The 144179-nt window shown below is 44.8% G+C and overlaps 1 protein-coding gene across 3 annotated transcripts; it reads left to right on the top strand.

Moving 5' to 3' along the window:
• The first annotated feature begins 61598 nt into the window (after positions 1 to 61598).
• On the top strand, positions 61599 to 132781 carry SMOX (spermine oxidase). 3 transcript variants are annotated; one of them, XM_061583470.1, is made up of 7 exons: positions 61599 to 61818; positions 107529 to 107763; positions 115654 to 115880; positions 118107 to 118262; positions 121839 to 122538; positions 130274 to 130434; positions 132233 to 132781. In XM_061583470.1, exons 2-7 carry the CDS (start codon positions 107556 to 107558, stop codon positions 132368 to 132370), a joined length of 1590 nt encoding a protein of 529 aa, XP_061439454.1. In that variant the 5' UTR covers positions 61599 to 61818; positions 107529 to 107555; the 3' UTR covers positions 132371 to 132781. The 3 variants fall into 3 exon arrangements, with proteins under 3 accessions (XP_061439454.1, XP_061439452.1, XP_061439453.1); XM_061583468.1 differs by having other exon boundaries at positions 61600 to 61818; positions 118089 to 118262; XM_061583469.1 differs by lacking the exon at positions 61599 to 61818 and adding an exon at positions 62571 to 62719 and having other exon boundaries at positions 118089 to 118262.
• Positions 132782 to 144179: the final 11398 nt, after the last annotated feature.

Below are 144179 nucleotides of genomic sequence, written 5' to 3'. Positions count from 1 at the left end.
AAGGCAAGTCAGAGGCGACATGATAGAAATGTATAAAATTATACATGGCGTTGAGAAAGTGGATAGAGAAAAGTTTTTCTCCCTCTCTCATAATACTAGAACTCGTGGACATTCAAAGAAGCTGAATGTTGGAAGGTTCGGGACAGACAAAAGGAAGTACTTCTTTACTCAGCGCATAGTGAAACGATGGAATTTGCTCCCCAAAGAGGAAGTGATGGCCACCAAGTTGGATGGCTTTAAAAGAAGATTGGACAAATTCATGGAGGAGAGCTACTGGCCATGATGGCTATGCTCTGCCTCCACAGAGAGGTGGTATGCCTCTGAAAACAATTACTGGGAATCACAAGTGGGGAGGGTACTGTTGCATTCAGGTCCTGCTTGCGGGCTTCCCATTGGGGCCTCTGTTTGGCCACTGTGAGAGCAGGATGCTGGACTAGTTGGGCCACTGGCTATGCTTATGCTGTTAGCCTTAGCCACTGCCACCAAGATACACACAGTAGGTGGTGGCAGGTCATGGGATGTGCTGGCCAGTCTGTGATTCAATTGAGCAACCCTTGGACCGAGGAGTTCCCTACAGTCACAGCCCAACCTTAACCAGGCCCTAGCTGAACAAAGAAACAGGCCTTCCTGTCCCAGGCTTCTTTTCCCAGCCTTCAACTCTGTCATCTAAAATAAGTGCTTTGTGTGATTTCCCCCCCCCCCAGAGGAAACTATATATGAGAGAGAGAGAGAGAGAAAGAAAGGAAACATTTGTGTGTTGATGGACGCGCCCCTGGGAAAGTTTATGTGTCGCTTCCTGAGAGCGATGGAAGGTGCAATGATTAATTGGAGGTGTCGAACGTTGGCAGCCATGGCCTTAACAGGTTGCGAGTTGGCTCTTTTTTCAGTTAGCCTGTGCCTACACTTCCATCAAAGGCTGCTAGTCCTGATCAGAGCTTGGAAAAGTTACTTTTTTGAACTAAAACTCCCATCAGCCCAATCCAGTGGCCATGCTGGCTGGGGCAGATGGGAGTTGTAGTTCAAAAAAGTAACTTTTCCAAGCTCTGGTCCTGATGGCTATATACCTCCTCCATAGGGTTGCCAGGTTCAGGGCCTGAGACTGATCTTGTGTCTTTTAAAGATACAGAAGATCTCTTGGTTGCCAGGCCCAGCCTCCAAGCGGTCTTCTGTATCTTTAAAAGTTGTGCAGGGGGAAGGGAGAATTCCACCTTGTGGTTTTTCCCATTACAGCGTTGCAAGAACACCTGCACTTGGCTGACTTTCTCTTCTCCTAAAGATACAGGATCAGTCTCAGGCCAGGAACCTGGCAACCCTACTCCTCCAGGATCAGAGGTAGCAGTCATGCCTCTGAGTACCCGTTGCTCGAAAAGTCAAGGAGGAGAGTACTGTTGTGCCCGGGTCCTCCTTGTGGGCATCCTGCTGGGGTATCTGGCTGGAACAGAATGCTAGACTAGGTGGGCCTTTGGTCTAATCCATCAGGGTTGTCCTTAAGTCCTTCTCTTGTACAAGGAATTCATTAGAAAACCACAGAGGTGAAGTATGAGCTTGATACAGGCTATGGTCTGAAGGCACATAAGGCCAGCTCCCTGCTGAAGCTAAGCAGGGTCAGGTCTAGTCGGTGCCTGGATGGGAGACCACCTGGGAACCATATGTAAGCTGCCTTGGGTTTCTCTCATGGAAAGAAAGGTGGGGTATAAATGTAATAAATAAATAAAACATAGGAAGCTGCTTTATGCTGAATCAGACCATTGATCCAGACATGTAAGAAGGATCTTGGAATTGTCATTGATCACAAGCTGAATATGAGCCATGAGTGCAATGTGGCTGCAAAAAAGGCAAATGCTATTTTAGGCTGCATTGAAAGAAGTATAGTTTCAAAATCGCATGAAGTATTAGTTCCCCTCTATTCAGCACTGTTTAGGACTCATCTTGAGTACTGCATCCAGTTCTGGTCTCCACACTTCAAGAAGGATGCAGACAAACTGGAACAGGTTCAGAGGAGAACAACAAGGATGATCAGGGGACTGGAAACAAAACCCTCTGAGGAGAGACTGGAAGAACTGGGCCTGTTTAGCTTTGAGAAAAGAAGACTGAGGGGAGATATGATAGCACTCTAAGTACCTCAAAGGTTGTCACACAGAGGAGGGCCGGGATCTCTTCTTGATTGTCCCAGAGTGCAGGACACAGAATAATGGGCTCAAGTTGCAGGAAGCCAGATTTTGTCTGAACATCAGGAAAAACTGCCTAACTGTTAGAGCAGTACGACAATGGAACCAATGAGCTAGGGAGGTAGTGGGCTCTCCGACACTGGAGGCATTCAAGAGGCAGCTGGACAGCCATCTGTTGGGAATGGTTTGATTTGGAGCAGGGAGTTGGACTTGATGGCCTTATAGGTCCCTTCCAACTCTTGTATGATTCTATTATCTGTCTTGTTCAGTATTGTCTACACTGATTGGCAGTGGCTCTCCAAGGTTTTGGGTAGGGGACATTCCTGTCCTTACTTGGAGATGGTAGGGATGGAGCCTGGGATCTTCCCCATGCAAAGCAGTTGCTTTACTGCTGAGCTACTCAGGAGCCTGACAGCCGCCATGCAGTCATCTCCTGGAGTGCAAGGTTGCTGGTGGGCTCACAGCTAAGAAAGGTTCACAGAGTGCTTTGATGAAGCGGCACCTGCACCCTGTGGGTTCTAGATGCGGCTGCCACATTTCACACAATGGTGGCAGGCAATTTTTTGTGAACGTTGTTCAGCTGCACACAGATTCCCGCATGGAGGTGATGGCATCAACTCTTCCATGCTATCCTGAACATGTTGAGATGCTGTTGCTATTAGGAACTTCTGCTGTTGTATTTCCTGATGCTGACGAACATACAGGATTGCAGACATGATGGACCTTTTGGTTTGACCTTGTAAGATGGACCTTTCAGGATGGCCTTGGAAGCTTTACTTGTGGCATTGTGTGAATGTGTGTTGGGCACAATTGGCCCTAAAATGCATCAGTTTAGCTTTAGCAGAATACCTAAAAGATCATCTTACCCCCCCTATACACTCAGTCGATCACTGCACTGCAGATGAGGGCCTCCTGCAGATACCATCTTATCAGAAGGTCCATTCAGCACAACATAGAAAGTGGACCTTTAGTGTGGTGGCACCTATCATTTGGAATTCCCTCCCCTTAAATATTAGACAGGCGCCATCTCTGCTGTCTTTTCAGCACCTAATAAAGACCTTTCTCTTCCAACAAGCCTTTTAAATAGAGACCTCATCGCAGTCTGCTTCTGTGTTGGAAGTGCTTTCTAAGATGTTTTTAAATGTTTATCTCTTGTGTGTTTGCTGCTCTGGCTCCTTCAGGAGGAAGGGTGGGATATTAATTAATCAATTAAAATTTCCCCAAACCAAAAGACTGTCAGTTCCTAATGTTTGCAGCATGTGGGCTAAAAAACTGAGATTTGATCCAGACAAGGCAGAGGTGCAGTAGGACTACAAGCCCTGGGATAGAGATATAACCTGTTTTGAATGAGGTTGTTGTACTTTTCCTGAAGGACCTTCCTTGAAGCTTACATCGGGCCTGGACCTGGCTTTGCTCCAGGATGATCACTTGGCAGCTGTGGCCAGGAGCTCTTTTGCCCACTTTAGCAGAAAGGTGGATCTGGCCATGATCAGATATGACTTAGGTAACATCAAAGTTTGATTATTGTAACATGCTGGAACTGGGTCTGCCTTTGGAAAGTGCATGGAAAATTTCAGCTAGTTCAAATTTCTACATTTGGAAGTCTAATTGGAACCATTTCTTTTGGCGCCTGAAACTCCATTGCTGTCCCACATGTGCTGGCTTCCAGTTCATTTCTGAGCCCAGTTCAAAGTTCTGGTTATGACCTGCAGGGTGCAAGCCTCTCTTTCAGTTATGCCAGGCTGAGGAGCAATAGGATATGGTGGCAGCCCTATATCTGGCAATGCCAGATACCCTTGTGGAACAATCCACCGATGCAGCTGTTGGACCAGTGAAGATATGTCATTGTAACGGCTCCGCTGATGTGGTGTGGTGGTTAAAGAATCAGGAGACCAGGGTTCAAATCCGCACTCAGCCGTGAAGCCTGCTGGTTGATCTTGATCCAGTCACAGTCTCTCAGCCTAACCTACCCCACAGGGTTGTTGTGAGGATAAAACGTAGAGGAGGGAGAACTGTGTATGCCATAATGCTACCCTGGGCTCCTGCCGGGAGGAAGGGCAGGATATAAATCAAATAATAAATAAATAAATAAATGAGAACATCTATTTATTTATTAGATTTATATCCTGCCCTTCCTCCTAGTAGGAGCCCAGGGCGGCAATAATAGTCATTGGTTGCACTTGGGAGTATCTTGCATTCAGACCACATCCATCTCAACAGTGCAACTTTAATCAGCCTTGTGCAGTGGCGTAGTGGCAGATTCAGAAGCGCAGGGTCCCCTCATGATCGTTCGCCATCTCTTCTTTAGTTACAGAATTACAGAACCAGAATAGAACTACAGAGTGTATAGGCTTCCCCCTCAGTCTCTCTCTATGGGGGTTAAACACTGCCAGAAACATTTTGATTTTAAGAACTCTGAAATGAAGCTAAGTGCGGGACAAGGATTTGGGAGACAAAGGTACTTTGCCGTGAAACTCACTTCTCACTAACCCTAGGAGCCCATCAGCATGGAAGGGGAGGCATGTGTTAGCTACTGAAAAGAGTCTTCTCAGAGACTGACTCACCTCCTTTCACTCTGGTCAGCTCCAATCAGCACAAAAGGGCAAGGAAACATGTTGTTAGCAAAGTGAGAAGACTCTTCTCAGTGGCTAACATTTTCCCCTTTCATGCTGATTGGCCTGTACTTAGGGACCCTGCTGGGACACTTCTCCCAAAAAAGTAAGGTGCCTATGATCCCCCCTCCTTGCGAACCCAGACGACTACACACTTGGCCTTGTGTCCTGTCATCAGCAGTAGTGTAGTTGGGGTGATGGAGGAGAGAATCTTCTCCATTGTGGTGGCTGGGATGGGAACTCACTTTTCTGGGAGATTAGACTGATCCCTTCCCTTATGGCTGCTAAGCACCAGGCCAAAAGGTTCTTATTTTGGCAGGCTTATAGGAATCTGTTCTTATACTGGCTCAACCCAACGATGCATCTAATTCAGTGTTGTCTACACTGATTGGCAGGGTTTCAGATGGGAGACCTTCCCACCCTACCTGGAGATGTGGGGGATTGAACTTGGGACCTTCTGCATGCAAAGCAGGCCACACAGCCATGGCCCTACTCCACCAAGAAAGTCTCATGGCAGAGTGGAAAGATGGAAGAGAAGTATTTTAATAAACACATTCATAAACAAATAAAACACTAGTAGGGCCCATTAACCTCAGTCCTTGCACGATGGAGTGTTTGTGCTGAAATGCACTTGGTCTGAATTTCTGCAAAAACAACACAATATTGTGAAACTTCCACAGAGCTTCAGGGGTATATTATCTGACTCATTCCTATGCACGTGATCCTTTTCTTCGGTCTTCATTTGCAATTTCTGCTCCCGCTAGTCAGCGTAGGCTCAGAAACCGATTAGTCAGCTGTCTTAAAATACAGAGCATGAGACAGGATTAATGATATGTCGCACTCTCTACAGCTCTGCCACCTACATCGAGGTCTGCTTATTGAGACAGCTACCCTAGACTCCTCTCCTCTCTGCCTCCAGAAACACAGGGAGGGTTCAAATCGATTTTGATTTATTCCATGATAATGCCCTTGTGCGGTAGGGTGGTGCAAGAAAGGCGAGACTTTAGGCTACCCAGGAAGCTTCATTGCTGGATTGGAGATATGAATGGAAATCTCTCACCTCTGAAAATACAAAACTAGTCTTAGGGTGCAAAACTAGTTTTCTTAGGGTGATTATTTAATTTGTATCCCGCCCTTCCTCCCAGCAGGAGCCCAGGGTGGCAAACAAAGCACTTAAAACACTTTAAAACATCATAAAAACAGATCTTAAAATACATTAAAGCAAAACAGCGTTAAAAACATTTTTTAAAAAAACAACTTTAAAAAAGGGATAAAAACAGTATTAAAAACATATTAAGCAATTCTAACACAGACGCAGACTGGGATAGGTCTGCACATAAAAGGCTTGTTGAAAGAGGAAAGTCTTTAAAAGGCGCCGAAAAGATAGCAGAGATGGCGCCTGCCTACTATTCAAAGGGAGGGGATTCCACAGGGCAGGTGCTGCCACACTAAAGGTCCGTTTCCTATATTGTGCAGAATGGACCTCCTGATAAGATGGTATCTGCAGGAGGCCCTCACCTGCAGAGCGCAGTGATCGACTGGGCATATAAAGGGTAAGACTGTCTTTCAGGTATCCTGAATATGTACGCATATTTGCTGTCCTGGGCTCCTGCTGAGAGGAAAGGTGGGATATAAATCAAATAATAAATAAATAAATAAATAATATATATATATATATATATATATGTACTCATGTCTGTCTGTCTGTCTCTGTCTGTCTCTGTCTCTCTCTCTCTCTCTCTCTGTATATATATATATATACACACACACAATTATTTATTTATTTATTTATAATTTAGATTTAGAATAATAAATTATTTATAATTTATATTTAAAATAAATAAATAAACAAAAAGAGATATACATCAGTAGGATCATAGGAAGCTGCCTTCTAACGAGTCAAAACATTGGGCCCATCTGGCTCGCTGCTGCCTACACTTAGCAGAGACCATCCAGGACTTCAGACAGGGGTTGTTCCCTGCCCTACCTGGATATGCCAGGGACTGGACCTGGGACCTTCTACATGCAGAGCATAGTCTCTGCTACTGATCTGTTGTACATAGGATGCTGCCTTGTGCTCAGTCAGGCCATTGGTCCATCTAGCTCAGTATTGTCTACACTGATTGGCAGCAGCTCTCCAGAGTTTCAGGAAGGAATCTCTCCTTGCCTTAACCTGGAGGCGCCAGGGAATTGAACCTGGGACTCTGCCACTGAACTATCACCCTTCTTTGCAAGGAGGTTGTTTGTGGGGAAACATTGCCCTTGCTAAATGTTTGTGTTCCAAAAGCCCAGGGGCAAAGTCATTGGTGGGGTGGGGCTGGGGATAAAGATGGCAACCCTATTGCTTCATGAGCTCTCCCTCTCCCCCCCAGCTGTTGGCTGTTTCCTCCAACCCTCATGGATTGTCAACCTGCCTACCGTGGTGCCACAACTGCACTATACATTTACAGTAGTGTGGTGCCACTTCAAAGAGTCATGGCTTCTCCCAAAGAACCCTGGCAACCGTTGTTTGTTAAGGGTCCTGGGAATTGTTACCAAACCCCCTATTGCCTGCAGAAAGCTACAATTCCCAGAGTGGTTTAACCATCAATCCCTTTTCCCAGGGAACTCTGGGAACTGTAGCTCTGTATGGGGACTGGGGGAGTCCCTTAACAACTCTCAGCACCCTTCACAAACTACACTTTCCAGGATTCTTTTGGGGAAGCTGTGACTGCTTAAAGTGGAATCACACTGCTTGAAAAGTACAGTGCAGATGGGGGCTGGGACTGTGAGCTCTGAATCTCAAGCAGCTTGCTGCTGACTTGCTCCTTGCTCCAAGACGTCTAACACCCAGGGCCTATCCACATGGGAGCTTAACTTCGTACTAATGGAGCTGTTTTTACCATCGCAAAAAGCTTTTCAAGATCCACACTTCTTGCTCAATGGTAGCTTCCAATCCACTGTTTTCCATTCACACAAGCCGGAGTTCCTCTGAAAAAGTTTAGTATTGCTGTTTCCTTGTGGCCCCACCCCCAATTTTACATGTTTACTCCCTCCTGAGTATCTATATTGCTAATGGAGAAGGGGAGGCTTTTTTGGGTCAGTTTCATTGTTTCTTATCAATTGCACGCCTCTCCCAGCTGAAGCCAGAGAGTCTTGGGTTGCAATTGATATGTAACTGTATGAAACTGATTAGAGGGGGGAGTGGGTGAAAGGCAAAGTAGGCAGCGGCTGCTGCAGCTTTTGCGGGTGGCAGAGAGAGAGGGAGTGGGTGATGGGGCATAAGAGAGCCCACCCACTAAAAAAATATCAAAGCAAGGCACCTACACAGAGGAGCGCAGCGAGGCTGAGATGGTTTTTCCTTTCCTTTGGGCATTATATTTAGATTGGGTTGATACGGATTTAAAGGGGGAAACTGCGTTCTAGCTTCTGCTTGCCTGCAACATCATGTGAACCATGCAAATTACAAAGGGATGCAAGTAGCACCAGACACACACACTAAATCGCCCTGTGGATGAACCCCCAGTGTCCCCACAAAGAGTCACAGTGCAAGCTTTGTAACACCCAGACAGGGAGGAGGACGAAGCTCTTATTTTTTTTTCTTTCATTCATTCTTCTTCTTCTTAAGCGTTGGCTGAAATCTCTGAACATCAGGACAAACTTTCCCTTTGTCCCTTCTGGAGAAAGCCTGTTTAGTAAGCTAAGCACACGGCATTGTGCCGTCAGAGAAGCACGTGCGAGGTTAGCTGAGGACACGGCGCCTCCTCCTCCTCCTCTGCATCTGAGCGACCTGCTTTTTGGCCTTATACTTGTAGTTATAGGATCCTTTCCCTTTCTTAGGGAGGGAGGCTTTATTTTATTTTATCTTATTTGCTTTCTGTTGGGAAAAACTCACAGCTCCACAAACTCTCTGCTGCTCTTCCACCCATTCTCAGCACTGCTGGGATTATTGCTCATAGAGCTGTTGAGCACCATTCACTTTCACGTAGTGGTGGCTGGTGGCTCCATGTCAGTGGGGCAGTGGAATCCGCTCCGGGTTTTAGTCCACTTTCAAGCATGGGAGAGTCAAGTCCTGGACCTTTGGGGCTGGGCTAGAACCTGCACCTTTTTGTTTTATTTATTTGTTTGCTTCACTTTACATGGCTGTTGAGAGCCCCAACCAGCCACCATCTTAATTTGCTCAGAGACATTAGCATTACTATGTTCTGATCTGCACAGTAATCTTAACGATTTATTGTAATTGATGAAGGTGTTTTTGTTTTGTTGTCATTTGTGGATATTTTGACATTATGATAATAAGTGAAATAGATCCTTGAATTTTGCCAGTTGTTTATTTTTACTTATATTTTGAATTATTATAGGATGACTATTTTATTTTTGGTATATTTTGTCATTTCTATGGTTGTAAACCACCTTGAGTACAGTAATGTAGAAAGGTGGTATACAAATTAAAAATGAAAAGAAAAATGAAAGTGTATTTGACCATCCACTTTCAAGCATACATTTACAGATATTAGTACCCATGAGGTCTAGAACCTTGCTTTTTAAAAAATGATATTTTTTTTTTAAAAAAGGAAAGCTGCACCCAGGATTTTGCACTCTTGGGGGGATGGGGAATTTTCAGGCTTGAGGAAGAACTTATACTGACCTTTGCCAAGTGGAAACTTCTACAATGTGACAGAGGACTAGAAGAGAAATTACTAGCTGTCTGCAGGATCCCATGTTAATATTGGGAAAGGAGGCAACGAGCTGTTGCATGCATCCCCTGTGAGAATTTGCAAGGTGGTGGAAAATTCACATCCGAAGCAAAACATTTGACCAAAGAGATATCCTCACTTGGCATGCTAGCCAAGCTTTGAAGTTGCCGACATCCGCAGATAAGAGCATTCAGCAGACAACTTTCCTAAGTCACTATGGGCTGATGATTGGTTGCTGACAGATGTGTACTGTTTCACACACTCTGCAAAGCTAAACCTGGTGCATCTGGAGGGCATCACATTGCTTACCCCAGAATGAAGTTAGCCACCTTAGGATGCTGAATTCGATAGACCTGAATTTCGAATGTCTCTTCTTATGTTCAGCTGCCATGGGAGGGAGCAATGAAACTACTTCATGTGTTCATGTACTCTACCCCAGGTAGAGGTAGGGGAGAGAATTAATGGAGTTTGTATTTTAAATGTTTGATTGAGTTTGCAATTATTTGCACTTCCCCAAACAATATCTGAACTGCAATGCAGCCATCCTTGAAATGCCGCACTTCTCCGAATTTTTTGGTGCTGTTCTCCAACCAAATAAGGCTTTAAAAATGCATATATTTTAGGGGAATGTAATGTAAATGGACTGCCTTCAAGTCGATCCCGACTTATGGCGACTGTATGAATAGGGTTTTCATGAGGCTGAGAGGCAGTGACTGGCCCAAGATCACCCAGGGAGCTTCATGGCTGTGTGGAGATTCGAACCCTGGTCTCCCAGGTCGTAGTCCAACACTCTAACCACTATACCACACTGGCCATAAAATTGCATATAGTCATGAACAAAACCATATTATATATTGCTTGCCAAAATGTCCATTGGAGGAAAATGCGTTCAAAAATATTATTAGGAGAAAAGTGCACTAAAATGCCAATGAATTGTCATAAGGGCAATTCCTTTTTAAAAAATGTCCGAACTGATGCAGAAATGTGGAGAACTGAACTTAAGTTTGGGAAAATGAGAAACAGAAAGAAGCCAAGTTTGACAGATTTCATTCATCCCTAGGTAAACCTGCTACTCCAAATTTCTTTCTTTCTGATAGTTTAAATGTTGCACGTGTGACTTGATTTTTCTGTCACAGGGATGGGCTTCCCATGGACATCTGATTGGCCACTGTGAGAACAAGATGCTGGACTAGACGGGCCATTGGCCTTCTTGTGGATGAGGCACCTGCAGCCCTTGGGATGTTCTTGGCCTACACCCAGATTCCTCACCATTAGTCATACTGGCTGGGGCTGAGGGGAGTCCACCAATATCTAGAGGGCCACAGGTTGTCTATTCCTACTCTACATTCACTTGATGTACCCTGAGTGTCTGGTCACTGAACATGTGAACTCAGCTCCACTGAAAAGCATTGTAAGTGAGGCGATACTATGGCGGTATATTTGTAACAGCTCCTTCACACATAGGAAGCTGCATTATACCGAACTAGGCCACCTAGTTCAGTTATTTCCACTCTGATTGGCAGCTGCTCCCCAGCATTTCTGGCAGAACTCCTGGAGGTGTTGGGGCCTGAGCCAGGGATGTTCTGGAGGTACAAAACAGATGTTCTACCACTGAGCCACAGCTCTTTCACCTGAGGAATATGCACATACAAAGCAGGACCTATCCCACGGGCAGCCAATGTGGTGCCTTCCAGATGTGGTTGACTACAGCTCCCATCATCCCTAGCCATGCTGGTTGGGACTGATGTGGGTTGGAGTCCACAAAAGCTAGTGGGCACCACATTGGCTACCCTTGACCTAACCTGATTACTAAGGAACCTGCCTTCCCTTCTATAAGAGGTGGTAACACACCCATTCTTGACTGGCTGTCGGCCAATGCCTGATTAGACTCCCCTTCTTGGATCTGGTGTGTGTGTGTATGTGGTATGTGATCTGAGGTCCCTGGACTCTGCCTAGCTCAAGTCCCGCTGGGTAAGACCCACTTCTCCTCCTGGTGGGACCATGGCCTGGAACAGAAGAAGGAGTGAATAAGCAACAGCAGATCAAGGCTCTGGCTGCAAACAACATTTCTCATATTAAATTCACTGCTGGAAATGCTGGCACAGCAACAGACCGCTCCCAGGGCTGTGAGTCTGTGATGATTCACAACAGGATCGGTATATATTCTGCCTGCTTGCGGAACGTGTGAGGTCAAATCCTTGTTGACATCTGAAGCCTGCTTTTTTAAATAATAAAGCAGAGGATTGTCAGGACTTGTTTAGCAGCCTTTCTGGAGACGTTATTGGGCTACGGCTGCTGCCAGCCCCTGCCAGAATGGCCAGTGGTGAGGAATGATGGGAGTTGTAGTCCAAACATCAGGAGGGCACCAGGTGGGGGACAACTGTGCATAACATGGGCTACAATGGACCATATTCCTTAAATGAGGATACATTTTAAGAGTGCAGAGATGGGGAACTCATGGACCTCACCAGTGTTCCTAGACTGGTGGCTGCCATATTTATTTCTCCAGAATGCCTGCAATGACATCTCATCATGATGTAGCATCATGCCAAGCAGGGCCGAAGTCAAGAGTTGGTATAGTTGGGCATCTGCTGAGAGACCACAGCCTAAGAAAGGGCTTACTGTCAGAAGCCCGTTGGGCCTGCTGAGGCAAGGAGGTAGACTCACAGAGTGAGGGGGGCATTGGAGGACGTCTGGCCCAAAGACCTTCCAGTCAACGCACATGCCAAGAGGCATTCTGGGAAAGAAAGAACCTTTATTGTTATTTATTGCCTTCTGCCCTAAGTGTTGCCACCCTGGGCTCCTGCTGGGAGGAAGGACGGGACATTATTTTTATTTATTTATTTATTTGATTTATATCCCGCCCTTCCTCCCAGCAGGAGCCCAGTGCGGCGAACAAAAGCACTAAAACACTTTAAACTTCATAAAAACAGACTTTAAAATACATTAAAACAAAACATCTTTAAATACATTTTTTTAAAAAGCTTTCACGACTTTTTTTAAAAAAACGTTAAAAACATTGGGGGGTTTTAAGTTTTAAAAACATATTGAAATGCAATTCCAACACAGAAGCAGATATTATTGTTATTGCTATTGTTATTGTTTGATTTATATCCCACCCTCCCTCCCAGCAGGAGACCAGGGCAACATAAATCAAATAATAAATAATAAATCAAATAAAAAGATACGTATTCAGTCTACCTACTAAGGCCTTCTTCTGCTCTTTCCCCATAATGCAATCTGGTGCCTGGTTTGATGGGACATTAATGTTGTAAGGTAAGGGCCATAGCTCAGTGGCAGAGCATCACCTTTGCATGGAGAAGATCCCAGGCTCAGTCCCTGCCATCTCCAAGTAGGGTTGGGAAAGCCGTCTGAAATCCAGCTATCAGTTTAGACAACATGAAGGACCATAACTCAGTGGTAGAGCATCTGCTTTGCATGCAGAAAGATCCCAGGTTCAACCCCCAATGGCACCTCCAGATAGGACTGGGGATGTCCATTGCTGGTCTGGTGTAAACAGTACTGAGCTAGATGGACCCAATGGCTTGACTTGGAATGAGGCAATTTCTGATGTCCATAAGATGCTGACCAGCAGAAGGAAGGGGAAAGTGTTCATTTAATACCCCATAACTACCAAAGTGATGTGGTTGGAACTTCTTGTTTCCAGCAGCTGGCAAGCTGGTTTGGTTCATGAGAAATTTTGGAAGCCTCTAATCTGCCGGAGGTGCCCCTTCCTCCCTCCCCACCCGCCCAAGAAATTAATTCAAGGGTAAAGAAAGCAATTAAGGAGACAAGATGTACATGAGCTGACAAGGGACAGGAACCCTCAGATCCTTCCTGGTACAACACGAGAGAAGCAAAGTGACTCATGTGGCTGTCGAATAAAGCAATTGCTCTCTCGCAGATCCCTCCTATCCCTCCTGCCTGCAGCGAAGGCTGACTCGTATCTGTCATGGGTGGAAAACACCTTTCTCATTAAGCTGGCAGGCAGTGTTAAAAAAAAAAGTCTGAATTGCACTCTCAAGGAAGGGTGTAAAGATGTAAGGAAACTCCTGGGTTTCCCCTTCTAGGCCATCTGGCTAGTTCAAGAACAGTTGAGTCAGCACCTGGAGGGCAGGTTTTCTTCTATGATCAGCAGAGTGAAATGGTACAGGTTTTTTTTGACAGTATCACTGTGGAGGTGATGTGGGAGTAGGCATGGGGGAAAAATTCAATTCAGTTCACATTGGAAGCTGAATCCATCAAATTCACAGTCTCGGGAACAATAAGAGAACTGAAATGCAGCCATCCTTCGACATTTGGACTTACAAGAATTTTGTGGTGCAGTTCTCCAAAGGAGGTCTACATATAAGTGCATATGTTAGTGAAAGCTAGCATACAGACATGCACTATGTTAGGGAATATTGCTCTGCACAGATGGGTACATCAGGCAAAACTGAATATGTGTTTTAACAGGAGAAATTAATACTAAAATGCTGATGAATTTTCATGACGACTTCTTTTTTTAAAAAAAAAATCTGAGGTGGAAATGTGAAGGACCAAACTTGAGAGTGGAAAAATGTGAAAGAAATCAATCAAAATCAATCAATTTGCCGGTCCCTACCTTCCTGTAGTGTTGTTAATTCCTTCCTTTTGTTAATTCCTTTTCTTGCCAAGCTTGAAGTGAATTAAAGTAGAAAATCAGAGTTATCGAGACCTTGCTTTCTTGGCGATAGGATTCAGAATCCTCTCTCTCTCACTTGTTCAATAGAGCATGATGGGTATTGAAGTACAAGAAGACATCCGATAGACCAGAGGTGGGGAAACCTCTAGCCTGAAGACCATTCATGGCCCCCAGGGTGTTCAATTTGGTTTGTGAGGCCATTTTCTCCAAACCACGCCCACCTTGCCCACCAGCTGATGTGTTTGGAAAGTTGTTTTGTTTTAATATGTTTAATATGTTTTAAAGGCTTTTGTTTTTAGGATGTTTTAAAGTGCTTTTGGTGTTTTGGTTTTTGCCGCCCTGGGCTCCTTCTGGGAGGAAGAGTGGGATATAAATTTAATAAATAAATAATAAATAAATAAATGTCAGTTGATGGGCAGGAGGGCAGGGATTAATCCTGCCTTGGCTGCATGATCCTGTTCCCATCAAGGGACAAGATCACACAGCCTGGGGGGAGGATTTAATCCCCTTTCACTAGCAGAAGGACATTAAATTAAACTGGAAGAGAAAGCAGGGCATACAATAGTAACGAAGCGGTGTCAACCACTTGTGTTACATCACACTGCAAGTTCAACATGCGATTCCCATACATGGATTGTGCAGTGCCTCAGGGAGTGGAGCATAACCAAAAGAACAGATGGTCCTAGGGGTCAGAAACATAAATGATTGATTGATAGATAGATATACTGCTTACATGCCATAATGGCTTCTAAGTGTTTTGCAACTACAAAAACATTTATAAAATTCACACATAATTAAAATACACAATAAACCAATTCCATGAAAACAGTAAAAACACCCATATATAAAATATACAATAAAACAAGCCTTTTAAAAAGCATAAATCCGTTTAAAAAGCAATTAAAACAGTTGGATCAAGATGTTTAAGTTTAGGGGAAGGCTTGCCTAAACCAGATGTGTCTTCAGGAGCCAGCGGAATGCCAATAAGGATGGGGGCTTGTTGTATTTCAGCAGGGAGGCCATTCCACAACACTGGTGTCGCCAATGAAGAAAAACTGCCTCTGTGTTACCACAATGCAAAGCATGTGCTCTGTTGCCAAGCTACAATTCCTCATCCCTATCATTAATCCAAGCAGGACACTCTTGAAATGCACCTAATGGTTGGTTCACAATGCTTAAGTAAGATGACGAACTCCCGATGTGAGGACCACACCATGCACAGTTTCCAGATAGTCTGTGTGATTTGTTTGAAAGCACTCCCATCTGAAAAGGCTACATCAGACAGAAGACATTTTGGATTTTGACCTTTTTTTTAATGCAAAAAAAAAAATCCATACAGTTGTACAACAAATAATGGTTATTGTGATGCCAATCTACATGCCATGATTTCAAGCTGGTCCAGATGAGGTTGGGGGAGTTGCTTGCTAACAAAATATAATTTGCTTCTTTCCCACCTTGAAACTAGTAAGATTCAATGTGTGTGTGTGTGTGTGAGAGAGAGAGAGAGAGAGAGTGAGAGAGAGAGAATCTTTGCAATAGAGGCTTGCCTACGTGCAAGGTTAAACTTAAATTACACAAAAGCAGTGCTTTCCTACCCAAGCCAGCCATTATAAAAACATTGCAATAAGAAGAATTTGGGGGCTGTTTTCTTGTTTTCCTCTTCTCTCCTCAATTCTTTTTCCTTTTGTGTTTTGCATCTATGCACACACACACGCTTTTAAGCAATTTGTCCCTTTGGTGCATGCAGACCCACTATGTTGTCCCATTTAATAGTTTATAACAATATTATAAACCTGCTTAAAACATTTCTGGGAAAGGTAGATAGAGAGGGGAACCGCTGTGCTTCCTAGACTGCCTTTCTGACCTAACCTGTGCTGATCTTCCTTCAAGTGCTAGGAGGATACTCTTAGGGGTTTGTGACCTCATTTCCTTCGCTTCCCTTTTTCTTCATCCCACATCGGGAGAGGAGACATCTTTCCTTTATCTCTCTCTCCTGCAGAGATGAAAGACCAAGTATGGTTCCCCTAGTTAGATAGAACTAGGATCTTCCCTATCCAGTATGCATTCCCTACAATAAGTGTAAGCTTTCTTGTTTTCCTAAAACCAGAACCTCAGTATGATTATATCCAGGGTAGGAATGGATGGGAAATTTGATTTAGTTTAAACTTGAAGCTGAGTCTATCAAATTCGCCTTTCCAAAAACAATATAAGAACTGAAACAGGCATTCTTCAAGATTTGCACTTATTTGAATTTTGCAATGCAGTTCGCCAACCAAAACATGTTTTTTAAAAATGTACATGTTAGGGGACAGTTTGCATAAACATGAATATATGAGTGAAAATAACATGTAAAAATGCATTACATGAGAAATTGCTTGCAAATATGTGTACATTAGAAAAGCTGCCTACGAAAATGTGTTTATTAGGAGAAATTCACACTAAAATGCTGGAGAATTTTCATGAGGTCCCGCCCATGGAATGGCAAATTGCTGCAGAAATGCCCCCTCTCCATAAAACTGAGCCCCCATCTCTGGGAGAAAAGTGTAAGAGATTCTTCCTTCCTCCTGGGAATGTAAGAGTACAAAACAAAACAAAATAGGAATCCGAAAGGGATGGATGGAGAAGGTCAAGGCAGACAAATGGCAGATTCCTCCGGTGAGCCAAAAACAGGAAAGGGTGGAGAAGGGCACAGATAACTTGAAGAGGCATTATCAGCCATAGCTGTCCCTGACCTTGTTTTCCTTCTCCCATGAGGAAAGTCCTTTAATGAGGATGGTGAAGTTGTCCAAGATGGATGGGAGGAAACAGGGAAAACAAGGGGTGGAATGGAGTGCAGGGATGCACAGCGAAGGTACCAGATAAAGACAAGTGCCTGTTGTATGTAGGGAGGTCAGGGAATTCTGACAAAACTGGAAACAGGAGTGGAAATTGCTGACTTTCACATGTTCGTCCCATGTCTGGGGCAGAAACCAATCCAGCAAATACAATTGGGATTCACTGTTGTTGTTGCTTTCAGCCTGCAAATGATACGTAATTGAGTTGTGTTTCCTTTGCATTGAAGTGAATGGGGGGTAGATTAACATAATCACAACATCGTTTACAATTCATTTGTATGCTATGTAATTTCGCCACAGCAGATAGCGAGACAAATAATGTAGGCTCTGGAGGATGCTGAACTGCAGAGGAATGGAAACAATGCTGCCTGCAACATATACAGGAAGGAACAGAAAATGATGCCTTCTTTCTTCCCCAGATGTACGGCACTCAGCACATAATAGATGCCACCTGTTAGCCTGATTGCCACTTTCTTCCAGCCCCACCTCCCAAGGGGTAATCAGGAGCACACTTTGAGCTCCCATTTGTTCCTTTCTGGCAGCATCATCACCTGCCCCACACCTGATGTCATATATGCCGTTAGGTGTTGGGCAGGTGGGTGTGGCTTGCGGAAAATGGCCTTGTGGGACAAATTGGGGCCTCTGCTGGGCCAAATTTGGCCTGAGGTCTGGAGGCTCCTCACCCTTGGTCTAGTAGACTGATTGGAAGGAGCTCTCCAGGATTTCTGATCAGGTTCTCTCTCAACCCTACCTGGAGATGCCAGGGATTGAACCTAGGACCTGAGGTACAGCACTGCTCCTAAAATTATAGTTTATTGATTGTATGCACACACATACACAGGTAGGAGATGCAAGTTATCAATTATATAATCAGCATGTATTAACGAGTAAGGCTGCAAGTGCAGTGCTCCTGCGTTCAGATTTTGAAGCTAGTTTGGAACCATTACTGGCCCAGGGAATGAAAACTAAAATATTAAAGATGGCTGTCCCTTCTAACAAATGATCAGTCGGCTTTGTATTTTAAATTGTAACATTATTTCACACATCTCAAAAAGAAGAAGAAGTTATGTAAATGTATTCACTTTTAACGAATTATAATTAATTTGCTGGGCCGAATTAGGCCTGCTGGCTTGAGTTTCCTTCCTGTTGATTTATAAGTTGGTATACCAATCACGCACTCTTTAGAAAAAATAAAAGTAAATATATATTAGCCACTGCTAAACATGTGGCAGTCTTGTGCAGTTGATAGGTTTAATTCCACTCAGCTATTAAGCTCACTGGGTGACCTCGGGCCAGTCACTATCTGTGACCTTCCTCACAAGATTGTTGTGAAAATAAAAGAGATAGAGGGAATGGGCATGCACATTGCCAAGCTTTTAAACCTTTTAAGCCACTGTCGAGCTGTGTTGTAGGTTGAAATCCTATAAGCATTCACCTGGGAGTTAGTAACACTGAACTCAAAGGAACTTTATTCTGAGCATATATAGGATTGTGCTCTTAGATACTGTTATTTTTTGCTGTGTTTATCTGCTTTTTAAAAATTATAATATTTGAGTACATCAGGTGATATCCAACATTAAGCTTAAGCAGACTAGACCCATTGAAATCAATGGACTTAAGTGAGTCATGTCAAACTGATTTCAGTAGGTCTATTCTGAGCATGACTAATGTTGGACACAACTCATTGTTTTTATCTTTTCTTGTGAGTTGTCCTGAGGGCCCAATCTATTCATGCGGTTCTAGTTGTTTCCCTGTGGAATGGATGGTCTCAGAAAATAGTACCCTCTCCTTTGTTGGAGGTTCTTAAGCTGAGGCTGGACATCCACATATCAGGGATGCTGTAGCAGGGGATTTCCTGCATCAAAAGAGGGCTGGCCTAGATGACCTCTGAAGTACCTTCTAGCTCTGTGATCCTAAAACACTTGTGTGCTGAATGTGTAGGATAAGAATCAGCCAGCCAGCCAAACAACCATCTAGGGGCTTTCCATATGAGTTGTCTGATTTAATTAATTTTTTTAGGAATTTAATCTCACTTTACAGAAGATAGTTCCCAAACCCGTGTGTGACCTTTGGCTCACTTAAGCCTAGTGATAGACGGACTCGCTAACGTTGGGGAGGACCTGTAGTTCAGTGGTAAAGCATCCACCATTCATGCAGAAGGTCCCTGGTTCAATTCCCAGGTATCACTGAGAAAGATTCCCTGCCTGAAGCCTTAGAAAGCTGCTGCCAGTCAGTGTAGATAATATTGAGCTAGATGGACCAATGGTCTGACTCAGTAGAAGGCAGCTTCCTTGGTTCCAGCCTGTCCCAGTTCTCAGAAGAGATGGGCTAAGTCCGCCTCACTGCATTTCCGTGTGGATTTTTAATGGCACATCCTTAAAAAAACAGAAATTGGAACCATAGAGTTGCATCTAATGTTGTTCAGAGCAGACACATTAACATTAATGGGCATGATTAACTGAGGTCCATTCATTTTAATGGGACTGCTCTGAGTAGAGCTTAGTTGGATACTACCCACGCACTTTTTAAAAAAAGGATTTACAACCCAAAGGTGGCATCCTGTTTTCCTGAAACCACACCCACCTGCACCTGTCATATGTGAAATCAGGTGAGGGGCAGGTAGAGATGCAGGAGCGGAAAGCAGGTTTGGACTCCCCATTCATCTGCTGATGCGCAGGGAGTTCAATCCTGTTCGGTGTGGGTGATTTTGCTTGGCTGGAATGTGTCCTTGAACTGATCTTGCTTCCCGTATGCCTGGTAAAATTCACATTCCTTGCTCTGTCCACTTTTGCCTTCCACTGGCATGCAAGGAGGCTGTGATTTCCATCCCACCCTGGGATGCTTGCGTTATTTCCGTTTCTGACCTTAGATGAACATGCAAATTGCAGGGATTTTTGCTTCCGTTTCCCAGGGAATTAGCCACATCCTTACATGTGGGCCCCAGAAGTTTGCCTAGAAGGCAACGTGGCCCTTGGTCTGAAAAAGGTTACGCACCCTGCTTTAAACAAACAAATCATCAAATCATGTACCCCTCTGTACTCTTCTCTATGTGAACATTTCTGACTTGGAAGGATATAAACAAACAGACACTTGCTAAGCAGGTGCATGTTTCTGGCTGGGTGTGCAGGATTGACCTTCCTGCCTCTGCATTAGACAGTAAACATAACCCTTCCTGCAAATATTAGAAGCTTGGGAACTATTTGTTTCATAACTGTGAAGTCGTGCACATTGTATGAGACAAAGCAAATCCTGGAAGAGTCACAAAATGAGATGTTTATTTTGCCTGCTCTAGTGCTAATTTGCAGGTCCAATTCACACAGGATGCCATTTGGCCTGGGTAATCTTCATCATGCTGCAGATCGCTTGTCGCCCACCTGTCTGTATTGCAGATTGCTGCACTTAGAGGACAGAGGCTGCACCACTAGGGATGCAAGAAGGTGTCATATGATGGTCTAAAATGTTTTTAGTGCTTTTGTTTGCTGCCCTGGGCTCTACTGGGAGGAAGGGCGGGATATAAATGTAATAAATAAATAAATAAATAATGTTTGGTTCTGCTCTACATTTGTCGCATGCAGAACTGTTTCCATTCTCCTGCAGCTTGTCTTCTGCCAAAACTATGCTATTTGGCTTGCTGTCAGCTGTGGGAAAATAATTTCACCCAATTTATTATGTAAAATCACGTAAATTACATTATTCCACCCCATTTATTTCAATGTAAAGGAAACAGAATGCCAACATGGGAAAAGTAACCAATCATGTATCATTAATTAATTAATTCATTCATTCATTGGATGGGAGACAAATAAACAAACAGGAGCAATTTCTGCTCCTGTTTCTGCTTTCGTCAGCAGCATCCTTAACAGCCAGCCACCTCTACACATGCCCACCATGTGGTGGCATCCACTGGTAGATAAATAACTGGTTGCTGTGAAAAAGACAAATAATTAGGTGTTAGAACAAATTAAACCAGAACTGTCGCTAGAAGCTAAAATGATGAAAGTGAGGTTATCCTACTTTGGACACATAATGAGAAAACATGATTCATTAGAAAAGACCATAATGCTGGGAAAAACAGAAGGGAGTAGAAAAGAGGAAGACCAAACCAGAGATGGATTGATTCCATAAAGGAAGCCAGAGACCTGAACTTACAAGATCTGAACAGGGTGGCTTACAACAGATGCTCTTGGAGGTCGCAGATAGGATGCTGCCTTATACAGAGTCAGACCATTGGTCCATCCAGCTTTGCATCGTCTGCACTGACCGGCAGGACTTCTCCAGGGCTTCAGGCAAGGGTCTCTCCTAGCCTGATCTGGAGATGCCAGAGATTGAACCTGGGACCTTCTGCTTGCAAAACATATGCTCTAACACGGAGCTGTGCCTCTTCCTCAAAAATCTCTTTGCCCATCCACCAAAATAAAGTTAGGGATGGCGTGTTGCAAAGGAGCTCTACTACATTCTAGAATTTAGGTCCTGGATTTTTAAGCAGGCGGTGAAGCGCTGGTTGATTGGTTGGCCTACCCTCTTATGTCACATCCAGGGTGGGAGGTGTGTTGCTGCTGCCTCTTTGTCTGTAACTGTGTATCTAGGAGGCATCTGACAGTATAAAGACAATGATGGCTGATGGTTGTGTCACTAGTTTGGGATGGTTCTTAATGTTCTTACATATAGTCAACTTTTTTCCCAGGGTTTCTGAAGGGATTCACAGCAAAGACAGTGACAGACAAATAACATCTATCATTTTAAACATAAACCATTAAGTTCAGGGTCTACAGAAAGAAGACAACAGGCATCATCCCAGCTGCTCTAATAAACTAACTGCCCATAACGGTGACTACCCCCTGCCTCTCCTCTCCCACTGAGCACATGCAACCTTGTTCAAATGACAGACATGAACTGGGTCACAGTTGCACAAGCATCCTTGGCCAGGCATCACCTCTTCTACTCATATCCTGGTCTCGCTTGCGGGAACTTGGCAGTCGTGGTGCCTTCCCTTCTGCCAAGCAAACCTACATCACACAGCAGTGAGGGCTGGTAATAAGGGGTGTCGCTGGGGCATCACCGTGTTCCCACATGGACTAAGCTATGAGGGAAAGGGCCTGGGCACGGTTCTGGGCTTGCATGGCTGTTTGTGTCGCCGTGTGCGTGCGCTAAATCTAGTTTAAAGCAGCACAGCAGCAGAGTAACAGTGGATGCTGAAATGCGAGTGTGCCAGCATGTGCGTGTGTTTGCCTAAGAAAGCAGGCTTTTACTCTGCATCAGGATCACTGAGACTTGAGGCTTAGTAAAATTAGAAAAGCTACTTTATTTATAGAAATACATAGCAGATAGAAAGGCAAACCTAGTTCTAACTAACTAAGTTGGAGGCGCAATGCCCAGGCTTGGGAGTTGCCCTCATAGCTAGGAGGGAGAGAGCAGAGACAAAGGTGTCTCCTCTCTTGGACAGTTGAAAAAGAGAAGAGAGGAAAGGGCGGAAGGAGGAGGGGCAGATAAGCTTTCTTAAGACATATCAGTCTAAAAGACGGAAGGAAGTCAGTCAGAGCATCACAGGTAAGGGTAGTCAAGCCTATCCATCTGGAGGACCCTAACTCTATCTCCCTTCTGGAACGTAAACAAAAGAACAAAACAGGAGTTGCTCTTGCCCCACTTCCAACGGTTTGGAGACCTAGGACAGAGTCTTTGCAGGTGGGGTGGTGTTGCTGCGTCCAGGTCTCCTTGGAGAGGATTGGCCTCCTCAGGCTTCCAGATGTTTATAAAGAAATGTCAGTATCAGTGGAGGTTGGTCCTTTAGGGCGAATGGGACGCTGCCCTGCCTACCTCATTCTACCCTCAGCCAGCCCCCACCTGCTTGCCTTCTTCCTTACAACCACTTGTGGGGGCACTGCCTATCAGCTTCCTCTTCCTTAGTCTTAGTGTTGCCCTTGCAGAACTTAGCAGGGAGGAGGATGTTGACCAAACGAGCGTTTATTTCGCTTTGCCTGTTATTGGTGCTGCTTCCACCTATCGTTGGCCCCTGTGCCTCCTGCTCCGACCAATTCCAAGGGGCACCATCTATCACTGCCCATGGAGGCATAGTGTGTTTGGGATCTTTAATATGGACATTGCCGCACACCAGAGCACACACAAATTCATGGGGGACAGGGCTATCAATGGCTACTAGCTGTGATGGCTGTGCTCTGCCACCCTAGTCAGAGGCAGCATGCTTCTGAAAAGCAGTTGCCGGAAGCCTCAGGAGGGGAGAGTGTTCTTGCACTCGGGTCCTGCTTGCGGGCTTCCCCCAGGCACCTGGTTGGCCACTGTGAGAACAGGATGCTGGACTAGACGGGCCACTGGCCTGATCCAGCAGGCTCTTCTTATGTTCTTAATGGCTTGGGGAAAATAGCAAACGCCAACTGAGCATCAATTTCTCCTCCTTCATTGGCCATAGGGGCAGAATGCTGGAAAGCTCTGTGGTTGCTGTATGCGCGAAGGGAAAATCCAGAATTCAGCTTCATTTTGGATGGCAGTGCAGAGATCTTGGAGGACCAAGGCAGAGGAAGAAGTGGACCCCAGGATTAGGGTTGCCAGGTTCTTGGCCTGAGGCTGATCCTGTATCTTTAAGAGAAGAGAAAGTCAGCCACGTGCAGGTGTTCTTGCAACACTGTAATGGGAAAAACCACAAGGTGGAATTCTCCCTTCCCCCTGCACAACTTTTAAAGATACAGAAGACCTCTTGGAGGCTGGGCCTGGCAACCAAGAGGTCTTCTGTCTCTTTCAAAGTTGTGCAGGGGGAAGGGAGAATTCCTCCTTGTGGTTTTTCCCATTACAGTGTTGCAAGAACACCTGCACGTGGCTGACCTTCTCTTCTCCTAAAGATACAGGAACAGTCTCAGGCCCTGAACCTGGCAACCGTACCCAGGATTCAGGGGGAACTAGAAAAGTTGGATCAATCTACAGGTGTTATCAATCGGAGAGAAACTGAACTTGAGGCGGGGATGCCTGAGAAGTGGACCAGGTTTATTAGAGGCTGTATCTTCCTTGAAGCCCTAGAAAGCATGTCCATTTTGCTGCTGTTGGTCTCCTGTGGAGGAGAGAAGAGCACGCCAGGTGTAAGTCATCTGGCCTGATGAAATGACTCCCTTCCCTCTGAAGTAGACTTAAGCCAGCTGCTGAGGTTCCTTGGAGTGTAACAAGATGCACATCTGGAGCTCTGTCGGCTTTCTTCTTTGTACTTAAGTATTTAAGTCTAGGTTATTTCTTTTGTAATATTGAATTTATTTTATGTTTGCTAAATTGTTTATTTTTGTCTTATTTGAATCTATTGCTACGTTTTGTAAACTGACTTCTCTCCCCTACCCCAGGGCTTCTATTTTGAGTGTTTGTCGTAAGCCACTTTGGGCACAGGTCACTGTGGAAAGATGGCATATAAATAAACCCAGTCAATCAATCAATCAATCAATCAATCAATCAATCAATTTGGGCTAAGTGAAATGCTGTTTTTGGGGCCAGTTCAGTATGGTAGTCAGTGAGTGAAATGACTTTGTAGCTTGAAGTGCCAATGAGGGGTGGAAAACCCCATGCGGCCTGTGACGATCTCATCTCAGACCTCCTCCTGTCAGGTCCCTCCAGTCAGGATCCTCGTTTTTATTTGTTCTCTCACACGCTCTCGCACAGATCTCACAAGATCCCACTGCTAGGCAGCACCACCAGCCACTCCCTGTAAACAATACTGCTAGAGACTTTGCCTAGTCTCCCTATGGCTTATTGTTACTTTGTGTCTGGGTGCCCTTGCCGTCCACAACCCTCCTTGTATCTTTGTCTATAAAGCATACAATCCTGGGTTACTCTGGATACTTGACAATGTTACAATATCTCCCTTCACCACTGCCACCATTTATTTGATACAGTTTTCCTTCCGCCTTGGTAATTAACCTGCCCTCCCTTCTGGTCTGTGTATTCCCAGCCACGGATCAGGCTTTTGGTAAACCAATAAAAGTATTTATTTGATAACACCAGGAAATAACAAGATTACTTTAGGAATGTTCAACAAGCGTATGGTTTCATATAGTGTCACTCTTTATGTTTCCAGTCTTATATATTCTGCCTAAATACCAGCCAAATATAATTCAAACCTCCCTCAGAACTCTGCCAATCACTCCTCTCAACAACTCCCCAACCAACCAACCTCCTCTCAACTGTCATCCTCTCATTTATACCTTCAGCCATTCAAACGCTCAGCCAATCATCATACAGCATTCTCCAGCATTCTAGCCCATGTACTCCCCCCTCTCACTCAGTCACCATATATCGCTTAATAAACCGGCACTTACCATATTTACAGTTATCAAACTATAGGGACATCACACGACCCTCCATTCATCTCTATCTGGCCCTTGGGACTTTCCTCAAGCCAAAGTCCCTCTCCAGCCACACCCCCTCTTCCAAGGCCACACTCTTCACTGTCTCTTGAGTGCTTTTGGCTGGCTGGAATGCATCCATGGACTCAAAATATTTCTTGTTTGCCTGATGGAGTGTGTGTTTGTTTGTGTGTGTGTGTGTGTGTAGAAGCTCGCCTTCTGTACAAAGGTAAAATTGATATATACGTTGTTCCACTCACTTTTGCCTCTGTCCTACCCACTTCTGTCATGCGGCCCCTGGAAGGTTACCTAGAGGGAATGCGGCCCTCGGGTTGAAAAAGCTTTCCTCATAGTTCGTTATAGAGATGGATGGCCCTCCTTTTTGGGTCCCAACCTGTTAGGGCATTAAGAGCATCTTTGTACAGTGTGGTAAGTGCACCAGAGTGATGGGATGGTTTCGGGTGTCGGATGATGATCTGGGACACCACCAGAGCTTGGAAAAGTTACTTTTTTGAACTACAACTCCCATCAGCCCAATCCAGTGGCCGTGCTGGCTGGGGCTGATGGGAGTTGTGGTTTAAAAAAGTAACTTTTCCAAGCTCTGGAGACCACGATGTGAATCCTCACACAGTCGTGAAGCTCACAGGGTGACTGTGGGCCAGTCACTGTCTCTCAGCCTGACCTACCACACAGGGTTGTTGCAAGGATAAAGTGGAGGGGGGGTGGAGAACCATATATATACATGACCCTGAGCTCCTTGGAGGAACGGTGGGAATATAAATGCATAATGAACAAAGAAGCGAGCATGCATGTTGATCCTGGAGCTCTGCTCGCTGAGCCCTTCCTGTGTCCATAGCTACTCAGCTTTGCTGGCGGTGACCTTAAAAGCTTAAATATGCCCCTTTGGCTGCTGCTGACTAAGCCGTAAAACTGTAGGAGAGGCTCGTGCTGAGCGTTGCCACTGCAAAAGCCCAAAGCCTGCAGGTTGCAAAGCACAAAAGCCCTGGCACGAGGCCCATCTCCCTTTAGGGCACTGCTCAACCAAAGAGAAGCCGCTGCTGCCTGGAATTGTTCAGCCTGGACTTTTGTTGACTACAGACCTTTTGGCTTCTCGAGAGACATCCGCTTTCGGCAAGCCTAATCTGCTTTCTGAGCAAGGGTGTTGTTTCAGGACCGAGTGAGATGTGGGAACGAGGCTTGCTTTTGGATATATTCAGAGTTATGTTGCAAGAAAGCTGTGTATTTTAAGAGCACTTGCCGTGGTTATTTTTTTTTTTAAAAAATGAGTCATAAAGCAGGGGTAGGTAGATGTTACAATTGCAGATAGACTTTAAAAACAAAACAAAACTAGATCTACTGACCAGAGTCATGTACAAAAGACATAAGAACATGAGAACATAACATACACACATAAGAAGAGCCTGGCTGCTGGATGAGAACAGTGGCCCATCTAGTCTAGCTTTCCTGTTCTCCCAGTGGCCAACCAGATGCCCATGGGAAGCCCACAGGCAGGACCTGAGTGCAATAGCACTCTCCCCAACTGCAATTCCCAGCAACTGGTATTCCAATCAGCTGAAGCACCCTGGGCAGCTCCTTGAAAGTTCAGACTAAAACCTGGAACAGATTCCACTGCTCCACTGACATGGAGTCACCAGCAGCCACTAATTCAGAGGCACACTACTTCTGACAGTGGAGGCAGACAGGAATGGCTTGTCCAGTGGGCTAATGTATATGTTTGCTTGCAGGGCAGCTGGGCATGTAGCAAAGCACAATTCTGGTGAAACCCCAGCCACCCACCAGCCTAGCTTGCTCAGAGGCCTATATTTTTATCTGTACATCTTTATTAGCATATGGAGATATTGTGCAAATTTGTTTCTTGGACCTGTGCCTTGAATCTTTTAAAGCAACTAGCAATGGTTCTGTTCCCAGGTACTTGAGTAATTCTGCCCATAGGCTGGACATTGGCATCCTCACTAGGAAGGACTATAAAAGGCTTTCATTTCAAAGGAGACTTCGAGCTCTATGATTCTATGAACTTGTGGGGGTTAGAGTTTCAGAGGGAATATCCTGTGATATCCCAGGCTAGGAATGGGCGAATCTGTCAATTTTAGTTCCTCATTTTTCCAGTCTTAAGTTGTTCTCCATACTTCCACTACAATTTGTGACTTTTTTTTTTTTTACAAAAAGTCCTCCTGAAAATTAATCAGCATTATAGTGCAAACTGTATGCAAGTTTGCCTAATATAAACATTTTTGCAAATAAATTTCCCCTGATGTGATGCATTTTTGCATGCTGATTTCACTATCATAGGCATTTTAGGCACACTTTATCCTGATATCTGCATTTTTGTCCATGTTACTGGTCTGGGTAACTGCGTTGCAAAATTCGGAGAAATGTGAATTTCAAAGGATGGCTGTCTTTCAGTTTTCCTAGTATTCTGGAAAGTGTGAAACAGGTAAGTTTGCCTTTAAATATGAACTGAACTAAATTTCTCCTCCATTCCTCACCTGGGCTTAGGCCATTATATTTTAAAAAACAGCACTTTGAATCAGACCCCAAAACACAGCAGCAGACCAGTTGTTTCAGTAACAGGGTCACATGAATCCATAATCACATTTTGGCCGCATTCACACCAGAACTTTAAAGCACTATGATACCACTTCAACGGTCATGACTTTCCCAAAACCATCCTAGGAAATGTAGTTTGTTAAGGGTGGTGAGAACTGTTAGGAGACCCCCTCCCTATTCCTGTCACAGAGCTACAATTCCCAGAGTTCCATGCTGGTTGGGGCTGATGTGAGTTGTGGTCAAAAATATCTGGACAGCACCAGATTGGTGATGACTGGTGTGTACAAACAGGATGGTCTTAACTAAAGGACAACACAAGAAAAGGTCCTCAGCGTTATCAGGTTTGGGCAGAGCTTGGAAAAGTTACTTTTTTGAACTACAACTCCCATCAGCCCAATCCAGTGGCCATGCTGGCTGGGGCTGATGGGAGTTGTAGTTTAAACTTTTCCAAGCTCTGGGTTTGGGGCAGTGTTGATGTGTTTGCTTATTGGTAGTAGCAACTGGTGGCTCCGATGTCAGTGGTGGAGCAGTGGAATCTGCTCTGGGTTTAGTCCAAACTTTCAAGGAGCTGCCCAAGGCACTTCAGATCCTTGAAAGTTTGGGCTAAAACCCAGAGCGGATTCCACTGCCCCACTGACATGGAGCTACCAGCCCCCAATGGTTATTGGAATAGAGGTTGACCATGATGCCCTTCTAAGGCAGCTGTTTCAAATTTGGCCAGCTTCCACTCACAGCTGCTGAAACTTCAGAGGGGAAGCAAGAATGTCATAGGGTCATCGTTCCTGTCTTCAGCTGTCTTGAAAACAAAACAAAAACAAAAAGGAAGTAGTACGGATGTCGTTTTTGTTCTGACCTCCAGTAACATGCATGGCATTTTTGAAAAGGGGAATTGTTGATCATGCTTTAGAAGAAAGATCAGCAAGGGATAACTTTTACCGCATTAATTCCCCAAAGTCCTTCCTCACTAGAGCAGCCAGATGCATAAGATGAATTGGGCACCTGAACCTGTAACAGCTGTGTGGAAGTGAGAGTCTCAGCATAGGTTCTCATGCTATCTCCATGTGCTGAAATTCCTTTTTCTAGACATCTGTTATGGTGGCAGGTGGGAAGGTTTGGTTCAAATTTAATGCAAACCCCACCTGATTTGGACTTCCTGAAACAACACGCAAAGAGAAACAAAGCTATAGTTCAAAATTCACATTTCTCTAAATGCAGCTCTCCAGCCCAAAAATGTGTACAAAAATGCACATATTAGGGGAAAGTAGCGTAAAATGCATTGCATTCATGAAAGTAATATGCAAAATGTTTTTGCATGGCTGGAATGCATCCTTGAGCTGTAATGACACCCCCTTCTTGCTGGATGGAGAGATGAGTGCATGTGTGGAGAAACATCTGCCTCTCACATGGCTTGAATGTAGCCTATTGTACAAAGATCATGGCTCTTGCTCTGCCTGCTTTGGCTCCTGGCCCTGCCCACCACTGGCATCCATCCCCCCCCCCCAAAGAAGGTTGCCCATGAGGAAATGCAGCCCTGAGAATGAAAATGGTTCCCCACCACTGCTCTAAATGTATTCAGGATCGTGGGGGCTGTTGGCTTGGCCACAAAATAGTCAGAACTAAGCCAAGTGCTTCATTCTTGCAGTGGTGGGGAATGCACAGAAAGTTGCCTCCACTTCAACAGAAGCTACTGTATGCCCTTGGCATCTGAAATTGTAGCAAAAGAGGGAAGACTCCGAAAGTTTTTGTTGCTGCATTTGTTTATGCTGTTTATGTGTGATAAAAAGCAAAATAATGATTAAAAAAATACCCACTTACTACCACCGCCTGCAATCTGATGTGGGGCAGGCCAGGAGAAGCCATGTTGCTTGGGTACCATCCCTAGCTTAACAGTGTTGTGTGTTCAGGTGCTCCAGCTTGTTGGTTCAATTCTGCCTCCTAGAAACCTTAAGCTGGCACTTAGGTGGGCTCGCAAAGGCAGCACGCTTGCTGGACGCGTCAGCAAAGCCTTTTTTGCAACCCGAAGGCCGGATTCCCTTCTGCAGAATCTTCCGGGGACCACATGGCAGGGATAGGCAGGGTTAAAGGCAAATGTGGACAGAGCCATGAATATAAAATACTACAGGAGCCTGGTTTCTACACACACTTGGACACTCTACTCTGTTCTCCACGCAGGCAAACATGAGGCATCCTCAGAGCTCAAGGGCACATTCAGCCAGGCAAAGATACTCAGGGACAGTGCAAAGCAAAGCTGGTAAGGGGTGCATCCTAGGGAAAGAGGTTGTACGACCGGAAGCATGTGTGGGCTGGGAAGAGTCCAGAGGGTCAAATAAAGAGTCCTGGAGGGCCACATTTTGTCCCTGGCCTAACGTTGCTCATCCCCCGTTGTAGCTGTTTCACGTCGGGTCTCTCCCAGCCCCAATTCCTGCAACTTTGATTCATAATGGGAATCCCCTCCCGTTTGGTCAACCAGATGCACAATTTCCTCCTAAATGCCAGAGATGGTTTCATAACCTTTTGTGTCCTCAGTGTGACACATTGCAAAGGATAAGGATGTGATGAGATTGTTTCCACAGCAACGGGATATCAGGGTGTGTGTGGCACCCTTGAAAGGAATGCGATTGTGGCTTACAACTGCAACAGAGGAGCTCACTTGGCAGTAGAGAGAGGATTTTTGTGTGTCCAGAGACTGAGATTTGAAATGAAACATTTGAAATGTGGTGTTGGAGAAGGGCTTTGCGCATACCATGAACTGCGAAAAAGACAAATAATTGGGTGTTAGAACAAATTAAAGTAGAACTATCATTAGAAGCTAAAATGATGAAACTGAGGTTATCATACTTTGGACACATCATGAGAAGACATGATTCACTAAAAAAGGTAAAGGTGTCCCCGCACTTATAGTGCCAGTCGTTTCCGACTCTTAGGGTGATGTATTGCGACGTTTGCTATGCAGACAATATATATGGGGTGGGATTGCCAGTTCCTTCCCCGGCCTTTCTTTACCCCCCAGAGTATGCCGGGTACTCATTTTACCGACCACGGATGGATGGAAGGCTGAGTGGACCTCGACCCCTTTCGGCAGTGAGCCGGGCAGCTTGGTATCAACTACACCTTATACGTAGGCTGCAACCCTACCTTCCTGTTCATCAGCTCCCACTGGTAGTACATGCCCTGGTCACCTCTCGATTAGATTACTGTAATGCACTCTATGTGGGGTTACCCTTGAAAACGGTCCGGAAACTACAACTTATTCAAAATGCGGCGGCTCGACTACTTACAAACAGTCGTCGCCGGGACCACATCACGCCAGTGTTGTTCGATCTACACTGGCTTCCAGTTGTTTTCCGGGCCCAATTCAAGGTGTTGGTATTAACCTTTAAATCCCTATACGGTCTCAGCCCAGTTTATCTAAAGGAGCGCCTACAACGCCACCAATTATGCCGCCTGACAAGATCGGCCACACAAGGCCTTCTCTCAGTCCCGCCAACCAAATCAGCTAAGTTGGCGGGAACTAGAGAGAGGGCCTTTTCAGTGGCGGCCCCCACCCTCTGGAACTCCCTTCCACAAGATCTTCGGCACGTCTCTTCCCTGAATATGTTCCGCAAGGCCTTAAAGACCTGGCTTTTTCAACAGGCCTTTGGGACGTCTGGGGAGGCTTAATGTTCTTATGATCAAAATGCCTCCTACTCTGTATTGTTGTTATTATAATTTATATTGTTATATTGTATTTTATTGTATTGTATTTTGCTGTATTTTACTATATGTACGTCGCCTAGAGTGGCCATTGGCCAGATAGGCGACACATAAATTAAAATTTATTATTATTATTTATTATTACCGGAGATTCGACTTCTTTCTTCCGTTGGAATCGAACTCCGGCCATGAGCAGAGCTTCAGCTGTGTTACCGCCGCTTACCACTCTGTGCCACGGAGGATCTTCACATGATTCACTAGAAAAGACAACAATGCTGGGAAAAACAGAAGGGAGTAGAAAAAGAGGAAGGCCAAACAAGAGATGGATTGATTCCATAAAGTAAGCCACAGACTTGAACTTACAAGATCTGAACAGGGTGGTTCACGACTGATGCTCTTGGAGGTTGCTGATTCATAGGGTCGCCATTAGTCATGATCCACCTGAAGGCACATAACAACAACAAGTGACTGAGATGAGATCCTGCTGACAGTGGGACCAGGAAATTTTCCACCGGAACGGAATGAAACTGGACAGCAGGCTCAGAAAGATAGCTATTTTTAGGAGTTAATATTGTGGGGTTGAAAGCCTGCTTTAGCATTGATTTTTTAAAAAATGCAGAAGTGCAAATTCTTTCTAAGAAAGGGATTGGAATACGAAATAAGCCCTGGCAAGAGAATGAAGGACTTTGTTTTTAATGCCTCAAGGAATTGCTGTTCTACATCCATTTCTTATGAATACCTGAGCACTTTTGGGGCAGTATTTTGTTCTTTATTATGATTGTATTCACTTCCAAATATCTTCTCTTTTAAACCTCTAAGGAGTGTTTCTCATAGTGTATTTTGCAGATGCACCAGTGATCAACACATCAGTAAGTCCTATAAAGAACAACATATGAATCCTCAAAATTGGGGAAAATTTAAAATCTTTCCTGAGTTTGAATGTCAAATGTGAAATTCAGATTCATATTTTGAATGTAAAATTATCCCAGTTTAGAATGTTGCAGATATTTGTTGCTACCTCTTTAGTTATTTTGATTTTGGCATCAACTAAGAAATCCCATAAACCTTCAGATTCCCCCTCCCTGATACTATATACTACTGCATGCCTGCTGTGAAACACTGCCAGTTACTAAATGCCATTGCATGTCATTTTCTAAGTGCTCTCATATAATGAGTACTGATTATATTTGCCTTCAGTGCCAAACACAGACATATTTGGCAAATATTCAAGTATCACTAGAAAGGATTTTTTTTTTTACACTAAAGTTTTCAGTTGAGAGGAGAACATTTGGGATCAAATTATATTATAGCTCTATGACTGACAATCCCTTGAGGCAATTGAATGCGTACAATGCCACTTAAACAAGATGTTTGTGCATGTGTTCAGTCACAAGTGCAAGCGTGGAAGTCAACCCGCTTGCCAAATGTAATGGTGCATAATGATGTCCAAAGTAGAATAAAGTGGACTAATTGCAATTTTTTTCAGTGCTTGGAAAAGCAATGACTGGCTCCAATTAGGCTGGTGAATTATGAACTGCAGGAGCTGGTGAAGCAATTACGGCTGGATTAACCATTATGCTAAGTACTCTTCAGAGCTGGGGCACATGCCCAACGGACGATTTTGCTGTGCTGAATTATCTGGGATGTCCTATCCTGTGAAAATTGTGTCCATTTTACTCCCTGCCCTGAGTTTCTTGGAAATATCCTGTGGCAACTATCCTTTTCTGCTTTATGACATTTCCAGCTTGAGGCAAATTTAAATTGATGGTACCCTGCAAGACCCTTTGTATGGTATTTTTTGTAACTCCTTAGGAAAAAGGCTAGGTAGGGGTGAATTCATATAGACAGATTCAGAAATAGACTGGGACTAGGATATCTGAAGGATTATCTTCTCCTTCAGCAGGTAGTGAAACCATGAGCATCCAAACAGGAGCGGAATCACTGTCAAGCAATGCCTTAGGGTTGCCAGGTTCATGGCCTGAGGCTGATCCTGTATCTTTAGGAGAAGAGAAAGTCAGCCAAGTGCAGGTGTTCTTGCAACTCTTTAATGGGAAAAACCACAAGGTGGAATTCTCCCTTCCCCCTCCACAACTTTGAAAGATACAGAAGACCGCTTGGAGGCTGGGCCTGGCAACCAAGAGGTCTTCTGTATCTTTCAAAGTTGTGCATTGAGAAGGGGAATTCCACCTTGTAGTTTTTCTCATTACAGTGTTGGAAGAACAACTGCACTTGGCTGACTTTCTCTTCTCCTAAAGATACAGGATCAGTCTCAGGCCAGGAACCTGGCAACCCTATTCTACACCCATCTTGGACAGTCTCTTCAGAAGGATACCATGTTTGATTGTGCTGAAAGCTGATAAAATTAGAGATGGGGTAGAATTTTCGCAAAATCAGATTTGTTATTGAACTATGAGTGAATGCACAAGTTCGCTTTGTCTTTGAATAGGGTCCAGCTCTTTGCATGTATTTGCGGTTGTCAGCGACACCAGGTTGTTTTTTTGTAAATCGTGCCAAGAATTATGTAATTATCTTCATAATCAGCTTCCCTCTGCACTGCACAACAACTGCATAATAACAGCATAAGGAATAAGGTAAAAAATACACAATTGTTTTGGGAACGTTTTTGAAAAAAGGGAAGAATTGTCAATTGGAATAACTAAAGACATACAATTTATGGTGAATAGTAACCTACAGCCAATTCGACAAACTGAAACATGAAATGTAATCAGATAGCGAACCCCTTCCCTATAAGAGATCACAGAGAATGAACAGGGTCACACTCCCCCACCCTTCTTGGCCATCCCTCAGGGTGACCAAGGTAGTTTCAAGGCTCAAACCAGGCCTATAGAAAATCCATTTCATCCAAGTGTGTCTGGAGTTGGGTGATGACCGCTCCCTCGAGTACCTTGACCAGCAAGAGGATGTTAGACATCAGCCTATAGTTAAGATTGTTGGGGTCCAAGAAAAGTCCCCCCCCCCAAGAGCAGAGCTTGGAAAAGTTACTTTTTTGAACTACAACTCCCATCAAGCCAATCCAGTGGCCATGCTGGCTGGGGCTGATGGGAATTGTAGTTCAAAAAAAGTAACTTTTCCAAGCTCTGCAAATACGTTCTCCCTCTGTCTCCTCTATTTACCTCCACAGCTGATAGAACAACCAGCTGGGGTGTTGCAGTATAGCCACCACAACAAGACTAGGGATGGGATATATCATTTTTGTGAGGAAATCATTCCTTGATCCTAGCTAGTATAGTGTACATGCAATAGTGTGTTGCCAGGTCCTGTACCCTGAATGACAGGGTCTCTTATCCAATAGGCTGGAACCGATTCTAAATTTTCTGTGTGCAGCCATCAACATGAGCTTCAAAGAAGAGAATGGAATCTATTATCTTGGATTAAATGCTAGTCAGGATGAGGGGAAACTGAAGGCTGGAAAGTGCAAGGCGCTTCTGGATTTCAAACCAGGGACTCAGGCAAACAGATTCAAGCCCTCGGTCTCTGTGCCCCTGTAGCATTCCAACAAAAGAGAGAGTCATTGCCTTACTATCCTCTGCTCTTGAGCGCCATCAATAGAGCGTTCAGAATTAGGTACTGCGGCTACTGGCTCAGTGATGCAAATGGTGGTTAGGGTGATGAAAATGACGATAGAATCATAGAATAGTAGGGGATGGAGCGACTCCCTTACGAGGAAAGGTTGCAGCATTTGGGGCTTTTTAGTTTAGAGAAAAGGCGGGTCAGAGGAGACATGATAGAAGTGTATAAAATTATGCATGGCATTGAGAAAGTGGATAGAGAAAAGTTCTTCTCTCTCTCTCATAATACTAGAACTCGTGGACATTCAAAGAAGCTGAATGTTGGAAGATTCAGGACAGACAAAAGGAAGTACTTCTTTACTCAGCGCATAGTTAAACTATGGAATTTGCTCCCACAAGATGCAGTAATGGCCACCAGCTTGGATGGCTTTAAAAGAAGATTAGACAAATTCATGGAGGACAGGGCTATCAATGGCTACTAGCCATGATGGCTGTGCTCTGCCACCCTAGTCAGAGGCAGCATGCTTCTGAAAACCAGTTGCCGGAAGCCTCAGGAGGGGAGAGTGTTCTTGCACTCGGGTCCTGCTTGCAGGCTTCCCCCAGGCACCTGGTTGGCCACTGTGAGAACAGGATGCTGGACTAGATGGGCCACTGGCCTGATCCAGCAGGCTCTTCTTATGTTCTTATGTTCTTATGGAAGGGGCCTATCAGACCATTGAGTCCAATCCCCTGCTCAATGCAGGAATCCAAGTTACAGCATACCCAACAGGTGGCTGCCTCTTGAATGCCTCCAGTGTCTTTTCTTACTATGCATATAACTGAAGAAAGCTTTTTTGTTGCTTTTAGCATCCCTCGCTAACCTCAGCTCATTCTTAGCTTAAGCCTTCCTGACACCATCCCTGCAATTCCGTGATATCTGCTTGTACTCTTCCTTTGTGGCCTGGCCTTACTTCCACTTCCTATTCGCACCCTTTTTTGTTTTCAGGTCATCTCTAAACTTTTTGTGGAGCCACGTTATCTTGCACCTTTTTTCCTTGTTGGAATTGTTTGCCATTGTGCCTTTAGAATTCCTTTTTTTTTATAAACTCCCACCCATCTTGCACTTCTTTTCTCACTAGGGTCGCTTGCCATAGAACCTAACTTGTCAGTGTTCTGAGATCATCATCGTCATCATTGTTATTTTAAAATTTATTTCCTGCCCTATGTTTATTACAATCAGCTTTCCTGAAGTGCAGCGTATAACATGATCACATTCCCCCAGAGTTCCCACAATAGCCTCTTCATCCATTAAGTTATCCCTATTGGTTAGAATCAAGTCCAGGATAGCTGATCCTCTAGTCGCTTCGTCCACTTTCTGTAGGAGAAAGATATCAGCAACAAGTCAGGAATTTCTTGGAGGGGCCGTGTTTGGCAGAATTTGTCTCCCAACTGATAACGGGGTAATTGAAGTCCCACATTAGTACTATATCATCCCTCCTTGAAACATTGGCAATTTGCATTTCAAAAGTTTCATCCTTGTCTTCTCCTTGATTGGGTGGTTGGTAGTAGACTCCATCTACCATGTCCCTTTTATTCCTTGCCCTATTTATTTTAATCTAGATACTCTTGGTGGGGCTTCCAAGGTCACCCTCCTGTATTTCTGTGCAGGGATAGATATTTTTAACATATAGCATGACTCTGCCTCTCTTTCTATTCCTTCTGTTCTTTTTGAACAAGCTATGTCCTTCAGTTGCTGTATTCCAGTCATGGGAATCTTCCCACCAAGTTTCAGTTATACCTATCAAGTCATATTTACCCTCCTGTATTAAGAGTTCAAGTTCGTCCTGTTTGTTTCCCATACTCTGGGCATTAACATACAGACACCATGAGTGACCATGTGTCCTGTTTTAAGGAGGACAGTCCTCTGCTTGAAGGGCTATCTAGTCCAAGTCTGGTTTAAAGATAAAGGAACCTAACCAGGGAGTTCAGGAGAGGCCTTGAAGCTGTCCATCAACACTGGCCAACTGGGCAGCAGACTGCACAGACACCCAGGTCACTTGGCCACACCTTCTCTGCTGTTTATTTAACTTTAATTTTATTTTATTAAAGTTCTATCTTGCCTTTCCTTCCAAAGGAACCCAGCTTGGTAAGATGTACTGCATTTCTATTTGAATGATGATAATTATTTCTAAATTTGTTTCTATACATGTAAATAATCACTGGTATGTTTATGCAAATCTGTGTCCTCTTCAGTGTAGAGTAGTGGCTCCAAGCACTTTCTACTGCTCCTTGAAAGTTCGGACTAAAACCTGGAGTGGATTCCACTACCCTACTGACATGGAGCCGCCAGCCGCCACTGCAATAGTGTGCCGGATGGACCATTATAAAGCAGCTTCTTATGACCTTATGCATTGGAATAAGAGGCATATAAGGGCTTCTGCTTCTTTTTGACCTACATAAAGCATTGCTTTAGTTGTCATTGATGGAAGACAGCCCACATATGCAATTGATTGGATGGCTCTGGAGAATGATTAGATCACTTAATGGTGTGCCACGAAACCATTTTCTTTTCCTACTCTGAACAAAGGTCAAGAACGAGGCGCTTCCTGTCTCCTCTGGCTGACACGTGGCTCCCCTTTAACAATCCATAATCTTCCAGGCATGTGGCTTGGCAAACCTGTAGCTTTTTTTCAAAAGATAAAACAAACGTTTGACTTGTGCGCATGCCTGCTTGTGCGCACCCACCCACACGCAGAACAATGGAAGGTATTAAAAAAGGACCTGGCCAGACCAATGTAATGCCAAAAGAGTTTTAAAATAACCTAACTGGCGGCAACAGAAAATGTTTTCCTTATGGGCTGGGGAAATGCCATCTGAAACCATTTTAAAGCGCCTTTTCCTTAAAAGACTGACATTGCTATATCTTGATGGCGTGCTTGGAAAAGGCAAGCCAAAAACCAACAACAACAAGCAGTGCAGCTCAGGAACTAACGGCAGAGCCTTATGCTGCAAGAAGCACAGAGCTGCTGCTGAAACTGGCAGTCCCGCACAAAACTCCTGTAGCCCTGGCACCGGCTCACACTGGCAGGGGCAGGAGAAATGATCAGTGTAGGGATGCCAAGGCACAAAGGGAGTTGCAGTACCCATGTGCGTGGCCCATGCTGCCTTATACTATCTAATTATAGTGGCCAAGTGTAGTGTAGGGGTTGGACTAGGACCTGGGAGACCAGGGTTCAAATCCCCACTCAGCCATGAAGCTCACTGGCTGGCCTTGGGCCAGTCACAGTCTCTCAGGCTAACCTACCTCACAGGGTTGTTGTGAGGATAAAATGGGGAAGAGGAGAACCATGTATGCCACTTTGAGCTCCTTGGAGGAAAGGTGGGATATAATAATAACAGTAGTAGTAGTAGTAGCAGTAGCAGCAGCATTAGTAGTAGTAGTAGCAGCAGTAATAATAATAGCATGAAGATAAGGAATGTAAGAATAGCTTTTGCTTAGGCAGATTGTCATGCCTCCCCACACCTATCCCCACACACCACCACCTTGCCAGCAGTGGTAGATGGGGGTGGGCATGTTATCCATACTTCCCAAGCACACTTTTATGTACAGCTAAAAAGCTCCTCTGTTTCTCCAGCCCTTGCAAGCTTTGTCCCCCTGTGCCATCTTTCGTACTTTCCCTAAGGACACAGCTATGGGTTAGCTTCCTTCACAGTCTACTGTAACTCAGAGGTACTTTTTGCTACCATTTGATACCTTATACCTCACACTTGTTTATGTTCTGCCACCTTATGGGCCCCTGAGTAGCCAGCCAAAAACCGGGCACATTTTTGGAAAACAAACAAGTTTATTTATTGAACAGATTTTACTTCAGCAAGAATATTTTGGTTCCAAGTACTTAAGCATGCAGTTTCAGATATATGTTCCTTACTTATATAGTTCCAACAATTCTTTACTCAGTTACCAATAACAGTTAACCTGTCTACCTAATCCCACACTCCCGCCAGCCCTCTCTCTCAAATGTCCAGCCCTACCTCCCTACAAAAGCTTCCCTCTCTCTACCAAGTCAAAGCCCTATCTCACTCAGTCCCATCTCCCAACACTTACCACTTACCATACTAACATATTAAACCTCATTTACCATAAATATTAAAATAAAACAGCATCAATTATTTCTATAGCAGCATGGAACATCATACAGAGCAAGGTAGAGAGGGCCTTCCCAGTTTTGGCTCCCCACTTGTGCAATGAGCTCCCCAGTGAGGTTCGCCTAGTGCCTTCATTGGTATCTTTTTGGTACCAGATAAAGACCTTTCCCCCCCAGGCCTTTGATAGACTGAGATGATGTTATTAGTATGCTGCCAAATCTTCTGATAGCTGCATGGGGGCGGGGGTGCTGTTTTGTTTTTATATATTTTGTATTTTGTTTTTAACATTGTTGTAAGTCACTTGGAGACCTTTGGGTCACAAGCAACGAATCAATCTAATTATCATCATCATCTTCATTATCAAACCCAGTATTCTCCTTCCAGTGGTGGTCAGCCAGATTAGTGATGGGAGCAAACCAGCAAGGCATTCAGGTGACAGCTCCTTTCCCTGTTGTTTATTTGCTTCTTAAATTTATATCCTGCCTTTCCTCCTATTAGGAGCCCAGGGAGGCAAACAAAAACAATAAATACACTCTAAAACATAATAAAAACAGACTTTAAAATATATTAAAATAAGACATCTTTAAAAACATCTTAAAAAGCAATTCCAGCACAAACACAGACTGGGATAAGGTCTCTACTTAAAAGGCTTGTTGAAAGAGGAAAGTCTTCAGCAGGTACTGAAAAGATAACAGAGATGGCACCTGTCTAATATTTAAAAGGAGGGAATTCCAATGGGTAGGTGCCAGTACACTAAAGGTCCACTTCCTATGTTGTGCGGAATGGACCTCCTGATAAGATGGTAACTGCAGGAGGCCCTTGTGATGTTCCTGCTTATATTGTAAATATGGTAAGTTCTGGTTATATAGAAGACATATGGTAAGTGGAGTGAAAGAGGAGGGGGAGTACATGAGCAGTAGAATGCTGGATGATTGGCTGAGCATTTGAATGGCTGGGAGTATAAATGGAAGAATGACAGTTGAATCAGGGTGGTGGATGGTGGAGGTTTGGTGGTGAATTGAGGTGGTGGCTGTGAGGTGGTGTTTGGAGGTTGTTGTTGTTGTTGTTGTTGAAAGTGAGTCGGAGTTCTGAGGCAATTAGTAAGAAGTCAAGTACATAACAGAATATAGATGAAACCATACACTTGTGAAACATTCCTTAAGTAATCTTGTTATTTCTAATACTAAATAAATATTTCTTGGTTAAACAAAAGCCTGATTCCTTCAGCTGGGATACACATACCAGGGGGAATAGCAAAGTAACCAAGGCTGAACAGTTGTATCAAATGGTGGCAGCGGCGGATCGGAGGAAAGTGTATCCAGTCCCACAGAGAAACCCAGGGCTGTATGCTTCAGAGTCAAAGGGCTGCAGGGTTTTTTTACAAATTACCTATACCCATTGACACAAGGTATCGGAATAGCCAGGCAGAGACTAGGCACAGTCTATTGGCTAAAAGGGTTATAGAGTGTCGGGTGGTGCTGCCTAGCAGTGGGATCTTTTGAGATTGGTGCTAGTGCTGTAAAGGGTAAGAATAAACCTGACATTCCTGTCTGCTGGTAGCCACAAAGTGAGAGCTTCACAGGTGGTGCCAGGGAAGGATGTCACAGCCCTCACCTGCACAGTGCAGTGATCGAGTGGGTATATAAAGGGTAAGAATATCTTTCAGGTATCCTAGTACCAAGCTGTATAGGATTTGGTACACTAAAACCAGAGCCTTGAACTTGGCCAGGTACTTAATGGGCAGCCAGTGCAATTCTTTCAGCAGCGGGGCAACATATTGGCAATGCCCTGCCCCAGTGAGCAGTCTCGCCACTGCATTTTGCACCAGCTGCAGCTTCCCGACCAACCTCAAGGGCAGCCCCACATAGAGTGCATTACAGTAATCCAGCCTGGAAGTTACCAGTGCACGGACAACAGTGGTCAGGCTATTCTGGTCCAGAAACGGCTGCAGCTGTCTTAGCAGCCAAAACTGGTAAAAGGCACTCCTGGCCGCTGAGGTCACCTGGGCTTCTAGTAACAAAGATGGGTCGAGGAGCACACACAGACTATGAGTATGGCCCCATCGAAAGCAGGCAACTGACTAATTATTCAAACTTGGGAACCACCAACCCATAGCACCTCTGTCTTGCTAGGATTCAGACGCAGCTTGTTCCCAGTATCTGGTACTCCAGGGTACAGTAGCTGTAAACATGGAGGCTCTTTTAGTCAAGGAATCGATCCCTGTTTTCCTGCCTTAATACAGCCTCCATGTTTAGAGGTACTGTGCCTCTGAATGCAGAGCTTGGAAAAGTTACTTTTTTGAACTACAACTCCCACCAGCCCCTGCCAGCATGGCCACTGGATTGGGCTGGTGGGAGTTGTAGTTCAAAAAAGTAACTTTTCTAAGCTCTGTCTGAATGTCAGGTGCTGGGAATAAGCCACAAAGGACGGGGCTGTCACCTGCCTGCGTTGTATGTTATTGGACTATGACTCCCATCTTTGTGTTGGCAGGGGCGAGATGTTGGAGGACAGAGTTGAGTGTGTCGCGCAGCCCGCTCTTCACCCTCTAAGCTAGCCTACTGTCCTCAGTGTGGAAGTTAAGTCCAGTTGGCTTATGTATATGTCATGGGACAGCACCATCTTGTCCTGTGCCTCAAGTAGCAAATGTCTTGGGCTGGCCCTGGTACATCAGATCCCAGTCTTGAACCTGAAACAGAGAGCACATTTGCATTGGAAACCCTTTCATTTCTCTTTGCTCTGCTATTTCCTTTACCTACCTCTGCCTTATCCGAACAACCAGTGCCTTGCACCTCCACCAGTAAGATGGTTTTGGAGTATAAATGAGAATACTTTTTTTTTTACTAAGAGTGCCAGGTAAAGATAAACTGTGCAGCCAGCTACATTGGTGTGATCCTACACCCCGTGAGTAGATTTTATCAGGTCCTCTAATGGGATTTCAGCTCTCCAGACAGGTCTGTTTCACTTGCCTTGGTAACACGTTGCTGCTTTCAAATGTGTCAGTGCAAGTTCCTTAAGTATCTGGCAATCGTCGTGATGTGACTCTGTGGGATCAAGATGCAACTTGGCTCCAGGCTCTGCCATTAGGCGATGCTTTTGCTGAATCGGGCATCAGGTGTCCCTTCACGCAATCACAACTGAACACTTTTGGAGACACAGAGTTTATGACTTCTGTGTTCCTTCCCTGTTTCCGTCTCTGAACAGGTTGTCACTAGGACCTGTCTTGTCAGACTTTTGAGGGCTACACCCAAAGAATCCAGTCTGCTCTCTGACCCTCCAGCTGTTCTCTCTCTATCTGGACAACTCCACCCAGCTTCTCTCTCTCCACTTCAGCAACTTTTGTTCCTACCCTGCTGAGGTTGTTGGCAATGTGATTTTTCCAACCTGTGCTGTCCTTTGTGTTCTGCTTTGTGGTTGTCGGATTCCCTGACTTTGCCCCTTAAAATCTGCAGCCTTCTTAGGCCCCATCTGCACTGTTCCTTTAAACCAGTATCATCACACTTTAAACCATCATGGATTCCCCAAAGAATCCTGGGAACTTTAGTTTGTTAAGGGTGCTGAGAGTTGTTAGCAGACCCTTATTCCCTTCACAGAGCTACAGCTCTCACAGTTTCCTGGGAAGAGGGATTGAATTTTAAACCACTCTGGGAAATGTAGCCTGCCGTCATGGAGGATGGAATAATGGGGAATCCACCAAATGCTCCCTTCCCTGAACAAATACAAGATATAAAAGCAAACATCTCTGTAGAAAAGGCTGCAGCATTAGCATTTGCATTTGTCAGCCCTGCCCCCACCGTGTTAAATGGTACTTACTCCCAAGTAAAGTTGCATTGGAATGCAGCCTCACTCAGTCTCTGTTCAGCAATTCAGAAAAGGCTAAAAAGTATTTTTGATACATATCCTTCTTCAAAATGACTGGCAGCCATCTCTCCACCAGAGATCACCCTACTTCATTTTGTCCCAAGTGAGGGATGTGTGTTCACACACACACATGTACATATATACACAGAGAGACCAATAGGGAGACCAATAGGAATGGAACAGTTGCCCTGTCTAATGCTAGCACAGCTTGTCAGGTCTCTAGAATTCACTGCATTTAAAAAAACAACAGCATTCAAGTCTCCATCAAGTTCCAGCCTTATCATAGAAGGCTGCTTTTTCCCTCTCCCTGATCTGGTATGTGAGAATCAGTGTACTAGAGACACTTCTCAGTCACTACTCTCATTAGATAAGATGATTGACTGAACTGTTAATATTGAAATATTTATTTCTATCTGCATTACAAGTTGTAGTGGTATGTTCATTTCACATTTCCTAGTTGTTGGTACAGACAACCTCTCCATCACAATATTGATTTTAATTGATGCTTTGCTGGCTTTTTGTTTTATGCCGGATTTTTATACTGCTGCATTGACCTGTTTTATGTTTGTTTCTATTTTGTGTTTTATTATGTTTTTATACTGACTGTGTATTTTTATTGTTTTTATTATGTTTATAAACTACCCTGAGCTCTGGCAGTGTCATGCCTCCATCGGATAAGTCCCTCCAATGAGATGAGAGGAGGATTAGGGGAATGGCACAGTAGATCCAGGAGAAGAAACAGGCAGACCCACCCAGAAGCAGCTCCAGACCTCCCATCACTGGAAGACATCCAGGATACAGTTGGAGCCCCTCCACTCCCTGCAGAGCAAAGATGCCTGTGAGTACCAGAGCAATGCAGGTGTTTCAGGCTACAAGCTCATGGGAGTCAGAGGGCTGACTGCTAGCACCTGAACCAGGGAGGGGAGCTTAAAAGGCAGTGAGCCACCTGGATTACCTTGTTAGAACCAGAGCTTGGAAAAGTTACTCTTTTGAACTACAACTCCCATCAGCCCAATGCAGTGGCCATGGTGGCTGGGGCTGATGGGTGTTGTAGTTCAAAAAAGTAACTTTTCCAGCTCTGGTTAGAATATCAAACCTTGCTTTAACTGACTTTGCCTTTGGACAACGACCTGGTGCGTGCACTGAGGCCCCTTGACCCTCTCCCTTGCTTATCTGCTTTGCAACCAAGCCCCTGTTAGGCAGCTGTCGGCTAATTGTTTTGCAGCGCCATATATCACCTTGGTGCAGCCAGCAGAGATTGATAGCTTGCTTCCAGCCAAAATAGGAGAAGCAAGGGCTGGGAATTTGTCTGCTATGGAACATCTCCAGCAGGAAAATCTACTTCTGTGCTTGCAGGTAAACCAGCTGATGGTTGTTCAGGCTTTGCAAGCTCAGCTGGGAGAAGCTGCCCCCCCCAACTCTGAAAGTCAAATGCCTGGTGGTGGTTCTAGAGAAGTTCTCCAGGGCTTCCGACCAGCTCTCAGCATTTCTGGCACAAACCCAACTCTTTATGGACTTGAAGCCACAAGCCTTCTCTGATGATAAGACCTGGGTTGGGTTTATAATTAGATTGTTCACAGGAACAGCGGCTAGGTGGGCTATGCCCTTGTTACTGGAGCACATCCCACTGCTAACCAACCCTGGTTGCATTCACCAGGGAACTGTGGGCCATGCTTGAGGATCCAGTGAGGTTGGCCACCACCAACTGCCATATCCATCAGCTGAGGCAGGGCCAGAAGCCCCTTGCAGAGTATGTGACAAAGTTCCGCCTGCTGCAACAAGACTTGGGATGGAATGAAACTGTGCTCATGGATCAATTCCAGGAGGGCCTGTTGGACAAGCTTCCGGATGAGCTGGCTCGGGTAAAGCAACCGGCAACCCTGCAAACTGATCCACCTGTGTCTGCAGATTGAGGAGAGTTTGGAAAGCAGATGAGCTTCGACCCAGGCCCGGTCTGCATGGGGAGATCCTGCCCCACAGAGACCCTCCCTGGAGCCTTCCTGCAGGGACCCCATCCTGCCCAAGGAACCCATGAAGCTGGGAGGGGCTCGGCCATGCCTATCCCCCATGGAGAAGCAGAGACACAGGCGGCTGGGAACCCGAGGACATTTTGCAGCCCAGTGCTCAGCCAGACAACAATCACCCTCAACTCCAGGAAACCCCAGTCTGTATGGACTCCTAGAAGGGGTGATCCTGCCATCAAGAGGGCCTGCCAACACAGGCCTTCGCTGCCCAAACACCTGACTGTGCCTGTTTCCCTGGGCAGGGGACCCTGCAAGTATAAGCCCTGATGGACTCAGGCTCATCCAGCAACTTGATGGACATCCTTTGCAGACCTGCACCACAACCCATGACAACCTACTGGTACTGGTGGAAACAATTGATGGTTGACTGCTTACATCCGGACCGGTGGTACAGGAGACTATACACCTGATGATGGCCCTGGGAGGACATCAAGAAAGCATCCAATCCTACTTGGCGGCAGCTCCCCAGTTCTCCTTAGTGCTCGGTCCGGCTTGGCTCCAATGCCATGACCCAAGTATCCAGTGGTCCACAGGCCTATGGTCCTTCAACTCCTAATACTGTCAAACCACTTGCCGGGGACAGTCGGAGCTAGTCCTGACCACCCTGGAAGAGGGTCCCAAGCTGGAGAACAGAGCTTGGAAGATTACTTTTAAGAAGTAATAAATTACAGTTATAGTTACATGGCCCAAAAAAGTAGTAGTTACCGTTACAATTACAATTGCTCTGAAAGTAACTGATTACTTTACTTTTACTCAAAAGTAATCACTACAATTACATTTTAGTTACTTTTTTAAAAAATTGCCTACAAGGTGCTGGCCTTGGCTGCTGCACATCTAAGTAGCCTAAAACAACATTAAAAACAAGAACACACACACAGAGGGTAGTAGAATATTTTTTTTTATCTGTAAGATTAACAGAATCTCACATCCTCCCACCCCACCACCAGCAATGGTGATACCCCAACAAACATACAATTCACTTGAAATAAAATTTTACACTTGAAATGTTGCTTTTACAATACATTTCTGTTATGTTTCAAAAGAACAGGATGCTCAAAGAGCACATCAGACAAAATCTGCTCTGGGCTGGGACAAATCATATACCCCAGGAAAGAGGAGGGTGTCCTCTACGAGATGCCAGTACGTCCCGCCTTGCCCACAACGTTTGCTGGGTGCAGGGCAGGAATAAGGGCATCTATGCACAACCAAAATTGACAAAAAGATGCAGACAAAAATAAGAAACTGAGGGTGCCTACCCCACAATCTGCTCTGGGTCAGGACAAATCATACAGGAAAGTGGAGGATATCTTCTACAAGATGCCAATGCTTCCCACCTAGCCCAGAGTTTCTGTTTGATTCAGGGCGTGTATAAGAGCATCTATGCACAACCAAAAGAGACAAAAAGCAAAGCAAAGAATAAATATCTGGGGGTGTTCACCACAAAATCTTCTCTGGGCCAAGATAAATCAGACACCCCAGAAAATGACAGGGTGTCTTCTATGCTATGCCAGTGCTTACGGCCAATGCTTATGATCTATGTGGATTTTTAAAAATTGTGTATTGGTCTTCCCTGTTACTTACTTTGTTATAGCTCAGTTATTATTATTTTTAAAAGCCATTCATGTTGGTGACAGAAGGACTTGCGGCAGGGTCAACAAACAATGATTTCTTGAAGAAGATGTAATTTCATAGATGATACTCTAAAGTATGCATGGATGGCATCTCATAGAACACACTCTCCCAGATGCAGGGAAGTATGATATGTGGTGCCCCAAATCATCTTTTAGGATGGGCACTCCTGTTTCTGATTTTCTTTCCTCTACATATTCACTATTTTTCTAATACATATATGCCCTTGTCTGTAGCATACATACAAGAGAAGCTCTGAACTGGGTAGGAACCCTCTCCTGCATGGATGGATGGATGACTTGTAGTGCCCAAAGCATGTTTCGGGGTGGGAACCTGCAGTTCCTTATATACGTTCTACATTGCTTGTTGTGCATAGATGCACATATCTGTTTTGTGTGTCCACAAGAAAATCCATTCCAGGCAGGATGCAGTGGCATCTCGTTGAGGACATTCTCTCCTTTGCTCAGGTGAATGATGTTTCATGGCCCACAGCAGATTTTGGAGTGGTCACCCCAAATTACATATTTTTCTCTACTTACTCTTCATTATTTTAGTTCTGCGCAGATGACCTTATGGGTGCCTTGCACCCAGCAGAAACTATAGGCCAGGTGGGAAGTACTGGCATCTTGTAGAGGCCACCCTCCCCCTTCCTGGGATGCATGATTTGTCACGGCAGCATGGGTGTAGTTGTCCAGTAAGTTTCCCCTTACTTTTTTGGGAGCAGGGTCCCTATGTCTCCAGCATCATATGAGCTGATTGGCATGAAAGGGGAGTGTGTTAGCCACTGAGAAGAGTCTTCTAATATGCTTCCTTGTCCTTTCCTGCTGACTGGAGCCAATCAGAGTGAAAGGAGATGAGTCATCCACTGAGAAGTCTCTTTTCAGTAGCTAATACTCTCCCCTTTCATACTGATTGTCTCCTAGGGACATCAGTTGTTATGGGAGTATGGGAGTAGGCATTAACAAGGACCTCATTCTCAACCCAGGAGCAAAATAAGGGGAGAGGGGGGTCTGGCTATGGCTGATACTATCATGAAGGGACCTTGCACTTCTGAATTTGTCACTATACTACTGCCTGGCACAGTGCAGATTTTTGGGTGGGCACCCCCAGTTGCTTATTGTTTTCTGCATATTTTTGTCGCTTTGGGTTGTACATATATGCGCTTATCCCTGCCCTGCACCCAGCAAAAGCTCTGGGCCAGGCAGGACGCACTGGCATCTTGTAAAAGACACCCTCCCCTTCCCCGGGGTGTATGAGTTGTCCTGGCCCAGAACAGACTATGGGGTGGGCACACCCAGTTACTTATTTTTTATGATTTTATGACATCATTATGCATTTATGAGCATTTCAGAAGCCTGATAATTTTGATTGAATAAATTTTTTGTTATTATTGACAGGGAGACTCCCCAGATCACCGTGACATATGATATGGGGTACTCCGACATATATTTTGGGGTTTAGAGACATGTTAACTTTGGCTTGGAGTTACTGTAGCTGTGAACTGGGAACTAGGAACCAACTTCAGCATCATTATGTTATCTGAGACTGATGGGAGTTGTAGTCCAACAACATCCAGAGGGCACTATGTTGAAGATCCAACTCTCTTCCCACCTACCCATCTGTTTCAAACACATCCAGAAAAGTATGTCTCTTAAATTCTATGACAGTGCGTTCCTTTCAGAGGTAAAAATTAATCTGCAATCCTATATACTTATCCATTTAACCCAATGAGGCTTAATTTGGAGCGGACATATATAGGACTGGACTCTACCAGAATACATTTCAGGGACTATACTTTATTAATGCTGTACCAACTACAACTACCAACTGCTGCTTATGTACATATATTGTCTCAGCCTAAGCTACCTCACAGGGTTGTTGCAAAGATAAACGGGGGGAGGGAATGGCAATGGTCATGGCACTCAAAAATCAAAAATAAATCTGGGAAGGGGGGCACACACAAGTAATAAGATGTCTGACAGATAGAATGTTAACAGGTGAAGCTTTCCCCATAATTGTATTTCCATACAAAAAAGGCTTACTCCATTTAATTTCTACCTGCCCCACAGCTGTCCATAAGAGCCTGATCTCCTGCAATGCCACCCCTAAACCATGCAAAGAACTCAAGTTAAAAAATAAACACCACAGAATTTGGGCAAATTCTTTTTAAAAAAGAACATCTATAACAGTAAGAAATACGACATTCTCAGGCAAAAAGAAGTTATGAGACAGTAGACATAAAAACCCCCACACAAAGCATTGATAAAGAGCAACAAAAATACTCTGAGCATGAGCATTTTCACATTTTAAATTTTTACTCATCATTGTTTTTGCTTATTTATTGCCTTGGGCCAGTCCCTAACTCTCAGCCTAACCTACCTTACAGGGCTGTTGTGAAGATACAGAAGGCAGAATTAAAATGGGAGAAAAAGGAAACTAAGGCTGCAATCCAATACATGTCTGCTCAGAAGTAAGCTTTATTGGGTTCAATGGGACTTACTCCCAGGTAAGTGTGTACTCAATACACACTTGCCTGAGAGTAAGTCCCATTAAACTCAGTGGGACTTACTTCTGAGTAGACAGGTACTGGATTGCAGGTTAGTCCTTGTATTACATGCATCAAATTTTACTTGCCTTAACCAGATTGATGCATCTTTGTGCTATAAAGGGTCATATTTTTCTCCCCCCTCCCCCCGCAAATTGGTACAGCTTCATCCAGTCCTCATGTTGCCTAATTAGTGCAATCCTATACCCAATTTGATCTACCTGGGAGTAAGCTGTATTAAACATAAAGAGACTTACTTCTGAGTAGACTGGTATATATTGTACTGTAAGTCAGCTATACAGTCATTTTTAACAAGTGCCTGTTTGGAACTCTTTGCATTTGCCATGGGGAGAAGGATTTACACAAAAGAGCTTCCAGGCAATATCTTCCTTACAAGATGAAGATGCCATTCTGCTTGTTAGGAAAAGGAAGGGCAGGAAACAAAGCAGCAGCTCTTTAGGACCCTGCTGCAACTTCTGCCTGCCATCCTGAAGCCCTGCTTTTGGCTCTGCTCTCTCCGCTGGTAAGACAGGGAGCTTTGTGCGCCAAACACACACACATTGTTGTCACTCATCTCTGCAGCCAGTTCTTCATGCCCATTTTACTAATGCCTCTTTGCTCTCCAGCTCTTTTCTCCCTCACTCCATTTTTAAACAATTGTTTTCTCAATCCCGTTTCGCTCTCCACCTCCTCTCTGATTGCACAGAAGCCCAATTGGAAGCACATGGTTTTTATCCACAAATCAGAGAAGCCGAAGACTTCCCCTGCTCCCCCCCCCGTAACGTCTCTGGAAACGTTAAAGTTACAGTTCAAAAGTAATGAAGTTACTCCTCATTCTATTACCAGCAAAATGTAATGAAGTTACCCATTCGTTACTCAAAAAAGAAGTGAATTACAAGTAACTCGTTAATTCTAACGAGTTACTTCCAAGCTCTGCTGGAGAACTGCCAGAAAAGTATTGGGAGTTCTGTGACATGTTCAGGAAATGGGAGGCCGATCAGCTACCTCCCCATTGGCCCTATGACTGCCCAACTGAATTGCTCCCAGGGGCCAAGATCTCAGTTGGGTGGATTTACTCCTTGTCTGAGCCCAAATTGGCAGTCCTATTGAAGTTCATAGACAGGAATGTGCACCGAGGGTTTATCCAACTCTCCACATCACCAGCTACTGCCCCAGTACTGTCTGTGGAAAAAAAAAAGTGTGGACAATTCCAGGTTTGCCTGTAATCACCTGTAAGTAAATTTTATTGCATATAGCCGATAAGCCGGTGCAACATAAACAAAGAGAGGGGAAATATAAAACAGGCAAGGTTAAAATCATCTATACAGGATAAGTATTTAAAACCATAGACTTAAGCAAGACTCCATACAAATTTAAACAGTTTTAACAAGTGCAGCTCTTATCTTTTTGGCAGCCAGTGCAAAGTTGGCTACAGAATTTATAATATGCTTTTGTGAGGCCGATAATAAACTAATTACTAGTTTATCGAAGGGAATCCCCTCGTTCAAACTTATGAAGGAAGCTATGAACTTCTCTCTCAGGAGATGATATAAGGGACAAATAAACATATAGTGAACTAGATCTTCAGGAACCATACAGCCGTAAATACAATAACGTTCCGCAGGCGGGATGCCAGCATACCTGCCTTGAAGGAAAGCAGTGGGCATTGTTTGGAATCTCAATTCAATAAAGGCCCTGCGAAGAGGGGCGCAAGTCAAGGTGTCAAAATAGGGAGCCACAACATGGTTGGGTTTGATATGGGAAAACCAAGGAGAAAAGGAGGCAACTACTATCGAGGCTCTATCTTGTTGAGCATTGTAATCAAAAATTCTATTGCGCAGCTCAGTGTGATTAAGACTGAAGAGTTTACTTTGGGTGAGGTCATAAAGAATCGCTAATTCGTCAAATTTAGAAGCCCAGCCCCTTTTCTCCAACTGGTCGGTCCAGCACAATTTTGCAAGGGATGAGTCCTTCAACATAGATAGCTTTTTCCAATATCTTAGGTATGCCAGGTCAATCCTGGCCATTAAGGAAGGGAGACCAAGTTCTGCTCTGATGTGGGCTGATGGAGTGCCTTTAGGGAGCCCCATGAGCTGCTTCAAAAAGGTATTTTGAAGGACTTCAAGGCTAAGACGTGCAGAATAGCCCCACAATTCTGCTCCATAAAGGATTTTGGCAAGAATTTTGGCCACATAGAGTTTAATCATTGGTCTTATTAATTGGCCGCCACGAGAATAAAAAAATTTCTTTAGTTGGCCACTAGATCTAGAGGCCTGAAGCTTAGTAGTTTCCAGGTGGGAAGTCCACTGTAGTCTATTACTAAAACATATGCCTAGGTATTTGAAGGCATTCACCTGCTCAAGTGGCTGGCCATTTAGTGACCAATTAGATTTTATTCTACAATTTTTCCCGCAGACCATGATTTTAGATTTGGAATAGTTAACCTGTAAGTGCTGGGCCTCACTATATTCGTGTAGGCGAAACAGCATTCTTTTTAGTCCAATCTTATTTAGGGAGAGGAGGACCAGATCATCCACGTAGAGTAATGCTGAGATCTTCCTATGCCTCAGTGATGGGGGGAAAAAAGCAGGAGAAACCATTCAGGGGATAATATTGTTAATGAAAAAATTGAACAAAAAAGGGGCCAAAATACAACCTTGCTTAATGCCTCTCTTAGCTGGGATTTCGCGAGAAAGGGATCCATTCAGGCCTAAATGGATCCTTAGAGATGTGTCACGGTGTAAGGCTTGAAGTAACCACAACAATCTCTTCTCGATACCCGCCTGGTTGAGTCCTGTCAATTGAATCAAAGGCAGAGGAAAAGTTGATAAATGCCAGGTACAGGGACTTGAGTGCCCCTGTTTTGGTCATGTTTATAAGATTGGAAAGCACAAACGCATGATCGAGTGTACTTCTACCTTTCCTAAACCCTGCCTGTTCTTCATGAATGATGGAACGATTGTTATCCCAGTCTAATAGTTTGTTTAATAATAAATGGCCATATAGTTTGGATATTACGTCAAGAAAACTGATAGGTCTATAGTTGCGTGGATCAGTGGGGTCTCCTTTCTTGAATGTGGGCACTACTATACTGGTGTGCCAGCCAGGGGGGATGGTACCGGTAGAATTGATATTTATAAAAAGTATTGCAAGAATTGGACCATGAAGGATCAAGGAGGAGTAATTTGGGCAGTATCATATCCTCTCCTGGGGCTTTACCCGAGCGGAGGGAGGATATTAAATCTCCAATGTCCGCACAAGTGACTGGTGGCCAGGGAGGCAAGTCTTGGGGGACTACATTAATATTGGGGAATGTTAATTCCACGTTCCCAAAGATTGAATGGAAGTGGGAGATCCAGACTTCTGGGAGAACAGGAGGGACCGGCACAGAAACACTCTGTGTCAGACCTCCCTGGACTCCAGGTTTGCAGTGATCACTGAGCCTTTGATTCTGGAGCTCCTGGAGCAGTTATGTGGAACCCGAATATTTACCAAGTTGGACCTGAGGGGGGCCTATAATCTAGCGTGCATCCGAGAGGGAGATGAGTGGAAGATGGCCTTTCACACCAGGTATGGGCTCTTTGGAGTATACTGTGATGCTGTTTGGCTTGTGTAATGCTTCTGTGGTCTTCCAGCATTTCATTAACGATATCTTCCAGGATTTCCTAGACCATTTCCTGGTGATTTACCTGGATGACATCCTGTTATACTCACAAAACCCCCACGAACATGAGAAGCATGTTCAAGCAGTGTTGCAGCACCTGAGGGAGCTAGAGAAGTGTGAGTGTGACCTGACCATCATCAACTTCCTATTTATTTATTTATATTTATTAGGTTTATATCCTGCCCTTTCTCCCAGTAGGAGCTCCTAGGCCATCATATCTCCCCCTCTGGTATCCAGATGGACCCAGCCAAGGTAGAAACCATCTTGCAATGGCAAGCACCCTGCTACATCAAGGACATGCAACACTTATTGGGCTTTGCCAACTATTACCACCAATTCATCTCCCACTGCTCCGAGTTAACTGTGCCCATCTCAGACCTCCTCCGGTCCAAGGAAAAGTTCTACCGGACAGATGTGGCTCAAAAGGCAATTAATCACCTCAAAGAGGCCTTCACCTCAGAACCCATCCTGCAACAGCCTGACCCTGCCAGACCGTTCATCGTGGAAGCTGATGCATCAGACAAGGCCGTAGCAGCGGTGGTAAGGGTCAGTCCCTACTTCTCTGCGTGTTCTACTCCCAAATATTCCCATTGTCGAAAGACTCAATCACAGACGTGTCTGATTTTTTCTTTTTTAATTAAAGTTATGAATACATTGAAAGCAGTACGCCTCATTCACCTAAGCTTGCTAGGAACTTCGGCCCTAAACTAACACTGACTAAGCTTGCTAAAGCAGCACTAAGATGTTGACTCAGCAAAGGGGCTCCTCCCCCAAGTCAGCTTAAGTAGGCTTGGATTGCATGCACACAGAGGCTCCTTCTCAACTTCACATGTTGAACTTCCTGCCTATGGCGCCTCTGCATTTGGGGTGGTGGTTTGATCTCCGGTTCCCCATCTGATGGAGGGGAGCTCCTAACAGTCAGTTCAGGAATGGGAAACTGGGCAGTGCTGGGCGGGGAAATGTCTGATGCACCCGGCTGCATCTCAGAGGTGGGCGGTGAGGGTGTCACTCACTGGGGAGTGTCTGATGAGCTAGGTGGTGTTTCGGCAGGGAAATCAGGAGCAGGGGAAACTGTACTGTCTGAGACAGGGTTTGGGGCTCCCTGCAAGTCCACCCCAGTGTCCTCCCCTCCTTGGGCTCCCAGTCCAGCGTCAGACCCTCGCCAGCTGTGCCTTGAAGCTGATTACCTTGTTAGAATATCGAACCTTGCTTTGTTAACTGACTTTGCCTTTTGGAAGATGACCTGGTACATGCACTGAGACCCCTTGACCCTCTCCCTTGCCTATCTGCTTTACAACCAAGCCCTTGCTCAGGCAGCTGCTGGCTAAATGTTTTACAGCACCATATATCACCTCGGTGCAGCCGGCAGAGACTGACAGGCAGGATATCAATCCTCTTAATAAATAAACATTCCACAGTGTTGGAAACTAGAGTCTAGGCATTTAAGACTGAAAATGTAATTAAAAAAAAAAGATTCCTCACATCCTCCCCCAGTTTTGGTGGCAATTATTAGTCACAAAAACAAAACAATGAAACCATTAATATGCTTAATTTGCATAATTAGAAAATAATTTACATGATATGCAAATTATTGGGCCTAGGAATTTATGGAACTGGAATATGGCAACCTATGCATTTAGCCTATGGGACTGAGGTTCCCCACACCTCATACAAGTTGTGCCTCCACCTATACGCAACCTATATATTTGTAGATGAACCCAAATACTTTGAATAGGGAAGGAAGGATCAGTCATTTTCAGTTCTCCCAGTTTTTCATTTTCCCAATCTTAAATTTGGTTTTCCGCATTTATGCAGCAATTTGGTTTTTTTTTTTTTAATCCTCAAGAAACTCTTCAGCATTTTAGGGTGAATTTCTCCTAATAAATTTATTTATTTATTATTTGATTGATATCCTGCCCTACCTCCCAGCAGGGGCCCAGGGCAGCAAACAGAAATGCTAAAAACACTTTAAAACATCATAAAAACAGACCTTAAATACATTAAAACAAAACGTTAAAAACATTTTTTTAAAAAAAGCTTTAAAAACATCTTTGAAAAAAGGTTAAAACATATTATTAACAAAACATATTAACAAGCAATTCTAACACAGACGCAGACTGGGATAGGTCTCAACTTAAAAGGCTTGTTGAAATAAATACATTGTGGTATGCAGTTTTGACTAATGTACATGTTTTTGCAAACATTTTCTCCTAATACGATGCATTTTTGTACGTTGCTTTAACTAATATATTCATTTTTATGTACACTTTCCCCTAATATATTCACGTTTGTCAACATTGCTTGGTTGGAGAACTGCACTCCAAAACTCAAGATACGTGTGAATTTTAAAGGATAGCTGTGTTTCAGTTCTCATATTGTTTCAGAAAGTGCACAATTGATAGATGCGGCTTTAAATATGAACAGAATTGAAATTCTCCTCCATCCCTAACTATGAAACACTGATAAGCCTCCAATGACCTCCTTCTGTAGGAAACTAACCCGAGTACTATTGGGAGAAGTGGGGTGAGTGTAACACGTGTTAGTGCTGGGCTTTTTTTTCCCTTGGAGAGGAACTGTGAGCTGGATTGACTCAGCAAGAATGGAGGAAGTAAGAGCAACACGCCTAGAGCAATTCAGGTTGGTGTTCCTGTGTCTTGAAGCAAAAAACGAGACCTTGTAACAGCAGCTAAAAGAGGGCCTTGAATCCAGTAGGAACAGCTTGGAGGCCAAGTTGCAACAGCAAAGCCAGCATCTTGACAAAAAAATAAAGGCCTGTGGTCACAAAACCTCAGTTTTTTGAGGGACTGATGCAAAGCCTGGAATCTCAGTCTGGAGGAGGTGAGGGTCATGTAACATCACACGCTGTAATGGTTCAGGACTGATCTAGAAGCCCAGATGAAGAGTATCCAGTCTGGCAGGTGTGGAGATTCTTTAGCCCTCCAGTTATTGCTGCACTACAAATCCTACCATGGCTTATGGAAGTTGTTGTTCAGTGACATCTGCAGGGCCAAAGGGACTGCAACATCCTGCAGTCCAGGGTGGCAAGAGGCTCTATCATTGGAACATGCCTTATAGTTAGACCATTGGTTCATCTATCTGAATATTGTCTACACTGAGTGGCAGCAGCTCTCCAGGGTTTCAAACAGGGAATGTTCCCAGCTCTACCTGGAGACTGATAATGCAAAGCAGATGCTCTGCGACTGAGCTATGCCCCTCCTGGGTAGTCTGGCATCAGAAGTGACAGCAAAGAACTGGAGGAGAATGGGAACAGAATTGATCAGAGCTCAGCCCAGGGAAAATAAAAACACCTTCTCCTGGCACCTAAACAATGACAAAGTTGGTGCCAGGTGGGCCTCCATGGGGGGAACATTCCATATATGGGGAGGGCGTGGGCGCAACCACAATAAAAGGGCCGCTGTAGGCAGTGCCATTGGGCTAGCTCTTGTGACATCATGAGGAAACTCTCTGTCCAATCCCTGATCTGTTTTACAACAGCTTTAAAAAGTTTTCTTTTCTTAAAAAGAAAAAATATATAGAAATACATGTGGTGCTTTAAGCAAAGGAGGAAAAACAAAGAGAAGGATTGATCGCCCTATTGAAGAATGGATGGGGGTGGTTGGAAGGATGGCAGTTGACTGAGGAATTGACTTGAAGAATGTACATCTGCCATGCAGACAGCAAAATTGGGCTTGCTCCGTGGCCGAGTGGAGAACCCAGTGACCCTTCTTTAATTATGATGTCTCTCTCTCCATCTACATGTCCTTTCCTGTCTCAGCTGTTTGTGACATCATCCTTGGCAACGCTAGAGCTGATTGTGAATCAGACGGACAAGTCTGAGTGAAGTTTAAATCCCTCCCCCAAGCGTTTCAGTGCTGTTGTGATAAGAAGGCTGCAGAATTTTCCTTCTAAACTTTTTTCCTTGCCAGGAGGAATAATTGGCCGTTTGAAATTTTGGCAGGATCAGTAGGGAGCAGGTATCATGACATTTGCAAAATGCTGTTTAATACTCCAGGGTAGGATAGATGATTTCCTCGGTCTTAATACGCAATTGTCTCAACCAGTACTAGCAGCACATTTCTCCAGGTTCAAGCTAGCGCACCTGGTTCCTAATTCCTATGGGTGTTTCCCTCTGTCAGTTTATTGCTGGAACCACTACTGGTTTTGCTCTGGCAGCTGTAGCGTTTGCATCAGACAATGGTAGTTTAGTGCTACATTTTCTACTCCGCTCTTGCCGCTGTAGCATTTGCATCAGACAGCAGTGGTTTGGTGTTATATTTTCTTCCCAGTTTGAGGAGCGAACAGCAAGAGTTCATTCTACAAGTGCCAGCGTGGAGCATACAGAAGTGAAGTTTTTTTTAATGCTGGAGCAAGCTACTGCTGTGTGATCAGGTAGGTGCAAACACACCCTTAGCTGGTATAGGGTGCTTCCGGACTGTTGCTATTTTTGGGTGGGATTCAATCACATACTGGCACATTCAGGTTGCACAGTTAAAGCTGATTTGGAACTCTTGCACAACAAACCCGCTTTCCCAAAAGATCAGACTTTTTGTGATAAGGAAAGCGAAGGGTGATACGGAGTAGAAAGTGTGGCATAACTCTTGCTTGGACATGGCATCATCTAGCCTCTCTGAAAACAAATCAGAATGAATGTTCATTAAATAGCCAACGGTGGGTAGAGACATTCTCAGCCGCTTCCAACGCGTTTCCACCTCTCTTTTCTGAAAATGGGGGCACACGGTGCTAATCAAACCCTACCCCTTTTTACTGTAAAACCTTGTGGGATCAGCTTGGGTGCATTTTTAAAAAAAATTGCTTCAAAGATATTTCCCAACTGATTGGCAGATCAACCTGTTCCCCTTCCAGGTGTGGCCAATGGAAATGCTTTGCTGTAGGCAACTAGTGTGCTTACAGCCATTGTCTAATCTCCCTGAAAACAATTCTGGATGCTTAATCAACAGGTCATTTGGAAGTGCCCATACTGTGATAACAGCTGTACTTTAGCGGCTACATCTACAATCCTGGCCACACTTTCCTGAGGTTAGGAACATATGAAGCTGTTTTGTACAGAGTCAGACCAGCTGATCCAGCTAGCTCAGTACTGCCTATACAGTAGGGCCCCGCTTTTCAGTGTTCCACTAATACAGCTGTTAAAATTAGAGTAAGGCCCCACTCATATGGTGCTCGTTCCACTTTTACAGCGTTTTTCGGGTGTTGGGTGCCATTTTATTGAAGGAGTTCTGCTTTTTGGCGGGTTTCACTTTTAGGCGGGGGTCTGGAACATAACCCACCGTATGAGTGGGGCCCTACTGTACCTGACTGGCAGCAGTGGGTCTTCAGATTTCAGATGAACATGTCAGGGATTGAAGTGGGGATTTTCTGCAAACAGATCAGATGCTCTACCACTAAACTATGCCCACTGGGTGAACTTGGCAGGACTTGCTTCTGAGTGAGTATGCTTAGGCTTGTGCTAGAACAAAGTCTTTGTTTCAAATTTCAGCAACAAACCCACATGTAGCCTAAGCCCATGAATATTTACTCAGAAGAAAATCCCAGAGTTTAGTGGTACTGCTTACTACGAAAGTGTATATACTGTGTAAATGGTATTAGGCAAATCATTATTGTCTAAGCATCAAAGTCTCCCCACCTGCCCCAAATCTACAGTATGGTGTCAATTATATACTAGCCTACTTTACAGGACAGTTGTAGATTACTGATAATGTATGTGACTAGCCGGAGAACACTAAAAGTCAGCTAGGTTTGTAGAAGTACAAATAGAAGCAGGCATCCGTATTTTTTTAATATAAAAATAATCTTGGCCTCATCTCTTGCATGCTGCCTCAAGGTTCCCCCAGAGAATCAAGTGCTTCACTCTGGTAACCCATAAAAATCTGTTTCAGATCTGCATGGAATTCTCTTCTAATCAACTTAGCTGCTAATGGAAATAAGCCATCCACCTGTATGGAAAAATCTTTCATTGCTTTTGGCATGCACAATGATGCATTTCATGCTGCCTGAAGGGGTTTTGGCACTAAACCCCTCTAAAAAAGAAAAAGAGACAAAGAATGTATATACAGCTGAGTCCTAGCGATTTTACAATTTGTGCACTAATGTATGTTGGTAAGATGAAAATCAGAGAACTAAAAAAATCCAGTGGTTATGCTGTGGATTTGGATGAAGTTAGGGATGTTGCAGCATAGGTATGGCCAACTAATGTCCCAAAAGGTACAACTAATGTCCCATCTTGTACATACTATGCTTTTCCCCACCATCCTCCATGTTAAATTGGGATGTTAAGATGCCATTCATTATTGGATAAGCATCCTTCTTGTTGGAAAAATCAGGTTACCCTGATGACTTTAAATGTGTACACTAGGATGTATTGACACTGACTTCTTTTTTTTAGTGTGGTGTGTCTGTGTGCAGGGAAGTGAAGCAATCCTTCTAATAGCAAACTCAGGGGGTGAGTGCTGACAGGACTGGAGTCAAAGTGCGGTCAGCAAGAAACAAGAGGGAAGTATCAGCCTGGTTAAGGGAGTTAGAAAAAGTGTTAAAAAAAGTTCTATGGGGGGGACTCCTCAAAAAGAGTATGCTCAGTAGCCACAGACCATTGGTTATCAGTTGGAAAAGAAAAATGAAAAACATGTTTGTAGGTGAATGCAATGAAGGAGGACCTCGGTGACTGGAACCCTGAACAAGAGCACTCCTGTTAGGCGACGACGCAGTGCAATATTCTGCTGCAGATCCCACTTTTTAACTTCTGTTTTTAAAAACAGACCTATGGACTAAGCAACTCCCATGGAAAAGGTATTTAGCAACTGCTAAGAGGCACTTGTTCTTAGGTCCTGTCTTTAGGAAGGTACATTCTGAATGAAGTTTAATGTAATGACTGCAGCATACTGAGTTTGGATGCTGACTGGGTGAGCCACTCTTTCCCTGCCTAACTTCCGTACAGGCTTGTTGCGAGTCTAAACTGCTGCTCTGAGATCCCTGAGATACAAGATACAATTTTAACAAAGAATTGGTTCTGCCCAAGGAAAAAGCTTTGTGCATGCTCAGAGGCTGTGTCCTTAGGGCTTTTTTTTACTTGAACTCCTGAGATCCACCAAGTGGATCCAGGTGTAAAATTGTGGTGGTGATAGGGCATATTCTTAGATATTGGCTGTGTATACACTATACATTTAAAGCACGACTTCCCCAAAATAATCCTGGGAACTGCAGTTTGTTAAAGGTGATGGGAATTGTAGTTCTTTGAGTGGTACACTACAGTTCCCATGATTCAATGGAGAAAGCCGTATGCTTTAAATTTGCCTTAAATGTATGGTGTGTAGGTAGCCTTCAAGAACAGGGTGTCTCTGATTAGTTTGAGAACTGAGCACATAGTCCTGTCACACAAAAATTTACTCCTGGTTTTCACCTCAAGCTTTCTTCATTTCAACAGCCCATCTTAGAAGAAAGCATTTTTTTGCTGTTGCAATTGGAAGCAAGAATCCTGGCTAATCTATTGTAAATTGCCAGAGAGATCTAGCACCAGATGCCCACACCTGCTTTGAGGCACCTGCCAGCTCCCAAATCATGGCAAATCATAGTAAATAATTTACCTTAATGTAAAAGCACCAATATTGCCTGCTTTTGGAGAAGCAAACCACAATTCCTGGCTTAGTCTTGGGTCCACAATCTAAGGCAACCCATGACCAGTAAGCCAAGAACGAATCTTGGCTACAGATTGTGGTTTGTTTGGAGCAAAACAAACCATATCCTTGGTCTAGAATTATGTTAACACTATCATGTATTGACCACTCTATGTTCCAGCTTTCACAAGAGATTATTAATTATGGTTTGCTGCAGAGACAGCCCCCCCCCAATATTCTTGGACTCAAATTCCCATCAGCCACAGCCAGCATGACCAATGGCCAAAACCATATGGAGGGCCAGAGACTCTACCCTGATTTAATGCAGGGATGGGGAACCTGTGGCTCTCCAGATGTTGTCAGACTTCACCTTCCATCATTTCTAACCATTGGCCATACTGGCTGGGGCTGATGGGTGTTGGGAGTCCAACATCTGGGGGGCCACAGGTTTCTCAGGCCTGGAGAACACTGTACCCATAGGGCCCTTTCTTTGGGGGAGGAGAAGCAAACACTATTGGGCCCAAAAATTGGCGGGGGGGATGGGCAAAGGCACCCTGCATATGCTCAGATATACCCTACTCTGGACCCCCCTCCCTCGAATGTGGGGAAATAACTCTCTTTTTCTCCCCAACCCCATTTTCAGACCCCTAACCCGTATGCCTGACCACTGGCCATGCTGGCTGAGTCCGATGAGAGCTGGGAGTCCAGCTACATCGGGGGGGGGCACCACAGGCATGCAAGCAAGGCCGCTATGCTCAAGTTAGGGCCCTTATCTTGGGGGAAGGAATACAAAACCTCGGGGTCAAAATTGGGATGTGTATGGCGGCGGCGGCGGCAGACACTCTGTTCGCGCTCAGAGTCAAGCTGCTGAGGACCGACCCCCCCCCCGGCAAAGGCGGCTGCTTGAGCCCCGGCACCTCTCCCACTCCACTTTCAGAGCCCTTTTCGGAGCGCTATGGCAGGGCCCGAGGAGCGTGCGCTCGGCCCCAGCAGCCAGCCGACCTCTAGGCCTGCCTCTCGGCGAGGCGTGGCCGGCGGGCCCGCCTGCGAGGAGGAGTCCCGCGCCGGTGGGCGGCCGAGGAGGAGGAGGAGGAAGGACGGGCTGCCGACGAGCAGGCCGCCGGTCGTCGCCTCGCAGCAGAGCCAGCAGCCGCCGTCGCCGCCGGTCGTCGTCGCGGGGTCCGGAGGGCGCCGCCACCACCACCACCCCCAGCACCGCCAGCCGCACGGCTCAAGAGCCCTTCTCCCCCCGTCACCGCAAGAGAGAGGTACCGGGCGCCCCCCACCGCCCCTCTGGGTCGGACCCGGCTGCCTCCCCCCGCACCCATGTCATCTTCGTCCTCCTCCTCCTCCCGCTCCCTTCCTGCGCCGTCCCCAAGACGAGGGAGGGTCCTCCTCCCCATCCTCTTTTAGAGACCCCCCTCCAGTATCTCTTCGTTATGGGGGGGGGTCTCCTAGGAGGCAATGACACCCTCCCCGCCGCCTCACTCGCTTTCCCCTCAGGCTTGGCGCACTCCTGAGAGCCATTTTGAGGAGGGGGCTTCTCTTCCTGTTAGGTGGCAAAAGCCCCCCCTCGATTTGGGGAGGAGGGCCTGTTAGCATTTTAAGGGGGAACCTCGCCCCAGTCCAGGACTCTCCTGGAGCTGTTCACATCAGGCAGGAAAGGCGCCTCTCCTCACTCCCTTCTTTCTTCTCAGGCAGGGGGCGAAGCCCTATTATTTTTTATGTCCTGGGGGCTTATGAATGGAGGCTCCCCCCTTCTCAACTGATGGGGATGTGTGATTGTGATAGGCAATAAAGCCCCCCTCTCAATCTTCCTCAGACTCTCTCTCTCTCTGTGGGGCTCCTGTTATTTTTTTTTTGGGGGGGAAGGGCTTAGGAGCCCCTCTCCTCAATATTCCTCCAGCCTCTTGGAGGTGTGTAAATGTTACCTGATATATGAAGTAGCAAATCTATCTTTTTCTCTCCCTATCCCTTCACCTTGCTCACTTTGGGTAGGGGGATGCTGCCTTTTTTTTTTTAAAAAAGGGGGAGGGTTTACACACTCCCCCCCCCAGCATTTCACAATGGAGCAATGTGGAGGGGCATTGGAGCCATATGTTTCCATTTTCATTTCCCCTAATCGTTTGGGACCTTGGACGGCAGGAGAGGTCCTCTTGGAGACTGCAGGTACTTCACTCTCCCCTTTCTCACCCCCCCACTCCCCAATTTAATTTAGAGGGAATTAGCATTCCCGTTACCATTTTAGGTATCAATGCCTCTGCTCCCAGTATCCTCTAATTCTCCCATCATGTAGGGTTCTGTAGTGGAGCCAGGGGTGTTGCGATTACCATTTTAGGGGATTAGAGACCTTTTTGTCATGATTCCTGAGCTTCATTGAAGCTCAAATGTGTGTATATTATTTTTTGGGGGGGAGAGGGCAGCTGTTTGCATTGTTGCTTAGTGCTGTCTCCCACACAAGTGCCTCCCCATTCATGTGAGGGCTTGGATTGGGGCTGAGAAACCTTAGGGTTGCCATTGCTGTGGAGGTGTTGATGGAGAGATCGGCTAGTGTGCTCTGTTACACCCACAGAGGATCTCCTTCCTTTTTCACCTTTATTCACAACACCTTTCTCTCCCCCCCTCTTTCTCTCCCCCCCTGTGCCCCCCATCTAATTTCAGGATCATTTCCTCTTTATGTGTCTTGAGTGCGTGAGATTCCAGTAGCGCTAGTAACACGCCCAGCTCTTTCCCAGAGAATAACGATTACTTTATGCTCACATTAATCGCTCTCTAATATTATTTCCCTTCCAAATGTCACAAAAGATTAAATATATATATGAAGTAGACAGCTCCTCAGAGCCATGAAAATTATGATGAAATAATGATAGTAATACATTTGTGACTGTTAAAATACAAATATTTGTTTGAAATGAAATGTCCGGAGTTGGCTCTGGAAAAGGTTAATTCGCTAAAGGTGATGGACGCAAACGCATAAAAAGAGGGGTTTTTTTCAAGCCAAGCAGTAAAGCACAGATTATAAAATCATTTAAAAACCAGAACAAAGAAATATGAAGTTCTGTGCTGCTCTTTATAGGGTATGTTGTCTTAGTCAATGTTGCACGTCTGTCAGAAGAGGGGGACTGTTTGCCCTCTCTTCTGGTCTTCCCTTTACACCTGAGTAATATTAAGTATTAAGTAATGTGAGTGAATCATTAGACACGGTAGGAGAGATTGGGTTGAGTGATGGGTTTTCTATATTTCTGCACTTTTCTTTGGGTGGATTGATGGAAGGCAACAAGGCAGAGATCTGCAAACAAAGCCTTTCTCTTCCCCCAATAAGACTGTGAGATGGGAGTTTCGTCACCCACTTCTGCTGCATCAGCCTGGTATGCTTTGTGTTGAGATAATGTGGTGGCTGGGTCTACGTACAGCATTATGTGTTGGTGGAAGTGTTCCAAAGAGAACCTCATCTACAAGGGGGTTGTAGTTTAGCCAGCTCAAATTGCTGATGTGTACGAAACAGCCTGTTCGTATGCAGTTCAAGCAGATAGTGGCTGGGCTTGGGAAAATAAGTGTTTGACATACTAGAGCTTTTTCATTAAATATTTGATTGTACCCTGATTCTGAGGACGGAATATAAGAATTGCTTGGCTGGATGGCAGTGTCTTGTTTCTGGCAGTGGATAGCCCATATAGCTTGCAAATGCGATCTGAAGGTGTGGCCTTTTCCTTTGTTATTTGGGTCTAGCATCTGGTATGCAAAATAATTGCTGCTTCTACATTGTTGTGTCCTTTACCTGTGATGGCAAATAACCAAAGATAAACAAAGTCAAGTATGATGGACTTTTTGAAGGAAAAAAAAAGACAACTAAGGCTCAGTCTGCATGTATGGGGACGTGTGTGGGTACTGTAACCCTAGGTCTCTCCCCCCCATCTCTCTCTAAAAAAAGGTGTGATGTGACATCATTTTTTGGCAAACCAGTTTTTTATTTATGTTAAATATTTATAAACCACACTTTCATCAAAAATAGAACAAGGTGGTGTGCAGCATTCAAACGCAATAACAATAATAATTCTTTGTGCAGTGATAGCGTATCTTCTTTGTAATAGAAAAAAATACTGTCACATCTTTGTGTTAGGGTTACTGTGCGATAACCTGCAGCCGTTGAAGTAGAGCAAGGGGTGGGCACCCATTGATGTCACATCGTGCGTTTTTTCAGCTGTACATCACCAGGAAGATATGGGTTGCCAGTACTGATGTGTCTCCCCATAAGAGTATAGATCAAGCCTAAGCCAATGACCTTTTTGCACATAATGATACTAAGATTTATATAGCACATTTCAAGTGTTCAAAGCACTGTACATAAGGTTATGTTAGCAATCTCAGTGTTGCAATAATGTCAAAGAATGTGCTAATAATGCTATTAGTGTTCTTTTCCAGTCTGCATTTGTATTGAAATTGTTTTTAGACGTTTCAGTTGTTTTATTGTGTGATTGCTGCTCTGGGCTCCTTTGGAAGAAAGGGTGGGATGTTAATTAATGATAATAACAATAATAGGGATAAAAATTCCATCTGCCCAGATTCATAGCAGATGGGATATTCAATTGAAGGAGCTGGGTTATTCCATATTGGCTCTTAATATTTTTTTTTGTTCTCTCCTGGTACTCTGGCAAGAGTCTCTTACATACTGACTCCATTGTCGGAGGCCACACATCCCTGAATGCCAATGGCTGGGAATCTCAAGTGGGGAGAGTGCTGTTGCTCTCAGGTGCGGCATTTGGGCTTCCCAGAGGCATCTTGCTGGCCTTTGTGAGAACAGGATGCGACTAGATAGGCCTTTGGCCTGACCTAGCAGCCTCTTCTTATGCTCTTAAACCTATATATGTCTACTTGGAAGTAAGTCCCACTGGATTCAAGGAAGTCCCAATAAGTGGGTGTAGGATTGCAGCCTTACTGTTACATTTCATGTAAGAACCTGAAATGCTGTTGATTCCAGCAAAGGAACAGCAGTTTAACTGCACCTTACTTTTGATACCTCTTGATTTCCTAGAGCAAGTTAATTAATGTGTGTGGGTTTTGGCAACCCTTCTCAGACCTATAATGATTGAAACAGCAACCTAGAGCTACCCACCAAGAGAAAGGTGCACAACCTATTGTTGAAGACCTTGTTGTGGATGATACTGTGATCATTGTAACATTTACAGATTGGGCCTAACAATGTTGACCGAGAAGTAAGTTCCGAGTTCTGGGCTCGCTCTCCAGTAAGTGTGCACAGGATTGCAACCTGCGTCTCCTGTTAGCACCAGAACACCACTGGTATAAGGTAAATACACGTTTGGGACCCCCGAGGAAGAAGGAGTAGTGATGGTTGTGGCATGTAGTTTGGAGCGGAGCATCGCACCCTCTTTCCTTGCTACTTTTCTGCTGTGAATTCCCCGTCCCATCTTGAAGCTTTCTTTTTTCTTTTTCATTTTTAACAAACAGCACTGCCTGATAGTGCATGTTTGCATGTAATATGCAGTTAATCCCATAGTACTCTCTGTATGCAGTCATTTGGGGAAGGGCCATAGTTCAGTGGCAGTGCATCTGCTTTGCATACAGAAGGTCCCAGTTTCAATCCCCAGCATCTCCAGGTAGGGCTGGGAGACAATCCTGCCTAAAAACCTGGAGAGTCGCTGCCTGTCAGTGTGGGCAGTATTGAGCTAGGTGGACCAATGGTCTGATTCAATATAAGGCAGCTTCCTATGTTCTTGTCTACCTGTTATTTCTTTCTTTTTTATTTTCTGATCTGCTGTTAAGAGCAAAGATTAAGTCGAAAGGGTGTCCTCCTTTCACCCTGTTAATCCCATGTTTACATAGTGTTGCTGGGCTCAGTGTGAAGTACTATATTTAAAGAATAATGTGTAAGGTTACGTTAAGGACATAGTGGGCCAATAGAATTTGATAAGAGTGTAAAGAAAACAGCTTATATGAAGTCTACTGCTTGTTTTTATCAACACTGATATTTATATTTTATGTTTAGCCTTTTCATTTTCAGACTGTTCAAATCTAACAGAGCCCTGGCAGGATAGGTGAAAATTTCTTTGCAGTAAATTATATTGTTTTAAAATTACGTATTTTGTCTTTGACATTGCTCCATTTTACAGATGGAAAACTGGGGCTGAGAACTCAAGGGTTGGCCCGATGACTCCATGGCTAATTTAGGATTACAGAGCTGGTGTTTTTTGTTGTCAAGAGAATGTTATTTATTTATTTACTTAATTTATTATTTATGTATTTATTTATTTATTACATTTATACCCTGCCGTTCTTTTCATGATAGAAACCCAAGGCAGCTTACATATGGTTCCCAGGTGGTCTCCCATCCAGGCGCTGACCAGACCTGACCCTGCTTAGCTTCAGCAGGGATTCAGACCATAGCCTGGGACCATTTTTTAAATATATGTTAGCAGGGCTGTGGAGTCGGTATGCCAAACCTTCGACTCCGACTCCTCTATTTTTCTACTGTCTGACTCCGACTCCACCCAAAATTGCTTCCAACTCCACAGCCCTGGAAAGGGCTGTAAATGTCTTTTTAAATTGGAAGCTCTCATAGGAGCATTTTTATCGCTGACTGAATATGCGCTGATCTTGGCATCACAGCATTTGTCTTCATCTGGGTCCGGTGTCATACACTGACACACAAAATGTTTTCCATCTTGAGTTATGGTGAAATGCTCAACTACAGCTGACTTCATGGGACGCTTCTTTGACATTTTGAATTTATATTTTAAAAAATTTGTCAATCAAAATTTATTTTGAAGTCGGAGTCAGTACATTTCTTCCGACTCCACCCAAAATTGCTCCCAACTCCGACTCCACGACTCCGACTCCACAGCCCTGTATGTTAGTCACTTTCCCCCACAAAAGTGGTCCAAAGCAACTTACTTTAAACCAGGTAAAACAAACACAACCAATAAAAACCTAAAGCACACATCTGTACAAATAACAGACAGGTCTACAGATCCTGCGCACTAAAAGAGGCCACCAGTACCTGAAACCCTTCGCATTAAGCCCTAAAAGCCTGGCTATATATTTGTTTTGGATTGGAATGCAATCTCGTTTGTAAATGATTTGGTAATTAAAGTATTACAATGCTAATATTACAGTATTAATACAGGGGTTAATTTGAAGGTTAAACAACTTATTTTTACATTATCAAAAGACATTGCCTGAATTGGAACAGCTATATAGATTGTTGTAAACCAGTCTGGCTGCAATTCTAAACACGCTTACTGGAGAGTAAGCCCGACTGAACTTTGGGGGAATTTACTTCTGCATGGGATCATGCTGTCAGTTGATGTTCCAGCTAAAGGTAGAAAATTGCAGGCACTCAATATTTTTTTTAACCCTGTTTTCGTCCCAGTGCTAAATCCATTTTCTCACCTGGAAATAGAACGATCTCTTCTCCCTAAAATGGAAAATAATGGTCTAACAAGGAAAAACCCTTGGTTTTTAAAGAGAGCGTAATTAACTGGGCATCTGAGCACCTACTGTTATTTTTCTCTTGTTACAACATATTTTTGAGAAGAGGTTGGCACATTTAAATCAATTGATTGGTCAAATATTGTCAGTTGACCGGTCAGTTGGCTACCTGTTAAATATTGTCAGTATTGCATAAAGGCATGAATGCTCCAATGTCAGATTACCCTTTAAATTTAATCATGGCGTTATTTTGTTAGCAAAGAGAGGCGCGGGGGCTTCTTCCCCCACAGTCGGGTAATGACCTAGAAGTGATGGAAATCTTAATACGAGAGCAGCCCTCTTGGATTGGACCAGTCCCATCTAGTCCTTCCTCTTTTTCAATCTGGCCCACCCAGAGGGTCCTTGGAAGCCCAAAAGGCCATGAAGGTAATGACCCTTCCCTGCTGTTGCCACCTAGCAAGTGGTATTCATTGTTATACTGCCTCTGAATCTGGAGGTTCCACTTAGGTGAATAGCCATTGATAGACCTCTCCTGTCATGGGCCCCGTGGAAAGAGCAATGAGAACGAAGAGGAGGAGGACTTTGAATGGGATGAAGGTTCCAGTGATGCACCTGTGGATGCACTGGACTCTGAAACTCTTGTGCCTTGGACAGTGACAGCTCCGCCCTTATAGGTCCAGTTACCACTGAGGAGGCTCAGCCCAGTCAGGCGGTTGCCTCTCTGCCCAACGTTCACCCCCTTCCTATACCCATGCTTCCGCTGCTGCACAGCCCCCCTCCCCTGATGAGGAGGATCTTGCTGAGGCAGAGCAGCTGCACTAGCCTTGTACATGTCAGCTGTGGCGCTGGAAATCTCACCAAGCCATCACTCTCCGTCTAAGGTGCAGCACCCTTTTGCATACATGCTCTCCACATCGACAGTCAGTTCTCGCAAGTAGGGCACCTGACTATCCTTACCCCAGGTCAGTTAGGAGACATGTCTAGTTGCTGCGACAACGTCTTAGTGCAGTGTAGTCATGTCTTGTTATTCTTAATAATTATGCTGTGTAACCTGTAAGCTGATTCATGAAGCGCTCTGAACTGATTCTTTCCATTAAATCTACTAAAGAAAAGCAGACCTCCGTGTTCATGCCTGGCTTCAGTGGGTTTGGGCAGGACATCTCCTCTATGAATTTGTCTCATCTCCCTTTAAGGTCATGCGAGCCAACAGCCATCACCACATCTTGTGGCAGCAAAATTGGTAAATTTATTGTGTTGTGTGAAGTAGTATTTTACTTTGTTCTGAATCTGTTGCTGATCTATTTCATTGTGTAATCTGGTGCCCTTAGTTATATGAGAGAAGGAGAAAAATTTCTCTATCCACTTTTTCCAAAACATGCATACTTTTATAAATCCCTTAGTCATTTTTTTAAAAAAATCAAAATGCCCATAACACTTAAGCTTCCTTTGTAGGGGAGGTGCTCCAGTCCCCTGATCATTTTTGGTTGCCCTGTTCTATACCTTTTCCATCTCTGATATCTTTTTGAGGAGGAGTGGCTAGAACTGTACACAGTATTCTAAATGTGGCTGGACTATTGGTTTCACTGCATTTTTAAGTTAGTCTCATTGCTTCATAATAATGGCTAGCTAATTTGTTTTTGTAATTGGCTTGCTTCAAACCTGTTGATAGTTGAAATATATATTTTTTGTTCTAATAAAGCCAATGGCTTGTATCCAATATAGTGCTAAGAAACTCATTCCGTTAGTGCAAGGACTTATGCTCGTGCAATGGAACTTCCCCTCTCACCTTCCTCCATGTGCCCCTAAATTTGTTCTGGGGGTTCCTCCACTCCTCTGGAGCAGATTTGGGGAGGGTGCATGGTGTGTGTGTGGGGGGGGGAGGAGCAGGGGGCAAGCCCATGAAATGAGTGCATTGAATACCACCCCATGCATTGAAAATTCTTGCCCATTACTGAAGTGATACTTGACCAAAATAAAAAAATTTGATGGATCAGATGCTCAACTATATTGTGAGAGCATTTAGCTTGATGTATTGTAACTAAATATCAATTCAGATCATACTATTGACTGATGCTACCTTTTTCTACATTTTGGCCTAAGGGCAAGATGCTTCTAGCTTTTAAATTTACAGTGCAACCCTATACATGTGCATCCCCAGTTCAGTGAGACTTCCTTCAGATACCGTTGCAAAGGATTGCAGCCTTCATTTCCTTCACTTAAGTTGGGATGGGGAATCTAGTCCCTCCAGATGTTGGACTCAAACTCCCATCGGGTCCAGCAAGTATCGCCTATAGTCGCAGATGTTCGAGTTGTAGTTCACTCTAAGGTGTGACCAGGGCTGGCCCCAGGCATGCTGGGGCCCTTGGGCACTAGCCTGCCCTAGGCCCCTTCGCTCCCCTTCCGCAATCTGTGGAAGCAGCCGCGGGAGGGATTGCAGGACAGCAGCTTCCGAGCCGCCTGCCATCCTCCCGCTTGACCTACCTTTCTCTCTGCTGTTTTTTGCAGCTGCGCACACTGCGCGCACAGGTTTGCCATCAATCAAGATGGCAGCCAAGGTTTCCCTAATGGGCTGAAGCCTCTGCCGCCATCTTGGTTGATGGCAGCAATGCGTGCCATCTTGACTGATGGCAAACTGCAAAAAACAGCGGAGAGAAAGGTAGGTGAACCGGATGAATGGCGGGTGGCTCAGAAGCTCCTGTCCTGCGATCTGTGGCTCCTGTCCTGCTTCCACGAATCGCAGAAGAGGAGTGGAGGGGCCCCTGTAGCTCCAGGGGCCCTCAGGCCAGTGCCCCACCTGGCCGCCCTTTAGAACCGGCCCTGGGTGTGACCATTTTTTACCCATTTAAATTGTTCTATTTTGAATGGTGACCTTGTGACAGCTGTAATTTAGACAGAGAGTGGTCTTGGTATATGTCATTCATAATTTCCATGTTAGGGGTGTGCTGTTTACAAACTGAAGCTTTGAAAGATGAAAAAAATGCCTGGTATCCCAGTGCTAAAATGGAATCTCTTACATTTATTTGAAGGAATTCCTTGCCTCCTGGAAGGGCTAATTTTGTGCTGACATAGCTCCAGTGGCATCCTGTGCAGGGCAGGCAGTCATCAGCATAGTGGCTGAACACAGGGCTTTGTGGGCTTAACTCGTGTACCTCCTGGGAGCCCAACCTTTTCCGCAGAGTTTTTGCTTAACCTCCATTCTTCATCTGCAACCACAAAAAAAATGTAAAACTGCATGTGCTTGCTCTCACACCTTGTTATCCTTGCCTTTCCCATCAGCACTCATTTGCTGCGCTCTCCTCACTTAGAGTCACACCTTAAAGTGTAAGCTTCTTGGAGCAGGGATCCTTTTTTTGGTTGTGCTGTAAAGCACTGTCTAAATGACATTATTTGCTGCTGTAATCCAACTGGCATCTGGTAGCAAGTTTTGTCTAGTGTGATGTGCGACTTGTAGTTATGGACTGTTTCATGCAGGAATCCATGAACGTGAAGATCTGAAGCCTCCGAATGCCTGTAGCACCCACTAAGAACCTCCTTCTAGCCCTCTCAGCAACACCACTGCCCATTCAGGCAGCAGAAAGAAATAAGAAAAGAGCTGTGAAAGTCACACAAACTAGTTCTTCTCTGCCACACAAGACTCCAGATGCTGACAGAGGTTGGTTTGTGCTGTTGTTGAGAGGGCTGGATGAGAGCAGCCTATGAGTGGCTGTAACAGCTGTCAGAGCTAATAACTACTACAGTCACCCAGAGGCATCCAACTATATTGAGACTCGGTCATGGGTTGCTGTGTGAATCATTCGTAGGTCATTCCGTGTTGGTAAGCTTTCAGTTTAAAGTGAGTGGAAGTGGTGCCAGATGTAGTCTTGTTGGATTAAGCTGGCAGGCTCCAAGGGCTGCTGTAGACAGACATGCCCCATAGTGGCAGCCTGGTGGCTGTTGTCCTCCTCTAGCCCTGATTATGCACAGGTGGGACTTTAGGGTCCTCTTCCTTTTTCGATGTATACAGTAAAAGTGCCAGGGAATGACCAGAGAATCGCATAACTCTTGCATGGGCATAGTCAGCTATGATATGATCCTGACAGCTAATCTATGCGTGCAACAGAGTCGCATAGTGCAGCTTTTGCTGGACTGTATCATTTTCATACTGGTAAACTCTCTCTGTGCATTGAAAGCTAGGATAGCTGGAGAAGAAAACTATAGCTGAGTTGTCTCCTTGAAATGCCAATATCCTAACAAGGAATTACTTTTTTTTAAAAAACATGTGAACCCCCCCACTTCCTTCCTTATCAATCCCGTGGAAAATATCTCCATTCCTAGGGGAGTAATCTGACCACCCCACCTTTCAAATTCATACTCTTTTGTATTTGGATGAGCCTAGTAGTTAAGCGACACCCCCTTGTGTTTTATTCAGATGAGTACTGCCCAGTCTAATTAGCTGCATTAGAAGCTGGGAGAAGCTAGCCAGGGATATAAATCTGGCAGTGGCGTCACTAGCGGGAGTGTGGGAGGGTGCGGACCTCTGGCGCGCGCCCTCCCAGGGGCATGGACGAGGTGGCTGGGCTTGCGTGCGTGCGCCTGGGCGTGTGCACTCGAGGCCAGCCACCCTGTCTATGCCCCTGGGAGGGCGCGCGCTGGAGGGGCACCCAGCCGCAGAAGGCCTGGGAACGCCGGCGCGCCTCCCTCGCCCCGCCGACGCTGCTCTCGTCCGTCCGCCCGCCTCTGAGGAGGAATCGGCGCAGCCTTGCCGGGCAATGGCGCGGGGCGGGGTGGCTCTGGGTGTCACCCCCCTCATGGTGACACCCGGGTGCAGGCCGCACCCTCCGCACCCTGGTAGGGACGCCCCTGAAATCTGGGAGTCTGCTCCACAACCTAGAAGTCTCCCCAGTGTCTCTGTCTGCCTTGGTGACAAAGTGTCAAGCTAACAAGCAAGTAAAGCAGCCAAGTGAGTTTGACAGCAGGGTGAGGAGGCCTGGGCAGACTACACTGCACTCCGCTTCCCCTTCGACCTAACAAATCTCCCAACCTCCCAAGTAAACCAGTTCAATAAACTACAAAAATAGATATGCAGGTAGAAAGCTAATGAGGGTGTAAGGTTTTCCCAGTGTCTTTGGCAGCCTGAAATGGTACACCTAGGGCAAGAGTGGCGGCAGCATGTGATTGTGCTGCACATGTAGATCAGCTCTGAGACATGTGCTTGCAGGGCCGGCTTCAAAGGGGCTTTACAGCACATGGCTTACATCTTCACGCCATGCACAGTACAGGCCACACATCTTCTGCCATTTTCTGTTTGCTTTTCCATGTGTGTCTGAATGTAAAACCATCATGCAAGGGTGATGTTTATTTCCATGAACATCATGCCCTCACAGGGTACAGTCAAAAACCCCAGAAGTGCTCCATTTAAGCTTAAAGCTCTTAATCACAAGTAACATTCTGTATTGAAGGCCTGAAAATGTCATTTAAGTCTGCTTTTTTACGAGTTGCATGAAAAGAGAGGAACTGCTTGGAACACCCCTCCTCATCTCTACATTCTCCTTAATGTTTGTCAGCCTAGATCATGAGTGCTTGTGAGACTTTATTTCTGTAAGAACTAAAAATTGTTTATTCCCCTCCTCACGGTTCATTATTTTGCTGAATGAAAAAGCTTGTTCTGTTCCTCATGGTTCATTATTTTGCAGATTATTTTTGGGGGGGAAATGTACCTCTAGATTACCTAAGCTAATTGACATATCATGCTGTCAACAAGTTAGTAATTCAGCTGTTCAAGGGGGATGCGATGCTCATGTTAGCTGAAAATCAACAATTATGGGACAGTATCAGGGATTCTGGAGTTTGCTACAAGGCTGGGAACTACTCCCTAGGAAAAAGTATGCTCAGCCCTCGGCGTCCTCTTCACAGGCAGAAGAAAATAGGCTTGTACAACAGTGACCCTTTTAGCCAGCCCACAGTATGGGTTCTTGGATTGGCCATACTGTTAAAATCAGGGCTTTGCCCAAAACATTCTCCTACATTTTTTGACCATTTTCCATCCATTTATGAGAAAAGAAATTGCTTTCAGAAAAAATATGAAAGAGTTTGTAGATGAGCAACAGGACTTAAAAAGTAAGCTTTGGATTAGGCACTTACTAATGGGAGCATGCTTAACCATTGCATGGTGTTGGAGGGATTTTGCTGGGCCAACAATTAATTATTGGTATCAAAAGGCGTGGTACTTGGTTTTAGTTGAAAAATTAACACAAAAGCTAGGGGTGTGGAGGGGACAGCAAAAAAGCAATGACTTTATTGGAGAGTGGTTTGACTTTATTATGTATACATATATAAGAGAGCACAACTGCCCCATTATGTTTGACTATGGAATTCACAATTCATTTCTGCAAACAGAACTTGATTTGGCGTTGTTCCTCTCTTGCTATTTAATATGCTTATCTCGTCTGAACCAGGATCTTCCTGAATTTGAGTGCCCTGTTTTGTGCTAGAGGTGTTCCTGTGATACGAGATAGGAAAAAGAGTAATTTATGGCAGGTCCTGTTATAAATATTCACTAGAAAAGACAATAATGCTGGGAAAAGCAGAAGGGAGTAGAAAAAGAGGAAGGTCAAACAAGAGATGGATTGATTCCATAAAGGAAGCCACATACCTGGAGGTCACTGATTCATAGGGTCGCCATAAGTCGTGGTCGATTGGAAGGCACATAACAACAACAACAACCTGTTATAAATGCTGGGAACTCGTGTGTTTTTTTTGTCTGATCAACAGAGCCTTCAGCCTGCTACAACTGTTTTCAGGGCCCCTGCTATGGAGAATGCACACTTCAGATCTGATTAGGGCATGAGCATCCACAGCCAGAGCCTGGCCCCGACAGTTGATGCTATGGCAATTATAGCAAGAAACACTGGGTTTATCAAAATAGAAATGCAGCACTGTTGAAATTTTAGCTTTTCAATGTGCAAAGCCCTCACTGTTTTGAACTTGGCTGAATCCACCAGCAGCCTGTGAGGCTGGCTGCCATTTCCTTTCACAGTTTGCAGTGAAGTTAACAGTGAGAGTTCATGTGGACCCAAAGACATTTGACAAAAATCAGTGTCCCTCTCCACCCCATTGTTTTAAAGAAACCCTGTGTAATGGGATTAAAGTTGAGGCCACTAGCAAGTTTCAATAAGTGTTCTCTAGAGCTTTTTTTGGTAATACATGACTATGGATGTGTGGCTACCGGAACCGTTCTTTAAAAATTCTGTAACCAGGTGATATGGACATTTGTAGAATACCAAACGGACTCCCAGTTTTTCCAGACCTAGGGTATACCACGTGTCCTTCAAGGGCCCAGTTAGCTAGCCTTGATACCATACACCAGAGGTGCAGATCTTTTTCATCCTGAGGGCCGCATTCCCTTTTGGGCAACCACCTGAGGGCCACATGCTAGCGGTGGGTGGAACCAGATGCAAAACGTGGGTTTGAGCAGTGAATGTAAATGCTACCTTTGTACATTATGCAAGTTACCACACACACTCGCACATCCCCTTCTATTTTTCCATTCAGGCAGGCAAGTGGCATTGTCAGAGTTAAAGGACAAATTCCTTAAGTGTTTTTGCCTGGCTGGAAGGTGCAAAGCAGGGCTAGTGAGGGGATGGAGTCTGGGGAGAGTTCCAAGGGCCAGACAGAGGGGCATGTGGCCCCCCAGGCTTGAGGTCCCCCCCACCATGACCAGAGTGGCATGTTAACAGAACTCTTTAGCAGCCTTCTTTGAAGTCTAGAGTCAAGCGAACCATTCCAAAACTACTTTGTAAGAAGAAGAAGATCACCTTGCAAGCAAAAGCACATTGGAAGATGAAACATCGGTGATCATAGCAATATGTAACCCTGTGTGGTCTCTGGATTCTGTTAGTTGGGACAGCTAATCTGTGGCAGAGTGAGAGGAACGTGATCAATGCAATAAGCAAAATTACTCTCCTTGCTACAGTGGAAGGTTCTGTAAGACACAGGTGTTTCTGAAGGGGTGGGGAATGGGGAAAGAATAAAGAACTGTTTTTTTAAATGGAAACTGTGTTGGTGCAGTGCACGGTACAAGATCTGAAAATTGCAAAATAAGGTGGGGTTAAAAAGCATTGGTGCAAAACCCAGGTGATCTCTAAATATGGAGATTCTCTAACCAAGCAGCAAATGAGGGAGGTCCAAGTGATTTCCATTTCGTCTTCCTGCATTTGGTTAGAACATCCAAAAAGTAACCCTTTTAGCATCTTAAAGTCTAACAAACTTTATTCAGATGGAAATACATTTTTTGCCTTTGAAAGCTCTTGCCGCAGTAAAACTCTAAGGTGCTGAAGGACTAACCTAGTCTCTTCAGACAAAAAAATAGTCTACCCTGTTAGGTTCTCTCTTCTCTCAGCATGGGGTGTTGGCAAACGGACGCCGGGCAACTTGGCACACAGAAGTTTCTGATACTGAGTCAGAGGGTAAAATCCAAACCAAATCGAAACTCTGTTGTTGGGCTGGGGCTGGGAAACCTCAAACATCTGTCTCCACACAGTGGGTTTCAATCCACGTCCACCGGAAACAGCGGGAGTTCAGTGACTGGACAAGTTTTCGTAAAAGACAGCCTTCCATCAGTCATCTCTAGAGAAGAGGCATAGGTCAGTGGTAGAACATGTGCTTTGCATGCAGAAGGTCCCAGGTCCAATCTTTGGCATCTCCAGGTAGGAACCTTGGACAGCTGCTGCCGCCGCCAGTTGACAGTACTGAGCTATGTGGCCTGACTTGAGACAAAGCATCTTCCTATGTTTGGGTAATCATTAATTATTTCTGTTGTGCTTATTGCTGTACTCAGGGGGTCCACAAATTAGGTGCCACGGTGCTTCCCCTCATGTGACAGATGTAAAGCTGAGTATGATTTTTGATAAATCCTCAGAGATGGGAAGGAAGGTGGAAGCATATCCCTGCATTTGTGCTGGGCCTTGGAGCTATTTGAGCAGCTCGTGTCTGAAGCTCAGCACGGCATTGGAGATGAGATCGTGCCCAATGGCAAGTATCAGTTTGGCTGATTACCACGGCCAATCAGAATGCACAGGGGCTTTATGCTATGTGCTGCAGAAGAATTTTCTGAGACATAGTTCTACATGCACACTTACAGTTTAATAAAATGTCTCCCTGTGATGTGCACAACTACTGGAGAGTTTTGGAGGTATTTTCTGGCATACTTTCAGGTCATGCGGGGCAATGGTGATGTCAAGCAGGATAGGCTGTTGGGCCACATATACTGAGTGCACCTCTCCTAGAGCAGCCTTTCCCAACCTGGTATCTTCCAGATGTTTTGGACTACAACTCCCATCTGCCCCAGTCAGCATGGCTGTGCTGGCTGCAGCTGATGGGAGCTATAGTCCAAATCTTCTAGAGGGAACCAGGTTGGACAAGGCTGCCCAAGAGGATATCCAAGAATCTTCTGCAGTGCTCTGGTAGTTCTGTGGCAAATGAGGTGATTGCATAGTGTGGAAAAAATGGTCTAGAAATTTTAATGTTAGTCGTTTGAAATATTATTCATGCTCCTGCCTTAGTAAAAGAGTGGATGTTTCCAACCTGCCTATTAGCCACAGTCAACTAGGGTCATGTTCACACCATACATTTAACACACTCTTACCACAGTCATGGCTTCCCCTAAAGAATCCTGAGAAATATGGTTTGTTAAAAGTCTCCTAACTCCAAACTCAAACTACAGTTCCTAGGATTCTTCAGGGAAAACCATGACTGGAAGTATTTGTTATGTGCCTTCAAGTTGACTATGTGTTATGACGACCCTATGAATCAGCGACTACCAGTAGCATCTGTCGTGAACATCCCTGTTCAGATCTTGTAAGTTCAGGTCTGTGGCTTCCTTTATGGAATCAATCCATCTCTTGTCTGGCCTTCCTCTTTTTCTACTCCCTTCTGCTTTTCCCAGCATTATTGTCTTTTCTAGAGAATCATGTCTTCTCATGATGTGTCCAAAGTATGATAATCCCAGTTTCATCATTTTAGCTTCTAGTGACAGTTCTGGTTTAATTTGTTCTAACACTGTTCAGCATTGAAAAGCAAAGGTCTGGAGGGAGAGATCAGCCTTTTTCTCTCTCTCCAAGCCTATTAGGAGGCTAAAAGGAGGAGAATGGCCAGCATGGAAATACAGGCAACTAACTTCATAGTAGACTAATAGCTTTAGTAGGCTTATTTACAAGGCTAGTAAACTTGGTTGTTATTATTGGGGAGAAGGAAAAGACTTAACTATTAGCTTGCAGAGCTCTGGTTAGTGAATGCTTGTCAAACATTAGTGGTGTATTCTTAGCATTGTGAAGATATGTTTGCACTAAAATTTAGAAATCTTTGATTTTTGTAGTGCTTTATGTATACCTTTTGACATTCCTTTCTAAGAACATTTCCTCTAAGAACTTTCCTCTTTCAACAAGCCTTTTAAGTTGAGACCTATCCCAGTCTGTGTCTGTGTTAGAATTGCTTGTTAATATGAGTTTTTTTAATACAGTAATATGTTTTTAACCCTTTTTAAAAGATGTTTTTAAAGCTTTTTAAAAAAAATGTTTTTAACATTGTTTTGCTTTAATGTATTTAAGGTCTGTTTTTATGATGTTTTAAAGTGTTTTTATCGTTTCTGTTTGCCGCCCTGGGCTGGGAGGAAGGGCGGGATATAAGTCAAATAATAATAATGATAACATAGAGAGCAGAAGAAGCTGAGAAGCATTTTGGTTACTTGTGGGAAGCCGAAATAGGCAGTAGAGCAAAAAAGAGCCCTATTTAGAGTACAACAACATTTAGTATTGAAATGCAAGCGCAAAAATGCCAAAAGGAAATAATACAATTAACACATGGAATGTGTTGCCAAGTACTCTAGCCAAGAATTTAAGCAAGGTTTTGATCAGATATGATTACATAATCAGATAACATCCACTCTGGCATATTTTTATAACGAGGAGCAGTTTCTGATGGCATAAAGGCTGCTGCTTCAGAAGATAAGCTAGGTTTCTTTGGAGCGGAGACCACTTTTCCGGGGAAGGGAAAAGAGCAACTGCCTGGCTTTGGGCAGTGCAGCCAACTTTGCCAAAAGCATTTTGAATAAGAAATGCGATCTCTCTGTTTTGGCTTTTTTTTTAAAAAAAATGTGCATGGTGATGTCCTTTCTGTCACTTCTCTTCAGGACATCTCTGTGAGGTAAGGTCTGGCTATGGCTGTTAAATAGATGGAAACTGGAGGGCTGCTTCTTGGTCTGGCTTCCTTGTATGTGTTCTTAGGGGTGCGTCCCACAAAGTAGCTGGGAAGGAGCAGCAATGCAGTGGCAAATTCAGAAGTGCAGGGTCCCTGCAGGTTAGCCACAACCATGCCCCCTCCTCCCCTTTTTTTGCTGTGGAGTTCAGAATGAGATCCTTGTTAATGCCTTCTCCCACAATAACAGACGTCCCTAGGAACCAATCAGCATGAAAGGTGAGAGTGTTAGCTACTGAGAACTCTTCTTGGTGGCTGATTTGCTTCCTTTCACTCTGATGGGCTGCAATCAGCTGGAAAGGACAAGGAAGCATGCTAGAAGACTCTTCTTAGTGGCTAACACACTCCCCTTTCATGTTGATTGGCTTGTAGGATGTTGGAGACATAGGGAACATGCTGGGACCCTGCTCCCAAAAAACTTTTAACAGGTCTAAAAAACCCCGAGACTTCCTTGGGAAGGAGAGTCAGGGTGGAATCTCTGCACGGCATACCTCTGCGGTTGTTGGGATGTAGGGAAAGAGTTTTGGGTTGTGGCATGACAGCCCTGCCTTGAGGCATATATGTTTCTTGTAACTTTGCAATTGATAGATGCCATGTTCCAGTGGATGTTCTCTTGGAGACTGATTGGTTTTCTCATTCTCCACAATACTTGTAACAAAAGCGTGAGACTTTGAAAATGATGGGTTAGATCCAGGCATAGTTATCCTAGTTGACCTGGTGAAATCAGTTGGAGTAAACATAGTCATGGCTGACTTAAATCCTCTTGACTTCAGTGGGTCTGTTCTAAGCCTGATGAAGCCTGGATCTGACCCAGTGGCTGCAATCTAGAAGGGTCAGCTGCGGCTAAAACCTTTGCATGCATGCACGCACAAGGGCTTCCTTAAGGTTTTCTCTGCATCAATTCCCATGCCAAAACGAGAACATTATTTGTTTTACATGCCTTTCTGTCCCCCACTTCCCCTGTACGACAACTAGTTTGACCCTAGAAACTTGCTTGATGTGGGGGATTGCGACCAGCACGTCTAGGAGCTTCAGAGCTGCATTGTAATGACATCCTTGAGGGTCATCTGTGGTTGTAGGAAGTTTTGTTACATGTGTGTAGCTTAAATCTAAGATACTGTTGTATGCGCCACACTTCCCCAACCAGTGAGAAGCTTTTTTGGGGGCATAGTGCTTAAGCAGGTTTGGTTTCTTTCGGAGGGAGAGAGGACTGGAGACTTAAGGTGCTTCTGCAATAGTTGCTTTTTAAAAAAATATATGCATGCATGCATGGACTGCCTTCTAGTTGATCCCGACTTATGGCTTCCCTATGAATAGGGGTTTCATGGTAAGCAGTATTCAGAGGGGGTTTACCATTGCCTTCCTCTGAGGCTAGTCCTCCCCAGCTGTCTAGAGCCTGCTCAGCTTGCGACAGCTGCACTAGCCAGCCCCTTCCTTGTCTGCAACTGCCAGCTGGGGGGCAACTGGGCTCCTTGGGACTATGCAGCTTGCCCACGGCTGCACAGGTGGCAGGGCACGTAACCCCTGAGCCACTCCATGTGGGGGTGATCTTTAGCTGGCCCTTGACACCCAGGAGACACGAGTGGGGATTTAAACTCCCAGACTCTGGACTCCCAGCCAGGCTCTCCTCCCCACTGGGCTATACCAGCTATCTATCTATATGAGCAGGCCCTCCCTTAGCCTGTGCAGGGCCTGGGGCAAAAGCATAGTTGGGGGCCCCCCACATTAGGGTTGCCATATTCCAGTTCCACAAATCTGGGTAGGCTAATTTGCTTATTATGCAAATATTTGCATATTATTTGCTTATTATGCAAATATTTGCATATTAATATTTGGATTGTCCAGTTGTTTTGTTTTTGTGCCTAGGAATTACCACCAAAAACTGGGGAAAGATGTGAGAAATCTTTTTTAAAAAAACCTTAACATTTTCAGCCTTAAATGCCTAGACTCTAGTTTCCAACACTATGGAGTATTTATTGATTGATTAAGAATCCTGCCCTTCTGCTGTTAAAAACAGAGCTCAGCACAGCTTACAAATATAATAAAAACAATAAAAATACACAATCAATATAAAAACATAATAAAAACACAAAATAGCAACAAACATAACGTAAGTCAGGGCAGCAGTACGATTAACCATTACATATATGATACATTTCAGAGATGTGGTGGGTGGAGAAAAACAAGAAGCCAAAATGTTAGGAAAAGGAGTCTTTCACACCACATGCTCAGTTGTAAATACTGTTGCAGCAAGTTTTACAAGTTCCACCAGTATTCCACTGATGCAGGCACTCAGACATTCAAAGTATCTGTATGTTTCTTAGGTTTTATAAAAGCAGAGCTTTGCTTAACTCAAAATTTCTTCTCCCTTTGATCAACCACATCTACACAGTTTCCACCTCCATACTCAAAATGAAACTGGGCCTGGAAGTGTGCAACAACCCCACACATACCTTGCTACTTAGATTACCAATGCCAGGATGTCTGTCTTATCAACTACTCTCCTGTTCCCCACCACCACCTATTGAATTCAATGGGATTTACTCTGGATGTATGGGATTAGCAATGCTTTACCCCCGGACTTCCGGGAAGGGTGACTTCGCTTGTGCCTGCTTTTGGGACGGGCTGCCGCCTCAAAAGAAGCTTATTCAGATATAAATCAGTCAGAACATTTTTTTTTTTTGACTGATGAAATTTCTCCCGGGCAGGGAGAAACGTAGAGATCAACCTCAAAAGCCTGTTTTTGTTGGGAGGACTGGATTTCATTAATTTATGAGATAAGGTCCAGCCAACAATGCCGGACGGACTTTCTAACAAGCTCTATCTGCTTAAGCGATACGTTTATCTTTTCTTTAAAGAGAGAACGGACTAACAGGCAAGCACCCTTCTTTCTATTTTTTTTACTTGGTTTAAATTGTTACAGCAAAAGGAGATTTGTCAGATTGATCGGCTTTGGACAACTTCAGGGTGAGATATAACTCTTTTCTGTTATTCACGAAATTAACAGCTTATCTCTGTTTCTGTCGCAAAAAGCTGTCCTGGAAGTGCATTCTAAAGATAATAAACAGAAGAGGGATTTCTATTCCTGATTTCTATTCCGAGGAATATTATATTGTCTGGGACTATTCTCTTTTTGGTCTATTTTATTTTGACGAATCTGCTTCTTCACGACGCCACTAACTGTTTTGATGCTGGGAACTAAATTTGTTTTGCATTCTTGAACATAGAGAGATAAGGCAGGCTGCTCTGTTTATACTGTGATGTCATCAAGCCTGGAATATTAACCCAATTGTTGCTGAAATAAGAAGTGGTTCTTCTTTATTTTTGTTTTGCTTTGTTTTCGTGGCTTTAAAAATGGCAATCAAGAAAGTGGCTGAGAATCTGGAAGTAACAATGTTTCAGAAAATAATGGATGAGATTGAGATAACGAAACAAACCCTGCGACAGGGTAGTAAGGAGCTGAAAATTGAACTGAGCAAAATGACGCAGGAGCTTAAAGAAATAGGGGATCCTGTGAGAGAGGAGAATGAGATCAGAGATGAGAAAAGAAAAAATAAAGGGAAGATACAAGCCCTGGAGATTGGAACAAATGTGGAATTGGAAAAAGATCTGGAGTTTATGGATTTTAGAAATAAAATCTACTGTTTGGAATTTAACGTTATCTCTGAAGAAATTAATGAAGATATTAGAGATAAAGTTATCAATGGCTTGGATAATCTTCTGGACTGGAATGATGTGATGGAGCTTGATATAGAGAAAATCTATGGAATTAACTGCAGCCATGTGACAATGGAAAAACTCTTAAGAGATGAGCCTGTGCATTTTGTAAAAAAGAAGAACACAGATATGACTTTACAACAGTATTTCAGCAACTTATTCAGAATGGATGGCAAGAAAATATTTGGGATAGAGGAAATTCCCATCAGACTCTTATTATATGACTATGGTTACAACAGCAAGATTATTATGGAATACTGATAATGGAAGATTGGACACTGAAATTACTGGACTTAACAGGACTATTGAAGATGGAAGATGGAACTAATAGGGATAATGGAATAATGGCTATTGAAATTATTGGACCTAACAGATTCTGATGAGATGGATTAATCGAAATGTTTATTTGGACTATGGTTATGACAATAAGATTATTATAATTATTAACGAGATGGATTAATTGACATGTTTATTTGGAGAAAAAATGATAGATATATTTCTTAAAGAATTGAAACCTCTCTTTGACTTTTTGTGGAAAGAATAAAGTAATGTTTATGAGATTTGATGATTAATTAAGATAACTACTGGAGGAAAGTGATTTTATAATATGATTTAAGAGACAGGATTGTTATATATTGTAGACCTATAACTGATTTGATATGTGACAAATGGGAAGTCAACATTTTATTTTTTTTGTTTAATCATTTTTGTTTTGTTTTGTTTTTTGTCTTTGAATGTTTTATGATTTTGTTTTCTATGTTTTATGAAAATTTGAATAAAAATTATTGTAAAAAAAAAAAAAGCAATGCTTTACCCCCACAAAAGCAAGTATTGGGAAGGTTTTCAAAACACTGCCCAGGATCTGACTCCTACACACAAGAGGGGAAAAAACTGAAGTGTATATACTTACCCAATTTATGAGATTTTCAGATAAACGGGGGGAAACCACCATTTTCTGGCCTTGCAATGAGGTTTTGCAGACACTGCCACAGGTCAACCAAACACTTCACTGATTGGCTGCAGTCCTGAACGGGCGGGGTTAAAGCTACGAAGTGCTATACAGTAGTTTAAAAAAAGATTTAACGGGGGGCTGACGTTTTTATGTATATCTCGAGAACCGGACCACCTAGAAACTTACTTTTTAAAAAAAATTAAAGCTGAGAATCCAGGCCACCTAAGGGGCTAAACGGGTGCTGGGTGGCATGCAAAGAATCTGGGTAAAACCTGGCTAACCGGGCAATATGGCAACCCTACCCCACATTCAGGCAGGGAATTCAAACCTCCCACCTAAAAGCTTCACAAACACCCCACAGCTGATGAGCGGAGAGGGGAAAAACCGCTCAGGCACGCAGCCGAAGAGTGGGAGATTCCCCAAGAGAGGGAAGCGGCTGGCGAGACTGCATGGCTTAAAAGGAAAAAACCCGCCGCAGCCCAGCTTCTCATCGCCAAGCGCGGGGTCCCCCCAAAGCACAGGGTCTGGAGCAACTGCCCCCCTTCCCGGTGCCTAGGGGCAGTGCTGTATATGAGCACAGATGGAGGTAGAAAGCTCAAACACTCCCAACAGCAAATTCACTGTGCTACATCAGAACTCCTAGAGAGTCAGCCCTCCCCTCCCCTGTGTCCTTCACAGAACTCAGGCTGTCTAATCCAATCCAATCGGCAGTTTCTTTGTTCATGTGTAGAAAGAGAGAGAGAGATGTAGCTTCTCTTATCTCTTGCTGGGAGTTGGGGAAAGGTGCATCTCTTCCTCATTCAGAATATTCCAGGTATTGGTATGTAAAAAAAAAAGAGACCTCTTGCCCGACCCTTCATGCTGTTATGTTAATATTGTGATAAAACATTGTTTCAAGGCAAACTCACAGTGATTGCCCTAATTCACTGTGGTGTAGTGGTTACAGTGTTGGACTAGGATTTGGGAGACCAGAGTTCAAATCCCCACTCAGCCATGAGGTTGACCTTGGGCCAGTCACTGCCTCTCAGCCTAACCTACCTCACATGGTTGTTGTGGGGATTAAATGAGGAAGGGAAAAACCATGTATGCCACCCTGAGCTCTTTGGATAAAAAGTGGGATATAAATGCAATGAATAATAAGAATGAGAATAATTTGTGGATATCAGATGTGAAAGCCATAATAATACTTGCCTTTTGATCTAGCCCAGTGATTCTCAAATGGTGCGGCACACTGGTGTGCCCTAAGAGGTGGCTAGGTGTGCCTCAAATATTATGAAAGTATATTTTAAAAATGAGAAGAAACCCATTTGTATAGGGTAAGTAATAGTTTTCTATAGTTTATTTTTATTCATAGTTTAAAATATATAAATATATTTTTGATTTTGTACACAAAGTGCGCCAGAAAATTTTTATATGTTTCACAGTGCGCCGCAAAACAAAAAAATTGAGAATCACTGATCTAGACTCTTATTACAGTACTTGAGTATTGGTTCAGGATTGTGCTAGGTGCCATATAAGTGCACATGTCTTGCTCTCGAGTGGCCAAGAGAGAAGAACATGAATTGGTTGCTTCCAGAGCCCTGTATTATGGCTGTGTTACCCATAGTCCCTTTGCATCCCATTTCATGCCATGGGAGCATGAGGATTGCCTTGCAGGTTCAGACCAAGCCCCGCTGACTTCTCTCTTGAGCAGTGGCTGAGTGAATGTTTTTAGAAGCTCACGGGACAGGGCATGGAGGAGACGACTTTCCCCCAGGTGCTTGTCCTCAGCGTCTGGTACTGTTCAAAAGTGCACTGCCTCTGAACATGGCAGTTCTGTTTGGCTATCAAGGATACCGTTGTTACCTTGAACAGGATGCACTTGCAGTACAATAGCGTTCATGTTTATTCAGAAGTTAAGTACCACTGATTTCAGTGGGGTTTGCTCCCTACTAAGTGTGCTTGAGAGCTGCACCTGGTTATCCAGTGATGGTTGTGACAAGTCAAGTCTACCAAGTCGATCATTGCCCCATCTAGTCCAATACTGTTTCTTCGAGCCTGGTTTTGGACTACAACTCCCAACAGCTCATGGGAGTTGTAGTCCAGAACATCTGGAGGGCACCAGGTGAGGGATGTCTACCGTACTGTGCCTCGCAGTGGCTTTCCAAGGTCTCAGAAGGCCTTTCCTAACCCTGCTACTGAAATCCTTTTTGACTGGATATGCCAGGGGTTGACCCTGGGATTTTCTGCACAGACAAAGCATGTGTTTTACCCAGGGAGTTGGAGTCGTGGAGTTGGAGTCGGAGTCGGAAGCAATTTTGGGTGGAGTCGGTAGAAATGTACCGACTCCGACTCCGGCTTCAAAATAAAAACTTACAATATTATAACAATATATGGTAAATATATCATTTTATACTTATTATATGGATAGTTTGTTGCATTTACTTTCATAGGAATTTAGGAAAGTTTTCTTGTTCAGAAATTTTAATCAAATAAATATATTTTATGTTCTATGAATCTAGCTTGATGAATCATGTGGTGGTGATGAAATGCCTTGTGCTACCATTTTACTATGGTACAGTAAATTTATTACTAGTTAATATACATTTGCCATTTATGAAGGAGTCAGAGTTGGACAGTAGAACAACAGAGGAGTCAGAGTCGAAGGTTTGGCGTACCGACTCCACAGCCCTGGTTTTACTAGTGATGTATGTGGCCCAGCAATGCCCAAAATGTGGTGTAGGACTACTCTAGCTTTCACTTTGGAGGATATGGTCCTTGCAGTTCCTTGAAGTGATTTTCCTTCTAGTCTACTTGTGCGAGGATCAGGCAGGTAGGCAGCGGGCCCACTTTCTCCACTTGCAGTAATCCAGACAGTGAGATGTGGACACAAGGTAGCTGAATATCTGTGTCCAGATGAGGCTGGCTACTCCTTTTCTTTGCTTCCTCTGCTGTAGAGAAAGGATCTGGATCTCATTTCAAAGGCAACTTTGACGATTGGATTTGTGTAATGGTTTAATTTCGTTTGGGGCCCATAAAGTCATCCTCTTGATCTTTCAGGGCTACTGTGCAACAGCCGAGAAGCCTATCCGCTCTACGGCGTTTAGTGGCATCTTGTCGTCAGATTGGTCTTTAATAGGGCTTTTCTAGGTGATACGAAATTCCCAGACCTTTTCTGTGGTGCTTTATGTGATTTGGGTTTGATCCAGTGCCAATGTCCACATTCCAGTGCCACATGCTGGAGGGTTATATGTGTGTTGCATCACGGCAAGGGGGAGAGGTCTACTCATATTTATCAGCACCCCCCCCATGAGAAAAACAGGGTAAGAGTGCTCCAGCACCAGAAAGGGACAACACACAGCATTCAAAAAATGAACGAGAAAGGAAGGAAAAAGCAAGAGTTACATGAAACGGGAGGGCGTTTGTGTGGATGGAGGCAAGAGGATGTTGCCTATTAGACTGATACTCTGGGAGAGATCTCTGCTTCTAAAATAATTAAAAAGAAAATGCAAAAGCATTTAAAATAAACCAACAACAAAACTTAAAACAGTCACAAAAGGGTGTATGTGTGAGTGATTGCTCATCGCAACATCTAAAGAGAGAACTCGTTTTCACTTAACCTACGGGATTTTCTGCTGCAAGATGTCACAATGGCTGCTTGTTTAGATGGCTCTGAAAAAAGAACAGGACAAATCATGGAGGATAAGTCGATTAACAGCTATTATTTACCCATGAAAGTCCAATTCTTCAGAGGAAATATACCTCTGCATGCGTCATGGTGGACGACCATGCTCGTGAAGGCCTTTTCAGTGTTACTGTCCCAGCTTGCAATGTTTCCCCTCAGATGTTCACCCAATTGCCTCCATTACGGAGGATAAGGCTATCAATGTCTTCTAGCCACAATGGCCATGCTCTACCTCCACTGTTGGAGGCAATATGCCTCTCAATACCAGTTGCTGGGAAGCACAAGTGGGGAGAACGCTCTTGTAATCATTTCTTGCTTGTGGGCTTCTTACAGGCATCTGGTTGGCCGCTGTGAGAACAGGCTGCTGGACTAGATGGACCTTTGGCTTGATCTAGCAGGGCTTTTCTTATGTTGGGAACCAGTTAACACGGAAGAGCTTCTGCCTTAATGTTCCGCTGTTGGAGCTTCCAGGAGGTGTCGGTCTGGCCATTGCTGCTGTTGTAAATCTGGGGTAGATGGAGGTTTCATCCAATGCGACAGGGCTCTTATCTTCCTAGCTCTCTTGGAGTAGGTTGCCTGGGAGACTGCTGCAGCTGTGCTGCACACGCTCATCTGTATAGTGATAGATGTGCTGATTGTGGGGTGTGATCAGGAGTGGCATATTCCTGGTAAATATTGTGGTTTCAGAAATGGGGAAATGCGATCTTGCCGTAGTTCTGAAGAAAGACGTTGGCGTTCCGTGCAGCAGCTTGTGAGTCTGTTGGCACCTGCAGTTTCCTCTGGCCTGTTTCCAAACCCTGAACCTTTTACACACACCCCTTCTTCCTCACACCCATGTTCCCTCCCAGCTGCTTTTACGTTTGTCTCTGCCTTTTCCTTTTAGCTGAGTCACAGTGTTAAGCAGCAACGGATCATTTAAAATTGAAATGACTGCACGAACAAGCAGTGGCAATCCAGCATTACTGAGCGAAGCACTTTTGGGTCCAGTCATTTAAAAAAGGATTTCACTCAAGAATTGCTGCCAGCGTATCCCGAAATAGGTGCTGCTGAAAAGGCCAATATTTGGAAGTGGCGGGGGCGTTCTCTTGTTTTTTTTCTCAGGGTGATGCTGGAAAAGGCAAGGTGGCTTGAAACAGCTCTGAAGTCCATTCACTGGTGACTTCATCTTCCGCGAAAAGGTTGTGAACAATGATGAAAAGCTCTTTTATTAGACTGCCAGGCTTTGCTTCCTCCTGGGTCTTAAAAAGCAAAATGTCCAAATGGAAACATGGAGAGGCTTCGTTCATGTGCAAATTTTTCCTCTCTTTTTTAAAAAATAAAAAAATAGGAAGTTGACCTAGAGAAGTCGCCCATGCTTGTTGGGGTCCGAACTTTTTACAGTCTGAAGCTCAAAACAGGGCGAGTCAGAAAGGCCAGCCAGGAAGTGGCTAAAGAAAAGGCCACTCCATACAAGTGAGAGGCAATTCACTCCAGCTGATCCCTTTTTTAAAAAATAACTACTTCTACTAATGCATCTTAGACCAATAATCCTTTTCAAACCTCTGTAGAATAGGAGCAGTGTGGTGCTTTCCAGAGGTTTTGGACTACAACTCCCATCAGCCCCACTCAGCATGGTCAGTGGTCTAGGATGCTGGGAGTTGTAGTCCACAACATCTGGAGGGCGCCACATTGACTACCTCCTCTCTTTGTTAGTCTCCTTCTCCCTCTGTGCATGAAACAAAAAGGAAGAAGGGAACAGCGATAGCATCAACCTTTTATTGGGTCCTGACTCACTGGTTGCAAGCCAGTTGCTAATCAATGGGGTGGAGTCCATACTTTTTAAAAAAAAGGTTTTTAGACTGTGAGATATTAGTGTCTGGCCCATGTTATCATGAAGTCGGGTAAGGGATCTCAGTGGGTTGTAGCCAGTGTAGCACTAAATTAAGGTCACTTACCAGTATACTTGTTCTGCTGGCAAAATGTTTTGCGCCAGCGGAAGGTTGTTGCACAAGAGTATGAGTTGGTATCTTTGTTGTGGAATAGATTGCACAACAAGTTTCTGCTAGTGCCACTGCTGCGTTGGATTCCTCTGTTGCACAGCATTTAAACTCTCCCGTCTGCCATTGCAAGAGCAGACAGAGAATGTTGTATGCAGTCCAAGGAGAGCGCCCCGGTCTAACTCCTTGCTGCTACAGCATCCCTCCCCGGTTGCTGAAGAGATTGCATATATGGGGTTGAAATATATGCTACTAAGCTATACTCAGAGTAGGCCCATTTCAATGAATGCACCTAAATTAGTCATGTCCATTTTTGTCAGTGGGTCTACTCTGAGGAGGACTAACATTGGAGACAACACAATGTGGGCAGCAGGTCAGTCCTCTGCTCTTGCCTGAGTGGATCTCTCCAACTCCACTTCTAGTCTTCCTTTTCTCACTATGGGCTGATTCATGTGGACCTTGACTGCCTCTGCTGCCTGTCCCTCTTTCCCCCTCCTTCCTAACCCCCAGCCGGACCGGATAATGAGCTCTACTTTTGCTGCTGGGTGGCCAGGCCCTGAACCCTGCAGTTGAATATCTGATTGTTGGCCTTACCAGAGAGCCATGCCCGAGGGTCCGGCTTGGGCCGACTCGTTTGTCATTTTCTGCTATCTGAGGGATTTGCAGAGCAAGCCCAGTGATGGGATGTTTGTTTGAGTTCTTCAAAGATGTGATTCATGCCTCTTTACCTGACAGAACATGCCTTAATTTGAGTATTTGGATGCTTCAGCTTGTTCCAAGGTTGTTGGAAGTGCCCCTTGGCAGGTGATACACTCTGCCCATGTGGTAGCAATCAATCCCGCCCTTGTAACAGGAACTGTTCAGATCATGTGCCAGCGCACATGGTGGCTTGTTAAATAATCTTCTGCTTGTCAACAAGTTTAGTTTTAGTTTAGTTTAGTTTAATTTCATTTATAAACCGCCCATAACCAACGGCTCCCTGGGCGGTGTACAACATAAGATAATACAATAAATCAACAAAAATCACAAAATATAAAAATACAGATACATAATAACAATGATATAATATTAAGATCACTAAACCATTAAAACATTAAAATACTTTAACATGAATTAAAATGCCTGGGAGAATAGAAAGGTTTTAGCCTGGCGCCGAAAGGATAACAACGTAGGCGCCAGGCGTACCTCCTCGGGGAGACTATTCCACAATTCGGGGGCCACCACTGAAAAGGCCCTGGATCTTGTCACTACCCTCCGAGCTTCTCGATGAGTCGGTACTCGGAGGAGGGCCTTAGATGTCGAACGAAGTGCACGGGTAGGTTCGTAGCGGGAGAGGCGTTCCATCAGGTATTGCGGACCCGCACCGTGTAAGGCTTTATAGGTCAATACCAGCACCTTGAATCTAGCCCGGAAACAAATTGGCAACCAGTGCAAACGGGCCAGAACAGGTGTAATATGTGAGGACCGATTGGTCCTCGTCAACAGTCTGGCTGCTGCGTTTTGCACTAGCTGCAGCTTCTGAACCGTCTTCAAGGGCAGCCCCACGTAGAGTGCATTACAGTAATCCAATCTAGAGGTCACCAGAGCATAAACAACTGAGGCGAGGTCATCACTGTCCAGATAGGGGCGTAGTTGGGCTACCAACCGAAGGTGGTAGAATGCATTCCGAGCCACCGAGGCTACCTGAGCCTCCAGTGACAAGGAAGGATCGAAAAGAACCCCCAGTTTACTGGGTTTGGCGGAGCGGTGGTGGTGGAATTAAAAGTGGACTTGTTGTGCATCGCGTAGGAATAAGTTCATTTTACCCTAGGGCCATGGCACTAGTAAAACTAGTTGGAAGAGGAGCGGTGGGCATTTGCAAGGCTATGATCAAAATTTATATTCTTAGTTCTTCAGTCCAGAATTCCTTTCTTTCTCTTGAAGTGAGTGCTGGTGAGAGAAGCTGGTTGTGTGACTGGTGCCAGAAACTGCTGGAGCTGGGCATCTGTCAGGGCCTCAATTAAGGGGCCCATCCACCAAGAGCAAATGCTGCATTCTTGATTCTCACTGGATGTTGGGCCCAGTCTGGTTAAGCCACACAGAAGTACATCTCCAAACCCTCTGTGTTGATAGAGAGAACACATTGGGATGGTCTCTTAGTTTGCATGCTTCTCTACTCTCTGCCCTGCCTCCACCACAGCTGGACTGTTATGGGGTCCTCTCTGGCAAAGGTGTCCAAAGGCATCTGTGCTTGGTGAGCTTATTCCGTCAGTTAGACAGTATTTAAAGGGAGTCAATGCATGGTACTGTGTACTTGTGAATGCACCTAAGTTAGTTTTTGAATTCCTTGCAGCAAGAGATGGGGAGATGGTGTTGGATGTGTGTGTTGGGGTGGGGAGGTGAGAGAAAAATGAGGCACTAGGTCTGCCAAACTTAATGTGTGGTGCAAGTTTGTCATGCACCGTGAATGGACTTTTAATGTGTGTTACAGTATAATCCAATATACGCGGCACATTGTACCATGCACAGTGTACCATGTACAGAATATTGTAAGCAAGAAAACCAGACCTGCCCCAAAGAGCTTACAGTCTAAATGTCAACATCCTAAGAGCTTCTAGTCTGAGTTCAGCGTCCTCTGAAGGTTTCAGGGTGGTGAACTTAAAATATCCATTAATTATAGTAGGAAAACAGATAAAATCCCTTATATATTTTTTAAAAAAGGTTATTTTTATCTGCTCCTTTTATCTGTGTTCTTGTCTATATTGACTGTATTCTTGTTTTATTTTATTTTATTTGATTACCCCAACCTGATACCGTGTACTTGATGAATGGCTTAAAAACAATTTTAAGTAAATAAATACATTTAAAATATTTAATACATCATGAAGCTGTATGTTATTTATGTCATGCCTGCTCCATTTATCCTGTGATCATGCTTGATTGTGTCCAAAAACCCTTTGTAAAAACATTTCCTCGTTGGAATATATTTATTTAACAGTTTTGTATTCCGCAGTTTCCACCACGTAGGTCTTCAAGGCAGCTCACAAACGCATCTGAATAAAGTTGTTTTTAGGCTACATATACCATACATTTAAAGCACATGACTTCCTCAAAGAATAGTGGGAACTGTAGTTTACCCCTCACAGAGCTACAATTCTCAGCACCCTTAACAGTTCCCAAGATTCTTTGCGGGAAGTTGTGAGCTTTGAATGTATGGTGTGTACGAAGCTACAGTCTCAGCAGTGACAGGCTTCCACATGTAGAGCTTCATCTCTAGAACAAGGGAACGAACAGACTCCGTCATGGAACTGGTTGGTGGAGTGGGGGCGCTTATACCATACTGACCTCTTCCCTCTCCCTCCTCATAAGCTGCAGTGATGCTGATGATGGGAGATCAGGTAAGCACTGCTGCCCCACTGACGGCTACTGTTCCTTCCCCCCCTGTGCCTAATGTCTATTGAGGTTCTGGCTGTCTTGGCGTTGGCAGTGGGGCAAAGAGCAGCCTCTCTCTTGAAGCATCTGCCACCCGGAACAAATCCAGGAGTGGTGCAGTTAACGTCTGGCTCAGAATGTCAGGTCTTCTCCTGCCACAGGGTTCTTTCCTCAGGCAGTGCTGTCTGGCTGGATCAAATTTTGTCTCCCAGTAGGAGCCAGTTGGATGCCCCGGGAAAGATCTAGTTGTTGCATGCTGGAGATAACCATTTCCTATCGCTTGGCCTGAACGTCTGGTGATTTCTAGCTATACTGCCTACGCAAAGAGGTTCCATTTTTAGCATTCGTGGACAGACCTTCCTAGTGAACATGACTTGAATTTTAGCATGTAGGCAGGGGCTTATCTGTCTTTTCAGCCTGTACAGTGCCTGAAATAACAATGCTGCACCTTTTCAAATCCGAGATCCGTGCTAATTTGATAATCGGGGTGGATGAGTTGGGACAACCCCCCCCCCCTTTTCCATGGCTGTGTGGGCTGGTCACTCTGTAAGGTGTTTCCCACAAAGGAAACTTGCACAGTGTCCCAACAGTTGAACTGGTCTTGATGGCATCAGCTTGGATGCCTTTAGTATCATAGAATCATAGAGTTGGAAGGGGCCTTGTAGACCATCGAGTCCAACCCCCTGCTTACAGCAGGAAATCCACAGCTAGAGCATCTCCCGCAGATAGCTATCCAGCCTCTGCTTGAAGACATCCAGCGAAGGGGATTCCCACCACCTCCCTAGGCAGTCGGTTCCATTGCCGAACTGCTCTTACTGTCAAGAAGTTCCTTCTAATGTCCAATCTGAATCTACGCTCCTGCAACTTAAAACCATTAGACCTAGTCCTACCCTCTGGGGCAGCAGAGAACAAGGGGATTAGACACATTCATGGAAAATAAAGCTATCAGTGCTACTAGTCATGATGGCAACATACTGCCTCCAGTAAAACATACAGTATACCACTGAATGCCAGTTGCTGGGGTGTGTGTGTGACAGAGTGAGAGGGCTTTTGCTTCCAAGCCCTGCTTGTCATTTACACTGGCGAAGCTTGATGTGCTCCCGTCAGCTCTCCTCGAGGGCAGATATCGTGGAATTCCTCTTGTGGAGTGACTATACCCTTGCGGGATGGGAAAAGTTGAAACGGTAACCCATGTACTTTTAACTTGTCCCTTTTATCACAATCTTCGTCTTTCTAACATAACTCCAATTATCCAATTGATTCTGGGCCGGGACTCCTCATTTTATACCAGCTATCTTTCATCGGACCAGCATCCTCAAACTACACACAGTGTTGCAAGATTCTGTGCCATGGCAATTACCCTCCGTAGAATATTGTTAGCTCAACCGCCTACACAGTCTGGTTCCTAGTTAGCAAATGTACAATCTTTTAATTAGTTTTATATGATGTTTGATGTTTTGTACTGGTCTCAGACCGCAAGAATAAATTCAAGCCCTGCTTGTGGGTTTCCTGGGAGGGCTCTGGTTGGCTGCTATGTAAAGCCAAGAAGCTGAACTAGATGGATCCCAGCCTCATCCAGCAGGATGCTTCTTAATGTTGTTGGTGCCACAAACCTCCTTGGTCTTGGATCTCCACAGGTGGAAGGGGCATGTGGCATTGGGGCATCCCCTTGGCAAGCTGCATCTGTGGAGGAAGTATTCAAAGGCACCCACTGGCCTGCTACACTGCCAGCCCATGCGGGCGGCCTCCCTGGGTTGAGTGAACTTGGACAGTAGCAGACTCGTCCCTCATCTGTGGCCATCTCATTCAGCTTCACTAAACAGGCAAACTCTGCTGTTGCTTGGTTGTGCATTGGTTTTAGAAGTAAAAATATGCCTTTTCAAATGTGTTGCCAGAATGCCCAATTCTCACAGCATGGATGTGGATTCAGAAGTTCGGATTCCAAGCTTCTTGAGTGTGAAATGTTAGAATTCCAAACTTGGAACTCTTTTGGCCTTGTGTATATTCTTTGATTTGTTTTTGCCAGGCACCAGATATGTAAATCTGAAATCAATTGTAGGATGTCAATATAGATCACAAACATTAAGCAGTAATATGAAGAATGATGGCACTACAATTCAAAGAAGAGAAAATGGAAATGGATTGCCTTCAAGTCGATCTCGACTCATGGCGACCCTATGAATAGGGTGTTCATAGTAAGCAGTATTCAGAGGTAGTTTCCCATTGCCTTCATCTGAGGCTGAGAGGCAGTGACTGGCCCAAGGTCACCCAGGGAGCTTCATGGCTGGGTGGTGATTCGAACCCTGGTCTCTCAGGTCGTAGTCCCAACACCTTAATCACTACACCACACTGGCTCTCTCAAAGAAGAGAAGTGTATAAATTATGTATGGCATGGAGGAAGTGGATTAGAGAAAAGTGTTTCTCTCCCACAATACTAGAAATCTGGGCTATCCAGTGAAGCTGAATGTTGGAAGATTCAGGACAGACAAAAGAATGTGCTTCTTCATGCAGCACGTAGTGAAAGTATGGAGTTTGCTCCCATAAGAGGCAGTGATGGCCACCAACTTGGATGGCTTTAAAAGATAATTAGACAAAAACATGGAGGATAAGGCTGTCAGTTGCCATGATGGTTATGCTCTGCATGGATGGAGGCAGCACAGGGATGTAGTTGTCTCGGGTCTCGGGGTTTTAGACCCCTTAAGTTTTGGGGAGCAGAGTCCCAGCAAGGTCCTTATGTCTCCAGCATTCTACGGGCCAATCAGCATGAAAGGAGAGTGTATTAGCCACTGAGAAGAGTCTTCTAACATGCTTCCTAGTCCTTTCATGCTGATTGGAGCCAACCAGAGTGAAAGGTGAGTCAGCCACTGAGAAGACTCTTTTAAGAAGCTAACACTCTTCCCTTTCATGCTGATTGGCTCCTAGAGACCTCTGCTATTGTGGGAGAAGGTGTTAACAAGGATCTCACTCTCAATCCAGTAGGAAAAAAAGGGGGAAGGGGGCATGGCTGTGACTGTCATGAAGGGATCCTGTACTTCTGAATTTGCTACTACAGTACTGAGGCAGTATGTCTCTGAATACCAATTTCTGGGAATCGCAAATGGGGAGAGTGCTGTTGCACTCCGGTCCTGCTTGCAGGCTTCCCATTGGGCCATCTGTTTGGCCACTGTGAGAACCGCATGCTGGCCTGATCCAGCAGCCAGGTTCTTCTTACATTCTTAAACAGGAGGAGAATTTCTGGGGTCAAATGTGTTCCCGCTCCAGTTTACTTCTTCTTTGTGGTTGCAGTCAACTCTGTGTTAGCCTCTGAAAGCATCGGTAGTTTTTCTGTTATTTAAATAAAAAGGTCATCCGGCATCTGCATATTCTTATTATCCGGCAGCAATTAGCTCTATGTAGGCAGCTTTACTCCTGTTTGTTGGCTTACTTGCCTGCGACTGCTAGGAAACTGTTATGCCAACTGAGGCTTGCTTGCACGGATCAGTGGGTGTAACTTTCTCGGTGCCTGCAGGCATGCCTCTGACTGGCAGCTGCCTGGCCTTGCTGTGGTGAGCACCCAGCTCTTGCCAGAGGCGGCTCCACCAGGGCGTGATGTGAGGTGGCTGCCTCAGGCGGCCAATTCTGGCATGCAGAATGCAGAACGATGCATTGCTGAACTATGGAATTCACTTGCACAAGAGGTGGCGATGGCCACCAACTTGGATGGCTTTAAACTAGGATTAGACACATTCATGGAGGATAAGGCTACAGGCCACAATGGCTATGTTCTGCCTCCACTGCTGGAGGCAGGATGCCTCTGAATACCAGGTGTGGTGGATCTCAGGTGGGGAGAGTGCTGTTGTGCTCAGGTCCTGCTTGTGGGCTTCCCAAAAGAGACACTTGGTTGGACACTGTGAGAGCAGGATCCTGGACTAGATGGGTCCTTTTCCTGATCCAGTAAGGCTCTTATGTTCTTATGTTCTTATGTTTAACAATTCTGTGGAACCATTGAGTAAGATTTTATATCAGCAGATGATATCCAGCTCTGTATTTTCGTTTTCATTCATCCATTTCTTTGCAAAACTTACATACCGCTTAATAAAGAAATCCTCTAAGCGGTTTACATGAAATGTTTTGAAATATTCATTAAAATAACATTAAAAGCAGACTTTACAAACTAGACATTACAACATTTTCAAAATATAGATAAAATAGGGCTTTTAAAAAATGTACATAATAAAATGACATGTCTGAGTAGGCTTGCCTAAACAAGAATTTTTTTTAGCAGGCATTGTAAAAAGTACAATGGAGGTGGCTGCCTGATATTAATAGGAGCTTCACGGAAGAGGTGCTGCCATACTAAAAGATGGATTTCTTGCAAGTCCAGAACGAACACTGGGTTGTAGCCAATGAAATTGTCTCATTCACACTTCAGGGACTTCCAGTTGCTCAGCGGAACTTCCTCTCCCTCTCCTCTCCTCATGCAATTGCAAATCCAGTTTGGAGAGCCAGTGTGGTGTAGTGGTTAGAGTGTTGGACTAGGTCCTGGGAGACCAGGGTTCAAATCCCTGCTCGGCCATGGAGCTTACTGGGTGACCTTGAGGCAGTTTCTGCCTGTCAGCCTAACCTACCTCACAGGGTTGTTGTGGGGATTAAATGAGGAGGGGGAGAAGCATGTTTTCCTGAGCTCCTGGGAAGAAAAGGTGGGATATAAACCCAATGAATAAAATAATGAATAAGTCGGTTCTAGGGGTTTCCACAACCCTCTGGAGTAGATTGGCAGGCCGGGGAGGGGGGAGGTGTGCAGGGAGAGGAGAGGCGATCCTGTTACCAGTACCGTAAAGCGTCTTGCACACTTGTCACGGCAGGATTCCTCTATGCATGTGGGTGCACATGCATCCCCCACAATGGGCTGTTTGTCTCTATTAAAAGCCAGCACTGAAACTCAAAAGCATCTGGATCTACAGTGTGAAACAATTCCAGTTCACAGAAGCCTCCTTTTCCCTCCACCTCCCACTTGCCTTTTCACACTTTGTGTTCCCAGCAGCTTTTCTTGCCTGCCTGGTTAGCTTTGCTGCTGTTGACATTCCTCCCATTCTGTGACCCGCTTTGGAATGCGCGCCTTGCAGTGTGATCTGGGGTGATGAGCTTTCTGACTTCTTTCCTTCTCTGATTTCCCTAATATCAAGATGCATTTGTCCCTGGTCTCAAAATGTATGTGCTGGCCTGGACCCCAGGTTTGAGTCCTTTCCTTGCCCTGAATTCATTCGGTACCTCAGGGTGGGTCATTCGTCTTCCTTTGGACTCGGTCATGGTGGCTAACCTTACATGGTTGTCGCGAAGGTGTACATCCTGAGGATTTTGAAAGTGCATTGCACCTTTAATTCTATGTACATCATAAATAGTAGCTAAGGCTGTTTACAAACTCAGTAAACCAATCGCTATATTTTGTGACAACAAAAGCTTAATTTTGCAACTTTGCATGATTTATTCCTCTGCTAACTAGAGGGAGGAGCAAGGAGCTTTTTTTTTTTTTAACTTTAATGTGGTTTACTGGCTTGAGCGATGGTCTGTGACTGGGAAGACCCTGGTTCAAATGCCAGTATGAAGCTCATTGGACCAGGCACTGCAGAACTGCAGCTCCATTGCTGGTGTGGTGCATCAAGTGTTTTGTTTCCAGAAGAGTTAGGCCCATCTTGAAATCCTTGCTCAGCTATGAAGCTCCTTGTACAGGACTGGTTTAAATCATTACCATTCAGCCGCCACCGGTTTGCAAGGTAGTCATGAGGATAAGTTCAGTAAGGAAAAGATAGGTTGCAACCTGTGGCTGATGCGATAGATTAGGGCAGGAAAGAAATCTAGGCTAATCTTTTATTGCCATGATTTCATGTACAAAAATATTGCCATGGTTTCATGTACACAGTGATCTTACAGAAACACAAAAAGAAAAGGTGCCAATATGCTAAATTGGTGCAGAATGCAGCTTCCTGAGAATGTTACCTGTTAAAATAGGGGTGGGGAACATGTGGCCCTCCAGATGTGTTGTTCTTCAACTTCCATCAGCCCCAGCCAGTTTTGTCAAGCATGATGATGGGCATTATAGTTCAACACCATCTGGAAGGCCACACGTTTCTTATCCCTTTCTTAAAAACGAACACCAAATTTCAGATTTTTATTATGGGTGTGAAGATCAGCTGGAAAGCGTGGGGGCAAAACCTCTTTTAATCTCAGAAGCCAGGGAGGTGGCTTAATAAGCTGCCCTATCGTAGGGTAGAAGGGCGGGATAGAAATATTTTAAATAAATAAATAAGATTTTTAAAATAGATTTTCAATACCCTACAAGGGTTTGGGGCTCTTTTTTCCGCCTATGTAACACTTTTTCTTTTCTAGCAACGCTAGAATAAACCATGCAAGTCAGTCAAAATGGCAGAATAAATTATGCCAAATTGGGACTGCAAAGCTTGCATGATTTATACAGGTTGTGCATGGTTTTTTCGGTGCAAAATGCTGAAGTGTGGATGCAGAATCATGTGACATACACAACCTTCACTATTTGAGCTCCGCTGTCTTATACTTCTGTAGCTGGAAGGTGTAATCACTCAAAGCAGCCTCAACAGTCCGTTTTCAGCAGCATAGCAGATGGCCTCAGCCCTTAGGGACAGCTGCTCTGACTGCTTGTGAAAAGCAGGAAATCATCAGGATGACATTCTGGTTGGCACGTTCTGTCTGACAAGAGGTGCCACCTGCAGTAGCTCAGAATAGCAGGTGTCCAGGATTCATGCAGGCTTCCTCTGTGGAGTGCCGATTAGCTGTTTGGGCAGGGGGAGTGGGACAATGCAAAATGCATATTTGTTGTTCCTGGAGATTGGAAGGCTGTGTTTAAAAGGAGTGAGACATATGGCAGCATTTTTGCATACTGGACTTTTATCCTCCAGTGGTGAGAGGACAGTGTGTTCTCTTCCAGGCAAGGCAGTTAGCTTAAAGAGGAGCTTTAAGTCCAGTGTGATGATTGTGATGATTTAGTGTATTTATATCCTGTATTTCTTCCATCACAGAATTCGAGGCAGCATATATGGGGTTCCCAGGTGGTCTTCCATTCTGGATTCCTGGCCAGACCCAGACAGGCTTAGCTTCAGCAAACTGGCTGCATAAAGTGCCAAAATTTCATCACTTCTAGCAGCTTTTTCAAAGAGAACAGTAGGCCGGGTAGAGTTTGGTGCCTAAGCAGGATGTGCGTGTCATTTTTTGCAGAACTTGCTGTGTACGTGTGTGTTTGTACTTTGACAGATGAAACCCAAACAGAAGTGGCATAAGCTGACTGGAAGGAGAACCCCTTTTCTTTTTCAGGTCAAAAGTTATTTACATTTTGTACCCCTCTCCATCTGGATGGTTAGGGGGCAGGCAACAAACAAGTGTTCACTTCAAATGCCAATGGGAAAAAAATAGGAGCATCTCAAAGCGCAAGCTGCAGTCCCCCTATTGGCCTTAGTGCTAGAAGCATGCTGGTTCAGCAGTTTCACAGTGAGTGTAGAAATCTGTACCGAAGTCCTTGAGAATCAACTTTCACTGCCGGGAAAAAATAGAACACATTTGCATAGGAAGGTGGCTTGCACTTTAATCGGATCACTGATCCATTTTGGTCAGTAATGTCTACACTGACTGGCCGTGGCTCTCCAGGATTTCAGACAGGAGTCTTTCCCAGCCCTACCTGGAGATGCCATGGATTGAACCATGGGCCTTCTGCATTCAAAGCAGGTGCTCTTCCACTGATCTATGGCCTTTTGGGACGGGCTCGAAAATCTGTGGATGTGTTGGAGCCTCAGGAGATGGAAGGCTGAGGAAGACTTCTAGTGCTGGAAACAGTTATAGTTCCAGGGGTACTTTAGATATGTCGGACGTAGCATGCCCAAGATGTACAGAGAGACAGAGAAGGAGATGGGCCATTGGCACCTTTCAGCAACCGAGGAAGATGGATGTAAAAGGTAAGAACTGGGAGAGATCTCTGATCTCTTCCTGGTTCTCAGAGCTAATTGGGCAGAATTCCAGCCTATTTGCATGGAGGATGCTTGAAATGGGGCAGGTAGGTTGCTGTCTCATGGACAAACAATGCCACTGTGCCAAGTACATTTTGGACTTTTTAAAGAGGCATTTTATCCTCAGACCTTTCTCCACACTCCCTCCTTAAAAAACAAACACGCATACTTTCCCCCCCAACCAAACCCTTGAATTGATTGTCATGAAACCCTTAGGGTCCAGTTGGGCAACTTCACCCCCTTTTTCCTTTCTTTGTCAAGTTCCCAGACTGATCTGGGCCTCTGCATATCTGTTAGCTAGATGGTGTCAATAACGGGGCTGATAGCATTGTCTCTGTCTGACCTGCCCATCTAATCGTAACTGAGTAGAATTTCTCCAGGCCATGCTGATCTTTTAGCAAGCTGGAAATGCCTACCAAAGTTGCTGGCTCCCATTCCTATACATACCTTTGTTTGTCATTTGTGGCACATTGAAGGCCTATATGAAGAGACCCCCCACACACACCTTCTTCCATTTTGCAGAAGGTTCCCTGCCTGGTCATCTGGAGGCAATTCTTCCTTGCCACAGGCAACCTAACGAGTGGCTGATTGCAAGTTCATTGTGCTCCCACTTACTGAAAGGTCCTTCCTCCAATTTAACTCTGAGCGCCTGCAGATGCACTCTGTATCTGGGAGCTACCCCAAGACAACGCAACCAGGGGCATTCTAAGGTTTTTCTATACTAAAGGAGGACAATATATTCTGGCAGCTTTAAAGGTCTTTAAATCCAAAATAATTCCCCAACTTCTATACGGAGCACCTCTATGGATCGACGCCTATAACCCTTCTATAGAGGCAGTTCTTTCCATTTTCCTTAGACAAATTTATGGTGTCCCTAGGTGTGCCCCGTCGGCGGCCCTTAGACTAGAATCTGGTCTAGCCTCTCTCAAACTCCAAGCGTGGACCATAGCCTTAAACTACTGGCTTAAAGTGTCATACGAGTATACTTCTGGCTACCCCCCACTTCTATGGGAAGATCCTTTTACCTTGCAATGGGCCAAAACATTTATTACCTTGCGAGTATTGGCCTCTCACTTGAACATCTAACATCCCAAGATCCCGAGACAATTAAACATTCCATCCGGACCCGACTTAGGGATATAGATTATCAGCGCACAATTTCAGCAGCCACTTCAACATGCTCCCCTATCCACTTTGGCCTGAGTTATGAGCCGCTGATTTGTTCCCCCTATTTGGAATTCCTTATAGTCCCTAAATATCGTCTAGCCTTTACTAAGGCTAGATTTAACTGCTTAACCTCTGCATTACTAGAAGGGAGATTTCAGGGCTTACCTTTTGCCGATCGATTATGCCCTTGCAAAGCAAGTGCTATTGAAATTCTCTATCATGTCATGCTTGAATGTCCACTATATGGTAACGAACGTTCTAAATTTATAACCCCTATTATAAAAGTTTCCACATAAGTCGCCTGACCGCTTACTTTTCCACCTTTTGTCAGCCTCTAGCAGAGATATTACTCTATCCGTTGCTAAATATATCTTTGTTGCCCAATCAATACGTGGGGGTATTTCCCCTTTAGATGAACCTGTTGTATCACTGTAACATGGTTTATTGTTTTATTGCTTTTAACACTGTTGTTTTGAAACTATCCCGTTTCTCACGTATGTATTTTGCCTTTTATGAATGTACTGGTCTATGACTCTAACAATAAATTTGAATTTGACATGCTAGGTGTCTCTTAAAATTTGACTTCTCAGCTCAGGGCTATCACTTAAGATTCAAGATTAATTTTAATGTAAACTGCTAAACCTGCAATTTGTTTTGCAGCTAGGCTGACACATTTCTTTCTTCAGGGCAGTGTTAATATTGGAAGAGCTCACTGGTCCAGGCTTTCTTGGTCTCATGCTGGCTTTTGCTTTTGATGGTACTTGGGTGACACTTTCTCTTTAGAGTTCCTTTTGCTGCCTGCGTCTCTTTGCCGCACGCAAGGGTGTCTTGGGCAATCGGCCCTTGATAGTCTGGATTCAGCACTTGTGCTGATTGCCTTGTTCCGTGACTTTCCAGCTTTGTCGGTGAAAGCTGGATGAGTTGAAGCAGCCTGTCCTTAAAAACAACCAAAATCCGTTGAGTTCGGTTGGTACAAGAAATTGCCCAAATGACATGTAAGAAGCGTGATTTATTTTATTTTATTTTTATTTATTTTCATTTCTAGACCGCCCATAGCTAATAGCTCTCTGGGCGGTGTACAAAACGAGATTAAAATACAATATAGAATAAAATCAGTAACAAAGGAACACATTAAACTAAAAACATAAACATAAAGCATTAAACATTAAAATGCCTGGGAGTATAGCCAGGTCTTAACCTGGCGCCTAAAAGAAAGAACCGTAGGCGCCAGGCGTATTTCCTCCGGTAAGCTGTTCCATAATTCGGGGGCCACCACAGAAAAGGTCCTAGATCTAGTAACAGTCCTCCGGGCATCCTGGTGAGTTGGTACCCGGAGGAGGGCCTTAGATACTGAACGAAGTGAACGGGTAGGTTCATAGCGGGAGAGGCGTTCCACAAGGTATTGCGGTCCCACACCGTGTAAGGCTTTATAGGTCAACACCAGCACCTTGAATCTAGCTCGGAAACAAATAGGTAGCCAGTGCAAGCGAGCCAGGACAGGTGTTATATGCGCAGACCGATTGGTCCTCGTCAACAGCCTGGCTGCCACATTTTGCACTAGCTGAAGTTTCCGAACAGTCTTCAAGGGCAGCCCTACGTAGAGCGTGTTACAGTAATCCAGTCTAGAAGTTACCAGAGTGTGAACAACCGAGGCGAGATCATCACTGTCCAGATAGGGGCGTAGTTGGGCTACTAAGCGCAGGTGGTAAAACGCATTCCGTGCCACCAAGGCCACTTGAGCCTCGAGCAACAAGGAAGGGTCAAAAAGGACCCCCAAACTACGAACCTGTTCCTTCAAGGGGAGTGTAACCCCATCTAGAACAGGATAAGCATCCACCATCTGAGCAGGGAAAGAGCTCACCAACAGTGTCTCAGTCTTGTCTGGATTGAGTCTCAGTTTATTAGCTCTCATCCAGTCCATTATCGCGGTCAGGCAACGGTTCAGCACATCAACAGTCTCACCTGTGGAAGGTGAAAAGGAGAAGTAGAGCTGCATGTCATCAGCGTACTGATGGCAACGCACTCCAAACCTCCTGATGACCGCACCCAGAGGCTGCATGTAGATGTTGAAAAGCATGGGGGACAAAACCGACCCCTGAGGGACTCCACAATGGAGAGTCCAGGGTGTCGAGCAATGTTCCCCAAGTACTACCTTCTGGCGATGATCCGCTAAGTAGGAGCAGAGCCACTGCCAAGCAGTGCCCCCAACTCCCAACTCCGTGAGCCTCCCCAGAAGGATACCATGGTCGATGGTATCAAACGCCGCTGAGAGATCAAGGAGAATCAACAAAGTCACACTCCCCCTGTCCCTCTCCCGACAAAGGTCATCGTACAGGGCGACCAAGGCTGTTTCAGTGCCAAAACCGGACCTAAAATCGGATTGAAACGCATCCAGATAATCGGTTTCATTCATGCCGGCCACAGTCTGCTTTCCTTTTATATTTGTACAGTTCATGAAAAGAAAAGCCCTGGGCTCCTGCTGGGAGGAAGGGCAGGATATAAACCAAATAATAAATAAATAAATGTACAAACAAGTGGAGACCATTGAAACAGCCATTGCCACTGGCAATCATTTGTGGCCGAGTAAGATTGTCTTCCAAGATAATTTGTTTGGAAGACACCTGTGCGTGAATTTGTTTTATATGGGGAGATCAGTGCACAACGATCAACACACAATCTTGACAGAAAAAGGCTTTGATCCAATGGCATGCTGATTGCTTGCATTTACATGTTATTTATCAGTTTAATTTACTTCTAATAAAAAAGAACACCCCCACCCCACAAAAAAGATAAATGACGGTACAGGCTAGGGTATTGTCATACCATATGACCCCCGTTAAGAGCTGAATGCTTGGCTAAATCAAAACATCTTTGCCTGCCACCTAAAAGTTGATAATAATGACTCCAGGCACATCTCTCTGGGGAGAACGTTCCACAGTTGGGGAGTCACCCTCCACACCTCGGAGAGAGCACCCGGAGAAGGGCCTCAGATGATGAACTTGGTAGGTGCATTTGGGGATAGGTGGCCCCTAAGGTAACTGTGGTCCTGAGCTGCATAATACATTATAGATCAAAACCAGCACTTTCAATTAAGCCCTGAAACTGTTTGGCAGCCAATGCAGTTGGGCCTGAATACGTGTCCATTCTTGTCTTTCCCCCGTTACCATTTTAGGTTTCTTTACAACTTTCACTGACCTATTCCCTCTGACGCTTTCCTCACATCTCCTTCACCACCATTCCCTCAGGTTCCTGCTTGTCAGGTCACTGTCTAGTCCTGCACTCTTTATTCATTTGCCATGGCTCTGGGCTTCTTTTTTTATTGCCTGTGACCTTTTCCCAGGCCTCAGCTTGCCCTGACACAGTTCCTTCTGTTGCTAGGGCTATGTGAAATATTTATCCCAGCGAAACTGACCACTTCCTCTTCCCTCACAAAAGCTGACTGCAGACAGCTTTGCTCCCTGAGTAGATGGAATCTTGGGAGCAACATTCTGTGTGACCATCCGCTGTGCAAGTGCAATTCTAGATAGATACGCAGTGGTGATGATGATGATGATTTGATTTATATCCCGCCGTTCCAGCAGGAGCCTAGGGCAGTAAACAAAAGCACTAAAAACATTAAAACATCATAAAAACAAACTTTAAAACATATGAAAACAAAACATCTTCAAAAATGTTACTTTAAAAAAAGCTATGAAAACATCTAAGATTAAAAACATTTTTAAAAAAGAAAGTTTAAGAACATATTCAAAAGCAATTCCAATGATGTGATGGGTTGCAAGGACTGATTAGGCTACCTGTGGCCCAAGACCAGACAGCCACTCTTGCTTTATCTCAATTTCTTGTCATCTCAGGACAAGGCAAGCAAAGAGGATCTGTAATCATGTAGCCTTCAGCTAATTCTTAAGACCATTAAATCGGGCAAGTTTTTAGATGGGATCGCTATTCCAGGCTCCAGCAGAGGAACTGAGAATTCTCTGTTATTACATGACCCTTTTTGCACACATTTTATAAGCATGGCGTGGTGTATTGTTTGATCCTGAAAAGTGCCTGGCTCTAAGGCGCTATCATCAACTTAATTAAGATACTATTCATGTTTTTTAGAAGTTCAGACCTTTTTAGTGCCATGTACTTAATTGTCTTTCCTGCAGATTTGCTTGGCGCACTCGAAAAGGAACTGGCTGTAAAATGGCTCTTTCCCATCATTTGTCCAGATTAGGGAATGGGGTTGTGGGTGGGGAGATGGGCAGGCCTCTACAATGCAGGCTCCCCACAGGCATCTGGTTGGCTACTGTGTGGCCAGGATGCTGGACTAGATGGGCCACTGGCCTGATCCGGCAGGGCTCTTCTTAGGTTCTTAAGAGATAAGCATTGATTTATACAATTATGTATATGGAGAGTGAGCGTGTGTCTTTCCCCTTTCGTCTTCAGCGGTGGAATATGTGTTTATGCCCGCCGGTTTCCCTCTAGTTTTTTTTTCAAGCTGGCATCATTTTTTTTATCATTTCAAGCTGACATCATCAAAGCAGGGGGCTTAGAGGGGCCACTGTTTATGGCTGCTGGGCTGTGTTTGCCCTGATGTTGGTTTATTGTATTTGCTGCCTGCTGGAAACCCCCGGAGGAAAGCGGTGTATGGCTCATGAGCTGTGTTTAGTTTGGAGAGTCCTTTAATATCTGGCCTCCCTTAGTCCTCTTCAACTGGCTGTTGAGTGTTTCTGGATATAGGGAAGGCTGTTAAAAAGTTCCTTGTCTGTTCTTGTCTGCTATGTTTCTGTTTGTTCCTGCTGTGGCCCTGGGCTCCCCCCTAACTGTTGCCTGCAGTGTAGCAGTGATAGAGGTGCAAGTAAAATGCATAATGTATGAAGAGGCCTTGTGTTTCCATATTCAGCGTCTTTGCTCTTTTAAAACCAGGTCTAGCTGCCTAGTCCCCATATCTTTAGGACCTGCAGCTTATGTTTTGTGGCGGCGGAAAGAGCTCTGTCGCTTTTCACAAAGTGTGTGTGTGGTGTCTGGATTTTTCTTTTACCACAAAATTGGCACCTCGGTAGGGTCTATACGTCTATAAAAAGAAGTGCCTGGTCAGAAATTCTGTGAGTTTTCTGAAAATATCATCTTTGATGACCGGGTGGAGGCCTTTGTACCGTCCAAGTCTTTCATTCCTCCTGAGCCAGAGACATTTATATTCCAGGCTGTTCTTGCTGTTCTTTCAGTGTCTCCCATTGAGATGGTTTGGCTCTCATTTCAGGATCTGCCAGTCCTAGAGCTCTAGCGTTTCTCCAGAATTTATTGCTGTGCTGGAGCAGGGGAGGGGGAAGGGATTGAAAAGGACGTTAAGGGAAGGAAAAAGGAGAGAAAGAGAGAATTGCCAACCTAATATTTTGAAACCATTTTGTGCCCCTTTTCTTGGCAGGTTCCTTAGAAAGAGAGCTTGGACGGCATGCAAAGTAGTGAAATATCTGCAGACAGCACTGATGATCCTCTCAGTAGTGGCCTACGGAGAAAACGACAGCCGCGAATAGTAGTTATCGGTGCTGGGCTTGCGGGCCTCTCTGCAACAAAAACCCTCCTGGAAAACGGTTTCACGGATGTGACTGTCCTTGAAGCATCTGACCGAATTGGAGGCAGGATACAAAGTGTGAAGCTTGGTGAGGAAACTTTACTTGCTTCTGTTTTGGCACGCTTTGCATAAGGCTTGCAAGTACTGGTGATTAAACCTCATGGTGGTCAGCCTCTGGGAAATTCCCAGGCTGCTGATCAGGAAGGCTAAGAGCCCTCTCCGGGTGTGTCTCTCTTGCAGTTAGCAAACTTAGAGAATGTATTCCCAGACCAATGAACAGATGCACAAGAACAAAGTCAAGGTGCTAAATGCACATTATGTGTTTTTACAACACAGAAATGAAAGATTAAAAAAAACTTTACAAGGAATAAGTCTGTGGCTGTAGAAAATACAGTTATAACCAAACAATCTTATGTGACTTTGCAACACTGAAAAGCAGACACTGTTATAAATTCACATCAATGTATTCTAAAATATGTAGCTGTGCTAACTAGATATATCCTTCAAATGATTGACTGTACCACATCAATGAAATGCAAACAAGCCATACAATTATTGCTTGAAAAAGTTTTTAAATCCCTTCATATTTTTGTTATAAAAATGCATGATACTCATTTATCACTTTGACTTAATTTATTTCCTTGCACTCAGAGGTTTACTGCCTCTGGACCTGGAGGCCGTTAACTATCCTCATTTCCTCTGTTTATGATCATCAGAGGTAAGTGCCGTTTCTTACGTAACCAGAAGTAGTGCTATCCATGTACTGGGGTGCGGAAGGAAGCAGCAGATCCAAAGCAGGGGACCCCAAGGTTTGCAGAAGTAAAAAAGATAATCAACAAAAGAAAATATTGAGAAGGTGGAATCTCCACAGAAACAGCCCAAAAAGGAACAAGTGGCCATGGAATGCTGACTGTTTTTTGTTTGGGGGGGGGAACAGAGTACTGTGTGGGAAGTGGAATGGAATGGATTGTCATGGTGAAGAGCATGCCTGTCTGACTGACTAGAACGGAAACACTTTGAACTCCCCACATTTTCTTTAATGTCCTACTTATTATTGCTAATAGCCATTGATGGATGTGCCGTCAATCCTAGTTCCAGAGAACTAGGAAGTTTTTATTTTTAGCAAAATAAATGAATATTACTGGGTGTGTGTTTTCATTAGAGGGTGATGGTCCTTTATGCCAATTCTACCACCCTACAAAGTATCCCAGGATTTATCATGGTCTTATTTACTTTTATTTATAATAATTTTTGTGATTTCACACACACACAAATCAGAGGTTTACAACATATATACACAATAAAAACCGTATAAAACCTTTTTTTAAAAAAAAATGATTGCCAATAAACTATTACAGAAAGCATGTATCTTAACTGTCTGCGTAAGTCTGGCCGCAGATAAATGTTTTCAGCGAAAAAGGTCAGTATAGAAGATGCCTGGTCCTGTGCCTCTTTCAGTTCAATTTATTTTTATTTTCATATCAGCCTATCTCAGTGCGCAAAGGTCCTTATAGTTTTTATCTCAAAAAAGCTTGTCGTGCAGGCAAGGGGGGGGGAGACGTGCTTTGTTTTTATGTGGGAGGATTCAAGCTGTGTTTGCTCCACTCAGTTTGGGGTGCAAATCTAAAAACTTCAAATTGGCCAGAATGCTCATTCGCATTATAAATAACCCTCTTCTGCACTTGTGTTCCTGTAAATAGCACAAATTCCAGAAGGGAGCTGTGTTGAATCTGTTACAGCAAAAACAAAGAAGTCTCGTGACCTCTTAAAGACTTAACAGATTTATGGTGGGATAACGTTTCGCCAACTAGAGATCACATCACCAGATGCATGAAGCGTTGCTCTCATTTGGCAGATAAATCTACATACATGAATAGTGAGGAGAACAGTGAGGCCAAAAGGCCATAAGCCTTGTGAGCTTTGTGAAGAGATGTCACAGACTGTATCCCTTTCATTTCATGCCTTTTGGATCCACTGTTTCTGCTTCTCTCTGTCTCTCCCCCTCCCCCTTTTATCCATGTATATAGATTTATCTGGAGGCTTTGGATAAGCACTTGTTAGCCTGCCACAAGGCACTCTCTTGTTCTTGCTGGCTACCTCTTTCTGGAAGGAGGAATAGCTGTAGACTCCTTTTTCTTAGGGAAAACACAGCTGCTCAGCAGCAGACACGAGTTTTGCATGTGAAAGGTCCAGGAGTTCAGTCCCCTGGCATCTCCAGGTAGGAATGGGAAGGACTCCTGTGTGAAACCCTGAAGAAGTGCTGCCAATCCGTGTAGATCAGTGTGGGGATCCTCAGCCCTGGGGGCCAAATGTGATTCCCCTGGCCTCTCTCTGCGGCCCAGGCTAAAGCACCTCCTCAGCCATGCCCCCACCCCCAGGACACACCCGTCACCAGACCTTGTTTTGCATCCTTCTTGAGTGTTTGGTTGTTGTTTTTGCTTGGCTGGGCATGCATCCCTGGACTCTGATAATGCCTCTTGCTTGCTTGGATGGAGAATAGTGGGGATGTGTGAAACTAGCCTACCTTGTTAAGGTAAAAGTTACATTTGTTGCTCCACTGGCATGTGGCCCCTGGAAGGTTACCCAGGAGGGAATGTGGCCCTCAGGCTGAAAAAGGTTCCCTATTCCTGGTGAAGACAGTACTGAAGTGGATGGACCAATGGTTTCACTTGACACAATGCAGTTTCCTACATTCCTGTACTCTGGCCCTTTTAAAATCCTTCCACACTACTGGCAGTGAAACTCAGTAGCTAGTTATGCATAGGCTTATGCCGCAGTAGCTCCATTAGCCTTTAAGGTACCATAGATCTCTTTGTAGGTTTAGCTACAGCCTTACATATTTAAATAATATATTTTATTTCTGTTTTTATTTTTAATATATTTTAAAGTCTGTTTATATGACACTTTAAAGTGTTTTAGTGCCTTTGTTTGTTGCCCTGGGCTCCTGCTAGGAGGAAGGGCAGGATATAAATCAAATAATAATCAAATAAAACCTACATGTACAGAGGCATCACCAGACCACTTGAGTGTTGAGTGCTGGCTGCTTTGTAGCCAAAGCAGGGCCAAGACAAGGTACCAGCATGCTCAGGTTTACAATAGTACCAAAAAAGCCCCCCATTTGGGGGGAAAAATCCTAAGGAGCATCCGCCTTCCCCCCCAACCCCAGGGAAACTGAGCATGCTTAGTGGCCATGGAATGCTGAATGGTTTTGGGGTGGAGGAGGAAAGCCATGGGGAAGGGGGGAATGAAATGACATATCCCCAAAGAAGGTGTGTCTGGCTGATTCCTTTCGATCTTCGCCATGCCCCATCCTTGATAGATTTCCGCCGAGCCTTGAAGACCTGGCTGTTCAGGCAGGCCTACGGGAGCTCTGGGGTGGGTTAGCTTTTAATGTTGTTGATTAAATATAAGAGTGGTGGTTGGTTTAATTATTGAGTGTGTTGTATTGGTTTTATATTGTATTTTATCCTGTTGGTGTACATCGCCTAGAGTGGCCGTTAATTCGGCCAGATAGGCGACTCAAAAATAAAATTTTATTATTATTATTATTACACAGGATCGTAGGAAGCGGCCTTATACAGAGTCAGATTCATTGGTCCATCTAGCTCAGTGCTGTCTACACTGACTGGCAGTGGATCATCAAGGTTCCAGACAGTTTTCTCTCCCAGCCCTACCTGGAGATGCCGGGGACTGAACCTGGGACCTTCTGCATGCAAGGCAGATGCTCTGCCACCGAGCTATGGTCGGGGCCCTCAACAGGACAACTTGACACTGCAACATTTTGTTGCAGGCCCCACTTGTACCTCTGAATACCAAATGGTGCGGAGAAGCTGAAGGGTTGGGCTGTTTCTTTTCATGCCCTGCTTGTGAGTTTCCCCGAGGCACCTGATTGGCTGCTGTGGGAAACCCAGTGGTGGACTAGAAGGGCCATAACAGAGCCAGTCCTGCTTAGCTTAACCTTTTCTCAGCTCAGCCCCCAGGGATTTTTTGGCTCAGTGCATCTCTGTGAATAAAGCCTACAGGAAAGAGTTACTTACCTGCTTTTTTTTTTTTAAATTGTACTAGCCTACTGGGGGTTGGCAGAGGAGGGATGGAGGGTTTTGTCCTAGCGGTCTGCTGGGTGCAGAAAGAGGGAGGGCGTCCCTCTCACAGCCCATTTGGTTTCTGCGCTGCGCACAGAGGAGGGATGGAATGCTCTGCCCTCCTTCCGTCAGCCCACTCACTTGCCTGCATGCAGTTCTTTGTTGCCTGTGGGTACCAGGTGAGTGCTTGGGGTTAATGCTTTAGGGCAGGGATGGGGAACCTGTGGCCCTCCAGATGGTGTGGGCCTCCAACTCCTATCAGCCCCAACCTGCATGGCCAGTGGTCAGGGACGCTGGTCGTTGCAGCGGTAACAGCACAGGTTCCCCACCCCCTGCTTGAGAAGCACCTCCAACAAATAAGTAAAGATCCGGGCACCCCGTAGTTTCTCCGCCAACGGCTAAAAGAGTTGACAATAAGTTTTTCAAATGCAAGACTATAGAGGGCCAGTTCTTTCCAGTGCAGATGAGGTTGCTGTGGATGAACTTTGGGCAGAATGTGTCCTTGACTGTGCTGTGAATGACTTCCGTGTAGCCCTTTCTCATTGAGCTGGTTTCCTTTTTATGTTTGGTCATGCCCCTGTTATAATAGCCGGGGGGGGGGGCTCTAGCTGTCTCCCTCTTCCTCCTCCTTGTTTAGCCTAGCCCTGACATCACGCACTGCAGTTCAGTTGATAAACACACAGCAGTAAATTAAAACATGAACATCTGAGGGAAACGGACTAGAAAGGATGCCCGACAGGTCCAAGCATCCGCCTTTTCATTGGGGAGTTGCTGCTGAACACTTGGCACTGGCCTGGGAATGGGAAATGGGTCATGGACTGCCGATGCTGCTGTGTCAAAAATAGCCCCCCTGGCCGTGTGTGCTGCCAGACAGGAGGGAAGTACTTAGTATTCCAAGCCCTGAAGGGGGCCATTGCATCAATCAACACACCTGTGGGATGTTTCCTGGTTCTGGTCTTTATATATAGAATGCTGCGGCTTCATGCACAAGGGGATGGGAGCCTTGGAAGAAATGGCACGACTCTCCAGGTTTCTCAGGCTGACTTTGCGTACTTCCTTGCTTTTGCACAATGAGGAGTCTGTACCGCCTGGGCTCTGGTAGACCATCTGCTTTGCACAAAGAAGACCCCAGTTTCAGTCACTGGCATCTCCAGCTCGGGCTGGGAGCGTCCCCCGCCTGTAATCTTGGAGAGCCACCGCCGGTCATTGTTGACAGTACTGACTTAGACGGACCATTGTCTGACTTGGTATAAGGCACCTTCCTTTGTTTCTAGGAGAATGTCCTAGTTCAGTGGTTCCCAACCCTTTCCCCCCACGGACCACTTGAAAATTGCTGGGGATCTTGGCAGACCACTTAATGATTTTTCTGCGTGTTGTAGCAATTGTAATGCGCTGTGCTAGATGCTGTATAATGTTTAATTGTACTTTATTGCTTCTTTTATTATATTGCATTCCATAAAATTCAGATTGTAATGCAATGAAATACATCATAAGAAATAAAAGAAGTAAAGCACAATTAAAAATCAATGTGAATGTTTAATGTGGGCATGGCACAGACCACCTGAATGAAGCTCGTGGTCCACTGGTGGTCCACTGTCTGCAGTTTTAAGAACCTCTGCCCTAGTTCATTTGCCCATCTGCCATGATTAATGGGATCCCAAATCTTTCTGAGGAGTTCCTCTCCCCCATCCTTTCTTTGCATTGTGCTTCTCGTACCTGCTTTTTGAATTAAGTGCCATTTATTATTTGATTGACTGACTGGTTGTGGTTAGATTCTCTCTTTGTTCCATGGAACTCAAGGTTACGGTTCCCAGGCAGTCCCATTCCATACTGACCAGACTCGAACTTAAAGCTTCAGCAAGGTTGCAGTTCCATCTGAATTCAGATCGCTGTCTGAAATAATATTGCCTCTGAATACCAGTTGTGGCTCTCCATACCTTGGAGACCGACTGAACCCAGCTTAATCGCTGAGATCGTCTGCAGGAGTGGCTTTGGACATCCCCCGAGTTGGTGAGGCTCATTTAACATCTCCATGAAACTGAGCCTTCAGTGTCATTGGCCCAGTTCTCTGGAATCCTCTGCCAACAGAGATTCAGCAGGCGCCATCTCTTTTAATTGTTAAACGCCTGATGAAAACCTTTCTGTTCCGCCAGGCTTATGCAGGCAATTAAGAAGATGGTTTTTGCAATAGTTGACCTTTGTTTTTACTGTCTTTTTAGTGGTTTTTAATAGTACGGTTTTTGTGGTAAACGGCTTTGATGTTTTTAAATGAAATAGCAGTATGAAAATATATTTATAAATAAATAGGGGGCTTCCCATAAGGGTTGGGTTGGCCACTGTGAGGATAGGATGCTGGACTAGGCAGGGCTGATCCAACGAGGCTTTTCTTAAAGTCTTGTGCTCAGTCTTGCAACCCCCCCCCCAAAAAAAACCCCCCAGCAACTTGCTGCAATTTGTCATACTACCACCACGTTGCCCTATCTGATACGGCCACAGGTCATTTGGTGTGACTGCATGCTATGATCCCATTGCTGGGCTCAGTCAGGAGCACAATATTACCCTTCCAGTTCCTGTTTGTTTCAATGAGGTTTGCGTAGAAGAATATCTGCTTAATGGTGCTCTAAATGTTAATTAGCATGGGTATGGAAATGTCACCTGGAATTTCTGCTTTGGACATGAGGAGGATATGTAACTCTAGGCTACCCCTGCTGGGAGACCAGTCTGTCTCCTCCTCCCTAATTTCCTCTGGTTTCAGAGCCCTCATTATAGCTTTATGCCAAGGCAGTTCTGTCGGAAAACTCACGCACACCCTCTCTGTTTTTTGTTCTATTCCTGTGAAATATGCGCGTTCGCACACACACACGCAGCTCGGGGGGGGGGGGGGAGAAAGCAAAGGGAATGGGAATGAACGCATGATGAATGGCTGCGATCGCAGCCTGTGTGTAAAACATACCTGCGGCTGCCGCACTTCAATTGATTTCAGCTGAGGCCAGCACAGAGACAATGTAAATTTTTTCCATGCTCCTCTAAGCGTTTTAGTTACGATTAAGCATCTGTTGTTTTAAAGGATGTGATTAACTTCACACTTTGATGTTGCACGCTTACACCAGGCTCATCTGCTTTGAGGGTGATCGCTTAATGAGTTTCTAAATGTACAGGTGGCCCGGGCTATTTTTAGTTTCCTTGGCCCCCTCTGTGCTTTGCACAGTTGCTCCTGCTGCACAGAACAAAACTTGGAAGTTTCAGCTTTTGTTCTTGGCCCTTTAGTGGCGATTGCAAGCATCCAGAGCAGTCGATGCTTGTTCATCTAATAGTGCTGATCGCACCATAGAGTGCCTCTGCAAGGGAAGGTTAATGATGGCAGAGCCAATGCACTGCCTGCAAAGTGAGGGACTTGTTTTGGTGGATGCCCAAACGTCAGTGCACGCGGCAAAGGCCACAAAGAGAGGTGCAATGGGCTCTTGGGTTTCTTCCCCCCCCCCAACAACCTGTGCATTGCAGCAAGCTACCTTTTTAAGCTTCCTTGAGTTTAAATTGCGACTGCAAACGTAATGCATAAGGCACCTTTGTGTGTTCCTAAATAACTGTCACTTTGGGCATTCAGTTCAGCCTGCAACTTGTTCCTTCTCTGTACTTAGAGGGGAGGAGTAAGATCTCATCAGCTCCCCCCCTCCCTCCCAAACAATTCTTCATAAAATCTTTTATCTTTTTGGGGTTAAAGTCGTCCCCCCCCCCAGGAGCGGTGGATGCCAGTGTTTTGCCAAACACCACGTGCTCATTTGTCCCAATCCTGCATTGCCGATTCTTCTTTGTTCTGCATTTTACGAGGGCCCTTGGCTTTGTCTTCAAGCATCCTAACTTAGGACTTCCTTGTCCTTCCCTCCCTCCCCTTGCAGAAAACGCTACTTTTGAACTGGGAGCTACGTGGATCCATGGTTCCAATGGAAACCCAATCTACCATCTAGCAGAAGATAATGGCTTACTCGAAGAGACGACCGATGATGAGAGGAGCGTGGGCCGCATCAGCCTGTACTCCAAGAATGGGGTGGCTTATCACCTCACCAACAACGGTCAAAGGATCCCGAAAGATGTGGTTGAAGAATTCAGTGATTTATACAACGAGGTTTGTATTTAGCAGCTCTGAAATATTTGCATGGATCGAAGCAGCTGCCCCGTAGCATGCATAGGGGCTAGAAGAGAAACCGCGAATGCCTCCTGCATTTTTCAAGTCTTTAAAAGCAGCAGGCAATTGAGCATGTCATGCTGACATCATCTCAGGTCAGACCCTCAATAGTCAGAACTACTTACTCTGACTGGCAGCAGTACTCCAGCAGGCAGGCATCTTCCCTGCTCTGTTTTTGGAGATCTTTAAACTGGAGGTTCTTTTGCTTGCAAAGCCCAGGCCTCAACACTGAGTTATTGGCTCTCCTCTTTAATTCAGTCACTCTTGATGCACCGCAAGGTGATGAGAAGTCAATAGTTGCTCATTTCTTCGCAATAACAGGGTCTTTTTGCCTTTAGTTCAATGTTTTATTATTCATTCTTCTGTAGCTGCTGACTGTCAGACTCGGGTTCTGCCAGGTTGGAGGGTGGGTAGGTGGGATATCCGGCATGCTTCAGAATACTGTTTGAAGTTTAAAAGTTAGGCCTTTTTGTACTAAAAGCAAGGGCAGTAACAACATGGCTGTGGCTAATTGAGCCCCTGGTCAGTTGCTAACTGGATTTTAATGCTTTTTTGCTTGTCTTGAGAGCCAGTGTGGTGTAGTGGTTTGAGTGTTGGACTACGACCTGGGAGACCATGGTTCGAATCCCCACACAGCCATGAAGCTCGCTGGGTGACCTTGGGCCAGTCACTGCCTCAGCCTCAGAGGAAGGCAATGGTAAACCCCTTCTGAATACCGCTTACCACAAAAACCCTATTCATAGGGTCGCCATAAGTCGGGATCGACTTGAAGGCAGTCCATTTCCATTTTTCCCCCATTTTGCTTGTCTTGTGAATGTGTGATGTGCTTATGGTCAGCCAGCAGCTTATGTAAGCTGAGTGGCAGTATGCTGAATCAAGGCTGCTGCAGCAACTTTTAGATCTTCTTGTCTGCAGTGGTTTTGACCTCTTCAAATCTTGGGGAGTGGACTCAGCTGAAATTCCCCTGATACCATCTAGCGCAGTGGGAGTTGGAAAACGACTGGGGCTGGATGCCTCCTTAACTTCAGTGACCCTCTGTAGTTGGAAACGCCAGGCCTTTGGCCATGTTTCTATAGCTGTGTAATCAAGGCCACATCACCCAGCCTTGCTGATTAATTCTCCCAAATTATAGGCCATCAAAGGCTTGTTCTGCACTGTCTACTTATTATGCATGTTGAAGCAAAGTTTGTTGTTCATGTTCCAGTGGCTGATTTTGTATAGAGTGCATGACTTAGTACTGGTGAGAGATTAATTGGGATGGCAAGCACTGTTTCCATGGAAAATTCTCAAATGTTGTGGAACTGCAACCTCGTTTGATACTCAGATGTCCCCGTTTGAGACCTGAGGTGCATCCCTGCCCTTCAAAGATTCCATTTGCTTCTGTGGCCCAGTTAGCCTGATGGGTAGTTTGTTGTAGTTTGTTAGGGGGACAGAGCGTCTGTTACATCATTTGACAATAAAATATGTGAAGCACTTTGAACATTCAAGTAAGCACTGTACAGATGCAAAGTATTTATTATAAGTTCTATTAGCATTACAAGACAAATGTGAACATTTTCCTGGGTTTTCTCTGAAAAAATGGAAATGGACTGCCTTCAAGTCAATCCCGACTTAAGCAGTATTCAGAGGGGGTTTACCATTGCCTTCCTCTGAGGCTGAGAGGCAGTGACTGGCCCAGGTCACCCAGGGAGCTTCATGGCTATGTGGGGAATCGAACCCTGGTCTCCCAGGTCGTAGTCCAGCACCTTAACCGCTACACCACACTGGCTCTACATGTAGGAGTGAAAACAAGCATTCATGGGTTGTATCTTTAATGCTGTGCTTAGGGCCTATTTTTCTCTGAGGTAGCTGTGCCTGGGTTGAGCCACTTCAGATGGAAGGTGGGAGCTAGCATATCACTTAACTTGTGCTTGGCACACTAGATTTCTTTGTGCAGGGAACATGTTTATATGGAGGAACATGGGACAGGGCTGCCAACTCTCTAGGAGCTTGGCTTTCGGGTGACTTTGGAGAGGGAGACGGAAAGAGAATGTTGCAGTTGTACGTGGATGGATGAGTGCGTGCTTGTCACGAGGGTTGCATTCTTCAGTTTTGAGTCCGCTGGACGTTGTTAACCCCTTTTTGTGTGTCCTCCCTGTCTCGAGACAGGTCTATAACCTGACTCAGGAGTTCTTCCAAAGTGGTAAACCAGTCAATGTTGAGAGCAAGAACAGCGTGGGTGTCTTCACGCGAGATGTCGTGCGCAAGCGCATCAAAGCTGATCTGGACGACTCGGAGGCGATCAGGAGGCTGAAGCTTGCCATGATCCAGCAATACCTTAAGGTACGACCAGCAGTGCCGGGGTTTGGCTTGGGATGCTGTGGCACCCTATAGTGCAGGTTGGAAAGAGCAAATTGGCACGTGGTTGAGATCTTCCAGTAATGTTTTACTGAAACCTCTAACCCACCCACCCCATCCCTGAAGGCTTGAGTTAGATTAGTGCTGGCTGGGAGTTGTAGGCCAAAACATCCGGAGGGCACCAGGGAAAAGGCCGAGTTAGATAATATGTGAAGCTGCTTTCCACCGACCCCATTTACTGGTCCATCGTGCCTAGTGCAAAGGGTTGCACAGAGTAGACTGACTGAAATTAATCAAGCAATGTGAGTCATGACTATTAACTTGTGTGGACCTACTCTGAGTAGGACTAGCATTGAATACAACCCCTGGTCTCCAAGGAGGGTGTTTCCCTGCCCCACTGCCCGAGATCCTTTTAAGGGGAGATGCCAAGGACTGAACTTTGGACCTTCACCATCTGCTGTCCCACCAAGCTGTGGTCCCTCCTCAGTAATAACCATAATTCACTGGGTGACCTTGGGCCAGTCACTGTCTCTCAGCCTAACCTACCTCACAGGATTGTTGTGAGGATGAAATAGAGAGGGGGTGAGCCACGTGCACCTCTTTGAGCTCCTTGGAGGAAAGGTGGTACATACATTTAACAAAACAAAGCAAAATAATTGCAAAAATACTTAAAACTTAATATGACATCAGAAAAAACACTGCTCCACTCAGGCCCTGTGCCAGTAGCTGGCCAGGTCGAGCACTGGCCGAAGGCCTCTGTGGCTGGGAGGGTGGAGCTCCCACTCCACGATCCCTGCCAGCATTAGGTTGCAAGGTACGACTAGATGGTGATGCGGAGCATGGACCAGGAGCTCCCTTCTCCCAGGCAACACCAGCACTGCACACACATATGCGCAGCTGGCACACACTTCAGTATGCCTGGTCACACCTCCTGGTGCATCGTCGCATGCCTGCCATCAACCAAGAAGGTGGCGGGGGCATCGCCTTGTCAGCACGCATTCCTGCCATGACCCAAGATGGCGGTGGATGGGGCATTGATACCCTTGTCACCATCTTGGATGATGGCAGGCAGGCATGCACACCGATGCAGCAAGGCAGAAAGTAGCGCAACCAGGTGTATTAAAGTGCGCATGTGCACATGCATAGGGGTGCATGGCTGCCTACTGTCCAAGGGCCTGCGGCAGTCTTGTGCCAGCCCTGGTCCTACTAATAGTGGAGACTACTCCTTTATTAATAAGAAAGTCTACACTTTTATGCAGCCAGCTCCCAATCCCTCTCACAAAAATCTAGCTGCAAGCAATAGGTTTTCTAGATGACATGTCACTTGGACTATATCCAGCCTGTCGCCCCCCACCCCTACCCTCTTTCCCCTTTGTGAATTTCCCATAGGACTGTCTGGGGGAGAAAAAGGTGGTGATTGGAACATGTTTTTATCTTGTGAGCAGCTACACCCCCAAACACTTAGATTGCTTTTTTTGGTTGTTATGTGCCTTCAAGTCGATTCCGACTTATGGGTGACCCTATGACTAGGGTGTTCATGGTAAGCGGTATTCAGAGGTGGTTGACCATTGCCTCCCTCTGAGGCTGAGAGGCAGTGACTGGCCCAAGGTCACCCAGGGAGCTTCATGGCTGGGCGGGGATTCGAACCCTGGTCTCCCAGGTCGTAGTCCAACACCTTAACCACTACACCACAATGGCTGTCCCAGTAACAGAAGGGAAAGCGAAAGCACACTTTTCCTGAAATCCTGCCCCTCCCCGGCCTTCACATCACTGTTGTTGTTATATGCCTTCAAGTCGATTACGACTTATGGCGACCCTATGAATCAGTGACCTCCAAGAGTATCTGTCGGGAACCATCCTCTCCAGATCTTGTAAGTTCAGGTCCCTGGCTTCCTGTCTTTTTTTTTTTAATTTAAAATATTTATATGCCAATTTTTTTGAGAGAGCTCTTTCCAAGGCGGCTTTCCAATAAAAGACAAAGCAATACATTCGCAAATAAAATATCATCAAAACAGCAACTAATGAAACAAACAGCCACTGTAAAATTACTAAAACACAACAGGACTTCTGTCTTAAGCTTTCCTCTGCCATCCTACGCAGGGGAATCAGATTTTGGGTTACTGAACTGTTCAGTAGGTTTGGGGCCAAAGTAGATGTGATACGGGTGCCATCTGAATGTCTTCCCTATTGATGTATAAAACAGGTTGTGGGGAAGCTCTTTGCATTAAAAAGAGCATGTGAGGGAAGGGAGCAAAACCTGCCCTCTCCATCTCCTTACTTGCCTCCACCCTGTTCTTTGAGCAGTTTTCTCCCAGCTCAATTCACTTCCAATGTCTGATCCAGGCTGGTAGAAAATTGCTTAAAGCAGGCTTGGAGAACCTTTGGCCCTCCAGATGTTGCCGAAGGGCAGTTCCCATAATCCCTGGCCCATTGGCCATGCTTGCTGGGGCTGATGGCAGTCCAAAAGTTATGGTTCAGCAACATCTGGAGCGCCAGCGGTTCCCTAGACCTAGCTTAAAGGAATTAAATGTGGCAAGGCAGGGACAGGGGCAGGTTTTGCACTCGTTAGTCCATGCACGCCTTTTCATGGAAAGCAGGGGGGGGGAACCTGCAGTCTCTGGGCCAATCATGGCCCCCCAAGAGTTCCAGTTTGGTCCGTGAGGTCTTTTCCCCCAAAACCACGCCCAACATCTGATGTCACTAGGGAGGGCTGGTGTTTGAAGGCACAGTCCTCTCCGCCCATCAGCTGATAGGCATATCGGAACGTGCCTTCAATCCCCTCTGCGTTTGAAAGCCCTGCGGTTTGCTTTGAAGTCCCGAAAATTGGGCCTTCAAAGGGAGGCATCACCTGGCATCACTATGACCACCTGTTAACTTTGGCCTGTGAGGGTTTGGGAAGATGCAGATGTAGTCCTCTGGCCAGAAAAGATTCCCTACCTTGATGTAAAGGATAACTCACCCCCTCAAACATAGACTTTGGATGGGAACAGGATAGATGCGTAGACAAAATGCACCCAACTGATTCATCATAACTACTTTCGTCCTTAGTTTCACTCTCAGAACATAAGACTTGCCTTGCTGGATCCAGACCACCTTATCCAAAACCTGATGTCCTGCCCTCCCCAGCCTGAAGTTTTGGTCTGCAGCTCCCATCAGCCCTGGTCAGCTTGGCCAGTAGTCATGGATGATAGGAGATGAGGGTATCCGTAATCAGGTTGGGGAAGACTGTTGTAGTCCAACTTTCTGTTTCCAGAAATGGTTAGTCTGATGCTTTTGGGAAGCTCACAAGCAGGGCATGAAGGGATGGCCCACCCCTCTCCTTTTTTTTGGTCCCTGGGATACGTTGTTCATTTGTTTCCTCTGTATATGGAGGTGCTGCTTAGCTGCTATTCCCCATTGATGGACTTCATCCTCATTTGAAATTCCTCTAATCCTTTTTGAAAGTCTGCTGAGCCATCTGCTGTGGCCACGGCCACATTAATTGCGTCATCCCTGTTTTACCTCATCACTAGGAGAAGAACACCCTCATGAAAACGTTATTCTCTGCCTGCTTTGCCCTAGGTGGAAAGTTGCGAGAGCAGCTCCCACAGCATGGACGAAGTCTCGCTGAGCGAATTTGGGGAGTGGACCGAAATCCCCGGGGCCCATCATATCATCCCGTGCGGCTTTATGAAGATCGTGGAGATCCTCTCTCGCTCCATCCCAGAGCCGGTCATCCAGCTGAACAAGCCAGTCAAGTGCATCCACTGGAATCAGTCCATCAGCAAGGAGATCGAGCGGGTGGCCGACCACAACAGTGACCGCATGGAAGAAGATGCGGGCTACCACATCTTCGTGGAGTGCCAGGACTGTGAGCTCATCCTGGCCGACCACGTCATTGTGACAGTGTCCTTGGGAGTCCTGAAGAAGCACCACGAAAACATGTTCCACCCCCAGCTGCCTGAAGAGAAAGTGATGGCCATTCAGAAGCTGGGCATCAGCACCACAGACAAGATCTTCCTGGAGTTTGAGGAGCCCTTCTGGAGCCCCGAATGCAACAGCATTCAATTTGTCTGGGAGGATGAAGCTGAGGCCGAGAGCCTTACGTATCCTGAGGAGCTGTGGTACAAGAAGATCTGCAGCTTCGATGTCCTCTACCCGCCTGAGCGCTACGGCCACGTGCTGAGTGGCTGGATTTGCGGGGAAGAGGCCCTGATCATGGAGAAGTATGACGACGAAACTGTTGCAGAGACCTGCACCGAGATGCTGCGTAAATTTACAGGTCTGTGCTTCCCCTGCCTTTCCTTTTGGGTCTGGAGGGCGAAAGGGCTAGGCAGGTGGAGAGGAAGGCACTATGGGTCACATCTGTGCCATATATTTAAAGCCCCCTTACACCGCTTTAACAGTCATGGCTTCCCCCCAAAGAATCCTGGGAACTGTAATTAGTTAAGGGTGCTGTGAATTGTCTCCTAACACCTTCCAATCCCCTGAAAAAACTACATTTCCCAGGATTCTTTGTGGGAAGCACAGGTTGTTACAATGGCATAAGAGTGCTTTCAGTGTATGGTGTGGATGTGACCATGGTAAAACAATGAGTAGCACTAATGTTAATGTGGCATGTCCAAATTTTGGCCGGGTGATGAACTTAGCGGGTGGCCTTGGGTCAGGCGCAGGGAACCTTTGGCCTGCCAGATGTTGCTGAACTACAACTTCCATTATCCGTGGCTTTTTGTCATGCTTGCTAGAGTTGGTGGGAGTTGTAGTTCACCAACATCTGGCAGGCAGAAAGTTCCCCACCCTGCCTTAGGCAAGCAGCTCTGCCGTGGCCTCAGCTTACCATCTGCAATATGGGGGTAGTAATAAATGTATGAATCTGCTTTATTCTGTTGGTTCATCTGCTGCTAACTCTGACTGGCAGCAGTTCTCCAGGCTCTCAGGCTCAGGACCATTCCCAGCCTTATTACCTGAGGCTCTTTTTTATTTATTATTATTATTATTATTGTTTCTTTCAACCCTTCCTATTATTGGCCAAAAGGCCCTCAAGGCGGCTTACAAAAAATAAACACAAATATAAAAATACATCAATAAAAACAATACAATTTACAAAAAGCAGCAGTTGCAACATTCAATAAAATACATTAACAAATCACAAATCACAAAAGAGCCCAGGAGAAAAGATGGGAGGCAAACGCCCATCTCCAAACCGGCAGAGACGCACACAAAGCAAGAAAAGCCCCTCTGGAAGGAACAGAGAGAGGAAGCCGGCCCAGCAATGGCGGACGAGGGAAACAGCAGCGGAGTCAACACCGTCCTGGGAAACGTGTCTCTCTGGCGAACCTTCCCAGTCTAGGCTCAAGGCACACCCGATAGGCGAAGAAACAGGACAAAAACAGGCTCTTAAACTAGGAACGCAGGAAGCTGCCTTACACTGAGTCTGACCATTGGTCCATCCAGCTCAGACTGCCAACACTAACTGGCAGCAGCTCTCTCAGGTTTCAGGCAAGGGACATTCCCAGGCCTGTCTGGAGATGGCAGGGGCTGAACCATAGAGCTGTAGGCATGCAGAGCATGTGTGCAACTACTCTGCTGTGGCCCCTTCCCACACCAAGTTGTTCTAGTAGATCTGTTGCAAGGATTTTTGAGTTAACGTCTGTGAAGCATCTGCACATGCTTAAGCATTATTCAGATGCTAAATATGTCAGTGCTTTAGGAATGTCTGCTGTTGAGACCAGGTTGGTGTCTCTTCAGTGAATTGTGCCATTGTCCACAGGGCTTTGTAGGCAATCCCTCTGCTTATTTATGTATTATTTAATTTGTATCCCGCCCTTCCTCCCAGCAGGAGCCCAGGGCAGCAAACAAAGTGCTAAAAACACTTTAAAACATCATAAAAACAGATCTTAAAATACATTAAAACAAAACAGCGTTAAAACATTTTTTAAAAAAACAACTTTAAAAAAGGGTTAAAAACATTATTAAAAAACATGTTAAGCAATTCTAACACAGACGCAGACTGGGATAGGTCTCAACCTAAAAGGCTTGTTGAAAGAGGAAAGTTATTCCAACTGATGTTTTGAAAAGTAGGATGTGGACAAGAGTCTTTGATTTGCGTGGCCAACATTAATACCCATGTTTGTGTGGTCGGCTCACAGAATACCATTAGCCCTGATAACGGTGATGCTTGGCTATCTGTTGGGGTTGTCTGTATTTTCAAGGATGCCCCTAGAGCAGCGTCTCTCAAACTGTCTCACTGCAGGAAGCATTTTCTGCGTTGCCTTGTCTGCTTGCTGCAGGGGATTCTGGGCAGGATTCTAGGGTGAAGATGCTCAGTTCACAGGGAGAGCTTGCCAGCTCTGTTCACTTCAGCAGTGCCCTGATACACTCTTTGGGCGCCCTAGAACACAGATGGGGAACTTGTAGTCCTCCCGATGTTACTGGACACACCCTTTGGGCGCCCTAGAACAGAGATGGGGAACTTGTATCTCCTCCCGATGTTACTGGATACACCCTTTGGGCGCCCTAGAACAGAGATGGGGAACTTGTAGTCCACCCGATGTTACTGGACACACCCTTTGGGCGTCCTAGAACAGAGGTGGGGAACTTGTAGTCCTCCCGATGTTACTGGATACACCCTTTGGGCACCCTAGAACAGAGATGAGGAACTTGCAGTCCTCCCGATGTTACTAGATTACAGCTCCCATCAGCCCCAGCTAGCATGGCCAGGGATGATGGGAATTGGAGTCCAACAACATTGAAGGGCCACAGGTTCTCAGTCTCTGCCTGAGAGCAGCCTTTCCTAACCTTTGAGGCCCCAGATGTTGCAGGACTACAGCTCCCATCAGCCCCAGGCAGTATGGCCAATGGTCAGGAATTGTGGGAACTGTAGCTCAGCAACGTCTGGGGACTCAAAGGTTGGGAAAGGCTGCCCTAGAGAACACCTAGAGGAGCTGCCTTCTAGAACAGCATAGGAAGCTGCCCATATAGCTCAGTATTAACCACACTGCCTGGCAGCAACTCCCCAGATTGTCAGGCAGGGGGTATTCCTAGCCCTATCTGGAGATGCCAGGGATTGATTCTGGGACCTTCTGCGTGCAAAGCAGATGTGCTGCCACTGAGCTACGGCCCTAGTCCATCATGACTGGCCGCCTCATTCTTTAGGAACCTTGATAAGCTTCAGCGCACCTTGGAGTGCAGCTTGAAAAACTCTGTAGCAGCTGCTCTCAGCTGCTGTTGGGAACGTTGTCCCATGAACTTTGCATGTGCTCAGGGTCAGATCTTGATTCTGTGATCTTTACCATTCATCACGGCTTGTACTCAGTGCCCCTTTCATCAAAGAAACTATTCATCTCTGGGGACTTTGATTTCCCACGCAAGTGAGCATAGTGGATTATCTGGATTTGCTGTCAAAACACTCCCGACTTGAGGCAGCCTATGAGCCATTGGCAACAGCGGCTCTTTGTAAATATGATTAAGGTGGTGCCTCATTCAAAACAACCTGATACCTTGCACACAACCTTTGTTGGCTAAGCCATCTGTGTCAGTCACCCGGATTTCAGGGCAGCCAGAAGCTTTCCAGTTCGTTCGATTGTGGTATCTTTTGGCTGCTGCCCACCCACTCAGGAACTGACTGATGCAAACTGTGTATCTGTGTTTTCCAGGGGATGATTTTAGCCACACTAAAATCCCAGCTGTCCTTTTGATCTTCCCACATTGCTGGTGATCTATGATATTCCTCGAATGGCTTCAGCATTATGACTGGAGTAGAGAAATCCTGTTTGATCTGAGGTCACATCGCCAGAAATAATCAGCTGTGGGTAGCAGGGCTCCCCAAATGTAGTTGCCAGTGGCAGCCCATCTTCTAAGTCTGGTGATCTCCAGTTTCAATGCAAAATGGGCCCCATCTTGTGGAAGGGCTGTAGTTCAGTGGTAGAGCTTCTGCTTTGCATGCAGGATTAATCCCTGACATCTCCAGGTGGTTTTCTACCTGAAACCCTGGAGAATGGTCTGACCTGGTATAAGGCAGTTTCCTAAGTTCCTTTCACTAATTTAAATTGCTGTATAAACAGTACACAATGAAAAAAATCATACTAATAAATATACAATAAAATGAAACAGTCCATCTTCATAAGGTTGAATAATAAAAATGCAAGAACATAATCAAGAAAACAGCAAAAATGATGCATCGCCAAAACTAAATCTTGACTCCAGCAACAACCCCTAAACCTGGTGTGGGGACCTTCTGGCCCTGCAAATGTTGCTGAACTACAATTCTCATCGACCTTGGCCATTGGCCATGCTTGCTAGGGCTGATGGGAGTTGTAGTTCAACAACATCTGGAAGGCCACAGGTTCCCCACACCTGCCCTTAAAAATACCCCACCCTGGTAGTCTTTGCAGCTGGCGTCAGTGAGGGTCTGCATTCCCAGGCCAGGTGGAAATGGCCGAGACAGAGCGCAGGGACCAGGTTTTGAGGACTCGCAGCAAGGTGTTTGGTGGCACCTTCAGCAGTATACAAAGGTGCAATGGGAGCTGGGTGCAGATAGCGGTGGCTGAGTGGGATTGCCCGTGGGAGAGTTCCTCGTGCAGCCTGACCACCTCCACAAATTCACTTTATGAGGGTTGCAGGGATTTGTGTTATGGTTGAGCCACTCAGCTGTTTGCTGTCTTGGCCCTAAACATCAAAAGCCTTTTGAAATAGCCAGGTTTTGGCCAGCCTTTTAAAATGCCCTTTGCCAACCTAGTGCTCCCCTGATGCTTTGGACTACAACTCCCTACAGCCCCAGCTATGCAGGCTGGGTCTGATGGGAGTTGTAGTCTGAAACACTGGGAGGGCACCAGGTGGATGAAGGCTGTGCTAGAAGCCTAAACTAAAGAGCTGGCCCAAAGGATGCCCCTTGGGACCACACTAGCCTCAAAAAGGCCCTACCCTCACTTTAGGCGGCCCCTGCACCATCTTGGAACACTGAAGAATTGTGGCGGGTTCTGAACATGTGGGGATCTGCAACCCAAAGATTTGGGTGGTTCACTTTAAGATTCCTTATATGCAGAAGCTCACTTCCCTGCCTGCTTCATTTCTGCCAACCTCACACAGCCTCTGTAATTTAGGCCCTGGGTCAGGAGGACTTGCCGTTTTCCCTAGAAAGATGGGATCTGCTAGGAAATGTGAGAGTGGATGGCATGTTTCTACATTCCAGAGTCCGTCGGGCTGCCTGACTCAGCAGTGCGCACACAGACCACTGCGCAGATAGAGACTCCTGGTGGTTCCAGTAAAAATTGGTCGGCTTTATTCAAAGAGTCTGAGGGACTGAGCCACAGCTCATTGGTAGGGCACATACCTTGCCTGCGGAAGGTACCCAGTTCAGTCTCTGGCATCTTCTGGTGGGACTGGGGAAGTTCCCTGCCTGAAACCCTGAAGAGAGTTGCTGTCAGTCAGTATAGGCATTACTGGGCTAGATGGACCACAGGGCTGAGCCTGTGTAAGGCAGCTTCCCAATGATTATTGTTGTTGTTATTAGATTTATATTCCTACTTCCTCCCAGCAGGAGCCCAGGGCGGCAAACAAAAGCACCAAAAACATTAAAATATCCTAAAAACAAACTTTAAAGCACATTAAAACAAAACATCTTCAAAAACGTTACTTAAAAAAAGCTTTCAAAACATCTAAGATTAAAAACATTTTAAAAAGAAGGTTTAAGAACATAAAGCAATTCCAACACAGACGCAGACTGGGATAGGTCTCAGCTTAAAAGGCTTGTTGAAAGTCTTCAAAAGGCGCCGAAAAGATAGCAGAGATGGCGCCTGCCTAATATTTAAGGGGAGGGAATTCCACAGGATAGGTGCCATCACACTAAAGGTCTGTTTCCTATGTTGTGCAGAACGAGCCTCCTGATAAGATGGTATCTGCGGGAGGCCCTCACCTGCAGAGCGCAGTGATTGACTGCGTATATAAGGGATAAGATGGTCTTTCAGGTATCCTGGTCCCAAGCTGCGCAGGGCTTTGTACACCAAAGCTAGAAGCTTGAACTTGGCCCAGTAGCAAATGGGCAGCCAGTGGAATGCTTTCAGCAGCGGGGGACATGTTGGCGATACCCTGCCCCAGTGAGCAGTCTCGCCGCCACATTTTGCACCAGCTGCACCTTACAGACCAACCTCAAGGGCAGCCCCACATAGAGCGCATTACAGTAATCTAACCTGGAGGTTGCCTACACTTGTTGGGTTTCAGGTGGCACAGAAGAATGACATTCCTCAGCTTGCAGCGTACAAACCATCCATTCCATTTGCAAATAACAAATGTTCTTGAGCAAGAAGTCTGCACAATGCTTTCTGCTGGCCATCACCTTTACATTTTAATTGGAGGATGTCATCAGAGAGACTTCAGCTATTTAACAAGCTGGAAAGAAAGAGTTTATGGGCAATAGTCTCATGTTTCTTCACAAAACATCTTGGATCAGCACATGACTTAAGGAAAGCTTTTGGCTTCTTCGCATCAACAGCTGCAAGAACAGAGAGAGAGAGAAATTCCTGCTACACCAGCTTGTGAGTTTTTCTGACAAGCCAAACTAGACATGTCTGGTTTTGACTTGGACTCAAATCATCCAAGTCAGGAGGCCACACATGCCTTTAACATCCAAATAAATAAGAATGTGGAGCAAAGGGATTGGAATCTTACACACTCCTGCAGGAACTTCTATGTGAGGGAGCCAGATGGTTAATGGGGACCAGGCATTCTGAACATACTGCACTGATTTTTTTCCTGGCTTCACTGGCTTCCTATTGTGTTTCTAGGCTCAGTTCAAAGTGCTGGTTAACCTGTAAAACCCTACGTAGCTTTGGACCCCAGTATCTCTTCCCATATATACCTAGTTGTACCCTAAGACCATCTATGGAGGCCCTCCTCTGAGTGCCCCCTCATCCAGAGACATGGAGGGTAGCAATGAGGAACAGAGCATTTTCAATGCTATCCCACCGACCCCGTTCTATGGAATGCTGTCCCTAAAGAGGCTCACCTGGCGCCTGTCTCAATATCTTTTTAGCACCAGGCAATGACCTTCCTTTTCTCCTAGGCTTTTGAACATCTCTCTGACGTTTTAGCGTCATCTAATTTTTGTCTGTGTTTAATTTGATGGTGATCGTTTTAGCTTGCGGGTGACATTATTCTTGTTCTTACATGATTGTGCCTGTTTGGTTTTTGACATTTGTTTCTCATTGCTGCCTGCTTGGGCTTTCTTAAGTGCTGTTTGTATCTTCATGTACTTAGATGTGTTTTTAAATTGTCTGTTTCCTATTTTCTTGCATGTCACCTAAAGGCTTTTTTTTTTTGCTGGAGGCAACTGATAAATATAATCATTACCAATTTGTTTATTTCATATATGTACATGTATACCACTTAGTACTAAGACAGTGTCTAAGTGATTTTACAGAAGAACGGTGGCAACGTGTGTGTATAAAAAACAAACAAAATACAAAACAAAAATTCAGTAAATACAGTGCAGCGTAAAGCAAGAAAATCCCCCCAACCGTAGCACATTTCAAAAACATCTTAAGGAGACAGGAATCCTTGACTAATGACAGAGATGTTTGTCATGTGGAGCCTTTCCATGCCAGTGCCAGGAATATGCCTTATTCACAAAGAGGCAACTTTCCATGTGATCTGTGGGCTCTCTCTATGGTACACTCCCTTCACTCGTAGGACAAACTGTTCTTACAAAAATGCATTTTATGTCTCCATCCCTATGCAGTGTCTCTGCTCCATATTTAATAAGGACATAGTGAGTTGTGCAAGTCAGTGTGGGCTTTTCTGATTCTCTGTAATCTCTCCTTCCCACCCCTCAAAAAACGTAGGGGTAGTAAGGCTATGATGGCCACCAACACTGGGATCTGGGTGACACTTCCTGTTGATGAAAAGACTGGTCGATGTTTTCCATTCTCAGACTCGTTTTTAGCCTGCTGTGTTTCTGGTGAGCTGAGTTGACAGTGTTCCTGCCCCGTTCCCCTAATGGCTTTATCTCTCTTCCGGTCTAGGGAATCTGGACATTCCAAAACCTCGGCGGATCTTGCGATCCTCTTGGGGCAGCAATCCTTATTTCCGTGGCTCCTATTCCTACACTCAAGTTGGCTCTAGTGGAGCGGACGTGGAGAAACTTGCAAAGCCACTGCCTTACACCGAGAGCTCCAAGACGGTTGTAAGTATACCCCCAGAAAGGAGCCCCCCAAACACCTTCTGTCAGAAGAAACGCTTATTTGAAACTGGGCTGCCAGAAGGAAAAAGTTCTGCCACGAATGGTTAGACTTCTTGAGAAGGATCGTCTGGATCTTCCAATCTTTAAAACCCATCCCCACAGAATACATGACTGCCAATATAGCCATAGGACAGGGAATGTATGGGCAGTGGGCGTGTCAGGGACAAAGGAAACTATCTTATGCCGAGTCAGGTCACTGGTCCTTCTAGCTCAGTATTGTCTACTCTGACTGGCAGCAGCTCTTCAGGGGTTCAGAGAGGGAATCTTTTCCAGCCCTACCTGAAGAAGCTACCGGGGGCTGAACATGGAACCTTCTGCATCCAAAGTAGATGCTCTACCCATTGAGCTGTGGCCTTTCCCCTGGTGCTGTTGGGGGTCATACGTTGCCAGCATGATCCACTGTTCTCCCCCCCCCCCCGTTTACTGAACCTGGTGTGTGTGCCTGCCTGCCTAGCTAGGGTTATTATCTTTTAAGACCGCTTTGGCTCCGCACCTCCTATGGAGAATCCTTCTTCAGTATATGGAGTATTCTCTGAAGATAATGGAGAAACTCCTGCTTTCGTGCAGTTCTGTGAGTGAGTGTGTTTGACTTGTGTCTTGTACGGCCTTTTACTCGTATTGCTTCTTGCTTTTTACTGACATTTTTTAAAATGGGTTTTATTTGTATACACAAACAAAAAGAATACAAAAGCAAATTACTGAAGTGTGAGAATAAAAAGAAACTATAAATTGTGTTTTAAATTGTATATTTGTTTTAATGTTTTTGGTTGCTGTAAACTGCCCAGAGAGCTTCGGCTATGGGGCGGTATGCAAGTGCAATAAATAAATAATATAAATACTCCCACCGATCACCTAATTCTTGAGCATAATATAATAATATATGTGTGTCAGTGTGTGTATGTCTTTCAGTTGGACAAAAAACCCTGATTTATGAAGTTTATAGCTAAATCATATCTGTCCCCCTTCTTTTCTTTTACAATTTCCAAGGTAATCTGTTTGGGAGTGGGGATGGGAAAATGCATGTACACAACAAAAGCCAACAATTAAATTATACGAATAAATTAGAGAAAGCACTTATTTTCAAAACATTACATTGCTATTGCCCCTTATGCTTTCCATATTTTCAAGTCTGCCAAAGGCAGGGGATAGCATATATCATTTTGAACAGGATATATAATAAAGGCATGGCATGTTAGATAAAAATCCCTTGGTTTACCTCTGTCTGTCATTAATTTGTGTGCAATATTTTTTTTTTCCACTGCAGTTTTCCATGCATTTCTATCAGCAGTGTAGTGGCACATTCAGAAGTGCAGGGTTCCTGCATGACAGTCACAATTACGTCCCTCCCATCCTTTTGCTTTGTTTTGCTGCTGGGTTGAGAATGAAATCTTTGTTAATGCTTTCTTCCACAACAACAGACATCCCTAGGAGCCACTCAGCACGAAAGGAGAGAGTCTTGTCAGACTGGCTCCAATCAGCAGGAAAGGACAAGGAAGTATGTTAGAAGACTCTTCTCAGTGGCTAACACACTCCCTTTTCATGCTGATTGGCTTGTAGGATGCTGGAGACATAGGGGCCCTAAGTAAAGGGTCTAAGACCCCCAGAGTCCCTGGACGACTACACCCCTGATTTCTACACCATAATGCTGTATTTCCAGACATTTTTATCTCCCTGAATACCATATTTTTTAACATGTGCTCCCTTTCCTCCCTCCCTTGCTTTCCTTGCCCTGGATCTCCAGCCTATGCAGGTGATGTTTTCGGGTGAGGCCACCCACAGGAAGTATTATTCCACTACCCATGGTGCTTTGCTTTCTGGCCAGAGAGAGGCGGCTCACCTCATCGAAATGTACCAAGACCTCTTGCAGTGCAGGAACTGAGAGGCCTGAACTTTCAGAAGAACCACTAACTCGTGATTCCTTTTATGGCTGTGTCTTTAAAGAAGTCTTTTTTTTCTGTCTTGCTTTTCTTTTCTCTTTTCTTTTTTTAAAAAACTAATACAATAAACATTTTTATCTTTTTATATATATAAAAAGTCTTAACGATTTTAACCTGTAGTTGGCTGATGGTAGTTTATTTCCATGTACTGTATTTGTTAACCGGAAAGGGGTGCTCTTCCTGTCTGGGTGAAAACTGTTTTTTCTTTTCTTTTTTTTGTGGGGGTGTATAATTTTAGCTTCTGACTGCACTTCTGGTGCTTCTTTTGGAGGTATTTCTCTATCCCCCCCCCAGCCCCTGGTATTGTAAGTGCCTTCTATATTTCAATAAATGTTGTAATAACCACTCTGAAATGTGTGATTCATTTTCGTTTCAGTGCAATTCATGCAGGAGTTTGTCCTACTGGATCCCACCCAGTTCAGTTTGTCCACTGCAAAGCCAAGACGTGGAATACGCCATGGTGGGCCTGTGAGACATCGGTTTCTTTGCAGAACTCAGTTTTGCAAGTTTCGCCTTGCCAAAACAAAAAACAAGAAGTTTACAAAAGCTACCAGCTTGCAAATGTCCCTGCTAGCCTGCCTATATGTCGTTGTGTTTCTCATACCTTGTAAAGCATTGCTGCCTGGTCACCTGGGATCAGGTGACTACTTAGGTGAGGGGGGTGAAGGGATCCTTGTAGTGGGTGATTCGATCATTCGGAACATAGACAGTGGGGTGTGTGATGGGTGTGCAGACCGCAAGGTGTTTTGCCTGCCTGGTGCGAAGGTTGCGGATATCGCCCGTCGTTTAGATAGTTTGGTAGACAGTGCTGGGGAGGAGTCAGTGGTCGTGGTGCATGCTGGTACCAACGACATGGGGAAATGTAGCTGTGAGGTCCTGGAAGCAAAATTTAGGTTGATAGGTAGGATGCTGAAAGCCAGGACCTCCAAGGTGGCTTTCTCTGAAATGCGCGCAGGACCAGCCAGACAGGCACTGCTTTGCAGTCTCAATGCGTGGATGAGACGATGGTGTCGGGTGAAAGGGTTTGGATTTGTTAGGCACTGGGGAACATTTTGGGACAAGCCGGGCCTGTACAAATGGGACGGGCTCCACTTGAACCAGAATGGAACCAGACTGCTGGCACTTAAAATTAAAAAGGTGGCAGAGCAGCTTTTAAACTGACTGAGGGGGGAAACCCGACAGGAGCTGAGGAAGGTCCGGTTCGGAATAAACCTCCCCCCTGGGATAAAGACCAAAGAAATGATGAAATTTTAAAAGGGGTAGGCCTAGAAGTAGGCATTGTGAGAGCAGAGACACAGGATATAAATTCAGAAGGGCAAAATTACCACAGGCCAAACAACAAGTGCCAAAGACACTTGAAGAGAGACACTGCTTACAAGTGCCTGTACGCTAATGCTAGGAGCCTCCGAACCAAGATGGGAGAACTGGAGTGCTTGGTCTTAGAGAAGAGCATTGATATAGTGAGCATAACGGAGACCTGGTGGAATGGAGAAAACCAGTGGAATACGGTTATCCCTGGATATAAACTATATTGGAAGGACAGGGAAGGACGTATTGGTGGCGGAGTCGCTCTATACGTGAAAGAAGGCATTGAATCCAGCAAGCTGGAAACCCCAAAAGAGGCGGACTCCTCCACAGAATCGTTGTGGGTGGTGATACCATGCCCCAGGAGGGATTTAATACTGGGAACGATCTATCGTCCCCCTGATCAAAATGCTCAGGGAGACCTTGAGATGAGATATGAAATTGAGGAAGCATCCAAACTAGGAAATGTGGTAGTAATGGGTGACTTCAACTACCCAGACATAGACTGGCTGCGTATGTGCTCCAGTCATGACAAAGAAGCAAAATTTCTAGATATTCTAAATGACTATTCCCTAGACCAGTTGGTCATGGAACCGACCAGAGGGACGGCAACCCTGGACTTAATCCTCAGAGGGGACCGGGACCTGGTGCGAGATGTGAGTGTTGCTGAACCGATTGGGAGCAGTGACCATAGTGCTATTAAATTAAACATACATGTAAATGGCCAATTGCCAAGAAAATCCCACACGGTCACATTTGACTTCAGAAGAGGAAACTTCACAAAAATGAGGGGATTGGTAAAAAGAAAGCTGAAAAACAAAGTCCAGAGGGTCACATCACTCGAAAATGCTTGGAAGTTGTTTAAAAACACTGTATTAGAAGCTCAACTGGAGTGCATACTGCAGATCAGAAAAGGTACCACCAGGGCCAAGAAGATGCCAGCATGGTTAACGAGCAAAGTCAAGGAAGCTCTTAGAGGCAAAAAGTCTTCCTTCAGAAAATGGAAGTCTTGTCCGAATGAAGAAAATAAAAAGGAACACAAACTCTGGCAAAAGAAATGCAAGAAGACAATAAGGGATGTTAAAAAAGAATTTGAGGAGCACATTGGTAAGAACATAAAAACCAACAAAAAAAAATTCTATAAATACATTCAAAGCAGGAGACCATCTAGGGAGGCGATTGGACCCTTGGATGATAAGGGAGTCAAAGGTGTACTAAAGAACGATAAGGAGATTGCAGAGAAGCTAAATGAATTCTTTGCATCTGTCTTCACAGTGGAAGATATAGGGCAGATCCCTGAACCTGAACTAACATTTGCAGGAAGGGATTCTGAGGAACTGATCTGCTAACTAAAATATGTAACTTGTCCCTCGGGTCCTCCTCCGTGCCTGAGGACTGGAAAGTGGCAAATGTAACGTCAGTATTCAAAAAGGGATCCAGAGGGGATTCCGGAAATTACAGGCCAGTTAGCTTAACTTCTGTCCCTGGAAAACTGGTAGAAAGTATTATTAAAGCTAGATTAACTAAGCACATAGAAGAACAAGCCTTGCTGAAGCAGAGCCAGCATGGCTTCTGCAAGGGAAAGTCCTGTCTCAGTAACCTATTAGAATTCTTTGAGAGTGTCAACAAGCATATAGATAGAGGTGATCCAGTGGACATAGTGTACTTAGACTTTCAAAAAGCGTTTGAGAAGGTACCTCACCAAAGACTTCTGAGGAAGCTTAGCAGTCATGGAATAAGAGGAGAGGTCCTCTTGTGGATAAGGAATTGGTTAAGAAGCAGAAAGCAAAGAGTAGGAATAAACAGACAGTTCTCCCAATGGAGGGCTGTAGAAAGTGGAGTCCCTCAAGGATCAGTATTGGGACCTGTACTTTTCAACTTGTTCATTAATGACCTAGAATTAGGAGTGAGCAGTGAAGTGGCCAAGTTTGCAATTCAATATAAACAAGTGTAAAATTATGCATATTGGAGCAAAAAATCTTAATTTCACATATACGCTCATGGGGTCTGAACTGGCGGTGACCGACCAGGAGAGAGACCTCGGGGTTGTAGTGGACAGCACGATAAAAATGTCGACCCAGTGTGCGGCAGCTGTGAAAAAGGCAAATTCCATGCTAGCGATAATTAGGAAAGGTATTGAAAATAAAACAGCCGATATCATAATGCCGTTGTATAAATCTATGGTGCGGCCACATTGGAATGCTGTGTACGGTTCTGGTCGCCTCATCTCAAAAAGGATATTATAGAGTTGGAAAAGGTTCAAAAGAGGGCAACCAGAATGATCAAGGGGATGGAGCGACTCCCTTACGAGGAAAGGTTGCAGCATTTGGGGCTTCTTAGTTTAGAGAAAAGGCAGGTCAGAGGAGACATGATAGAAGTGTATAAAATTATGCATGGCATTGAGAAAGTGGATAGAGAAAAGTTCTTCTCCCTCTCTCATAATACTAGAACTCGTGGACATTCAAAGAAGCTGAATGTTGGAAGATTCAGGACAGACAAAAGGAAGTACTTCTTTACTCAGTGCATAGTTAAACTATGGAATTTGCTCCCACAAGACGCAGTAATGGCCACCAGCTTGGATGGCTTTAAAGGAAGATTAGACAAATTCATGGAGGACAGGGCTAACAATGGCTACTAGCCATGATGGCTGTGCTGTGCCACCCTAGTCAGAGGCAGCATGCTTTTGAAAACCAGTTGCCGGAAGCCTCAGGAGGGGAGAGTGTTCTTGCACTCGGGTCCTGCTTGCGGGCTTCCCCCAGGCACCTGGTTGGCCACTGTGAGAACAGGATGCTGGACTAGATGGGCCACTGGCCTGATCCAGCAGGCTCTTCTTATGTTCTTATGATTGTGTTTCAGTTAGATGCTGCCCAAATTTGTGCTCCTCTGGTTCAGAATATCCATTTGTCCAGTGCATAATGCTTGCTTACATTACAGATTGAGCATTTTTTCTACCAAATGTTATCCTCTAGCCTGGATTGTAACCTGAGCTGGGCATCTGTGATGCACCTCCTTCCTTGTTGCCCTGAACACTTCAGTAGCAGCATCCAAGATGCCAGCAGCCCTGGAAAATATAATTTTCCCAGGGCATCCACGTCCTTTACATAAAAGTCCTTAGCGTCTGCTCAGGAAACTACATATCCCTGGGGCATCTCATAAGCATGCTCAGGAACATCCTAGGCATAAGGAGCCTTGGGACATGTAGTATGGATTCAAGCACCCTGGAGAGCTACGTTTTTGTGCTTGAGATGCTGCCATTTCAGTGTTCAAGGTGCCAGGATGGGGGTAGGAATAAGAAGCCTTTCAGGCCAGGTAAGTGAGAAAGGGGGGGGCTGGGTACAGGTGTATTTGTGGGGGGAAATGGAAATGGACTGCCTTCAAGTTGATCCCAACTTATGGCGACCCTATGAATAGGGTTTTCATGGTAAGCGGTATTCAGAGGGGGTTTGCCATTGCCTTCCTCTGAGGCTGGGAGGCAGTGACTGGCCCAAGGTGAGCTTCATGGCTATGTGGGGATTCAAACCCTGGTCTCCCAGGTCGTAGTCCTTAACCACTACACCACACTGGCTGAAGAGGGACATTTAACCTTCATTATGCTCCTGATGTTGTCATCGGGCACACAACGTAGTCTACATTTTTGAACTAGGCTTTAAATAAGCCAACCTATTGTTGGTTTTTTAAAAACAACAATAAGCAAGCAAAAGCTTTCTGATCTCTTCCTCTGGAAATGCATTCTGGGTTATAAGTAGTGATGGGCAATCTCGCCTAGGCTTGATTCAACATTGGGCTCAGCAAGTTGTTTTGGCCCAGGAAACTCCCCAACAGCAGGCGTGGGGAACTTTTGGCCCTCCAGATGTTGCTGAACTACAATTCCCATCCGCCCCAGCATGCATGGCCAATGGCCAGGGATGATAGAAATTGTAGTTCAGAAACATCTGAAGGGCCGAAAGTTCCCCATGCTGTCTCACGGCCTCCAGTGGCCCTGCTTCCATTCCCTTTTTACCAACTGCTTTTGTTATTGCATCCAGGAGACCAATAGAAATGTGAATCCCTTTGCTCTGGAAATGGAAGGTTGGTGCCTGTATTTGGGTATAAACTGTGTCTCTCTCGAAGGCTTAATCGCTGTTGCTAGGCTCAGAAGCATGGCAGGCAAATGGCTGCCTTCTGCAAATCTGGATAACACCTTTTATGACCCAGTCTTGTTTTGACTAGCTTGGATCCTGCAGCTGAAACACAAGCAGGGAGGCACCACACCCTTTGGGTTGCGTTGTATAGCAAGCTGATACGCTTTTCTGTGACTACCTTGCTCCACTTTCTGCAAGAAGACTAAACATCAGGCCAGGGAGATCGTTGCCAAAGTTTTGTGACATTTATGCTCTTCCTCTAGTTTTCTTGTTTATAGATCAGTAGCTTGAAAACTGCCCACTTGCATTTTACAGTCGTCATCTTCATAATCTGTTTATCCACCGCTTTCCCACAACACTATGCCTCAAGTGGCTCGCAACTATCGGATGAACAATAAGCATGACAATTCAGAACATATTAGGCACAATGTTAAATAATCATAATATCAGTGTTCGGTGAAACAATCCATACGACATTGTGCAAAACAATACCAATAAGCTAACCTCATTTAACGGCATAAACTAAACATTGTATAAAAACAATGCAAAAAAGCAACATCATTAAATAACTGAACTAAATGGAAAATGATATCAATGCAAAGATACGTGAATAGCATACAAAATGTTACCCTCTTCCAGATGATGCAGTGCATAGGCCAGAGGCAGCCCTATCTTGGGGCTGGCTGCTACTCTGGCTGCGGAAAGGAGCAGTTTTTGGACACCGCTAAGGAGCACCAGAGTGGGAGGCAGACAGATGGGACTAAGGGGACACAATCCTGAAGTGGGAAAGATTTTTTCAGTGAGGGTAACTTCTCGATGGCTTCTGCCCCGTATTAGCGTGCATGGGAGATTGGGGCCAGAGATCAGTGCTGTTTTGGTTTGCTGCCTTGGACATCAAAATGTCATGGACTGGTGTTGTCTGGAGCCACCCTTCCTCCCTGGCACCTTGAACACAGCAGTGGGAGCATCCCAGGGCTCCTGGGAAATGTAGTTCTTCAGGGTGTCTGCAGCTGGTTTGCAGTTACTATCTGAAAATACAAAAGCTGACTCTGACAGCCGGCTGCCTTAGGGAAGATCACCAGCAGAACATGGTGGTAATAGCTGCCCCTCTCCTGCATCCTAGTATTCAGACACATACCACCCCTGAACATGAAGCTGTCATGGGCTGATTGGCCCATTGTCCTTTTAAAAGCCCCATCCACACTAATGGCCATCCTCATGTCTTGCTCAATGAACCCCCTAATTTTGTGAAAATTAAGGATGGTGACAGTAACACTGTAGCTGGAACAGTTTGAACTGGAATCCTGAAGTGCAAAACCTGTGTGAACACAGCCTTTTATCGCTTAGAATAAGCAACACCTCCGTTGTGCCTGATGAAGGATTTTGTGTTGCTCAAAAGCTTGCATATTCCGGCACCAACATAAACAGTTCTACCTATTTTTGTATGGCACCATATACAACAATAGTTTTAAATGTGTATGGTATCAATAACAGTTTTAAATGTGAGAACTTTCTCCTTTCAAACTGAATGCTAGTAATAACCATCTCCATGTCGCATTGTCTGCACACAGCTCATTCGCTTCTTTTTGAAAAGGACAACTGTTGCCTCTTTAAAATGAAAAACAGAAATGAAAGTTTTTATCAGTGGTTATTAACATCTACAGCATTTTGAAGCTTCCTTGCGGCGCTCCCTTCATGTTCTCTTTCTCTCCCCCACTTTTCTTTTTGTATAAACAAATGTTTGCCAGGACACATGTTCCCATTTAACAGCACAAGGCAAATGTCAACAGCGAAATCTAAGCTATCTTAAGTAAATACATATGGAATGGCGAGAAGCTATTCAAGATCATCCCAATGTAGGCTGTGCAGTAAGAACTGGTAATATCTCCTTCAGACTTGCAATATGGTATATGAAGATTGTTTGGAAGCTGCAGATATACCAGCTGGATTGCAGAAGGACCATAGCTCAATGGTAAGAGCATGTGCCTTGCATACATAAGGTCCCAGATTCAATGCTCAGCATCTTCAGGTAGGGCAGGGGATGTCTCCTGCTTGAAACCTGGATAGCTGCTGAGCTAGATGAACCAGCAGGGGTGTAGTCCTCCAGGGTCTTGGGGGGATCTTAGACTCCTAACATTTATGGGAGCCAGGTCCCACCAGGGTCCCTATGTCTCCGGCATCCTATGAGCCAATCAGCATGAAAAGGGAGTGGGTTAGCCGCTGAAAATAATCTTCTAACATGCTTCCTTGTCCTTTCCTGCTGATTGGAGCCCATTAGAGTGAAAGGAGGTGAGTCAGCCACTGAGAAGACTCTTCTCAGTAGCTAACACTTTTCATGCTGATTGGCTCCTAGGGACATCTGTCATTGTGGGAGAAAACATTAACAAGGATCTCATTCTCAACCCCACAGCAAAAAAAGGGGGGAGAGGTGGCTGTGACTATCATGAAGGGATGCTGCACTTCTGAATTTGCCACTGCGCTCCTATGAACCAGTGGCCTGATTCAGTATAAAGCAGGTTCCTGGGTTCCTTACAGGGACAGGTTGTACAGAACATATTAGGCCAGTTTTGGTGCAGCTACACTGGCTGCCCATCCCCATTTCCAAGCACAAATCAAAGAGATGTTTTTAGCCTATAAATCTTGAAATGAGTTGGGACCTGGGGACACAACCTGGGGCCTGTTTCCGCATGAACATGCCTATCTGTTTAGATTAGGGATGGGTGAATCTGTCAGTCTTCAGTTCTCCACATGTTCCACTTCACATTGCAATTACTATCTTTTAAAAGTCTTCCTGAAAATTCATCAGCACTGTAGGTTGATTTTTTCCTGATATAACCTTTTGTATGCGGTTTTGCCTTATACACAATTTTGCAAGGGTCTGACGCAAATTTATTAAGAAAACATAAAAGGGGGGGGGACCGGAAAAAAGAGGTGAAAAAAATGAGAAAAAGAAAGGTATCCCTCCCCGTCAGCCCACATTAACAATATAACAAAAATGAATACTTGCATCTTAGTTTACACACGCAAATCAATATATGTCATCCAAATGTCTGAACAGGTATCCAAATGAAGTTGTTGTTTGCAGAAAGTATGTTCAGATGTAACAAGAAAAATGTATTAAGGTCTCAAGTGCTGAACAGATGGTGGGTATTTATCCTTCCAGGCTCGAAGTACAAATCTCTTAGCAACCAAAAGGGGTCATAAAATCAGTTTATGTTGCTGTTAATCCCCCTTTTACAGGAATCTAATCTTGAAGTACACCAGCATCCATAAGCATCCATTCAGACCATGGTATTCCCAATCTCTATGTATGGATGTGAAAGTTGGACAGTGAAAAAAGTGGATAAGAGAAAAATCAACTCATTTGAAATGTGGTGCTGGAGGAGAGCTTTGTGGATACCATGGACTGCGAAAAAGACAAATAATTGGGTGTTAGAACAAATTAAACCAGAACTATCATTAGAAGCTAAAGTGATGAAACTGAGGTTATCATACTTTCAACACATCATGAGAAGACCTGATTCACTAGAAAAGACAATAATGCTGGGAAAAACAGAAGGGAGTAGAAAAAGAAGAAGGCAAAACAAGAGATGGATTGATTCCATAAAGGAAGCTACAGACCTGAACTTACAAGATCTGACCAGGGTGGTTCACGACAGATGCTCTTGGAGGTCGCTGATTCATAGGGTCGCCATAAGTCGTAATCGACTTGAAGGCACATAACAACAAGCATCCATAAATATCAAGAATTTTGCCAATGCAAAGTCAATATGGCCAACAACTTCAGACCAAAAAGAAAATAACAAAGTCAAAGCAATTTTCCCCTATGTAACGCATATTTTTATGTTATTTTCACTAATATCTGCATTTTTATGCACACTATGCCTGAGTATATGAATTTTTGTACATGTTACTTGGCTGCAGATCTCCATTGCAAAATTCAGAGAAGAGCAAATTTTGAAGGATGGCTGTTTCAGCTGCCATATTTTGGGGGGAAAGTTTTGCTGTTAAAAGTGAATTGAATTGAATTACTTCCCCATCCCTAATTAAGGACACCCTTAGAGGCACTGTTCTGGTTTTTTTCTGTCTGAAGAAAGATGCGGAGCAATGAGCCGTTTCAGTTGTGGCACCCAAATTTTGTAATCCCCTTCCCAGTAAGGTTTGCCTGGCACCATTTTTATTTTATTTTTTTTATTTTTTAGACGAGTGAAACCATTTTTATTTGCCCAGGTTTTTAAGTTTTGTGCTTAGTTTATGCTGGATCTTTTAACTACCTGCTGTAATTTGTGTTGCATTGCCTTGTAGTGTGTGTTTTTACGTTCCGTTTTGTAAGGCAATCTGAGAGTGATGACTGGTGAGTGCTAATCACTGGATGCATTAATGTTTTCAACTGTGATTGCACTTTACAATGTCTTTTTAAATGCTTTTCTTTTCTTGTTGTTAAATTTTGTTGTTGATGTGTTTGTCATCCTGAGCTCCTTTGGGAAGATGTGGGGGATATATATTCAACAAATAAATAAGTAAATAGTAAATGTTTTAAACAAATAAAACTGGGCTAGATTGGGAACTCTGGGGCATTAAATGCTGCTTTTTAAAGGTGAGCAACAGCAGATTTCAACAGTGAGTTCATCATCCTTCAGCCACAATGGTCCCTAGTGCAATTTACCATGGCCAAACAATATCCTTCCAGTAAGATAACTATGCAGTAAAAGGAAAGAAAGACAGCAATGAAGAGCAGTAGTTAGAGCAATTTAAGATTCAGAAGTTAAAAAAAGCATGTGGGAATTTAAAAAAAAGGCTTAGCCTGACACTGAAAAGATAGCAGAGCAGATGATGGCCAGCAAGCCTGCCTAGCCAGAGAGTGGGGGTGCAACCTCCATGCTGGTTGTGTCTCTGCACACCACCTGCCTTGCAGCAGCACTTGGAATTAACTCATTCAATTTAACAAATTTCATTGAATTAGTTCAAAAATCTCTGAACTACACCTGCAAGCAATTCCCATAATTGCCAGGTGAACTGCACAAGTTCATTTTAGGTTAGAACTTTGAACGATTTCTACTTCATCTTTCAGGTTCATTTTCTTACATGTATTTTATAGAGTCTTTGGATGTATAAGCTTAAATATCAAAACTGTTGGGAAAAATAAATGATACAGTTGACTATTCCACTGTGCATGCACGTTTTCGTAGTCTTCTAAAATACATTTTATACTTCAGCACGGCAGCTTGTAACATTCTGAATGTTGAGATACGTGTGTGTTGCCAAGGATTGGCTGGATGAACTTGAACTGAGTTGTGAATTGAACTAGTTCATTTTGTAAAGCGGCAAACGTGAACTGTAATTGGTTCCTTTTTAAAATGAGCTTTCTAAGTTCTGCCTCACATGGTGGGGCACCCTGAGGAGAGCCTGCACTGATGACCTCAGGATGTGACCTTCCCTACTCCAGCCCTAGCCCCTCTATTATCTGAAAGTCTCCACCCCTTCTCTCATGCTGATATTGTTGCTGTTGTTTGATTTATATCCTGCCCTTCCTCCCAGCAGGAGCCCAGGGCAGCAAACAAAAGCACTAAAAACATTAAAACATCATAAAAACAAACTTTAAAACACATTAAAACAAAACATCTTCAAAAATGTTACTTAAAAAAAACTATCAAAACATCTTCTAAGATTAAAAACATTTTAAAAAAGAGTTTACATATTAAAAAGCAATTCCAACATAGATGCAGACCTTATCTAAGGTCTCAGCTTAAAAGGCTTGTTGACAGAGGAAAGTCTTCAATAGGCGCTGAAAGGATAATATGTATGCCTCTAATTTCCTTTTAGAGGACTCTGTGTGAGGCCACCTCTCTTACTTCTTTCAGATCCTTTCTCTAAACTCGTATTTGAAGATTTTGGCACAAACGTTGCCAATCTGGTGTCTGTTGCCACAGTGGTGGCCCTCGAGGTCTTCGCCTGGTGGATGGATGAGAATTTTGATTCAAGCCAAATCTATCAAATTTGCACTTTCTGAAACAATATGAGAACTGAAACACAGCCAGAATTTACACATTAGAATTTTACAGTGCAATTTGCCAGCCAATGTTTACAAAAATGCATATGTTAGGGGAAGTATGCAGAAAAATTAACGTGTGTGAAAATAAAATGAATTATATGATGAGAAATGGTTCGCAAAAATACGTGTACTTTAGTCAAAACTGCCTGCAGAAAGGTGTTTATTTGGAGAAATTCACACTAAAATGCTGGAGAATTTTCACGAGGATTTTTTTGCGGGGAAAATTGCAAATTGCTGCAGAAATGTGGAGATCTAAATTGGAAAAATAAGAAA

Source organism: Rhineura floridana, chromosome 9 (assembly GCF_030035675.1).
Source record: "Rhineura floridana isolate rRhiFlo1 chromosome 9, rRhiFlo1.hap2, whole genome shotgun sequence".
Classification (NCBI taxonomy): domain Eukaryota; kingdom Metazoa; phylum Chordata; class Lepidosauria; order Squamata; family Rhineuridae; genus Rhineura; species Rhineura floridana.
Note: the sequence above shows the minus strand (reverse complement) of the source record. Positions and strands in the feature narration are given on the sequence as shown.

Excerpts from the sequence above, each read along its gene's own strand:
- SMOX (XM_061583468.1), top strand. The coding sequence starts at position 107,556 with ATGCAAAGTAGTGAAATATCTGCAGACAGCACTGATGATCCTCTCAGT. Across the intron at positions 107,764-115,653 it reads GATACAAAGTGTGAAGCTTG|AAAACGCTACTTTTGAACTG; the intron begins GTGAGGAAACTT and ends CTCCCCTTGCAG. Across the intron at positions 115,881-118,088 it reads TCAGTGATTTATACAACGAG|GTCTATAACCTGACTCAGGA; the intron begins GTTTGTATTTAG and ends GTCTCGAGACAG.